This window comes from Ascidiella aspersa, chromosome 7 (assembly GCF_963924565.1).
Source record: "Ascidiella aspersa chromosome 7, kaAscAspe10.2, whole genome shotgun sequence".
Lineage (NCBI taxonomy): Eukaryota > Metazoa > Chordata > Ascidiacea > Phlebobranchia > Ascidiidae > Ascidiella > Ascidiella aspersa.
Window position 1 is genome coordinate 4893175 of NC_139453.1, and position 116222 is coordinate 5009396.

The 116222-nt window shown below is 36.8% G+C and overlaps 6 protein-coding genes across 6 annotated transcripts; 2 read left to right on the forward strand and 4 right to left on the reverse strand.

The window, feature by feature from the left end:
- Positions 1–645: 645 nt before the first annotated feature.
- Positions 646–5557, forward strand: LOC146137367 (uncharacterized). The gene is made up of 4 exons (XM_083394246.1): positions 646–915; positions 2551–2686; positions 3195–3384; positions 4649–5557. Exons 1-4 carry the CDS (start codon positions 726–728, stop codon positions 4826–4828), a joined length of 696 nt encoding a protein of 231 aa, XP_083250372.1. The 5' UTR covers positions 646–725; the 3' UTR covers positions 4829–5557.
- Positions 5558–18722: 13165 nt separating this feature from the next.
- LOC146137368 (uncharacterized) lies at positions 18723–21645 on the forward strand. Its single transcript, XM_083394110.1, has 3 exons — positions 18723–18970; positions 19659–19779; positions 20102–21645. The coding sequence occupies exons 1-3, from the start codon at positions 18763–18765 to the stop codon at positions 20901–20903; spliced, it is 1131 nt and encodes a 376-aa protein (XP_083250236.1). The 5' UTR covers positions 18723–18762; the 3' UTR covers positions 20904–21645.
- Positions 21646–26948: 5303 nt separating this feature from the next.
- Positions 26949–38830, reverse strand: LOC146137369 (uncharacterized). The gene is made up of 11 exons (XM_083393887.1): positions 38807–38830; positions 37267–37468; positions 36434–36572; positions 35631–35764; positions 34940–35266; positions 34251–34339; positions 33225–33432; positions 32212–32359; positions 31357–31484; positions 28293–28455; positions 26949–27440 (listed from the first exon to the last, which is right to left on the reverse strand). Exons 1-11 carry the CDS (start codon positions 38828–38830, stop codon positions 27398–27400), a joined length of 1605 nt encoding a protein of 534 aa, XP_083250013.1. The 3' UTR covers positions 26949–27397.
- A 12434-nt stretch (positions 38831–51264) lies between these two features.
- On the reverse strand, positions 51265–59558 carry LOC146137370 (uncharacterized). Its single transcript, XM_083393889.1, has 8 exons — positions 59550–59558; positions 59056–59230; positions 57307–57556; positions 55422–55547; positions 54253–54375; positions 53106–53224; positions 52596–52715; positions 51265–51974 (listed from the first exon to the last, which is right to left on the reverse strand). The coding sequence occupies exons 1-8, from the start codon at positions 59556–59558 to the stop codon at positions 51751–51753; spliced, it is 1146 nt and encodes a 381-aa protein (XP_083250015.1). The 3' UTR covers positions 51265–51750.
- A 580-nt stretch (positions 59559–60138) lies between these two features.
- On the reverse strand, positions 60139–65464 carry LOC146137371 (uncharacterized). The gene is made up of 6 exons (XM_083394225.1): positions 65271–65464; positions 64184–64363; positions 63590–63741; positions 62818–62920; positions 62045–62206; positions 60139–60606 (listed from the first exon to the last, which is right to left on the reverse strand). The coding sequence occupies exons 1-6, from the start codon at positions 65413–65415 to the stop codon at positions 60380–60382; spliced, it is 969 nt and encodes a 322-aa protein (XP_083250351.1). The 5' UTR covers positions 65416–65464; the 3' UTR covers positions 60139–60379.
- Positions 65465–66232: 768 nt separating this feature from the next.
- Positions 66233–108830, reverse strand: LOC146137372 (uncharacterized). The gene is made up of 36 exons (XM_083393891.1): positions 108662–108830; positions 106179–106307; positions 105491–105637; positions 104666–104862; positions 102924–103195; positions 101770–102290; positions 100994–101107; positions 100405–100511; positions 99180–99417; positions 97778–97957; positions 97119–97235; positions 96205–96315; positions 94019–95742; positions 93300–93348; positions 92521–92637; positions 91003–91122; positions 90056–90175; positions 89242–89367; positions 88453–88569; positions 87100–87222; positions 86118–86240; positions 84895–85055; positions 83067–83283; positions 82294–82448; positions 81580–81724; positions 80109–80232; positions 79074–79282; positions 77922–78070; positions 77137–77338; positions 75679–75800; positions 74654–74798; positions 73462–73638; positions 71438–71557; positions 67288–67409; positions 66589–66817; positions 66233–66294 (listed from the first exon to the last, which is right to left on the reverse strand). Exons 1-36 carry the CDS (start codon positions 108735–108737, stop codon positions 66233–66235), a joined length of 7167 nt encoding a protein of 2388 aa, XP_083250017.1. The 5' UTR covers positions 108738–108830.
- Between the last annotated feature and the right edge of the window lie 7392 nt (positions 108831–116222).

A 116222-nucleotide genomic window follows, 5' to 3' on the forward strand; every position in this document is an offset into this window, starting at 1 on the left:
ATAGATATATTTTTAAAATGTCGATATAGATTTTTTTGCTGTTTCCTAGTGGGTTTATTTCTACGTGTTTTCTCCAGACAACTAAATTTTTTAATTTCATTTTTTCGGATTCGTTGTGATACCGAAGAGGGTTTTTAGTTGATTTATTTTCTAATGAAGGACATTTAGTTGAAGACGGTTAAAGCAATTGGTAAAAATTTGTAACGAAACATTTGAGTTGTTTTTGCATTATTTTCTTGATTTAACGACGGATTCTTATAAAAAATAATTAAATAACGGTGTCACGTAATTTTTAGAATAAACCCATTTCAGTTTTTAAATTTACCCCAGGTTTAGAATAGCTGATTTAGAGTAAAGCCATTTAAGTTTTTAACTACCCTTATATTGACACGAAAAAGCCATTAAACCTTATTTCAACCAAATTTTGGCCTGCGCAATCGTATTGTTTTAATTTTATTTTCTTAGTTGCGTCTTGAAAGGGTAGCATATACGGCACCTAAATGAAGGGGCAGCTGATTTAACTTTAAGGTAAAACAATGGGAAAAGAAATCCAAAATGTGAGAATAGATTTTTTTTAGGTAAAGAATGAGAACCGAAAAGTCTTAACATCTTGTTGATTATTCTCTTATTAAACAGGTGATAAATTCCAATTAAACGTTTAATCCTTATAGTGTAGCACAAATTTTGAATTAGACTGAATACAAGCATCCCTGAAACATAACACAATGTCACCCTTTTACCATTGTGTCGCCCTTATTCTTGTCTGCACGATTCCCTGTGTTCTTGGTCTGAGCTGTTTAACCGGGAACAGAACCCAAGCTGGACAGCTGTTTAACTCTGGGGCTACTGAGGTGACCGAATGCCCTTCTTTCCTTACACGGTGCGCAAGAATTGAAGTAGATGGCTTTATTTCAGGTAAGTTCATGTGTTTGATTTAATCCCAGTGGTTCATAGCTTGTGGGAAAATATAAGGAGCTGATTTGACAATTTTAGCAAGTAATTTTGATAATTAGATACACGCTATGCACAGATCTGTAATGCATGCTTGGAAAAGAATAACAAAGCCATCTTAAAAACGATGTTTTTTTTTTACTTGTATCATATTGCATTAACTTGTACCCCATTACATTAACACTTGTTATGGTGCAAGTGCGTAAAGAAACGTCTCTTTTAGGATGTTGTCAATATACTCGACCTATTTGTCTTTGACATTCATTTCTATGACAATTTTAAAAACGATATGGTATGCTATCAATGAACGAAACTCAATAAAACGCAGTATCTACCCTCATTTTTTTAATTGCAAATTCCTAGGTGATTCCTAGGTTGTTTGTTCATTAAACCAGAGGTCCCGGGTGCGGTTTCATTTTTTTAAGGGCGTGGCACGATATCCGTTTTAACATACACTTAAGCGGTAATAAAAGTCTTGCAGAAACATTACACCCTGATTTGTGCATTCGAAATCTGCAGCAATTAATTATAACTTCCTGATAGAAACAAATATATCATAAGGAAATGGTAAATTGTCGATTGGTGCTTCACAAGTACAACAAAACTCACCACTGCAATAAAACAAATTTAAGAACCACTACATTCAACGATTGCCGGTCATAAATAAAAAATTCAAATTTACTTAAATTTGAAAATTGGATACTAAAAAGTGACATGTGTTTTAAAGCTTTGTTTAGCTTTTAGTTATGCCCTTTGAGTATCGAGATGAAAAAAATATATAAATATACTATTGATAAAATAATTTATGTAAGTTTGCTGCAGCCCAACTTGCGACCCGACCACAAATCTTGATGTATGAATCAATGATACATAACATACAAACACCAAGCCAATTAGAATCACCATCGAATTGGCAAAACTTTCACATTTCAGAGCAGATTGTTTTCAAATTTGGCTAAAATGTCCAGATTGACACAGGTGTGCAGCAGCGTTATAAAGTTACGCATCCTCACGTTGATATTCGATTGAAAACAAGTTACGTCATTGACACGACTTCACTTCAGTAACTTCCACAAATACAATTTTATACTTTTTGCCTTTTACTGCTAAACTTTTAGTACCTTTTCTTATCAACCTTTGCTTTATCAAATACTACACGGTGAACTCTTAGACAACGCCTCGCAAACCCAAGTTAGCGAAACCATGCTATTGGTCAGGTGTATCCAACTTACGTTTAATTGCGATCGACTTTAAAGACTCGCGATCGACTGGTTCAGTAAGATACAACAACACTTATTAAACATTTTGAGCGTCAGTTGCATTCCAAGCCAGCGATGGAGGTTGATTTGTTACGTTAATGAACGCTTTATTAGGCTTGTCTATACATCACATGGTCATTTTAATATTCCGCTTGGGGGCGACAGCTACTGTACTGTAATAATGTAACACATATTCGACGCTATCGAGCAGGTGAAATGTGGCGATCGACCGTCAATCGCGAACGACGTGTTGGCTACTCCTGCTATAGATAGAGCAATGCTGTCCGTAAAGGCAATATTTCTTCCCATTTTGAATCTTGTTTCACTTACTTTTATGCAGGTATTCTTCCCCAGGGCGGGTCAGCTCCCTACCAGTTCATGATGGTTCAGTGTGTTCCCGAGACAATGTGTTCGGCCGCATCCACTGCCTTCTGTGCACAAGCGTCGTCAGCTGTGCCTCCCACACAAAACGTAACGTAAGTAAGGTTAAAAGTCGTATAACTCGTACTTGATACAACTCTTTTATTTTATAATTAATATTCGATATTAGTAGAGACAAAAAAAAAATAATGTTTCCATAATTTTATTCTTATTTTTAGTTTTATTTTAATAAAATTATTTTGGTTGCAAGTATATATACAACAGCTCAAAGTGTTACAAATTAGCTAAACTATACGTAGTAAGAACATTTAAGCCAATACAAAAGTGGGTATCATTTTAAACGTTTCAAATAACTCTTTGTTATTTTCAACGTCGAAAAAATGACTTATGTTGAAAATGAACAAGAGTTATGCGAAACGTTCAAAACAATACCAACTTCTGTATGGGCTTTGATATTCTTACTACGTCTAAAAAAAAAATACTCGATAAAAACTCACGAGTTTTTATCTGTATTGGAGTGCTCACGCGGTTTGGCAGAGTTTGCATAGAGCGTCACTGTACAGCTATGTATAATTTATAACAAGCAAGTCAAATCAATTTCAGCAACTGTGTGGCCAAGTGCTGCAGCCAAGACCTCTGCAACAACGCCAGTCTGACAAGTGCCACTCCCAGCCTGCCACCTGCCACTTCTGGCATGCCACCTGCCACAAACGCGCCTACTATGGCACCTGAGGTTGTCACAACGCCACAGCCACCTGTCATCGAGGAAACAACGAACAAGCAAGCTGCTGACGTACGTTTTTCATCGCTTTTTTTCCTTCTATTTTAACAATTTTTTCTCAACACCCCAAAAAATATCTTTTATTTCGAGGGCAAAGTATGACCTGATAAATGTCAAATCTTAATTGTGGTAACAATTTTAACAATAATGAGCACATACCCTATTTACTGTAACAGGTTGTGCTTTAATCACTTCTATTCTTACCTCCAAGTGTTAAGGGATATAGTTGCTCAGGTTCAGGTATTAGTTAATAAAGTTCGGGTTAAAATATATTTTATAGTTTAAAAAAAAATTTTCTGTCTTTTTTGTTGAAATCTACTTTATAGTTAATTTTTTTAAGGCAATGTTGGGCTGGGACTTGCAATGTGCTTGCAATATGCTAAAATTGCTGGTTATGCTGTTTAATAAACTGATTTTATTAGACCCAAAAATGACTCTGACTTGTAAATTGACCGGAGCTTCCATTAAATTGGTTTCAAAAGGCTTAAATTTGAATTAAGGTGGTGAAATTTGAGCCTTAAATAGCGCGGTACGCCGCCTTTATATTGTGACGTCACTTGATTGACACTTGGTCAGTTAATCTCGTAATTGGGTGAAAGAGCCACTTTTGTTTTTCAAATTATAATGTAACAGTTTTAGAGCATATTGGTTGGTGGTTTAAGTCTATATAAAAGTAGGTAGAATTTAAACGTTTCAAACATACCTTTGTTTATTTTTAACATGTTTTATCCATTTTCGATATATTCAAGACGTTCAAAGTGCTGCCTATACTTCTAAATGTAACCGGTGTTTGGTGGAGTATAGTTTAAATAAAGTGTATTTGTACTATATGTGCAATTTCATCAATATTATTATTTAGTACAAACGTGGGCCAAGCCACTACAAAAAAAAGAAATAAATTTACAGAACTGAAAAAATAAAATAAAAAAACCTTATTTGCAAGACTAATTTTTTGTTTGTAACGCGCTAAACAGTTACACCGCGGAAGAAAATTACGCACGAGAGATAAAAGATAGATAGCATCCAATAAGAAGCGATAGATATACGTTAATAGACTGGCCCATTTAACTCGAAATGCTGCGAGATTCTTATTTTCTAGCCCACTATGGTATTCCTATTTTCTCACTGTTTTATCGTGTTCTTGAACATCACTAAGAAAGAAAGGCAAAGTTTTGGCGTATATAAGAAAGGCAAAGTTTTGGCGTATATACATCGATAAATTACAAAACGAGCACAAACTAGTAAAAAGCCTAAAATAAAGTTGTTGTTTTTTCAGGCCAGCACTGTTGCGACACCTGGCGGGAGCTCTACAATGGTTCCAGGCACATCCAAAGCAATGACTATGACCGAAGCAAGCACGACCAGTAAAGGTGTTAATATCGCTGCAGGACACCAGCTATACAATCTAATCGCCGGCCTGGTTATGTTCGCTTTGGTGTACTTTGATACCAAGTGATTTTAGGGAACTTTAAGTGTATTATGTGGCTGCACAAAGTAAATGTACGTATATAGGTAATAACCGCCTGTTCCATTCTGTGATTGTTATGTTTTTCATATAAGTTTTATTTTTCGCGAGCGTTTACCACATTGTTCCAGTAACTCAATTAATCTCAGTTTTGATAACGTTCTGTATTGGCGGCATTAAAGAAAATCTTGTTGGGGCCATTTTACAACTTTACATAAAGTATAGCGTACATGTAAAAAGTTTCTCAACAGCAATATTTTCAAGTACGATTTAGATAGGGGTCACCGAACGTTTTTTGTTAAAGGGACGGTTAACTGTAACGCCTGAAAATCGATGTCTTTATAAAGTTTTGTGTTAAACGCTATTAACATCATGATTATTATCTAACGAAGAAGGTATTAAAACTCTATTAAATGAATATACTGTTGCTGCCAGGCATGGTATTAATTGTAAAATTGTTCTTCTGGCAATATTTTTTATTAAATGTACCGACGTTTTCATCTTTTCTCCGAGTTACAATATCATTGCACTGATGAATATTCCTGCATAGGTTATCAAAACTTCGGTAAATATAATTAAAAACACAGCCGGAGCTGTATTAAAACTGTACTCAGTCGTATGAAATGTCGTTCAGTTTACAAATCGTAAATTAAGCACAATATGCCGTTGGACGAGTAAATGTACAAGGTTTTGTGACCCCTGATGTCGAGCAATGCTATGACCGCTTTGTGTTTCTTATGAGGCGTGAAGCAATGCCATCTCTTTAACTAAGAACAGACGAATTTCACGATTTTGATGTCATATGAGAAACTTGAAATTGCCGATGTATGTACATAGTTTTTGCTTATTAATGTCAAGCGTAGTTGTAAATAAAACTAGAAATATGTTATCTCAAACAAGAAATTGGTGATTGTTTCAGCTTTTTAATTACAGTCATAATGTTTTATGAAACAAACAGTAGACTTACTAAAATCTATTTTAAAATTAAACGGTCATCAAAAAACAAACGCCATTTTAAAGAAAAATCTTTAACACGGAAGAATATCACTTTCACATGCTGCAAAAGGGTTCAATAGTTTTTGGCATAAAATAGGGGATATTTCGGGAATCATTATGTTAAAAACTTTATAGAAAGAAAATTCTAGATTTTATTCTACAATCGAACAATATTAACAGAAGCGTGTTAGCCAACCTTTTGATGACAAACAGGGTCAGTAATACATTATGGAAAAATCAAATTATAAACGGAAACCTCTCATCCAGCTAACGACCATTTACTTTTGTGTATCGCCATATCGCCCCGAAGTTCGCACAGAAGATAACATCACGAAAAAACGTAACATAGTCGGGGCACTTTCGGAATATTTACATTGATAAATGACGTACCTTATACATTAAAGGACACAATTCACAAATGTTTTGCACGCTTCATTTTTTTTTTATTACTCCGAAGAGTTATTGCTCGGCGGAAAGGAACATCACTATCACGTGTGAAAAAAGAACTAATAACAACGACCACTAGCGGAAGTAACTTTGCTATTGTGTCCATTGATAAATTTACGTCATTACATTGTTGCTTGGGGTCGTCTATTAGTTTTAATAATGTTTATAACTGAGTCAATCGGTGTAAATACATTGCCATATATTATTTGTGACAAACATACTATAAAAATGTGAAATATGTCATCGGGTAAGGCAGGAATGTGTAACCTTTAAAACGTGCCAAATAGTTTATTGTGTATATGTGAGTTATATTACTGGTCAAACGCATTTCTGCTGATTGATACGAGAATTTGGTCTACTTGAATCAACGTTCGTCAAATAAACGCAAATTGTACAGCCAAGAGAGTTGCCAGGCCACATCAAAAACGATTTCAAGTTAGAGTGACAACGCATTAAACCTAATAGTACTGCTGTTAATTAAGTCTAGCAAATTTAGTAATTTAGGTCAGACAATTTTTATGTGAAAAGTTATAAAAGAAGTGTCTGACCTGAATGTTTTTAGTGCGTATTTGGCCTTATTAAGTCGTTGGTCTTAATACTATTTCATATAAAGCTGATCTGTTGCTAAGGGTGACCAACCAAATGCATTCCACAATTGGTTGCCGCCGTAGGTTCAAGCACAAATTTTTTTTGCTGAAATCCTATACGCCCAAATCCTGGGATAAATATGCATAAAAGGCTATGTTTCATTGCAACCCGGCGATAATTGACGCCAAATGACCTCACTGGCGTGTTTTTCGACAGCATTCCATGGCGAGAAAGCACTGGAAATGCAAAGCACTGCCCTTGCAAACCCATATTAATTAAAAAAATGCCAATAAATTCTGCTTTACTATTTTGAAAATTTGAGTGTAAAATTTAAACAAGTTTTAGCGTTGAAATTTCCAACAAGGTCGTTCAAAAAAATATGTACCGGTATATCTACTGCAGGTTATTATTTTGTTTGATTTATTTACGCTTCACACGGCTTCGGAAACAAAATTGTGTTCCACTAAAATTTCTACTCACCATTTATTCGCGGCATCTTAATAGAATGGCTCCACAGCAACGTTGAGCAGTGTCTTCAAAACATGATGTGTTAAGTACAACCAACCAAACTGGCACACTGCTGTACAATCCAGTTCACGTTAGGCAAAAGACAGCAAGAACTACTAGAGAATCATTTTAACTGTGAATATAATCTAAATAAACAATGTTTTTAATCAGTAAGCTAAAAATCCAATTTGAACGCGAAATTTCATTTTAGCTGTTGACGTTTTATTAGTCTACTAGTCTTAAAGTTGTCAATTTTCTTCAAATTTGTTTCTGATGTTAACACTACTGCTAACTTTGCTATGAACAAACAATTTGTTTTTCGCTTCAAATTCCCAAAGAAGCTACACTTGCAAATAAACTGTTTCAGTCTTAAACATGAAGTGCTGATTGTAGCCTACAGGAGGTTTGTTTCGTCACAATCACAATCGGGCCTCTGGGAAAGACGAAAGCGAGGGAAAATAATAATTATTACCTTTTCAGCTTGGACCACTGCATTATTTGTTTAGTAACTGATATTAATAAAACGTAGCGTGCTAGTCAGTTTGTTTCCAAAAACATTTGTAATGTAACGCGGCGGTTAACAAAGTAAATTTTACAACCCCAATGTAATCGAAAAATTTTATTTTTAAATGCCGGAACTTCAATAAAATAAAATCAATTTCAAAGTCATTCTTTGAGAAAAAGACAAAACAAAGGGGCAAAACTACTCAATTAACTGCTTGTTTGTTACCAAAAATTGCCTAAAACACGTAAATTGTAAAGGTTAATTTTTCAAACATATAGAGATTCAAAACATTTTACCACCAAAAGAAAATAAAAAACTCAATTGCTGTGTGTTGTAGCGAATTTTAAATTTATCCTGCAGCTGGTAAAAAGTTACGTGGCATTAAACCCGATAGATTATTTTTAGTTTATCCGCGAAATAAAATTGTCCCTAAAGCACCATGTCAGTTCTTGGAATTATGTAAATTCGGCAAATATGTTGTCAAAACAATATTGGAAGGGGCTATTCACCCGGACAACAAAGTAGTTCAAATCGATATACAATTGCTAACGGGTGCCAGCGTAAAGGAGTGATCTGTTCAAATAGTCTAGCCTATAGGCGCCTCCTGAGCTTATTTACACGGCTAATAAAGTAATTTAAATAGATTTCTGAAAAAATATTAAAATTATGAAAAACTTGGAAAATCAAACAGCACTCAAACCCAAACGCTAACCCTAAACCTAATAAAAATAAAAAAATAAGCACATATTAGTGCAAGCGTAAAATGCGATCCGGTTAAAAAACGACTTCCAACAATATTTGTCTTTGTTGTGTATGTTGCAGAAATATCCATCTGAAGCGGAGTTTGTTGTTGTCAAAAGAGTTCATGCAATTGTCCAACCAACTAACATTCAGAACCCAATTATAAACCAATTACCGTTTTGTACTTGTGGTGTTTAGATTGCGTAGCTGGGAACATTAAGGCATATGGACAATGCAGTTGCCGCGGGGCTAATAGGTTAGTTAGTCGGTTGTTTATGTGGTAAGGTATTTGTATTTACCAATGTGACAACCTAATTTAACAGGCATTTGAAATTAGCACTATAAGTAAAAATGTATATTATTTATTGAGTGGTTTTACTTGGTTATGGGTAATAATGGCAAAGAGAATAAAACTATGAAATTAAATCAAAATGAGTTTGCATTTTAATTTAAATGCGTATTTTTTTAGATGGATGAAACCTAATTTACTAATCAATTGTATAAGATAATTAAAAGGAAATATATTTGCACTATAAAAGTATTATAAATGCAATTAATTTGCATTTTATATAAATTAAATCTATTCTAAGATATAAGAAACCTAATTTAGTTGGCAATTGCACAAGATAATAAAAAAGAAATATTTGCGTAGGAATGGAATCATTAGTACTTATGTTCGAAAGAAATCTGTTATCAGTATACAATTGAAAATCAATCGCCTTGTCTGTGGTGGATAATTTAGATTTTATACAATAAGTTAAAATTGAAAACGTTAAATAAATAATTGTCAATTTATGAGATGTTTTGGAAACAAACTTATTTCGCAATGTAATTCATTAAGGTCGACTTGCTATTGTCTTGTTACATTTGTTTTTAACAGTACATCCTAACTTTATTTCGAAAGCATTTCTTTATGATTTTTTAGATAAATATGAACAAAAATACATCTTTGTGGATGATGTCGAATTCGACACCACAGGTTGTTGAAGTTACTGCTGGCTGTTTTAGTTTTTAAAAGCTGTTTTAAAGGGGATTCCAAATCAATTTTTAGAATTCTTAGATCCAGAATGATATGCTCACCGCCCTAAAGGCCCCCAATTTCAAAAGTCATATTTTTAAGGATTTTATCATTTGTTTAACTGCAGAAATGGCATTTAGTCTTGTCTTCTTCGGGGTTATCTGCTGTATAACACGAGTACCAGCTTTACAATGCGTCCTTGGGAACCGGACCAACTCTGGGGGGCAGAGTGTGGTATCCACTACAACAGGGAACTGTCAACCGAACCAGCATTGCTTTAGAATGGAGACTGTGCAGAATCCGCCAGGTAAGTGGTGAATTTGCTGTTTGTCAGATTGGAACGCACAATAAGACCCACAAAGTTGCCCGAAAAAACAATAACAAACGGCCGAACTATACCGCTTGGAACTGTAGGTAGGTGATATGGACGATCAGGGGCCATCGGTCTGGCATCGGCTCTTTTAGTGTCAATGTTTGGACGCCCTAGTTTGACCGGCGCCGCTGTTTTTGGCCCCTGATTTATACCCTTATTTTGGGTTAGTTGGACGTAATGGTAAGAGTCTAAATTGGTTTAGGGTTAAAATTATTAGGAAAGTTAGTGATGTACATACGGGTGAGGTTTGGTAAAGTGTTGTATAGGACTGATTTTGCGTGGATTTAGGACTTATTCTGATTTAGATTACGACCATTAGGTATTAGTGCACTTTGGTCTTATTTCGAAATGTATTTTATTCCGACGTTGATTTCTTATTTAGGTCTTATGGCCGGAGTCCGATTAAATATGTTGAAGATTTTATTGTTCGTCAGTCGACGCATTAACCAAAAAATATTTTCAGGTTTAATCACCTGAAAAACGTTTCTACGATCTGATCGGTTTGTTAGCGCATATAAAACTCTTATAAACTGTTGCTACCAGTCATAGTAATAATAGTCAAAAAACAGCTCCTCTGGTAGTTGTAATTGTTAACCAACCTTTAGGCAACCTAATTTAAATCGCCTTTGTCAGGGGACTAAAAAAAACTGTTGTTTACATACTAACAAGTTGGCGTTCTCGTTGAGATTTTTTGACAAATGTTAATAAATGTAAAGATTTTTTTGTTGTTGTAAGTTATTACCGTGGTACCTATGCTTTAAATATTTTATACATTTGTTTCTTAATAAGCAAAATTGCATCACAGCTTAAAGCTAATTTTTAGAGAAATCGGCCCCAGTGTTGCCTTTACTAAATTAATTTGACATTGTGAGACAAAAACAAATCTAATTCGATTTATCATAACAAACGCGAAAAAAATCTAAGCAAAAAGTAGCATGTCATAAAAATAAATATTTGGAAAGGTGTGTAATATAAAACGTTAGGAAACAGTCAGATCTGTTTACTTACTAAAAAAATGAACCCCAGTTATTTGATTTTGGTGAAAACCATCCTTAAAACTAAGTTAAAACTAGTCACGTCATTTGATAACAAAACCTTCAGTGCACACTGCAGACTGATGTAGGTTTCACAACATTGTATTTCTATTCAGGTGGAGTTACTTTCCAAGTAGTGAGCCTGATGTGTCAACCCTCAGCAATATGCGGCAATATAAACGCACTGCTCTGCCAGCCTTTGATGAGACAGCGACCAAACAAAGACAGTCAACTTCGTGTGACGTAAGCAACTCTAACAGTGACGTTTACCCGGTCTGTTTGACGTCATCGAAATACGTCAGTGCAGTGTTGCTCTATCTTTTTTCGCGGCGACACAAACGAGTAAAGGAACAGTTCTAAGCGTATATGTAAAATAGCGAAATTTAAAGAGTGAATCGACTCAGTTCACTTCATTGAACATTTCGTAAGTCTATTGTGAATAAAACACAAATCAGACGAAAGCATAAAAAATCCAATTTTAATTAAAATGAGCCATGTTCTAGCATTGTATCCGACTTTTCCTAAATTTCGGAGCAATATTAAAACAATTTTAATAAATATATATAATTGTAAACTTTTAAATAGTATAATCGGCAACACAACAAAATCCAAAAGTCACTAATTTAAACACTATTTTTAGAAACACCATTTTTAAACTAAGTGCTATCTATAAAATTGTTATTTTTTCAGTGTAATATGCTATTTGCAAACTGAATGTAAAACAAAACTCTTAACATGCACATATTCGTTCTAAAGCAAACAACAAGAAATCTTATGTTTTAAACTGATTAAACCTAGTCCTTTAAGGGGTCGCGTAATATCTTAATAGGTACATAAAAAGGGGTCGCAGAGTGAAAAGTTTTGAAAGCCCTGAAAGAGCAAGCTTACATTTCAGTTCAAGTTGTGTACTCTGTGTCCATAGCAAGATTTTAACTTTCGCGTGTTTCGGCAGAGCGTTGTAGTTAATGCAACTTTGTAGCCGCATATTCAGTTTCCAAATTACCAGGAAACTTTCGGCCGTCAACAAAGCGTGTTGTGTTTCATGGCTGGGTAGTTGAAGCGTTGCAAAGTTAAAACGGATGCTTTTCATCTAATCATAAAACGATTACCTAATAAGAATATCAAACCCCATACAGGAGTAGGGCATCCCTTGAAGATGTTGAAAATGAATACAGAGTTATTCGAAAAGTTCAAAATGCCACCTGCTTCTGTATGGGCTTTGATATTCTTGTTACGTCTTACTACAATTTCCAACCATAATGCTTTAAAACTATATTAGGTTTTCATTGTAGCTTTGATTTATCTTTGATTGAACGCTGTGTGTTAAGCTAACCTTGTATTTGTTCGATACAGAGCTTGCGAAGTAAGTTGCTGTAGTAGGGACTTGTGCAACATCATGACGATCGCACAACAAGCCGCGTCACCTGGGAACGAAGTGGTTCTTGCGACACCAGAAACAACCACACAAACCACCAGAAATGAAGGGACCACGGCATCAGAAGCAACCACACAAACGATCAGAAATGACGGGACCACGGCACCAGAAACAACTACACAAACGACCAGAAATGACGGGACCACGACACCAGAAACAATCACCACAGTACAAGCAACCAGTGATGATATTACACCATTACAGACCAATTCTGTACCACTAATTGGAAATCATTCACTAACAACCAATGCTGTTCAACCACCAATCAATTTGCCACCACAAAATGGTAATGTTGGTCTATCAACAACCAATATTGGCCTACCACCAGCAAATCAGTCACCACAAAACAGAAATGGTCCACCACCGACCAATTTATCACCACAAAATGGTAACGGTGAGCAAACATCTAGCAGAGTCCCTGTACCACATTCACATGGAAACGTGTTATTGTCGTTTAACTCTTATCTTTTTAATCCTTACACCAACACCATATCCACGACCAGCAAGGCACTGGTTTCGTCCTACCAGGATGGTATTTCAGTCGCTATCATGGTGCTTATTGGAATGTTTTTCTGTGTTATTATGATGTAGGAAACAGTTGTATGTGGATACTCGTGTCGCATAGTAAACTCGTGCTGAAAAATGAGCAACCTGCATGACGAGCACAGTAACTCAATGAAGTATATGTGCTAAATGCTTATTATATTCATTAATTTAATTTTTATGTTGACATGGTATTTGTATATAACTTTTTACTGACATAAAATCGTATTAAATTGTGTGTATACTTTTGGGTAGTAAGTGTTTTGCTTACATATTGTGCCACGCTCAAAACTTTAGGCTACTGTTGGCATGGTAATATGATGATAAACCATTCATTGTTCAGAAATACTGACAAAAGTTTTATGTCATACCTCGGCAAAATCAAACAAAGCTTCCGGTTCATTATAACGACAATACAATCGTTGACACACCCCAGCAAAACGTGTATGTGAAAGCAATTTGTCACCGGTTATTAACAATTCCACGTAACCCCTGTACATTCATGGTCTTTCGTGTTTTAAACCGCGACAGGCATTCTGTTTTCGATCACTTCTGGTGTGCGCCTTTCGTACCAAGAATTTTCAAGGATCTCGGCTACGAAAGCGCTAAAACTTTCAACAGACGCGATTCTGTAAAACGCGATAACACAAGCATAACGCTCTAAATGCGGTGGTTGAGTGTGATGAATATGTGCAAACAGATGGCCTGCTTTTTATTTAAAGGCTGTCTTACAAATGTAGGAAAGGGAGTTTTCTATTTGAAAGCAGGAAAATTAACTATGTTAATTAATTATTTGGGCTAAGGAAACTAAATCAAGCCAGTGTTAATGATTTGACTTATGTGTAATTAAATCACTTTTTAAGTGACTTGACTTGACTTAAGTATTTTTTGTAAATAACTTGGGTGTAAATGAAGTGTTTTCATTAACCTAATTTTTTACAATTTGATTATTTCGCCAAATTAGGCCTATTTCATTTTTTTTTTCTGTTTACTTTATTTTCAGTTGAGCTCGTAACGACGATTTTATTTATTTTAATAGTTTATTACCGTTTAATTTTGATGACAAGAACTTGACTTGGAACTGACTTTCTCTAATTATGATTTTACTGGGGCTTGACTTATTATATTTAATATAAAACCCCCAATAAACAGCATGGCAATAATAAAAGTTCTGTTCATATATGCCAGCATTATTTATTGACATTTTATCGTTGTTACATTTTGAAGCAGGACTAATGACGTATTTTACGTAAATTTAAGGGACGGATAGCTTAAAATAATAGCAAAGCGTTAGAGTTAAAATTAAAAAGCAGGATAATTTAACTTTTTGTGTTTTTTTATGGCTGAACTTAAGTTTTTACAACTATTTGAAAGTTTTCTATAAAGCATTTGTTAACAGCACTATAAAAAATATTTCACCGTGTTATGCTTTTTCTGTATATCAGTATTTTAACAAACCTAGCTTATAGTATGAAATGCAAATACTGAAACAACATTGTCTTGTTGGTGAGGCACAATTTTAGCAGACTGAAAGCGATCTGTAGCTTAAGCCTTAAGGTAGGCCCTAAAGACTTCAGAATGAAGTTGGAAGTTGTTATGACCGGAAGTTGGACGAACAGATAACCAATAAATATGTATATATCGATATATAGAAAATCTGGAGTGAACGTTACAATCGAACAATACATTTAAATAATAAAACATACTGTAATAAGAGGATTTGATTTAAAAATTAAAATCAAATCTTCAGTTTTCGGTGTCTATAACGGGCATTTTATTTTTATTTATTTCGAGCATGATATAAGAATATTTTAAGCAATTTATTCCACCTAAGTAACACTGCTATTAAATGTTCATTTGTAGCTAGAACGTAATCACAACTTTGCGAAAACATTATAGACCACAAAAATGAAATTCAAAGTTGCTGTTTTGTTTCTGGCTTCTTCCTTTGTGTGACGCAACAATCAGATGTTACGACACTTCGGTGTTCGCCTGGGGAGACCAAGCTCCGGTTGCCCAGGGAACTGACTTTTGTGAATTAGGATCCAACTGCTTAAAAATCGACTATTCTGGATACGGACAGAACATCACTGGAGGTGAACCGATGCGAGTTAGTGTGAAATAATCTTACTTTTAGCCGCTATATAAGGCAATCACCAAATGTCATTTTAATCCTGGCGACTCTAGCACGAAAAAGCGTTCATAAAAAACGCATTTCAAAAACCTACAAACACACAAACACGCGAAATACAAACACACAACGTGCAAAGTCACAAACGCACTAACGCACCAGCGCACAAACGCACAAAAACACAAACTCACAAACGCACAAACTCACAAACGCACAAACATAACAAACGCACAATCTCACAAACGCGTAAACTCACAAACGCACAAACTCACAAATTCACAAACTCAAACGTACTTACGCACAAACTCACAAACTCACAAACGCACAAACGCACAAACGCACAAACATAACAAACGCACAAACGCACAAACGCACAAACGCACAAACGCACAAACGCACAAACGCACAAACGCACAAACGCACAAACGCACAAACGCACAAACGCACAAACTCACAAATTTACAAACTAACAAAAGAAAAAAACGCAGAAACGCAAAACTCATAAACACTTTACTTTCAGAACGTGCCGCTCTATTCACCGGTTACCTTGAAATATGTTTGCCTGAAAACCAAACGTGTGGAGACTTTGCTGAATGCACAGGTTCAACCATGGACTACGACACCCCATACTTAAACAACGTAACGTAAGATAATTGATTTGTATTAAATCTTAAAATACACAAATATCAGACGACATAAAAAAATTATAATAAGTAAAATATGACTGTTACTAATTTTATTTTAGGGGGAAGTTCGTATGCCAAGTTTAGAATATTTTAGGTTGCAAAATTCATGCAGGTTTGGAAAATTAAATCAGAACTAAAATTAGCGCAAGCAATTGACAAATTTGCCAAGTTTAGAATTAGTATCTCACCTTAATATGTCAAAGTTTGGGACAACTAAAATCATTTTGTTGTCTAAATCCATAGGCTAGGTATTCCCCATTTGACCAAAAAATACGGGTTATCCGGTTAAACCTTGTTTTTAGATCTTGCAATATTAACATTTGCTGCAACGGATCGGATTACTGCAACCGACCTGACAATACAACTTCAACAACTCCAAACACTTTCGTAACTACACAGACATCTGATATGCCAGTTGCCACTTCCATGCCAGTTGCCACTTCTATGTCAGTTGCCACTTCTATGTCAGGTGCCAATAACATGACAGGTGCTACTAATATACCAGGTGCCACTTCCATGGCGGTTGTCACTAATCTGTCAGTGGCAACTGCTAATGTGTCAGTGACGCCCAACAGCATGCCAGGCGCCAGTGTGAATTTAACGACAAAACCGGGAGGTTCGGCTGCACACTTGAACCACTTGGGATTGATTGCTACACTTTCTGTAGCAGCTGCTGCAGTTTGTTACTTACGTTAGCACTATAAACGCATTTTAATTTACAAATTAAAACCATGGAAAGTTTACCTTGGCCAACTATAGTTCCGTAATTATCTTTGACACAATTAATGGTTTCTTGAGGCTAACTGCTGGTATCAAATTAATTTCGATGTTTTATGACGATTAATTAAACAACTAATTAAGTTAGTGGAATAAAAAGTCAAAGTAATTTAAACTCAGATTCTTACGTCCACTGTTTAAGTTTTTTGTGTCAAAGGTCATTTATTGTACAGAAAAGTCATTCAATCTTTGAAGTTTATATTATTCATCCATTGCGTCGTATAAACCAGAAGTCTCTTAAAATGTTCACGCTGTATGTACACGTGTTTAACTGTATTGCTTGTGTTAAGGTGACAAATGACGCAAACGACAGCGGCTAATGGATGTATTTAATCGTATTGTGCTTTTCTAACTTGGGAGATATGAATTATTTTGGTCTCCCTTGTCTGGGCATTTATTTCAGCGATGTACTTTAAACGCATTCACTAGCATTTAAAAAAAGAAAAACTTATGCGAACCATCCGCACAGCGATTAATATATACGACTCTAATTAAAGGCTGTAAAATACATAAAAAATGCTAATAGCCACATTTTTAGTTCTTATTATATTGGTCAAAATTAAGCGTAGCCTATAAGTCTTAATACAAGTCCAGAGTTGCATGAGTCAAGTCCCAGTCAAGGTATTTTTAGAGCTAGTCAACTTCAAGTTAAGTCAAGTCATTGATATAAAAGTAAATCGTTAAACTAATAAAATTGGTAAACTTGCCGCATACAGATTAAAGTGGTATTGTACGACAATGAAGAAGGTAATAGAAATTCTTGTTAAACAAAAAGGGCTATTTAAAACATTTCAAACTTTCCTTTGTTGGCTGCGTTTTGTGGTTTATTTACGGTATGTTAAACATTAATATTTCGAATGTATAGAAAACTTCCTAAATTTTATCACTTATCATTTATCCGTTTAATAGGAAAATACTAGAGATAAACTATACTTGGAATTTGTTGATTTAGACCGAAGTATGAAGAAGTAAACATTATAATCGCAATTTAATCATACATTAGGGTTGTCTCGGTCGCAATGAATTGATCAGTTGAAACAAGTAATTAGATTAGAGTTGAGCACCTTAACGATGAAATATAGCGGCCAATTTAGTTGCCTGGACATGTCAGGTGACCTCCTTTCAAGCGCATTCATCGCTACCAAGATAACGTCGAGATATCTATTCAAAGACTGTTGTCGTTTTTCGCACGTTGCTGGATTAGCAGTTCAACATATTTCAACTAATAGGCCGCTTATGCATTTGTAAAGAGAGGAGCGGTTAAATTAAAGGAAAATAATTTTTTAAGTTACGCAGCACCAAAAAGAAAAGTTTTATTTTAACAGGCCATGTCCTTTTTTATTTCTTTTTTCCTACTAAGATTTCAGTTGCATATTTGTGCACGACTTGAACGATATCCGCAGGTTTCCAAAGGTTACTTGTTTAAGACGTCCCATTGTGACGTAACTTTGTGACGTCATGTCTAATTTTTATGGTTCTGGTCAGAAAGCTCTTCTAATTTTAGCTCTAAAAGACACAAGAAAGTAGCCGACGATAGACGAGTTGCTTGAAAAGTAGAAAATATTGCTGTTGTCAGTCCAACTCGTGCGCAAATATGGGTCTAAATATATTCAAGGAGGCAAAAGACTTCATCTAAAAATATTAATACAAAACTTAAAGTTTATGTTTAAGCTGTTGTACACATTACGTTAGTTTTAAGCTCAGCTGCTACAAATAATGGCAAAATAGAACTATATGGTCATCTGATTAGAATTTCTTTAAAAATTCTGAATAGAATTTCTTTGAAATTTAAGAGAACAAAAAACAACCTACACCATATTACAATTAGCTGTCTTAAAGAAGACAATAAGTAGCAAAACAGGCTTAAAGTACCAAAATCGCTGCAATACTCATTGTGCAAATGATAACACAAAATTTGAAGAAAATTGAATGTGAAAGGTAGTCAAAACAAACGTTTATTTCAAACAAGTGGTAAAAATTCAGTTTATTTTTAAGACTACTAAAAGTCGATTATAATTCTCTCTAAACTAAACGAGTGTAGCGCTTTATACTATTTATATTGTAAATGAGATTTTGCTGTCGCAGAGGAGTAGTGAAGAATTGTTTAAAACTCTTTTTTACCGGCTCTGGTGAAATCGCCGAAAATGAGAAATCCCTTTTACTTGACATGGGCGGTCGTTCTAGCTCTTGGCTTGACAGGATCCGAAGCGTTGGAGTGTTTGGGGGGTACCAATGCGACCGGTGCAATTGACACCACCTCCGCTTACGTGCATTTCGAGAACCTTACGACCCTGAATTGTGGATCTGGTGAAAGCTGTGGACGCCTGGAGGCAGACGGGACATTCCTGAACGGTTGGTGGCGAGCGTATGGCAGTGTTGTAATCACTCAAGTCTATGACTTGACTTAACTGCACTTAAGATACTATTTTTAAATGACTCAATCTAAGTACAATGTAATAAGAATATCAAAGCCCATACAGAAGTAGGTTACCTACTTCTGTATGGGCTTTGATATTGTTATTACGTCTTACTACAACCTCCAACCATTATTCTCTAAAGATCTAAGTATACACTTTCAGTAAGTTACTTTTTTCAAATGACTTGAGTTTTTTTGGGCAAAATTACTTGACATGACTTAGGTCCTTTACACAAATGACTTGGGTTGAAATGAAGTGTTTTTCTTAAATTTTATTTAAAATTGTGCTAATTATTATCCACACTTTTGCACAGAAAACAATTTACTTGCTGAATTTTGCATGCTTGGTATTTTTGCAATACGAATCGACTTGGCCAAATTTTTAGAGAAAAATGACTTGATTTTGACTTTAGTAGCCACACATTTTTCATTTTTGTTTATTGTTCGAAATTCAAGTTGACCCCAAGTATAATTTTTGCGTATTAAAGATATGCCCTTATATTCAGTTAATGGTTCTTATCTACAGCTGTATTTGCGTCATAACTAGGGTTATTGATAACCTTTATCTTTTTCAGCCCATTTTGACATATTTGCCAACCACTGCAAACAACGCTATTGTTTCAGGTACAAATGCTATCCAGTTTACCAGTTACATCGGACTGTGCGTGACCACCTCGCAATGCGAAGAAGTCGTTACTCTCTGCTCGCAGCTAAAGGACATTCTGCCTGAGAATGAGAATATAACGTACGTTTCTTGTTCTAATAGTGTCTGCGTTTATGGATGTTGCATTTTAGAGACAAATAACATTTTATGGCAAACAAAACACACTTGTGTAATACAATGATTGGTGTTTAAATATGTTATTAACGTTGAAAATTAATCTTAAAAAACATAAGCGTGAACAAATACAGCCTTTAGGGTTTTGTTAGTAGAAATGTTTACTCATAAAGTCATTTCTCTTTTAATGGTAAACTTGTTTTTAATGTTTTTCTTTCTAAATTTATTAAAGTGGTGAACCATGTCTAATATTTTACTTGGCAACTATTGGATAATATTTTACGTTCAGGTTTTGTCAAGCCCAATGTTGCAACACTAGCAGCTGTAATGTTGAGCCTGTAAATACAGCAACAACAACAATCGCAATAGGCACAACTGAAGTAGCAACAACTACAGCAACAGCAACAGCAACGGCAACAGCAACAGCAACAGCAACGGCAACAGCAACAGCAACAACAGAAACGCTTGGAGGAGCTACAACTACTACGGAAAGCAGTGTAACTGCAGTAGGGTCGATTGAAAACACAACAACAGAAAAAGTCGCATCACTAACAACAATAAATGGCGTGGCTTTAATAACAGAAGAAGCAACAGCAACAACACAAGCTACAACTGGAACAGCAACAGAAGAAGCTACTACAGTAGAATCAGCAACAAACACAGATGGTCTAAGTGTACAAACAGACGCAGCAACTACAGAAGTGACAACAGGCACAGCAACAATAGCAACTGAATCAGCTACAAATACAAATGTAGCAGCTACAGAAACAACAGCATCAACTGAAACCGAATCAACAGCAACAAACGAGTTACAGTCAACCACCGCTGCATCCGACCAATCAACAAGCAACTCATTTCAAGCGCAAGCAAGCACAAGTTCTGTCACAACTGCAGTAACTAACAGCTCTACAGCGACCAGTTCAAGTAACACCAGCACAGCAGCAGTTTCTTCCACTTTAACTAGCACAACTTCAACTGCTGCCACTAAATCTCAAGCTCCTGTCACTACCACAAGCTCCTGCAAGCGTCCGCAGCTGTGTGGTATCTTGTGGCAGTTTGCAGTCGCCATTTTTGTTGCCATCGTTTTCTAAATGTTTATCCCGCAAGTTGGCTTAAAAACGTGGTTTTGTGCAATATTGGTAAACAAATTTAAACCCTTAATTTTCGTAAATGTAATACTTTTGTTTGTTTGGTTCAGCACTTTCCCTCGAATATGTTTTCAAGGTGAAAGTGGTGTTCTCTGCTGTACATGTACATATTAAAAATAGCCTAGTTAGTTTTGTATTTGTTGTACACGTGTTTGCACAATTAGATAAATGTTGCATTTTATTGGTTTGTTGTTTGAGTAAATCATCGAAAAATTACTAAATATATCAATTGTGTAAAGTAATGTTTTCCAATGTTTAATAGCAACTTTACCCAATACAATAACTATGTATTTTTTCTTGCCTAACTATAATAACATTAGTCTACTAATTGAACCAAAATGACTATTCCTAAGGTTGACAAATTGGTGTTTTCTTGGCACAAAGCCTAACCGCTGTGTTGACTTCATGATATGTAAAGCCCTGGTCAACATTTTTAATCAGTCCTCTTTTCTGCTCTTGGTATCGTATAAAATTGCCATCGCCCGTAAAAATTGGTTTTTATTTTCAAACCTTTGAGCATTCTTACCGTGCATAACGCAATTAACAAATTCCTAAAGGACTGAAAGCATCACGCAACGTAAGCTTGGTTTTTAGTCTTCCTGTGTGCTTTGTTCTTTCTCGAGTGGCAATCATTACTTAGAAAAACGAATGTTGTTTTCATCTGATTTGATTTCAATGTTTTATAGTTCGGCAAAAGGAAATTCGACAAGATTGCAAGGAATAAAATTTCAAAATAAGCCGTTCATTTAAGACTATATATATATAACAGTGGTTCTCATAGTAGGACGGTGTTTTTTTTGTAGTGACAGAGCAACGGCATATTCTGATGAAACAGATAGTAGACCTATGGCCTGACATTGTTTTGAACAAAAGTAATGCCTATAGTCAACAAAGTCTAAAAAATCACTGCTCTGAAACGAAAGCTAACCGCACCGGAGAGCCAAGGAACACAGACAAAACTCGTTTAATGAGAACCGGAAGGCAATCGAGATGCACTTTCATAACTTGGTAACTTAAGCTTGTGTTCACCATCTTCTAACGAAGCACGTTTCTGCTCCGATTCTGCCAAATTCCGCTCGCAACCAGTTGGAACCGGTTCTCCCACCAGCTCGTTGTAAACAGGAGGGGAGTCGGAATAACGGTGAGAGCTCAAGTAATCAGCATCCCAGTGTGGATAATTCTGGATGCTTTGCCCCTGATCCAAAGCCCCAGCTTCTAAGGTGTTGTGAAACACTCGCTCCAGCCATTCCTCAGGCTCTGTAAGCGCAAAAGAAAATCGTTCAATTGTTCCTTGGCACTTACTTAACCCAAAAGTGGTGTAAATAAATGATCAAAATGATGGTGAACTGTTAATTATTTCGCCACTGATTGTAAACTAGCACACGTGTGTTTGTTGTTTGATTTTCTTTGGGGAAACATATATCACAAAGAGGAAGTGAAAAACACTGATCTGTTATATAGTGTTAGGTGATGTACAGGCAAAGCTTAAAGGCCTATTGATTCCACTTGAAAAATGACTCAGGCCAGTTACACTTGGATTCGGGTAGGTCAACTTCAATATTTCATTTAAAAATTTTCAGAGGTACATGTATGACAGTTTGAATTCATTCCTTGCTGTTACATGGATTATGATAGCATTTTTAAATATTTATTGACCGACTATATCGGTTAATATATTATTGCCTTATTCAATGTTAGCTTACTAGGAGTATTTTTAATTTTTTTTGTATAATTCGTTTTTTTACCGGGAGGAATGTTAAGACCCTTAATTGTGGTACTGAAGTATTTATGTTTCAAAATGATTTCGCTAACACAAGTTCATGAACACAATTTTATCAACCTTAAGTATGGGTAGGCCTACTATATTTCAAATAGTAACGTATTTCATAGTAATAAATTGAAATAGTCTTGCTTGAAAAAGTTTTCGTTTATTTAGTTATTGCAGCCCTGCAAACTAAAAAATCGAATAGGGGCTCGACGGAGTCGGTTTGTTTTGCTGCAGTCGTTCTTGAGTAAGACTATACGTAAAACTACCGAGTCCCGAGTTCAACGTACGCATCACCAAAATTTCGAAACTGATAAGGCCACAAACTGCAAATTTTAAAAGTGCAATAGAATAGTGTAATATTTTCCAACCATGGATTGCGGGTTGATTAAATACATGACAACCTCTGAGTTGATTGCTGAATATGTCCACCCTATTTTAATTACCTAAATGTGTGACATACAGACTGTAGAGTCGGAACTGGATTCGAGACTCGACGATCGTATTTTATGGCGGGACTCGAACTCGGGAGTTGGACACTGGTTGTTTTCAATCGACTCCGCAACCCTTCCCAGAACTCACCGTTATCGAGACACATCTTGAACCCGACAATAATCGTCACCATACCGGCCACCAAAAGGACAAGACCACCAAACCAGCTGAGAAGGCTGGCAACTACAATGGCTCCAACTATAGTCACACCACCCGAAGACATCATAACGAAAGCTGCTAATCTGCACTTGCGCTGCCTCCTTCGTCCGTTCTGGATCCTATATATAAGTGAGAGAAGTGAGGGAAGATTATTTGATAAGTGAGAGAAATAAGATAAGTGAGAGAAAATAGAGGAATTAGAACAGATCCCATATATAATCGAGAAAAGTGTGTTTGTTTTGGGGATACGATCAAGGTTTGAGTCATAACTAGTTTCGCAGAATTTCAGGGGCATTAAAATAAGATACATTAAAGCCTATGCGGTTCAATAAGTAATCTGAGTTTTGTTAAAAGCAGCAACCAGAGAAAAAATAAAAATGATCACAAATACGTATTCAAATATTTAATATATTAAGCGGTTCTATTTCATTTTAGTGTCCACTAGTTACTGTCCCACTTAAAGTTCTGTCAGTTTTAAAGGTTTAATTTATCTAAGTTTTAAACCCACTATAGTTTCATAAACATTTCAAGATAGACACATTGTATTAAACCGTAAATCATTACTTAAGTTCTTATATCAATTTGATATCGTATCGGCACCGATACTACTTGGATCGGTATTATCGGGCGTCAATGAACGCAACCACAAACTTACCATTCAACCCCCTTAATCTTACCTTTATAGCAATTGTGGCCCGCAAACCTATTCAGTAATCAGCCCAGGGGTAAAAGGCTTTTGAGTAGAAACCCAGCATAACACTCCTAGTATAGCAGTGCATAGTTTTGGAGAACAGATCATGGTTTGAGTCGCAATTAGTAATGCAGAATTTCAAGCTAAGTCTTTCACGAGGTGCAAAGAAAGATTGATTGTTCTAAGCGTTATCTTTGGGGGTAATTTTCCTAACACTAATATACAGCTCTTAATTACACAGAATATCTGGTTCTTAATAGCACAGTGATAATATCTATATATAAGTGAGAGAAGTGTGTTTGTTTTTCAGATAAGATCGAGGTATCGGATCGATTGCGATACTTTTTAGCGAATTATCGGACCTCTGCAGCTGTCTTACGCAAAAGCAAAAGATAAACACCACAAGTTCTTACCTGGATGACGCCTGCGTTCGGTTCCGCATCAGTGAATGCGCCCTGCGTTCCTGACGTTCGGGAGGCACCAGGTTACGCGAGAAGTTGCGCTCGGTAACCGGCGATACGACTGGTAAACTAGAACTCCTCGGCCTGGTTTGACTGAAATCCTGCTCGTCCTGATGGTTGTGCTGGTTGTGCTGGTTGTACTGGTTGTGCTGCTGGTTCCGCTGGTTGTTATGCTGGTTCTGATGGTTGTTGTACTGGTGCTGCTGGTTGTGCTGCTGGTTCCGCTGGTTGTTGTGCTGGTTCTGCTGGTTGTTGTACTGGTGCTGCTGGTTGTTGTACTGGTTCTGCTGGTTGTTGTACTGGTCCTGCTGGTTGTTGTACTGGTTCTGCTGGTTGTTGGATTGGTTCTGCTGGTTGTTGTACTGGTTCTGCTGGTTGTTGCACTGGTTCCGCTGGTTGTTGTATTGGCTGGTGCTGGATTCTGATTGAGTTTCGGCGCTTCTTATTGCTTGGGCGCCCAGAGCGAAAATCATGTTGAAGAACTTGAGTCAAATCTTTCACGTGCAGCCAAAGGGCATAATTTTAGGCGACTGGATTTTTAAGAAACAGTTTGAGCGTTTCGTTCTAATCTTCAGCACAGTCATGAACAGAATTCCGCTTTTTACAGTTAAGATACCTACTGTTTAAAACATAGCTCTGCCATTGTTTTTTACAAATATGTGAAAATCTTGAAAGAAATTGAGACCCACAAAATCTTAGCATTTACATGCAAAAATAAATAAAATGAATTATCGAATGTTGTTTCATTTTTTAAGGCTTTTATTTGCATTTCTAAAAGCAGAAACTTTTTATTAAATCGATATCCCATCAATTATTCTCCTAAATCGATGTCCTTTTTAAAATTGCAATGTACGATAGGATACGATTAGCTTGCCGACAGGAATTGTCCGGATTAAGGATGTTAAACTTTAGAAACTTTCACCAATAACTTGCACTTAGCGAGCATAATCATAAAAAATTGCCAACCTGAAGTTTAAATCTTTAGAACCGACTTAAAGTTTGATTAATTATATTGATCCTTTTTCTAGAGTTTTATAAATTTTACAAGACGTCTTAATTTTTCTAGAACTAAAGCAAAAGCAGAGATAGTGAAGTACTACTACAGTTTAGCGTTTTAACACTAAAGAGCCGTTTAGTGTATTTACTACGTCTTTGCGATAATATTTTAGTGAGCGACTATACGCAATATCCGATTCTACGTTTCCTCTTTATAACGTTTCATCCCTTTATACGTCACAATAAGCACAACAGCATTTTGTTTTGAAAGTAAACAACTGAAATCGAAAAAAAGCTCGCACCAGACAAGCGATCAATTATTTTGTGCCTTGCTATAAACATTTAACAAGGCAGTAGCAGAAAATTGCTCCAATTTAAGAGTTCTATAGGTATTTTTCAGCTGGCGACTTTCATAAGGTCATTTAATGCTAAACGTGGCGGCGTAACTGGCAGGCCAAACGAGCTGGAAATGGTTTATTTCGGGCATACCAGTATTTCACTTTAATTGCTTGCAATCTTTTGTTACATAGTTTTATTTAGGAAACTAGTATTTCTCTTGGATTTATTGCAATTTTTAATACATAGACTTCATAGTTGCACATCTTGAAAGGCGTGTGGCATCAATAAACTAAGAAAAATAACATAACTAATCTATGTTTTATGTTTTTTTTTGCCCACAGCGTTTTTTGTTTAAACCTTCCGTCCATTCAATTTTATGTTGGTCAAGTCCACAATTGGTAGACAAAAATGAAAAAAAAACGAGTAACCAGTTTAGAAGTGCTGATTTAAAGGGCGGCAAATTTTCATTATTTTTTTTCCATTTTGTTGCCGCATACCACATAGTGATTTTTGCAGTCACTGGTTACCACATAATACAATGTAACTCACAAAAACTTGCTTACAGTCAAAGACATTTAAACATACCAAGAAAACACTTTGTTCGCAAGTTAGGCACCACTTACTTTGAGAAACCAGTCACCTTAGAAATTGTGTTTTATTTTTTTTGTATGTTTATTTCGGGTGGTAATGTTGCTAAACTAAACGAGACGTTATGTTGCTGGAATGCTTCGCAGTTCGCGCTAGTGATTTAATAGAATAATTTATAATTTGCTGTTTCGTGCAATACATATAAAATCACAAGGGTAGGCAGGTTTTTCATCACATCGTTTTGATTCTTTAAATCAGCACCGATGTAATGTTACATGCGAGGGTAGACTAGTTTAATGATGGGTTCAAATGAATAAACATTCCTGTTTTATCAAATACGAGGCTTAGCTGCCTTTTTTCAATTTGTTGGATATAATTCTTCGAATAAAGTAGCCACAAAAAACACACATCAAAGAGCCACATGTGGTTTGTAAGCTGCAGTTTTCCTACATCTGTAATATCAGCATAGTTAGTTCCTCTATTCGGTAGACAAAAAGTTTGTGAATGCATTGGATTTTATTAGAAAGAAGATATAAAAGCGAGAGAGCACTACGCCTGCAATTTGAAGAGAATATTGTGATCGAATTTAGAATTATTTCAAGGACGCGAAAATATACAAAACAGCCTTTTAAGGACAGCTGAATTGCTTTTTAGACAACTCAGCACCAAAATATAATAAACCAAACCATATTTGCTGTGTAACAAAAATAGTTCAACTTGTTATCACGTGACATTATTAACTGTCCGCCTCACTTTCTCGATGACGTCACGTTTTTGCTCAGATGAAGATTACGTCATAGATACGTGACGACAGCAAAAGAGAGATACAGGCCGAGATGCCGATATTCGCGTTAATACTACATTATGCAATAGAAGCTAAAGCAAGAGATTAAAGAAGATTACGTCATCTAGTTTGACGTCAAGAGTATAGTGACGTCATAATTTTTTACACGGTACGGAAGTCGATGTCAGATCCGCCTTCGGAAACTCTGAAAGGGAAGATAAACATAAAAAAGTTAATTACATGGTGAAACATATATAATATTATGGTATCTAATACCACATTTTTGTTATTGCGCAAACCGTTATCACAATGGTGAATTTTGAATCAAATAAAATCACTAGAGACTATCTAATCTTAAGTTGCTCTATCGCCAGAATATTTAGTTATATTCGGTTGTAACTGATTAGTAAAATTTAGTTGATTGTACGATAGTGACCAAATACAATTTGGCTCCATATGGCACACTACGATAGTTTAAACCTTTCGAGAGGGCTAGGGGCTTGTTAAGGCCCTTGACCCTGAATAATCACCCCTATTAACCCCTTTTTGATGGTTGGTGGTCCTGGTAGCGTTTGGAGCAATCGGACAAGTCATGACGACAACTATCTCCATATCAAGGTGGCAATCCAACATTACAGACAAAAAACAACGTTGTCTATGAAAATTGTAAATCAGCTGATACATTTTTCCAATCTCGACAAAAAAATTAAGCAACCAAAAAAATGAGAAAAATATTGCTGTTTTTTACAAAGGATAAACCAGCTGATACACTTTTCGAAATAAAAAATAAAAAAATAAAAAGTTATTGCTTGTAGAGTTGTTATATCTAATACGGTATTGTATAGGATTGTTGTGTACGACCTTTTATGACGTATTACTGTGTCTGTATATAAGGGTGACTCTTGCATTACTTGATCGTTATTCATTCCTTGTGATCCAAGACGTCGGTGTGCGTTAAAATTATTGTTTTTTAAACAATGGATCAGAAAGCCAATCGACACAAAAATGCTTTCAACTTTTTAAAACGCTCCCAATTTAAAACTGCAGCCTTCCTGACCTGTATTTGTCGCTTCCCTGGCGCTCAATGATGTGGTCGCTATACTGCAAGTCCACGTGCGCCCTCCGATTTCGTTGCCAGTATACAACAGCCACAGCCAGGGTGATGAGAAGCAAAACCGCCGCAATTACACCAACCACGATCGCTGCTATAACGGCTCGATCTGCAAGTAGGTGAGAGGGGTAAGGTTAGGTTGCTTTACAGCAGGGTGGTCCAACTTCTTTTGGTCCGCGGGCCTGCAGTTGGACCACGCTGTATTACAGCAAGAGTGGGCAATTGCTTTGACTGGGGCCGCATTAGAGAAAGTGTGTTGGAGAACCGGGTTAAATATTGGAAAAACACATTTAATTAAGTGTTGCAATTTCCAAAAACTGTATATAGCATTGGTTACTTTACAGCAAGGTGGGCAACTGTTTTGATTGGGGCCGCATTAGAGAAAGTGTGTTGGAGAACCGGGTTAAATATTGGAAAAACACATTTAATTAAGTGTTGCAATTTCCAAAAACTGTATATAGCATTGGTTACTTTACAGCAAGGTGGGCAACTGTTTTGATTGGGGCCGCATTAGAGAAAGTGTGTTGGAGAACCGGGTTGAAACCGGGATTGGAAAAACACAATTAGGTGTGAATATTTAAAAAATGAGCAAAAATCTATATAACATAAGAAAAAGCGGGTTAAAGGGCCGGGTAAACGAAAATCGAATCTATTTAATGAAGTGTGACTATTAAAAACACTGGTCGGCCTATATGGCCATGTTTGCGTTAGCAAGACAACGGTTTAAACAGAGGCAGTGCGTTAGAATGCTGGGTTAGAACGGGGATTGGACATACACATTAAATGAAGTGCGATTATTTAAAAAAAATATGTAGCCTATAATGTAAGGGCTGTTAATTGTTTTTGAAGGTGGAGAGGTGGAGTGGTGCGTTGAGAAGCCGGGTTAGTGCGGGAATTGGAAATATACGTGATATAAAGTGTAATTTAGCTTAATAAAATGAATACCAAAGCGGAAAATCGGCATCATCTTGATAAAGTACGTTTCGATACGTTTTTGAATTTTTTTAAGTTTAGTCGATTTACTCGACCTTTTTGACTTTGACATATATTTGTAAGCTACTATACAGATCCGTGTAGAGTATACCCAAGTATAAAGTATGATTCTGTTAAAACCAAAGCTGTGTCAGCATTGTTTTTCAAACTGGTAAGTTGAGGAAAATGTTAAAGCTTCCTAGCGACAGTGTTTGGGTTACATTTTGAGCAGAATAAACTTAAATTATACCGTGCGAAAATTAAGTTCCAAAGCGTTTTTGAGTTGGTTGCAAATATGACTTGTGTAGTCCATTGGCTGTAATATAGCTAAATGACAAAGTCAGGGTAATATATTTGACGTGATTAACTTTTATTAGGAGCAGTTTCTATAGGTATTTAAAAATGGGATTTAGATTTCTTTTTTACTAATTTAGTGGGGAATTTAGTTTAAAACTAATGTAATAGTCCATTGACCGTAATATAGCTAGATGGCCTTGAACAAAGTAGAACACATGTGTATAAGGAGTATCAAAGTGGGAAGCATTTTGTCAACATTTCGAAAAATTTCTTATTCGTTCTTTTATAAAATCCGTTTTATAATCTACAACTTGTTTAAAATGAATAAAATTATTCCAAACGTTTAAAATGCTACCAATTTCATTTCACTTATTACAATCTCCAGCCAAAATGCTCAAAATAGAACACATATATTATTTGTTTCTGGTTGACCAAAACATGGTAATATTAGTGGTATAAATGCAACTTATAACGCGGTCGTATTGCAGAACTGAAGACTAATGCATAAAAAAGCGGCAAAACAAGCACTAAAGTGCAGCAGCACAAACAATGTGAACAAAAGGTAAAGGTTAGTTGGTGAATGTGGGTGAAAGGTCACGGTCAATAAACCGTTAGTATGTCGAGAATTGAGCCACTTTTCGACTGGTCTGCCCAGTCGCAGTAACACTGCAAAGAAACGAGTCAAAACCATGCAATGAAAGTCTGTTTTGTCACCGCTCATTGGGTATGGGACAAAAGTGTGCGGATTAGTGCAAATGGAAAGACGTGCTTTTGGTTAGCAGAGTGTGCTTTGGAAACGCTTGCATATATTTACTTGTACATAGCCAGGGCAATTACGGCTATCAGTATGATAGCTCCGAGGATAACTGCAACGATGAGACCAATAAGAGCTCCGCCTGCAAATTAACAGCAACAAAAACACGAGTTCACTTGGAAACCTAATGGGTTTTACTTCCGTTTCCGTTTCAACTAAGACCTATTATCAAAGAGGGTCAAATGCAAGACAAAATAATAAATTGGTTCTAAGAAATAATTTGGGAATGGGAAAACTTATATAGACAGTATCCATTTTAATGCAAAATATTTTGTCGCTGGTTTGGACTATTATTAAGGGGTTCCTCAAATCAGAAAATACAGACGACGAATTTTTTCTGCGCTGTTTTATGCAAATATGAAGAAGATCAAAAGTGACGTTAATTCATTCAGTGACGTAAGTATGTGGATGACGTTGTGTCAAGGCATGCATTTCAGTCAACGGAAGTAAGTTTAATGCACTAACTGATGTTATGAGGGAGAGAATTTTTTTAAATGTTTTAGAAAGTATATTTGTTGTGGTAAGCGCATCTTACATTAATAATAAAAGTAGTTTTTATTGTTTCCATCATTTATATTACAAAGTGACACGAAACATTAACGTTTGTGTTTAATAAGCAAAACAAAATATAGTTTTTTTATTCTTTTGGAAACGCAACAACTACTAAATAATGTAGTAAATATTCTAAAACTTAGTAAAAAATCTGATATACCCTAACATGTGTAATGCCCTAATTCAAACATAAAAATAAGCAGAGATTTTACAGCCGCACATAAAAGCCGCAATAATACTCCTCAGCCGAAATCGCTCAAAAACAAACTGAGAAAACAGAACACAACAGCATTTCGCGGTTAGTCCTTAATCCTCTGCATAAGCAAAGATAAAACAACAGAAGGTAGGTAGGCCATGCGCAATCGTTCTACTTACTTGTGCTTTCGCAACGAGCCCCTTCGTACCACTGAGAGCAGCTGCACCTGGGTCCTTCATTCACTGGGGTGCATGTGGCGCCGTTCAGGCAGTACGCCCCCCCTTCGTAGTCGCAGAAAGCTTCACAGCTGCGATTTAACACGGAGGTTTTGTAAGTTTCGAAATACTCCGTCGGTTTTAGTAGCACAGAGAAAAAGTGGTTGAAACTTTAATTCCGCATGTAACTTTATCATCATTTATTTTTGATCTCGATGTTGGCGTCAAGTTTGGCTTACGACAGCTTATTGTGAAAAAGTGTATGTTTTGGAAAATATTTTAATGCCTTGAGGTTTCACACAATCTTTTTTCGTGTATTCTAAGCCATTTAACAAAAAGTTTTACAGCTGCGATTGAACAAGAAGATTTTGTAAGTTTTTAAATGCCGTCGGTTTTACTAGAACAGAGAAGAGATTGTTTAAGGGTTTCATGTTCAAAGTGCGATTTTTTCCCCTGGTATCAACCACGTTTCAGCAGTGTTTTGCACACTTGTTTATCAGTTAAAAAATATTTTTTTTATTTCTTGTATAACTTTGTTCTGTACTGTAGGTTTACACTGTATGCCGGAAAATTAATAAAATGATTTGTTTTATAGCAAGCACAAAGAGTTGTGTGTTTCAGTTAACTCGGCCTCTTTAAGTAAGTTAGGTAATTCTTTGCGCTCTTGATGAAATAATGTTGAACAAATTTTACAAGAGTGTATATTCAAAATGTGATAGAAACGGAAAAATTCCTTAAAATCGAATGTTGTATGTGATTACAAAAACAGTCGCCGGTTGAAATTAACGTCACAATAAAAAGCGGTTATTCCCCGCTCACCTGCGCCCACTAGTGGCGACACTGGTCTGGTTGAGATCTCTGAATCCTGCCTTACAAGCGCAGCTGAATCCTGGGTGACTCGTCGTACTCACACAAGTCGAGTTGGTCGAACAGTCGTTGTACTCGGACGAGGAACACTCGTCGTAATCTGGAAGCAACGCGTTTCAATATAAATATACGCTGAATAGTTTAAGGCTTTCTGTTGGATCACAGGTTGGAATCCTAAGTTATAAGTTATTTAAACAATCGGAAGCCTTCGACAGATCAACCGAATCTGTCGAAATACAAGTAAGGCAGGCCAAAAAAGCAACTTAAGCCTATCCACGTGACTCAAATGTTAAAAATGTAACGTTTAAAATAACGTTTGACACCAAACAAAGAATTTTCTTTCGTAAATTAATTGAATTTCTTTCCCATGTTTAATGATTTAAGCGAACAGGTGTGTATTGTGTTGTATTTTTCCGGCACGGCCAAAAGTTTACAATACACATTCTCAACACCAGTCGCACAATGCGTGACGCAGTTGAAGTAGAAAAATGGGCTCGCTTTTTAAGATGCTGAAACTCATATACTTTGGAATTCAATTTCCAAAGTATTATTATATTATGCTCAGTTTAAATAAAATTTATTTTGACGTCAAAGATATTGTGCAAACTATATCGAGATTTGCTGACAGAAAAATATACTTTTGAATAATATATCTGTCCAGAAATAATTTTCAAATAATTTTTTTCAGAACCTGTTTTTTTTAACAAATACTAATATAATATAAAAAGGCTGAACAATTCCAATATTTTGCAGCATAATGGTTGGAGGTTGGAGCAAGACGTAATAGGAATATCAAAGCCCATAAAGAGATATCGAATAAGTCTTTAAAATGAAAAGACTTATTCGAAACGTTCAAAATGCAACCTACTTTTGTATGGGCTTTGATATTCTTATTATGTAATACCAATATTAATTAGCTGAAAAACAAACAACATTTAATAGTTGAGCCTCAAAAACGAACAAACCTTCAACAGTTATTCCGATCACTTTGTAGGTGCTGAGTGCCGGGAGAGTTCCAGCGTTTACAGCGCTGTTAACACTTGCCGCAACATCAGCCGTGTCGTTTACGTTCGCAAGTTGAACGTTGCTCGTCGCGACGATGCTACCGCTCGCATAATTCACCGAAATCTCTTGCACCACTGTGATGTCAATACTGGAGAACAACGCATTCAGCTGCGGGAAAACATAAAGCGTGTTTAATTGTGGATGATGCTACTACAGTCAGGCCTGCGAAGTCGGTTAAAAACTACACGAGTCCGACTCCAGCTAAAAAAAAAAAACCGAGTCCCGAGTCCTGAGTCCGACTCCAAAGTCAGACACTTGCCAAACTAATGAACCGACCTGAGTCCGACTCCGGCTAAATGTGCGATTTCGTCGAGTCCGACTGTCACTCTACAGCCTGTATTTCCCTCATTTAGGAAACTTAAATAAGGTGCATAATCAGCAAAATCCACTCCTGGAAGTGTTCTAACTCATCCACTCACAAAACATGGTAGGAAAAATACTCTACAACATGCTATTCTACTTTACAATTTTTACTTTTCGGCCTTAACAGTTTCGAAATTTGGTACTGCGCATGTCGGACTAGTGACCCGGCAGTCAGAATCGTGTAGCAGTTGCTATACCCTTCAATAAAATACTACTTGTGACCACTTTTTGAAACGTAGAGGACTATGACCAAGTGGAGTCTAACCATTTGAAACACGCAAACAAAACAAACGACATAAACTTTAGTCTCAACCCATTTTTTTTGTTACTTGTTCCACATCTTGAATTCTTTGACGCACTTAGAATTTTTCAATAGTTTATTTACCGAAAAAGAATGACCAACTACACAGGAATAAAAAAAATCATTATAGTGTTATGAAAACAGGTGAACACATATGTCAGGCCCTAATAACAAGCAAAATTTTAACCCATTTACGTCGACCATGCTTGTTTTGTAACGACACATACGACTTGTTACGTCACAGACGATTTCTTATACTTACGAATGCTCTGTTTGTTGTGCCGAAGCTCGAAACAGTGCTCTGGGTGTAAGTGTAGTTGTATCTTACTATCACTGTGGCGATTAGGGAGTCTAGAAAAAATGACAAGGCAGTAAGTTTTAAGTTAAGCTGAAAAATATGTGGTTTACACTTTAAGGTCGCCATTTATGTACTGAAATATATGTAGCCTTATCAAGCATTACTCCACTACTTATGACGTCACATGTCTGGGAGAGTAAGGCATGACAAGGCTACAGTTTCATATTCAATGGTTTGTATCGGTTAAAAGTGTGCTTTACAATAAACACTTTTAAACATAGTTCGTTGTACCATACTCGCCTAGTTTCCTATAACCTAGATTTCCTTTTGATACGTTTTACACATTTGCAAATAATTTTATTCTGTGTATGGTGAAAAATCATATGCTTACTTATAGCAAGTAAGCATATGAGCCTTGCATGCAAAATAAACTTTAGACAACTCATAATTTAATGGTATTTAAAAATCAAAATAATGATGTACCACAGTTTTTCTTTTATCCTGATTTCGATTAAACAACCTAATGTTAATACCTGATTCATCTAATATTTCTAAAAATATACCGCGTAAAAAAGCAAATGGTAGTGCCCAAACGAATATGGGATGCTTTCTGTCAGTTTAGAAATTACTGCTGCAATACGAAATATACTCACTCTTGCATGTGCTTCCAACAAGGCCAGTGAACTGGGGACAAGTGATAGACGGATCAGTGGTTGGTCCTGTGGTTGGTCCTGTGGTTGGTCCTGTGGTTGGTCCTGTGGTTGGTCCTGTGGTTGGTCCTGCGGTTGGACCTGTGGTTGGTCCTGTGGTTGGTCCTGCGGTTGGACCTGCGGTTGGACCTGTGGTTGGACCTGTGGTTGGTGCTGTGGTTGGTGCTGTGGTTGGTGCTGTGGTTGGTGCTGTGGTTGGTGCTGTGGTTGGTGCTGTGGTTGGTGATGTGGTTGGTGCTGTGGTTGGTGCTGTGGTTGGTGCTGTTGTCACTGTTAACACAAAGTTGCCGTTAGTCTGTAAGGTTTATTATTGCATGATACCTAAACCATAATGTCCCTGATTTTCAGGAGAATTTTGAGTTAAGTTCAGCAACAAACAGACAATTAAATCATTTCTAATTGGATCATACAAGCAGAGTACTGTTCAATTGGATGAAAATCAAAAAATTCTAAATATAAGCATTTGTTGCTTATATATTTGCGTCTAATGCACAACAAAAAGCTGTTAAAGCCGAATACTATGATTTACAAACAGACTTGTTAAAGAAACAATTGCCTAAATAGATTACATTCAGTAAGTAAAACAGTGGTAAAACAATATTTGGGCAGGGAAGTCGAAGTTGATAGGACTTACCAGCAGTCTCGCAGCGATCACCTTCGAACCCGGTCGCACAGCTGCAAGTGGGGTTGACGGTGCTGACATCAGGGGTGCACGTGCCACCGTTCAAGCAGTAAGCAGAACCGCCGAAAGTACATTGGTCTTCGCAACTAAACGCAACATACTTGGAGGTTAGTTTTGTACTTTGCAAAACTCGTTTACTTATCAATGTTGTAGGAGTGACATAGCAACTGTTTTATTACAGATGAATGTCATAAAACTGAGTACACGTGATCACTGGTAGTCCTTACCTGACATTTTTATTTAGCACAACAGATTGTAACTTACAAAAAATGGGAAAATCTCAAGGCGATTGCTGTACGATTTTGCCTATTTTAAGAGTTTAAACACTAGACCTATTTTAACTATAGGTGCCTGTTATTATAAACGCTAAGTTGGACGCAACTGCGGCATCCATAGGCGCTATTTGATTTACAAAGCTTCATACTACTATAGTTTAAAAAATATTGAATATCGCAAAAAGTTAAACAGAAGATTGCAGTTTTTCTAGTATTAATCAAAAACATTTGATTTAATTGCTGCTAATTACCGCCCATATTAATATACCAAACGACGTAATCACTATGCCAAAATAAGCATATTAGACGAAATTTAAACGCCCAAAGGTAATTGTTGTCCAAGTTAATTGGTAAAAAATTACTTTAGTGTGAAGTTTGAGAATTACCGCCGTAAATAATCAAGGTTGGTTAATAAAAGCAACCGTACGCGTTAACTATGTGCCCTGCATACTGACACACTACATGATAAGATTATTTTACTTCGTTCCCGGATTGGAAGTGTTGGTGTCCCTGTAGATGGGTTTGCACTGGCAAGTGAAGCCCGGGTGTAAAGTGCTGTCGGTGCAAGTCGCGTTCACAGAACAATCGTTCATTGTTACGTTAAGACACTCATCCAAGTCTGAAAATTAAAAGGATTTGTTTTGTTAAATCACGCGGTTGTTTTATGCCAATTACATCTGCTTTGATTGCGGGTTAAGACTGGAATTGAAAAAGTAACTGCGGTCCAAAATAACAATCTGAACGATTGCTTTAAGAACTTAATCTGTCTTGGTCGCTTTAACACAGGGCTTGTTAAACTTTTTAAGACAGACCCTTATATATATAATTTTTTTTTTTGGGGGGGGAGGGGGTGGGGAAGTCGTAAACCTGAGTTAAAGTTGAACATAGATGACTTCAAAAATTGACGTCAAAAACCAAACAGACCTAAGAAATTTGGTCAAAATATGAAACTTTAATGAAGTCTAAATACAATCAAGGAGAAGCGTTTTATTTTAAAGAATATTCATTTAGGAAATTTATTCTTTTTATAATAAACAAAAAATACGGGTTTGTTAACCGACTTCGAAATTTTCCAAAACACGTATGTATAATGAGTGACTAAATTATATGACACCCTTTGAATGAGTGAATGGCTGTTTATTAATCCTATTTATAAGTAAATGGGTAAAATACAGGGCTGTAGAGTCGGAGCCGGAATTGCAATTTATTTTTGCAGGACTTTGCTTGTTTTAACTGACTTCGCAGCGATGCTTCAAACACGATTGTCGTGATTTTTCACGAAACTAACAAAGAATATTACGATTACTACGTACTGTTAATGGCGACTGTAGTGACGTTTTGAAGCTCAGTCAAGTTGCTGGTAGCGATGACATTTTGCACTTCGGTGGCGGTGTCATTCACGTTGCTGACGTTAGCTAGTTGAACGTCTGTCGTTGCTATAACACTTCCACTGGTGAAGGTTATGGTGACGATTTGGACGACTGTAATGCTCAGCTGATCGAAAATCGCCGTCATCTGTTGGGTAAAGTTGGATTTATTGACAAACTGCTTTTAGAACGTTTATATACATGATAGAGAGTTATCGTAAGCTACCTGTGTTAAAAATGTGTTAATTTCTGTTATTAACTTTACAAAAAAATAGAATAATTTTTGTATCACAACCATACATATCTATAACAATTTCTCCATTGCTAATTTTAGGTCTTTCGCTAATGCAATAAAAAACGTTTTTTGCTAATATTATCGCAATTTTATCAAAAAGATGAGTTTTCCAGAACATAAACTATAATCATTTTTTTGCAAAGGGTGAACTTTATTACAGAATAATCAAAAACAATCAATATTGCTATTTTATGGCAATGCTACTTTTAAGTATAAGTACATTTTTACATAATGTTAAAATTGTGAACGCATTCAATATTCTCAGTAATGTAAAGGTAAAAAGTTGTGCGCAAAATTGCTCTGTTTATTCATATAGCAGTGAAAAAAGGTTTTACTGAAATTTCCAGAAATGACGTCACAACAGCACGTTCCAAGCAAGTAAAAATTTTCTTTATTTTCTAGTGTAGCATTTCATAGCATATTTTATTGGCGTAAAGTTTAACTAATGGAAGGGGTGCATTTTATCAGAAAAAAATACTAACTAGGCCGTTGGTTCCTTTCTTACCTTCACATTTATCGATTTAAAAAGACAGCAGTAGCCTACTTTAAAAGCTTCTCAATGAACCGAAATAAAAATCCAGTCAAATTTTAAAATAATTAGTAAACTTGATGTTATTGTTCTGTGTCGTGCACAGATATGCAACTGAATTATTAGTTTAAATACAGTTGAATGGCCTGGTATAATTTGACTGGTAAGGCGTGCTTGCAAAAATTGTTTCACTCGAAAACCGTTCCGGACCGTTTCGGCCTGCTTTCAACATTTAACCTTATTACAATAAGTAATTAACTAAAATTTGACAATTGAAGGTGGGTTGCTTTGACAATGACATTTGATGCAGTTGATAAACGCAAAATGAAATATCAAACGTTTGGTTGATATTATAATCATTCGAATGTAAATTGTCTTTATTGTGTTTTTTATTCGTTAATCAACTAAAATCCGAATTATTTTCAACGCTAAAGATAGTAAAAGGGTTAGGAACCAATCATATATAGGCTGAAACACTTTAGTTTGCAAGTAACATAACATAAAAACATTCTTGTTTAAATCTGTTTACTTTTAGACTGTTTAGAAAATCAAGAATAAAGCATAACTTTATGTCGTTTACCTGCTTTTACTAAATCGAATAGATTTTATAACGAGTCTCTACTTAACATTAAAATGAAATGTAGAAAATTGAAATAACTTACGACAACCAACACTTTGTTCCTCATTGTGACATAAGCCACACTTGTTACGTCACTTAGGGCACTGTCGAACACTTCGTTAAACGTAACAACTACATTTGTTGTTTGATAATCTGGAAAGAAGAGAACAATTAAACACCAAACAAGTTAACTCCAGCTGGAATTTTATCGAGTCCACAACATCATGAGGCTGACTTTGGTGCTCACTGCTTAGTATGTCCGATAATATCGGATCGGAACAGCCACCTGAGACCATGTGGTCGTTCGATATTTTGTTGGTATCGGTGCCGATCCGATACCAAAATAATGTAGGAGTTTTAGCCATCATTCGCTATCCCACGCAGTCAGTTCTACAGTGAAATCTCTTTAAATTTTGACGAATTTAACTACTTGAGGTCACTAAACTTTAACGCTAAGCAAATTTGGGCCTTAAAACCTGGTACAAAACGACTTTTAAACAATTTCATTGCTTGTTTGTCCGCATTAATGACGTCATTTTTAATCGGATGAAAACACGATACTTTTTGTCCAAAATATCGGATTTCATTAACCGATTAAAGCAGTGCTTCTCAACCTATGGGTCGCTGTTTGATTTGGTTGGGTCGCCGACCGCAGTAGTCACATGTTTATATACTAATTAAGATTGGTGCTGAGAAATAAATTTGGAAAATTAAGAAAGCAATACAAATAATGACTTATAATAATTTTTTAAATTAGAAATTCTTTATGCTAATGCCTATTATTCGTTTGCTTACAAGAAAAAACAATTGGGTCGCCAAAGCTTAGTTGTAATACTTACGCTTAATAGTTGGGTCGCCACGATAAAAGGTTGAGAAGCACTGGATTAAAATGTCAAATATCGGACATCTTTACTTGCGAAGATTAAACGGTTCCTGGTTTCGTTAACCACGCGTGTGCTGTTTTGAACTTTAATATCGTCACGCTCATAACCAAATTTCCTAAGTCATTTTTTACTGATTTTCAAAGTTTTTGATTCAGTCACTCCTTGTTACCCTCCCCATCCACAGAAAAAGTTCTCTGGTCATTTTTAGGTCATTTCCCACTCGCTTGTGCAAAAAATTTCCCACTCGCTTGTGCAAAAAATTCACTTAAGCACTTTTTCTGTGGATAGGGAAGGCAACAAGGAGTGACTTAGGCAAAAACTCTAAAAATCTTAAAAAAATGACTTAGTCAATTTGGTTATGAGCGTGACGATATGTAAGCCTGGAGTTAAAGTTCATAGGAAGTGTCTATTTGCGTCAGTCGCTCAAGTATACATAACTATTAATAGAGGAATCAGGTGGCACTGTATAAAGACAAATTGTATTTGATTCTCGACAAGCATTCGCCCAACCATGCTTCATCAGGTCAAAGTATGCCACCTGATTCCTCTATTTAGAATTAGACAAATACGGCCATATACAAAGATAACTATTAATAATTATGTTGATAAAATAACAATATTACTGATATTTTAACTGTTTATACTGGAAATGTTAAGCCTCTTCCAATACTTCTAGTTGTTTTTTTATCCATATTGTAAGACCCAAACGAATCACAAAGGTTATAAAAAGAATCATTTTTATAACCTTTGTGGCTTTGTTTTGAATCTAATAATAAGAATAATACATCGATTGGAATATAGTTGTGGTTAGCGTTTGAGTTCAGATGGCGGTATAATTGAGTTTAACCAATTTGGATTGTTTTTGTAATTTATTTCTTAATCCATTAACACTTTTTGTAGGTCGGGTAATAGCCCCATGAAGTACATATCGGTTATTTGCCTGACAATTGCAAGTACGCATACACAGACTAATAATTAAACATTCAAAGTTATTTGTTGTTTGGGTAACAGTTCCTCCTAATTATTTTCATTAAAATTTGTTGTTATTACATGCTTGTCGAAATAAAAGAATTCTTTGACCTGGCACATAGATCTACCATGGGACTATTAAATACTAGTGCTCTACCGTCATATGTTGTAAAATAACTTACTGGTACACACTCCTCCAACATTCGTTGTAAAAGCTGGACAGGTTGTAGCTGCTGCAGTTGTTGCTAAAAAAGATTGACGTCCAATAATGACGGATTTGTATGCAGTTGAATATTTAAAGTCCAGCACAATAACATACAGTTTCATGCAAAAAATCGACTTAATACCACTAGTTCATAACATTCTTAGCTATTTTTGATTCATTTATCATTCCACTAGGTGATAAAATTCAAAGCTTTAACCAATAATAAGACGTCATATAAACTTTATTATTGAACCACATTATTATTTTTGAATCACCACCTAAACCGCTTCACTACAGTACGTGATCATAGTACATTGAAGACAACAAACTGCTCTTAGTTTCAAAAAGTAACTTCTTATGTAAAGACAATAATATTTTTAAAAAAATAACATGGCAATTCGCAACATTTTTGTGCTAATTTTGTTATAAGAGTGGCAACCAAATGTTTGACGAATCGTTACACAGCCAATTGTCTAATAGTTTAAAAGAGATGATTCAACAGAGCTGGCTGGGGGAACATGCATTTATAGCTTACAATTCCAGCAAACGAATAGTTCAGCCAAAGTTTGCAAAGGACAAAGCTGTGAAGTTAAAATAACTATTCTGCTACTGAAAAAAGGCTATTCCTTCATGTAAACTATTAACGATTTTCCGAATCCAGTAAAATACTCAATAAAAAGGTTATGTATGAGCAAACATTAAGATAAGTTTTACAGGCAATATATTATTTCCGATAATAGTAGTGGTTTAAATTACGATGAAGCAGTGAACATGCATGATACAATAATTACTATGTGGTGGTGTAAGTACATCAATTCAACGTAGAATTATGCAACTGCTATACTAGAATGAGTCAGATGACGTACATGTCAATTACGCTGACTAGTAACACTGAACAGTTAAATCAAACAAAGGCAGACGACAAAATAGGATTAGTAAAGGTTATTTTTCCACACGAGACACAGCCTTTGAAGCAGCCACCTTGAAGAAACGTGCTACTAATTCTGATCTTAGTACCAGTTGTTGGTGCTGCAGTTGTAGGTGCTGCAGTTGTAGGTGCTGCAGTTGTAGGTGCTGCAGTTGTAGGTGCTGCAGTTGTAGGTGCTGCAGTTGTTGGTGCTGCAGTTGTTGGTGCTGCAGTTGTTGGTGCTGCAGTTGTTGGTGCTGCAGTTGTTGGTGCTGCAGTTGTTGGTGCTGCAGTTGTAGGTGCTGCAGTTGTTGGTGCTGCAGTTGTTGGTGCTGCAGTTGTCGGTGCTGCAGTTGTTGGTGCTGCAGTTGTCGGTGCTGCAGTTGTAGGTGCTGCAGTCGTAGGTGCTGCAGTTGTAGCTGCCTGAGTTGTTGGTGCTGCAGTCGTAGGTGCTGCCGTTGTAGGTACTGCGGTTGTTGGTGCTGCGGTTGTTGGTGCTGCGGTTGTTGGTGCTGCGGTTGTTGGTGCTGCGGTTGTTGGTGCTGCTGTTGTAGGTGCTGCAGTTGTAGGTGCTGCAGTTGTAGCTGCCTGAGTTGTTGGTGCTGCAGTCGTAGGTGCTGCCGTTGTAGGTGCTGCGGTTGTAGCTGCTGCAGTTGTTGCAGTTGTAGCTGCTGCTGTTGTAGCTGCTGCAGTTGTAGCTGCTGCAGTTGTAGCTGCTGCAGTTGTAGCTGCTGCAGTTGTAGCTGCTGCAGTTGTAGCTGCTGCAGTTGAAGCTGCTGCAGTTGAAGCTGGTGCAGTTGAAGCTGGTGCAGTTGAAGCTGCTGCAGTTGAAGCTGCTGCAGTTGAAGCTGCTGCAGTTGTAGCTGCTGCAGTTGTATCTGCTGCAGTTGTATCTGCTGCAGTCATCGATGTAGCTGCTGCAGTCATCGATGTAGCTGCTGCAGTCATAGATGTAGCTGCTGCAGTCATAGATGTAGGTGCTGCAGTTGTAGCTGCCTGAGTTGTTGGTGCTGCAGTCGTAGGTGCTGCCGTTGAAGCTGCTGCAGTTGAAGCTGATGCAGTTGAAGCTGCTGCAGTTGAAGCTGCTGCAGTTGAAGCTGGTGCAGTTGAAGCTGGTGCAGTTGAAGCTGGTGCAGTTGAAGCTGGTGCAGTTGAAGCTGCTGCAGTTGAAGCTGCTGCAGTTGTAGCTGCTGCAGTTGTATCTGCTGCAGTTGTATCTGCTGCAGTCATCGATGTAGCTGCTGCAGTCATAGATGTAGCTGCTGCAGTTGTATCTGCTGCAGTCATCGATGTAGCTGCTGCAGTCATAGATGTAGCTGCTGCAGTTGTATCTGCTGCAGTCATAGATGTAGCTGCTGCTGTTGTAGCTGCTGCTGTTGTAGCTGCTGCTGTTGTAGCTGCTGTTGTTGTAGCTGCTGCTGTTGTAGCTGCTGCTGGTGTAGCTGCTGCTGTTGTATCTGCTGCAGTCATAGATGTAGCTGCTTCAGTTGTAGCTGCTGCAGTTGTAGCTGCTGCAGTTGTAGCTGCTGCAGTTGTAGCTGCTGCAGTTGTATCTGCTGCAGTTGTATCTGCTGCAGTTGTAGCTGCTGCAGTTGTATCTGCTGCAGTTGTATCTGCTGCAGTTGTAGCTGCTGCAGTTGTATCTGCTGCAGTCATAGATGTAGTTTCTGTAGTTGTAGCCGCTGCTGTTGTAGCCGCTGCTGTTGTAGTCGCTGCTGTTGTAGCCGCTGCTGTTGTAGCGGCTGCTGTTGTAGCCGCTGCTGTTGTAGCCGCTGCTGTTGTAGCCGCTGCTGTTGTAGCCGCTGCTGTTGTAGCCGCTGCTGTTGTAGCTGCTGCAGTTGTTTCTTGTACAGTTGTATCTGCTACAGTTGTTTCTGTCTCAGTAGTAACTTCTACTGTTGTGGCTTCGGTTGTAGTAGGGGCTACAGTTGTTGTAACAACAGTAGTAATTCGGCCTATGTCGTACTGCCTGCCATGGTGCCAATACTACTAGTCGAGCCAACAATGGCAATTGGTGTGGTGTCTGCGGTTGTCATGGTAACAGTTGTCAACTCTATTGCAGAATGCGGGAGACCAAACAGTTCGTGTCGCACACACGGGGGTGCAGTGATATAAAGCCGCCAAAATCAAATTAAAAAAGTGATTTGCCTAAGTTAGTCTAACGTGATTGTGGGCACAGCAAAACACTTAAATTGAGCACAAAAAATTAAACGTTACACGGCAGGAAACTTATTCCAGCGCTCAATACTACTTCCAATCACATACGAGAAGATTGGCAAACACACACGTGCAAACAACAAATAGTACTGTACCTGGCGTGGTTGTCGGTACGGCAACTGTTGTCACGGGAACAAAAACTGTGGAATAAGAATAAAGTTTAAATCAGGGATGACACAAACGGAGTAAAGTGTAAACATTTGTGGTCGATTTCTTGTTTACTTCCAGAGATAGTAAAAGATGAAATTTCGAGCTGCTTGATTTCCTTTGGTAACAAACTGTACGGACGTAAGTGGTGCTGGATTTTCTTACTGGTGTCTCTCGCGATTGATTCACGGTTTCCACACATTGTTATGGAACAAATTTAAAGACTTTTCAAAGAACCTTTATGTTTTTTTCGTACATTGAAAACAGTTCCTCGTCCCTGGTTATAATGTTTGAAATGACACCTATTTTACAACCAGGATTTTATGTATGTTAAGTTGAAAAAAAGCAGTAAACAATAAATATGTATGAGCAAACATGGCGCCAAATATGACCTTATTTTATTACTCCACACTGAACGATACTAATATCGCTCGAATTGTTTTAAGTATGATTCGAAAACAAAGCAGTACATATGTCATTGTGCACGGAATATTAAATTTGCAAAATATCGTTTTATAACGGCAGTTTCTAAACTTGTACCATAATCTGCAAATAAACTAAATTCTTAAACTGTTCAAGAAAATAAAAAAAAATATAGGTTTCACCAACACTTATGGTTAACCATCCTACTAAACGTTTTTAAGGTCGCGGAATTGAGCGGCATTTTAAGAACCTCTCTCTCGGCTAAAAATATGCAATAATTAGGAATACTAATAATCAATTCGATGTGATGGTATCGGTGCTCACTGCTCATACAATATTAGCCAGGAACCGGTGCTAATGCGATACATTTATAATTAATGTAATTTACAGCAAATGGTTAGCGATCCTACGAAACGTTTTTTACTGTGTATAATTGCTCCTAAAATAAATCAAATAAAGCTGGATCGAATATTATTTCTGCTATTTTTAAAACCATTATGTTTTCTATGCGATTGGTTCAAATTATTTGCTAATCGTGTTGTACATGTTGTTTCAACATATTACACAACCGCTTATTTTAATTATTATCAGATTGCGTTGCGCTAAATTCTTCCTATCCCTTTTAATGCAATGATCGATGTATTTCTTTTTCCATACTCACCAATCGCAGTCACCGCTGAACTGGAAAGACCACCTAGTTGTGACGTCACAGACATGGTGTAACTGACGTCAGGCGAAAGCGAAGTAATTGTGCCGTTGGTCGGGGAATCTATTGGGCACAAAAGCAAGAATTATGTACTGGATAAATATAAATTATTTAAATTTCGTTTAAAAGCTGTTTATGTCTATTTCTGAAACTGTCAATTATGTGAATGTTTACAAATCAATGGTTTTTGAAGCATAATGGTTGGAAAAAAATATGACTATTTTGAAAATAAATAAAGAGCTATTTGAAACGTTCACAAAATGTTACCTACTTCTGTATGGGCGTTGATATTCTTACTGTAATTGTTTTTTTAATATTGATAAACTGTTAACTAATACAACATTCATAACAATTCTTTTTTACTTTGGTTAAGGTTGTTAAGTATTCCCCTGACTTACAGATTATAAAAAGGCCCAAATGTACTGACTTTCTTCGTTTTTTATGCTTACAAAAAGTTTAGTCAGCGAACAAGGTTGAAAAACACTGCTATAGAACAAATATGTTTAAATCAAGTTTATCTGTTCAAGGTGACCTTGGGTGAAGGTCGGTCCGATGGGCGTGAAGGTCACGGAGTAACTCGTTGCGATTCCAAGCACTGGTGGCCGCCAGGTGGCGGTCATGACCCCATAAGTTGCCCCGGATGTGATTGTTACGTTGCTTGGGGGGTCGGGGGCTGAAAATAAGAGGGGGGTGGTTAAATACACTGATTTATTTTTTCAAAAAAGTCATGTTTAATATGTTCACTTTCAATCCATGTGGTAATTTAAAATTCTCATTTTGGCAGACATGTGTAGCCAAAGTTCTCGTAAATTTTGATTAATTTAGGCATAATCAATCGTTCGTGTTATTTAGTTCAACGTTCAATCAAGCTGCGGCCGCATGTAAATGCTGATTTCATTTTATAAAAAGGTCGGAGACCACTGGTTTATATCCCCTAGTTATCGTGATTCACACGTATTCACTCACCGGTGTATTGAGATACTGTTACCGCCGCACTGGAGTTGTCACCAAACAGTGTGAAAACAGACAAGGTGTACTGAGTTCCAGGTGTGAGACCAGATAAGGTCGACTAAAATCAAAGCAAAGTTTAAATTTATAATAAAAGCACATCCTAATGTTTTGCTGCATATACACTATACAGTCAAAACAACACCCTTGACGAAACCCTGAGCAAACTGAACACGCCGAGATTTTTATAGAGTAAGCTACATAGTTGAACTTTTCACACAGTCCTTACTGGCTGAAGCTCTCCAGCAAACACACTTTGAACAAAAATATTTCAAAACATAATATTCTAAAATGAATATTAATATTCAGCGATATTAACCCTTAACTGTCGAGCAAACAAGTTCAAACTTTGCCGATATAAACTAGAAGGCATATTTTTTTGCTATATTGTGTTTGCTGAAAACCTTAGCCAATACAAGGACTGTGTAAAAGTTTTAACTCTGTGGCATCACAACTTTCAGAGATATTGCTCTGCAAAAATCTCGGCGCGCTCTTCGGCAACCAATTTCTCTAAACTGAGGTAATTAGAATTAAATATTAAGAGCCATTTGTTCTTATTTCTTCCGTAGTTTACTTAAATTTAAAGATATCTTGACCCGAGCGCATCACAGTAAATCTAACCATGTTAAACTACTGCAGTCGGCGATGCAACCAAATCAAACGAGCCCCCCAATTTTATGTCGCTGCCTGGGGTTGACAAACACTGCTTTAAAAAAATAGGACAACCTTTGTAAGATGTCACGGGATATTCTAAGACACTTTGGTGTATAAGCAATCCCCATCAGACCATGACATGTAAAAGAACGATTTAGGCTTTTGAGTCAGCACTTAGATCAGGGGTTCTGAAACTTTTTTTGTACCGCGGACCCCTAAATTTTTTTTTGGCTTCGCGTGGACCACGGTAGGCAAAAAAATTAAAAATATGACGTCATAAATTGACGTCACAATACAAATAGACTTTATAAATTTGCTGATGATGAAAATAAGTCTAAATACATTGCTCTAAAACGTTCTATTTTTAATTAAACTTATTTCTTTGAAAAGTTGATTACTTCCCAAATATACACTAGTATTTCAATTTGGCCTTCATGGACCCCCTAAAACTAGTTCACGGACCACCAAGGGGTCCGTGGACCCCAGTTTAAGAACCCCTGATTTAGATTGTTTAGTAAAAAATCTGCATGTTTTATACGGCGAAATATATCTCTCAATACTTAAACTAGAGAAGTATGTGAGAAATTTGGATGAAAATGAAAAATTTAGGTAAACAAACAAGTGTTATTTTTTGGCTGGAAAATGCACTTTCAAGGTTAAATACTAATCTATTTTGCTCTAATGAAGTATAAATACTTTGGTCGAAAGCTTAAAATTTTACAGTTAGACTTGTAGCGGCGAGGTTTATTGTTGTTCCAGATGGTTGAACTGAAATCCTGTAACCAGCGACGGGCACAGATGCATCTGGACGAGTCCAAGTTATCTGAAGCGAAAAACAGTTTTTAACTCCAATTTCGTCGTGAATTAGTGCATATTATAGGGTGAAAACTACTTGGATGGCAAATTATGTTTTCCTGTTGAAGTGCTTTATGTTGCTTTCGGTCAATGTGTTTTTTACCAATGTTTGGGGTGATAGGTTAAAATAAAGCGTCAGAAATGAATAATTAACTACGAACTGCAAAAACTCTGAATGCCTTTAAAGCATACTTTTGTTGTCTTGTGGTATTTTTTCCGAAAGTATCTCAAGAAAGACAATTTTTAAGATAATAGTTGGAGGTTGTAGTAATACGTAGTAAGAATATCAAAGCCCATACAGAAGTAGGTATCATTTTGAACGTTTCAAACAAGTCTTTATTCATTTTCAACATAGTGAAAAGGCATTGAGTAATATATTTAGAATCAGTGCCTTTTCTTCTCACTATATGTTGAAAATGAATAAATATTTATTCAAAATGTTCAAAATGCAACCTACTTCCGTGAGGACATTGACATTCTTACTACGTATTACTACAACCTCCAACGGTTATACTCCAAAATATCTTTAGAAAGTTAACAACTAAGTACTCTTCCATGCTTACCGTTATGCTGTTGGTCGTGACGCTTGTGATTGGCTGCAAAGTGGGTGGGACGAGGGCGGGGTAGGTGGTAAAGGTCATGTTGCTTGTTTCGCTCGTGACCGAACCTTCCATAGCGAAAATGTGGACTAAAGGAAAAAATACAAGCGTTAAAGCAAAGATAAGACGAAAATATAATAGAAGGTTTATAGCAACACAAACAAATACAAACTATAGTCTCCTACTAACCTAAGTGAGTACAATGTTGTAAAAAGTAACATTAATGTCCATTTTACTAGTTATTTAGGGAAGGATATTAGATAAAAAATAAGATTTTGGGCGAAAATTGCATCATTTAGAAAAGCCTCCCATTAATTTTACTTTTAATGGACATTTGATTGTGAATGATGACATCATTTTTGAGTTAATTTCTAATAGTTGATTACAAGCTGCATTTTTTATTTATTTTTTCAAATATAGTGATTAAAATCCATCATGTTCTTTCTAGGGATACCGATGTTTAAATGCTTAAAACCGCTGCGTTAGCACATTTAATTTGATTGACATGCCAGTTGGTATCGAATCAGTGGTACCAATTATGTATATATATTGGTCACCCGTGGTCGTAATGCCCTCTGTTCAACCTACACGTGTATGTTGTGTTCAACTCCAGGCCTGAAAACGTCCACGAGGTGTCGCTGCTGGTGAGATTTGATTTCAGCAATCGGGTAGCGCTACCACCGGTCGTCAAATAAACTCTGTGAGATAAAATAATCGACTTAGATTGAGAAAAACGTATTTGTATGTGATGAATAATCAAATAGGCACAGTTTGGATAATCTCGCATGTTTTATATATTTATTTATTTATTTTAATTTTTAGCAAATGCAAAAGTACGTAATACAGATGTAAAAGTATAGAGAGCTACTGAGGGAACACATTCGACTTAGATTAAAGAAAAAGCGTATGTTTTTAGTTGATCAATAATAATCAAATAGACACAGTTTGCATAATCTAGCAACTTAAAGGTTTGTTTTTAATTTTTCGCAAAGGTACATATTAAATATTTATAGTACAAATAAAACTATATTTAAGCATCTAAAGATATAAAGAGTTCACTGACCCCAACTGACTTCCTGGAGGGGAACCATCCCAGCGCACTGTGACGGAAGAAAGGCCTTTGTCGGCATCTTGCATCATTAGAACGATCGGAGCACTCAGAACTGAAAAGCAAGAAAACATTTTAATTGACAACAAACACCTTTACAAATAAATAGCGCCATTTATATCAGGTTGTTGTCGGCTGAATAGGCAACTTTTCTGTAAGACGAAATATTTCTTAAGGTTACTTGATTTGACGTCACGTTTATGTATAACTTTGTGATGTCATGTTCTGACGTAACTTTTTGTTATTTCACGTCACGACATAACTTTGTGACGTCGGTTGGAAATCATTATCATGCCCCCCTCCTAAACATAAATCCTAAACCGCGTCTGTTTATGGCCTGTTATAGGTACATAATTAAAAGGCTAAAATTTTATTTTCAAGAACGAAATTAAATGCAATCTGCCATTAGAGTTACAAGCCTGTTTCAGTAAAATGCAACAAATTGTTGAATAAAACGGTAACCTTTCTTTAACCGTAATATTGACATCAAACCTGAGTGGTTCATTTGGGAAAATCTCAAACTTCAAGCCCTGTAGCCAGTAGGCACAAAGTGCTTTCCAGAAACAAATAACGTCGTTTTAAGTGAAGCGAAGGGTGCTTTAATTAAAAAAACAAAATTTTGCCAGAATAAATGGTTTACTTGTAATACAAACTAATACTCACGCGTGCAATTTCTTCCCTGGGCATTTCCAACACCAGAAATGTCGACGTAATGAGCAGAACAAGCACAACTGAAGAAAGGAAACAAGAAATAAGCTTACATCCTGCAACTTGTGTCCTTTTCACAACTATGTATTGTAAGCAGTCTGTTAAGTTAAATTACACAATAGAGGTCAGACGAAAGCCCAGGGCTTATGTACATTTGTCTGTTCCTGATTACATGCAAGGTCAGTTGGACTCACCAGTACCTTGACAAAGCTGACTATTTAAAATGATTTATTTTTGGTTTTTTCATTGTTAAAAACTTGAAGGTAAATTAATACTTCTTAGGTTTTTTATTGGACTGGAGTTTTACGCAATTCTAGGGTGTTGATTAGAAATCTGGTAGACATTTTAAGTTGAGAAACGTTTCGTTATTCAACATAGTTTTGTTAATGACTGATTTCCACTTTTATCAAAAACCTTCGTAAACACAGTGGTAAAAAAGTGGCGCTAAAATTTACAATCTCGTATCCAATGTTGTGTGCTGTGAAGGTGGTTGTTTTATCGTAGGGATGTCCGATAATATCGGATCGGAGCCGATACCCGATGCCGAGTGGTAGTATCGGTACTCGTCCGATACTAGGGTTGTATCGGTGCCGATCCGATACTAAATTTGTTCATCTGACACAGCGATTTTACATTAAAATGTAAATTTATCGGAAAAACCTAACCACAATAAGGCAAATTATGGTAAAAAAAAACTTTTAAATTAAATTTTATTTATATTGTTTTTTGATTATAGTGACGTCATATTTACTTTTTTGGTCCAAAATATCGGTATCGGAATAAAATATCGAGTATCGGAAATTACCTACTTTATAAACTGTCTCACCTATATGAGCCTGGGATGTTGGTACAAGCTGCATTACCGTCGCAGTTATCAATACTCAGCCCACACTCATCGATCTCACTACAAGCAGTAGCGTTGTGTGTCGTGTAGCCTACGAGGAAAGAAAATACATACAGATTTAATCCTAATGGTAATTCTGTGGACGAAAAAAATTGTAGGCGCATTACTAACGACAATATTATTGGATATATTATTAGAAGTATACCTGCAGTGGTTCACGATTTGTTTACCTTGCATAGAGTAAGGCAAACAAAGCATATCTCCGCCGCACAGTTCACAAAACAATAATATCATAACATTAAAGTAGCCCCTGAACACAAGGCGAAAGACTAATACCATAATAAACCGGTTATTTCATGAATGTGTTTATCCAGTCTCGGTTGCTTGTGGTGTATGCCGTTTAGTGACACCAAAAAGACATTTTCCAAAATTACAAAAAGTTTTGCGGCTCACAGTTTGAAAGTGACTGACTTAAAAGTTTTCTGCTAAATGTGTTTAGTGTTTAGGGAAGTCCTGATCATTTGTAATAATGAAGAAATTTCAACAGTCTTTTGTAAATCTACCCGTAGAATCGACAGGTTATACAGCACGGTAATTATAAAAGACCATAACGCTTGTTAATTTAATCGCTCAACTATTTCTGCTCAAACTAAAGATATTTATAAGACGGCCTAAATTCGTTATTTTGTCAATAGCGAACGGTATGAAAAAGAAACGGTGCTAAAAAGCAGCGAACGGTTGTAAAAAAATACATTACGAAAAAGCAACGCATTTAATTCGCAAGGCACAACCAGAAATATATTCTAAACCAGTCAGGAAAAAACACGTACCTCTGTTGCAAGTGCATATTGGTGTTCCAGTGCTGTTTACACTGCACATTGAATTGGTGCACACGACGGTCGACAGGCACGTGCTATTGGCCACACAAGTTCCGTTCTCAAGGTGGAAACCATCGAAGCAAGTGCACATGTACGAACCTGGATAAACGACAGTTGATATACAAAACTTACACGTGCCCAGTACTTGAAGGTATACAGCAGTCCGTACCGATATCAAGCCTATATTATGAAGGTTTAATATATAAAATTAGATCATACTGTTGTGGTAAATAAGATTTTTACTTTGTTTTTGGGCGTAAAAGAGTTTGTATGCTAACTTATTTATATTTTGGTTGTGGCTGCGTGAAGTACTGCTAGAGATAGAAGAAGCTAATCATTTTTTTAGTATAGATTGATTGTTGCCTTTTAATCTAAGTGAATTGATTTGAAACTGTTTCAGGTAACTTCTTTTTTTTAAAAAGCCCTAACTTGGACTTTAGTTACTTTGCGACTGGCCTACCTGTGCCACTCAAGCCCCGCTTATTTACTGGTTCGCATAAGTTCGCATATGTTCGCGTTAACTCGAGTAAGTTCGCGCAAGTTCGCGCAAGTTCGCATAAGTTCGCATAAGGGCGCATAACTTCTTTCCGCTGATTCTTGTCAACTGACGGTTAATTATTTGACCTTGAAAAAGTTGTGACAGAATTCACCGTGACCTTGTGTGACCTTGACACTCTATCGCAATTTTAAAAGGTTAAAGTTCACTGAAACAACTCCTACCTTCTGTATTCAAGCAATTCTGCTGGCACGTGTTTGTTCCCTCGCATTCGTTTATGTCAGAACAATTCACTTTGTCCGAGTTTAGCTGGTAACCGGTCGGGCAAGAACATGTGTACGATCCTGTCAGAAAGAAAATGTGTGTTTTTAAAAAGTGGCTGAATGTAAAATGTGTTATTTGAAGACAAACAAACATGGTTTAAAATGTTACCCACGATTCGGTGTATATTATAGTTGATTCTATGTTTTCTAGTAAGTATAATGACTTGACTTACGTGCATTTAAGTAACTGATGACTTTGAAAACTTAAAAATATAACAGAAAAGGATGTCCGAATAAACGGAAGTAAGTCAATTTTCTCAAAATAGTAGAAATCATAGTTTTTTCTTTGTTACCAAAAGGTAATAGGTTTTTCAATTATGACTTGAAAAAATTCGATTTTTTTTTTTTTAAATTCGATTTTTAACTATTTGTTTTGACAATTTATTGAATAAATTTGCGAAGTGCGCTCACTGTCTGTGTTATTACAAAATTCCTGGCAGGGACCCTTTCCGCCGTTGGATGCGCATTCATTGACGTCATCGCAGTTGTTTGTGACGTTGTTGAGTACGTGGCCGGTGTAGCAGGAACAGCTGTCAAAGAAATCACAGGAATTTTAATGTTAAATAACTTTGTTTACTCAAGTAATTAAAATACTAGCACCAACTACATATTCATAAGGAAACGTGCCCGTACGAGTAAATATTTATAATATATTACAAAACATGTTTATCAATATTACACGCCACTCTAACTTACAACTCTGTGCTCAACAATTTTTTTTATTTATTTGTTTGGTTAAAGTTGATGTTTTGATCGCACGCAATTATTTTTTATTGTTTTTAACAGAACTTTATAAACCGGTTTTGGCCTGATCTTACCAGAACCATAACTGACCCTGGACGGTTTTTCTGACGATTTTAAGGAGCAAAAGCTGAACCGAGTGTTTAAAAAAAAAACTGAAGAAGAAAATAACTTGAACCTGTCAAAAGAGTGGTTCACTTCGGCATGACGTCACAACTTGTGTTTCAAGGAGTCAATTTATACCACATTTAAATTTGACGCCGTTCGCGAAAGAATTACAAAAAAAATGTTTGTAATTTAATAAATGATATCACAGGATAATTTTTATTGGTTATTTTAACGCGTAGGTATTCAAATAAATGTAAATCATACAATTACTAATCATAGATGAGCCAAAAGTTGATAGGCTATACTTAGGAGTTGAGTCGTATATATCTGATAACTGCCAAAAAGGTGATATACGCTGCAAGCGCGAAAATGGTGGATAAATAAAAGCATAATCATTATTAAACGTTGTTATTTTATTGTTTATAGGGTTCCATAATAAGCTGCTCGTATTCTATAATACCTCATGAAAGTGAGATTAATTATATACGAGTTACAATTCTATAAATATTCTGTAAATTGAATGACCCACAGTTTGGAGGTTTAAAGCAGCTTATATTGAACCCGAACTGGAACTTTATGAAAAAACAAGAGCTGAACCGGAATTTGCAAATTGCTCCGAGCCAAAACCAAAACCGAACCGGATTTCAAAAAATATCCGTGACCTTGAAGCGAACCTGTACCAGAAAAGTAAAACGAATCGACTGCTTGCCTGTAGCTTCCAGCGAAGTTATCGCATATTCCGTTTGCAGGGCAGAGAGTTCTGTTGGTCTTGCATTCATTGATATCGACGCACGACCCAGCTTCAAGGGTGTAGCCGCTCTCGCAGGGACAACTGTCAAAACGTCAGGTTGGATTTGTTAACATTAACAGTGAGTTTGCCAAAGCGCATTTAGATCATTTATTTATAAGAATTAAGATATGGATCCCTTTGTGTAAGCCTTTGTGTTATTAATAAATTCCTGTATACACTAATAAAGACTTCAGTATCGGATCGGATCCTTTAGTTTGCAGGATTCATTCAGATTAACACCAAACAAACTTGGGAAACCAATTTTTTTTTTTTGTAAGTAGAAGATGAATATATTCCATTCCTTTGGGCAGACTTCGGCAACTAGATAATCCTGGTTTTGTAAATCAGGGAAGTATTGCAAAACGCGAGTAATTCAATTTTAATCTAATTTGTGAACAGCTTGTGGCTTTAATTCAGATTTCACCACAAATGCTTGTCCAACGGCATTTTTAGTCTCTCAGTCAAAACAAGGACTTTTAATTGATACCCCTTGGTCAAACTGAGTTGTAGATCATTTGTACATTCTGAAAGCATGGATATGCCAAACGCATAAAAAAAAATTACCATTCGCATTCTTATTAGAATGACTTGCGGTTTAAATTTAATTGATTGCGAATAATCAAATGTAATTCTAGTTCAAATTCCATTAGAATTCGAATTACCGAATCCTTCAAAACCAAAATTTAAACTAGAATTACAATTTTTATTATGTACAATCAATTTAATTTTATCGCAATTTATTCTTATAAGAATGTAAATGGTAATTTCTTGTGTGCTAACCTTTTTATGTTTTAGCATGGCCTATGCTATCCAGATTGTAAAATCCACCTACCAGTTGTTCTGATCAAAGGTTATTGGTTTAAATTCTTGTGGACCAAATTGGTGTGGGACAAATTAGCATTCTTGGTAAAATCCGAGTTAGATTAGAACAAGCCATTCACAACTTAGACTAGAATTAGAATTAGCCGCGTTTTGCTCTAATTCCTTGAATTGGAAAATTACAATTATAGACTTGTGCAAGTCTGCCCTAAAAGAATGGAATATTTTCATCATTTATATCACACACACCCGGTGTACACCACACTTACCTGTAGCTGCCTAAGGTGTTAAGGCATTGTGTGTTCCCGGTACAAGTCGATGTTCCAGCTGTACATTCGTTCACATCTTGGCATCCACTTCCACTGGAGTTGCTGAACCCGCTCTTACATACGCAGCTGTGGAATGTAAAAGTTAGAAAGCGGTTTAGGTGTGTTGTTGTTAATAGTTTTTGTAATAACAATGTTGTACACAAGTCTTTTTGAAATGATTTAAGACCCAGTAATTTGCAAAAATAACTAAAATCCAAGTCAAGTCTTTTTAAAATGACTTTAGTCAGACCCTTTGGCGGTGAGCACCAAAGCAAGGGGTACGATATGCGATGTGAAGTGATGCGCTATTTAGGCATATTTGTGTGGAATGCGTAATTTACAAAAAGCAACACCAAAAAAGCCATTACTGAATCGACTTTTTGTTTGGGTGTTGTAAATATTGTTAAACTATCAAGACTGATTTTCATGCATTTAACACGTAGGTGATAAATACATTGAGTTTAATTCCTATTATTAAAATTTTTTATTTTAAATTTTTATTTACTTCCGTAGGCCTTTGTAGATTTCATGAAAGCTCAAATGGTATGAACTCTAAAAGGTTAAGAAGCACTGGTTTAATGGACAATATTCTCGCTTAGTTTGCTAATTTGTTCGACAAAGAATCTTTTGTGATGTTTTTTTATTTTCACCGCTACTCACCTGAAAGAACCCGGGTTGTCAACACACTGCTCAGTGGTTGCATTGCAGACGTTCGGGTTCAAGCACTCGTAGATGTTAGAGCAAGTCTTGTTCACTTTGTTGAATCCGCTCGGACAATTGCAGCTACAAATAAAAAACAACGCAAACTAGATAGGAGTGTACAATAAACGTAATCTAGATAGGAGTGTACAGTAAACGTAATCTAGATAGGAGTGTACATAGAGAACTAAAACGATGACGTCACGCTATTTTAGGTTTTTTGTCCCCCCAATTAAAGGCTCTTAGTGGACAGACTCCTAAACCTGTTGTAGCCTATGCACCTACATACCACTCGCCTTGTCTAAAAAAAGTTATTTCTACGATGTCTACTTTTTCTGTTTTTTTTTTTTTTTTTTTTTCCGTGGAAAGTTCTACGGTTTAAACTTTGCAACATGGCGGCCGAATGTACAATTTTTTTATTGATCTATCTTGGCTGTTCATAGTACCCTAGAACTGAATTTTCATACGAATATGCGCCATGTTTGAAAATTTGAAAGTTGTGCGATTTAAACTTTTTAACATGGCGGGCCGGATGAACAATTTTTTTTATCTTATTTGGCTTTTCGTATGGTCTCTACATTTGTGTTTGTTTGGTGGTAAATGCTATTTAGTAGCACACTGATTAGCGCAGACTTCTGTGTTTTGGACCATTTGGGCTATGCGCTTAGAAAGCGGGTTTTAGTGATGCAACAAGTTGATATGGACAATTGCATATTTTAAATTCTGCACTATAGTTGGTGGCGAATCATTATTATTGGCCTTGCACAAACCTTGGTTAGTGAGTTACAAGCGTTTGTAAAATAATGATTAGCTTACACTGATATTGTTTCTGTTTTAATAACATTGTTTTGTATTCATTTAAATTAAGATATTAATTCACTTGATTAAGCCATTGTGTTCCTGCCTAAAGACATAGACTTCAGAATCAGATCGGATCCGACAGTTCTATAAAGCTTGAATGATTTTAAGAAAAAATCAATTTTGTGCTTCCTTAATTAAACCAAGTAAATAAATTTGAACACATCTGGTCAGCGATTGTTAGGACTGACAGTTTTCCGACCATCTATCAAAAAGTTCAATCCTGCTGCTCTAGGACACAGTACCAATGTGTTTATCAGCATTGTGCAACGCTCTTCTCCTTTAATACCTGAATGATCCCGGGGTATTGCTGCAGGTTTGTCCAGCCGGACAGGCGGAGCTCGATGCACATTCGTCCACATCAACACACTGAGTGCTATCGGTCGTATCGACTGTATATCCGTCGAAACAGCTACAATAAACACCAACGGGATTGCCTGTGCAGTTGTGCTGGCAGTTGTTGCTCGTTGTAAGGCAAACTGGAAAAAACACCACAAACAGGTTAACTTGGCACAGTATTTGTTGAATGTAGTTGGGTATAGTTACGGAGTACGGATGTCCAATGTTAAGTTATTAAAATTGTGTAAGTGTTATGTTTTTTTTCGTATCTCTCATGCGATTTATTTCATGTGTTGGGCACATGTGACTATAATCTTAGTTTGTCCCTCACTTTGTGGTTGTACTTTAAGCAGTATGGAGTTTTCTACTATAGCTTGTTAGTCTTTTATCTCAATTGAAGTTGCTTACCGTGCTAATTTGTTTATTATTTGTTTTTGTTATTACTATAAATACTTGTTTTGTATAACATTGTTGTGTTATACTGCAATCGAATTAGGTTGCACATGATACTGTGCTATTTTAATTGATGTAATTATAACAGATAATGACTTCTGTTTATTTAGGAATAAACTGCATAAGCACGATACTTGTCATTTTATCGGGTTGTCGATACCCGATACTAATGACATCATTACTGTGCTCACACAAGCAAACTAGTCAAGCAGGTTAACACAGTGTTCCAAACTGTAATTGGTATACTTATGGACACTTATGAAGACAAAACGAGCCTCTTGGCAGACTTGGACAACTAAAATTATTTTAGCTTTTTGAAATTAGGTGAAAATTAAAAAGAACGAATCTCAGTTTTCCCAAATTGAATTAGAATTAATGTTTACGCGAGTTAGAATCACCGAATTCATGACTATTAATCAAACTATAATTTGAACTAGAAATCCATTACAATTTTAGTTTAAATCGCAATTTATTTAAATGTGAAGGTTAAAAAAATGTAAAAGTGGCAAACAATATTAATTCAAATTCTTTGTTTCTTTTTTGTCTTTAAACTAAATCTCAATTTATTTTACGTATATTTCGGGCCGCCTTTTTAACCAAGTGCAAAACATTTTCTGTTTCCATGTGTCCCTCTGTCAAAATAATTCACTAACCCTGTTTTATTTCATCAGAAGGGCTCTAGTTGAAGCTTTAATTTGAGACTCCAAAATCAGGTTGCGTGACTAACTAGCGGGCCAATCACAATATAAGGAAGTGGTTAGAATAGTGTTGATTGATGAACAAACCACCAGTTTTAAACTATAGATCAGCGGGGCAAAATAGGATAAAGCAGATATCACTCACAAAGTACCTCAGCGCAGTTTACAGAACTCCGGTTGGTGATTAGGAAGGTTCTTTGTGGGCTCAAATGAGCCCGTAAGTAACTGTTGTGTTATCACTTATAAAGCCAATACAAAATGCCCAATAATATGTATCACTATAGGGTGAGTTAACATTGCTTCGACCACTAAATGAAGGTCTGTAACAATTATTGAGTCCTAAAACTAACTGACTCTCCAATCTCGAGCACTTATGAAGCCAATACAAAATGCCAAATGACATGTTTCACTATAGGTTAAAATTAGCATGGCTTCGACGCAGAATGCGTATAACATAAATCTCCAATAACGCAGTACATTGCAAATAACACAGACGTCATAGTGCGTAAGTGCGAAAGAATTGAAAAAACTTTACAATGACAACTTACGGTCAGCAAAGCAGAAGAACAGAGGGTCTCCCAGTTCTGGACAAGGGGCGCAGGAGAAGCCGGTCAGGGGGGCAATTGCGTCTATGCAGGTGGAATGACAAGCTGTTCCACACTCGTTTTTGTCGTCTGTGCAGTAATCCCCATCCCAGGCGGCGGTACAAGTACAGAATGGAATCTGGGAATTGAGAAGTTACTTGAAGTGTTAGCTGTAAATGCGGGTCAGTGCAGTGAGACAGGCTAAATTGCATGTCTTTTTTGACATTCAAACTTGGGAAACTGGAGATAATTATATCCAAGACTGGAACTACTAAATTTTGCCATTTGGCGATCTATACTTGCATATAATGTCATTTTAAGAGTTAACCCTATAGAAATGTTAAACTAAGCGTTTTGGAGTAGGCTACTTATACCTGTTAACCTTGCGCGTTACAGTGTAAGTTTTTTATGAATAGTTTAATTAAGTAGCCATTTTGTTACTCGCTGTCAAAGGTCACCGAGTACATGGCGCCTTAATTGGCAGTGTAGTTGCCCTTTGAGCAGTTGGTGTTACTGCCTTGTCGTGGTAGGAGTTCGCCTTGTTAGTTACTTGTAAGTGTTCAGCAATGAGGTGTGAAACTACTGGACCCGACTCAATATTCAAGTCATTATTCGTTAACAGGAATCAATTAACAAAACAAAGGCTCAAACAAGTGGATATATGTTAATTCAAATGAATATAGAAAACAGTATTATTAAAACAGAAACAGCATAAGTGTAAGTTAAACATCATTGCCAAACACATACAAGTAACTTACAGTATAAGCTCCTACCGCGACAAGGCTAGTAACACTAAGCGTCGTAAGAACAAATACAATGTCAAGGCACCTTAGTGACCTTTAACCGCTTAGTGACATTTGACCTTAGTGACCTTTTAAAAGTAATAGAATGCGTACATAATTAAATTAGTCTTAAAACACTTACACTAGAACAGGCAAGGTTAACAGGTAACTACTCCTTTTTTATGGGGGTGAATTCTTATACCGACAAAAGCTAGCAAAGACCCCTAAGGTAAACATGTAGTATATAGGCACATGAGCGCCCCCACGGGAGGGGCGAGCTGGCCACTTGCCCCTCTGAAATTTTAAAAGCGATTAATAATATTGTTTATAAGTGTATTATGCATAACATATGAAGGTTATAGAATAATATTGATTTGTATAAAAACTTCTACTGATATAAAAAATCGTATGTACATATTAGTATCATAGGTACTGTTAAATTATGTGAAAATGCTAGTATTTCCCCCTCCCCTGAAAAAGCCTCTGTATAGTATAGATCCTAAAGGTCAAAATGGAGTAGGCACAATAAAAGCACTTAAAAAACTCACGTAGAAGGAGTTGATGTTGTCGGAAACTTTGAACTGAGTCATGCTGGTCGAACACGTCCCGTTGTTGGCGCATGCGCAGAGGAACGTGGCAACGTTAAGGCTAGCAACGGCGCCCTCAGTATCAGTTGCAAAGATCTGAATACTGACCGATGTACGGTTGGTAGGAGTCCAAGTGAATAAGCCGTCTGAATGGGGAAAAATCGATTAAATAGAGGCCATTTTCTGAAATAATAGCGGATCACTCGAATGGTTTACCAACATGAAAAGGCCTTTGCTTTCAATTGAACTTTCCAATAACGTTTAAAGTCATTATTTGTAACATAATGGCTGGAGGTTATAGTATATAAGACGTAGTAAGAATATCAAAGCCCATACTGAAGTATAGGTATCATTTTGAACTTTTAGGAATAAGTCTTTATTTATAATCAACATAGTCACATTGTTTTCTATGCTGAAAATGAATAAATATTTATTCGAAAGGTTCAAATGGATACCTATACTTCAGTATTTTGTTAAGTTAGATAGCGGTTTTTCAGCTGAAAACTAACCGTTATCAAAGAGTGAAATATGATTATTACTATAGTACAGTTTGTAACCAGAGTTATTTAAATAATGACTTAAGTCCAAGTCAAGTGATTTGAAAACATTGACTTCACTACAACACATTCGAAAAACTAAAGTTTAAAAAAAATATAAATAATTAGCTTTTATTAGCCACACACAAATATAACCCCTTTTAACTCCGAGTTATGTTAAATGACTTCCAAAAAAATAAAGACCTGTTAACGTACGGGCTCGTTAGCAGCATTTTGTGGACATTGTCGCTAACAATTTTCACCTAAATTGCGGCATGGTAACCTGTTACCAGTATGACATGTTACCAGTATGACATGTTACCAGTATGACATGTTACCAGTATGACCTGTTACCAGTATGACCTGTTACCAGTATGACCTGTTACCAGTATGACATGTTACCAGTATGACATGTTACCAGTATGACATGTTACCAGTATGACCTGTTACCAGTATGACCTGTTACCAGTATGACCTGTTACCAGTATGACATGTTACCAGTATGTACTGTTACCAGTATGACCTGTTACCAGTATGACCTGTTACCAGTATGACATGTTACCAGTATGACATGTTACCAGTATGACATGTTACCAGTATGTACTGTTACCAGTATGACCTGTTACCAGTATGACCTGTTACCAGTATGACCTGTTACCAGTATGACCTGTTACCAGTATGACCTGTTACCAGTATGACATGTTACCAGTATGACATGTTACCAGTATGACCTGTTACCAGTATGACATGTTACCAGTATGTACTGTTACCAGTATGACCTGTTACCAGTATGACATGTTACCAGTATGTACTGTTACCAGTATGACCTGTTACCAGTATGACCTGTTACCAGTATGACCTGTTACCAGTATGACATGTTACCAGTATAGGTTAAAGAGGGAAATTACAACGATAAGAATGACACCGCAAAACCCCCGAGGGTACTAAGCCTTCAAAAAAAAAATAGTTGTTCAACCACTACTAGACACAAATCCCATATAATGACATTGCCAGCTCTATCTTCATACAGGTAAACCTCTCCACTTACCAGGAGTAATGCTTGCTGAAGAGTCGTTCACGATTGAGCCACCGAGCGAAAAAGTGACGTTTTTGCCTTCAGGGTCAGTTGCAAAGAATCGTCGGGTGAAGTTCTGATTGATCCTTGGTCGGATCTCACCACTGCTCTCATTGAAGATTGGCAGCTGGTTCACTGTTGCGGAAAAACGGTTTTTAAACGTCGTTGGAGATTGGTCTTAACGGTGCCGGTTTAAAACGTTGCGTTGTAACTCAATATCTTTTGATATAGAAATATAAGTGTTTTTGAAATTTTTTTCTTGAATTATGCCTGTGGCATAAAATTAACCTGATACAAGTGAATTATGCCAAATTACATGAATGACGCTATTTAAGAAAGATTAAATAAAGGTTTTTAACGATTTTCATTACAAAGTAATTTTTATGTCACTTACTAAGTAAAAATAGCTGGGTCGTTTTGCTACCTTTACTAAAAAGTTGTTATATTCATCTGATAGTTTGGACGCATGTAAATAACCTTAGGAGTCCTGATAAAAGAAATGCTCTTGTTTTTATCTTATACAGTAATGATTGAACTTAAACATAATTTTAAACATGGCAATAAAACAAAAAATAGCACCTATTACCTAACAATTTCCTAGGTATAACCACAGCAATACAGCAGATACAACCTGTAACTAAAGCACATGCTGCTATGATCCCTAACCTTGTCCTCACAATTAACCAACATGCTTAGCCAGACGTTTACAGCTAATGCCTTGTATTCTGTAAGCACGAGATACTTACCGACAGGTGGTGGTTGTAGAATGTCGATGATGGATTGGCCTCTGCTCGGGTCGTTTGATATGAGCACATCTTGCATGCATTGTGGGGAAACTGCCCCGTTGCTCTAAAATAACGAGGGAAACTTTTAGGAATTATTCAGGATGATAACGATAGTAAAGCGCGTGTGGAAATGTCGCCAACGGAAATGTTTATTTTAAATTAATTACAATCTGCCAAATTCAAAACCGGATTTTTGCCAAATAACAACAACAAATGGTAACATTTTGCCAAAAAAAGAAAGTACTATTTTTACGACTAAAAAACAAAAATTGGTTACATTTTGCCAATTAAAAACAAAAATTGGTAACATTTTGCCTAATAAAATTAAAACATTGGTAACAATTTGCCAATTAAAAACAAAATTGGTAACATTTTGTAATATGACAAACTTTTATAACTTTATTTGTACCTCATAATATCGTTGGAACTCTTCAACGAAAAATTATCCTGACCCGATTGAGTATTGCGCATCAAGTTACTGGCCCAAGTTTTAGTTTAAATAAAAACGTAATTTGGAACTTTTATTTGTCAATTTACCTTTTTCGCAGATATAATCACTCACGGCACGCATGGCATAAAATACTGATCTTTTGTGAAACTATTTGAAATACAAAACTTCACTGTTCCGCAAACAAATGGGAAGAGCATGACTTCTCAAAACACAATGGATTTATCAAAAATGCCAATATCCCCAGCCGAGTTTTCCTACTCGTATTTCACCACTGCTACTCACCGTACAAGTCGTTGCTGCTGCTTCGATACTCGCATTGGTTCCCGAGGCGAGTAGCTCCTGAAGGTAGACGGCTTGGAAGTCGAGTATGTTGTAAGTAGACCAAGTCTCGCCACTCGAGTAGGTGAATATCGACTCGGGAGCGCTCACTCGCCCTGGAACGAGTACATTTAAATGTTGGATTGTAAACACCCCCGACTCAGAAACGGTAGAATTTAAAATTAGAACGAGTAGAAAATGTCATGGTAATGGAGACATATATATTACAACGAATGTTCGTTAAATTCCTAATATATCTTTGATCTAAATTCGCACTTCAAGAATAAAAGTTTTTATGTTGGAAGACACAAGATAAAAACATAGTACACAGCGATATAAAATAGAACTCACTTTTACTTACTTAGAACATTTTAAAATGAAATCTCATGAATAAAACTACAACTCTATTCCATTTATACGTTATTACGACTATTAGGTATTAGTTCTATTTTGGTCTTATTCCGAAGTGTGTTTTATTCCAACGTTCATTTTGTTCTCATTTCGGGCTTACGGCTGAAGTCCCTTGACACAAGCCATATCAGCACAAAAAATACTTACATGATTCGGCAAAGGGTTGGGTCAGGGGTCCCAGGAAGGTTCCAGCAGGAATATATTCGTTCCACCTCACTTCAGCCAGATTGCTTGGTGACGTAATGGTCTTGTACGTCAGAGTGTCGATCTGTGCGTAACTTCCGTTGCGGAAACGGAAGTCGTTGCTTTTGTTGCCGTCCTTGTAACCTAAGTAGAAGTGATGTATTGACTTAAGTCTATAACTTGACTTAAGTGCACGTAACTGATGTCAAATGGCTTGGTTTGGATTCAGTCTTTTTAAAACAAATGACTTGATTTTTTTAAGTCACCGGGCAACATGACCTGACCTAAGTCTTTTAGACAAATGACTTTTTTTGTGGGAAAATGAATTGACTTGACTTAAGTCTTTTGGACCAATGACTTGAATTGACTTAAGTCTTTTGGACCAATGAATTGACTTGACTTAAGTCTTTTGGACCAATGACTTGAATTGACTAAATTTTTTTTGGCAAATGACTTGCCTTGACTTAAGATTATTGGACAAATGACTAGACTTAAATTCACTTAAGTTACATTTTTAAATAACTTGATTTTTAAGTTCTTTGGGCAAAATGACTTGACTTAAATTAGGTATTTTAGGCCAATAACATGGATTGCAAAAAGTTTTTTTTTTAGGCACTTTCTTTTTACATTTTTTTTATCTTGATTGTAGCAGTTAAAACAAAATGTTTGCTAAATGTTGCGTTTTTGTTATTTTTTAGTTGAGATATTTCTCACAATCGGACTAATTTGCCTATTTTAAAAGTTTAGAGTTTCATTTTTATGGCAAGGACTTGGCTTTCTCTAATTATAACTTGGCTGGGACTTAAGTTATTTTATAAATACCTTGACTAAAACTTAAGGGATTTCAAATTGACTTGCTTTAAACCACTGTAAAGTAGCTTTCATTTAGGATAGCTTTCTTGTAGTCCAAACGCGCCTCAAAATAAAGCGGTGGTATGTAAGCTTTTTGATATCACGAACCCACCTAGTATCGGACGAGTTCCGGTACCACTCTGTATCGCGTACCGGTTCAGATCCGATATTATCGTAAATACCAAGTGAATCCACTTACCATTCAGTCCAACGACCCTCGTGTTGTATGACGTGCTAAGTAATGACGACACAAGTATTATTCCAGAAGATTCCGAGAGCGTGAACGTCACTTCGTCGTCGTTGTTTAAGTTCTGGTAGAAGAGCTCGAGGGTATTCCCCGACATGGAGAGGCGCGTAGTTCCGTTTATGAGACCTGAGCGGGCAAAACAAACTTGGTCAAAACGAAGAGTGTTGATAGAGTCTAATTATCAGGTTTCCTTTGGATGTAAATTCGTATCCTTTCTGTTTGTTTTACATTTATTAAGTGCTATTGTTTTAGGGGACAAAACTAATTTTTTTTTTCGGTTTTTGATGACCGTTTGATTTTGGTTTTGATTACTGTTTTAGCCCTGCAGAACTAAAAAACGGTGTGCTTAAATAAACGCTTAAAAAGTGGAAATGTAGAAGACTTATTCGAATATTTATATTCGGCTAAGTATGTTAGGGCCATTAGTAAATTGAAAAGGCGGACAATATTTACTTTTAAGATAATAAGACAGAGCAAAATTCCACGGACAAAAAATAACAATTGCTAAATTGTTAACGTTTTAAGAAATTTAGATTTTTTGCCAAACGAATGTAATTTGCATGTATATTTTTAAGTCGTTGTTCTGAATGTATTTAGTCTATCTTCATGGTTTCTTAACAAGGGGTGCTCGTACCCCTTGGGGGTGCGCGAACTGTTTCTAGGGGGTACGGGGATGCTCAATCAGACACAAAAAATGTATAACTGTATTGTATTTCTTTGCTTAGGGAAATATATAGGCTACCTCACATTTTGTTATTGTTTTAAGTTGCCTAACTGCATAAAAATAAAAATAAATGTAGAAAAATAAGTTCTCGTCAAACCCCAAAAAGGGGTGCGAGAATTGGTTGGTGATTTTAAGGTTATGCATCAAGAGAAAAGGTTCAGGGCCACTCTATACCTATAGCTGACTGGCGTCAGTTTATTCCTTCGTGAAGTTTCGCGAATAGATTCTTACCTGGGTTCACTATGCACGGATCTGTAATGTAGCTTGATAATAAATTTCAAAGCCAGAAAGGTCGAGTAGATCGACAGCATCTTGATTAAGACGTTTTGATACGAACTTGTATTATCTTCAGTTAATGTGAAGATAATATAGCGTATTTACGGAATCTTGTACGAAAAGTCAAACTTATTTTGGCCAGTAAAAATATCAAAACCAACTTAACAGGTACACTATGCACGGGTCTGTTATGTAGCTTGATAATAAATTTCAAAGCCAGAAAGGTCGAGTAGATCGACAGCATTTTGATTAAGACATTTCGATACGAACTTCTATCTAGGTTCTTACCTGATCCTGAGGTGACTTGTGCCACTTGGGCTGAGCTCGCTCTCACCCCATCGATGTATATCGTCATATTGCCTACGTCACCACCTCCAGTGCTATTCACGCGGAACTCGAAAACCGTGTTCGAGATTGCCTTGTTGCGAATGGCGACTGCCGTGATCACTGAAGCGTTCACGAAGCTGCCGTTGACGTCACGATTGCGCGTCATACGAACCTGACCAATAGGAAAGCAGCAGGGTGAGTGTTGTTGCTCTAGTCGGGTTTAGTTAAGATTTTCGCTGTAAATTTATGTGCGCGAATTAACTTATTAATTATACTGTTACCTAACTTTTAATGATTTTTAGTTGTAAAATTTGTAATTCGTTGATTGTACAGAAACTTTACTTTTTTTTAAATAAAGTTTGAATTTAAAACGCATTTGTTCTGCTTTTTTTTACATTTATCCCAAATTTCTGTGAAACCCTTTCGTAAACATAATAATCTGCAACAAGTAAGGAATGTACAACTGGCTCTGGTAACGCTAATTTGCTAATCTTGGTGTGTCTAATAAATCTATATTTCACCAAAAAAACACATTAAAAACAGAATAAAACACATTCAAGTAACAAATAAATTTTGTAGCAAATAAGGAAACAAAACATGATTCGGACAGGGTAAATCCCCTGTTACGATACCACTACTGACCTGAACATCCAACTCGTTTGTGGTTGAGTTGTCGGCCCTGATTAGCACGAACTCGCCGAGTCCCGAGAATGAGTAGAGGTTGCTGTCGAAGGTCTGCAGATGGGGATCTCCCGCAACGCGAACTGCCACGGTCAAGGTCAAATAGTAAATGCACAACAATCTCAAGGTCATTTCTTGGCCATTGGTTTTCTATTTAGGAAACTATGGAAATATTGTTCGGATTTTCTACTTGAATAAAAGGGATTTCGTAAAAATATTTTTTTATTCTTCGTTTCAATAAAATCAATTTGGTAAAAATATATCGATTTTTGTTAATACAAAATAAATTTTAAAAGCGTTTAAGCTAATTTTGTTAAATATTATGCTACGTTTTCAGTTTTTTTTTTTTCAGTTTTTTGTAATTTTTGCCAAGGTTTTAGCCATAGTCTAATCCTGCACAGGTGGTCCGAGGCGATACAAGAAATTAAATGGTTACACATTCATATATGTTGTACAGCAGGGGCCGACAACCTACGGCCCGTGGGCCGGATCCGGCCCGCAAATGTAATTTATCCTTTTACAAACCAGACACGAGTCCATTTCTCATACTTTTGGACTATTTTAACTATGTAAGTGCGAAACATTTTCGCGCTTTGCATTAACGATCTTTATACGTCAGGTTTGTTTACATTATGATGATGTCATTTGAGCTAGATTAGCGCTTCTTGCTCTGTGGAAGACTGACTGCCAAAGTGCCAAAGTGCGTGGCGTACAAACGGAAAACGTATTTAAAAATATTGGACATACATTTTTAATATTTTGTTTTGAAATGTAATAAAAACTTTCATTTTGAAAAAAATGCCAGTATCTCCAAAAAAATCGCAAAAAAAAGGTCCAAAAAAGTTTGGGAAACCCTGGTCTAAGCTTTTAATTGAAATTTGTTTAGATCACACGCATGAACAATGAAAAACATGTTCATTAGACGATGAATTTCCTAAATTCGGGGCAGCGCAGCAAGTTTTAGTCTGACTGTAATGCTCCAATAATTGTGTACCTAAACATTACTTGCTTACAGCGTTTTTTTTTATAAAATGCTGCTATACCTTACGGTAAGAGTGTCAATAAAATAGATTGCAGATTAAAGATTCAGGAAGCCCTAGATTATAGAACCCACAATGGATTGCTGCAAATATTTTTTTTAATCATGCAAACAACCTATTCGCTTTATTAGATAAGAAGTGCCCTTAATAATAACTATATGCCTCTTACAAAAAATCAAGTTTTCTGCAACTCTGCTATCTATTCAACGGCCTGTTAGTTTTTACAGTTGTACTAAGAATATCGAAGCCCATACAGAAGTATATCTAACTTTAACCTCCAACAATTATATTAACATGTATTTCAAACGATCAAAATGTTGCCTATAGTTCTGTATGGGTTTTAATATTCATTGTACGTCTAACTACAACCTCCAGCCATTATCTTAATATTGATTGGAAACGTTCACAAAATGCTACCTAACTTTGTATGGGCTTTGATATTCATTCTACGTCTAACTACAACATCCAAGCATTATGCTCCGACGTGTTTGCAATGTGGGTGGCTTTAGATCAAGCTTACATCACAGTGTGGCAAGGCAGTTATTTAGGAAAGTTGCAAAAGAGGAAACTGCACGAGTTATTGCGACAATCGCCCACGCCCCAACCAGCTAATGATGGCACCAGCAGCATTTGCACAAGTGGCATATTACCTCGCGCACGTTAGGTTTCAACTGACGCATTTTTTGTGACACAAGCGCGTCATAAGACCATATCTCCATCTGAGGATATTACGCCATTGTAAAGGTAAGCATACGTCAGGGCTGCACCTGGAACTAATTAGCTGTAGGGTCATGCAAAAGTCGGGATTTTGAAATGACTCAGCAAAAAAGGGGATTTTACTGTTTAGTTCCGCGTGTACCAACTTTAATATTGTATAATTTACAATAAGGTGTTATTACAGCGTAACTGCTATAAATTTAATTGCCTCTCTAAGCAATGGAACGAGTCTCCCAAATTTTATGAAAGTGTGAATTTTAAGAACAGCTAAACATAAATAGAATGTTGGTGAAAAACTTAATCCTTAGAATAATGTCTGAAGGTTGTTGTAAGACGTAAGAATATCAAAGTCCATATAGCTTTTGTTCAACTGAACATGTTGAAAATGGAGAAAGATACGTTCGGTTAGCTTCAAATACAACCTACTTCTGTATGGGTTTTGATATTCTTACTACCAGACTTGGACAACTAAATAATTCTAGTTTTCTAATTCATTGAATTAGAGAAAAATGCGGCTAATTCTAATTCTAATCTAATTTGTGAATTGCTAGTTTGCTATAATTCTAACCTAATTTAGATTTTACCAAAAATGCTACTTTGTCCAACGACATTTTTAGTATCTCAGTTCAAACACAGAATTCCAATTAAATTTTTTTGGTTAGAACGACTTGTATGTAATTTCTACAGTCTAAAAAGCATAAAAAGGCATAAAAATTAACACACACTTATTTACCATTCGCGTTCTTATATGAATAAATTGCGATTAAATTAAATTGGCTTTAAAATAAATGTGATTTTAGTTCATATTTTAGTTAAAATTTGATTTTTTAGAAATTCGGTAATTCTAATTCTACTTTAATTTGAGAAAACTCAAAACGATCTAATTGTAATTCTAATCTAATTTGGAAAAACTAAAATGCTCTAATTTTAATTCTAATCTAATTTTAAAAAGCCAAAATAAATCTAATTGTCCAAGTCTGCTTACTACGTCTTAATAATTAGAGCGAGTTTTACAAAAAACACTTGCTTGTACCGAAAATTTATTTGAAACGCAATGCAGCCGACAATATCTTTGCTGCAACATCCTATACGCGTAACACCTGTAACGTCTACATTTGAAAGATCTTTAGACTGTGGTCGCAACACCCTTCAAAATTCCGCTAAATATTTCGCCGGACGCTCGATTGTGTTGTTGTGATCAGATGCGGTCACAATAACAAAGCTATTTGCGTTTCCGCCGCTAATCAGTAAAACCCAGTGGTTGTTCCAGGTAAAATGAAAGGATGTCTTAACCAAATGCAGTGGGGTCGCAAAATGGTCGGTTTTGTTATACTTAATTCAAGACAAGGACGCGGGGGATTTTTTCGTAGTTCAAGCCCTACTCCTGTAGACTAGTAAAAGTGACTTGAATTTTCTAATTTTTCTATTTTTAAGTTAAACAAGAGGGCAAGCGAATCCATTGTAATTTACCCTAAATTCTACTGGTATAGCGGTTTCTTATGCATACAAAACACGTTTATTAAGAAATGTACACTTTTTCACCATATATAGGAAAAAATTAAGCAATCAAATAAAAAGTTTAAACTATGGTCTTCTTAGAATATCTTTGTTCATAAAAAGTTCACTTTTGCCCTTATTTTAGATCAAGGGTTATCAAATTTACGTCCATGACGCCCTTGGCGGTACCTTGGCTAGTTTTAAGGTGTCAATGAAGGCCTAGTTTAAATTTTAGTATATTTTTGAAAAAAAAGTTAATTAATTAAAAATTAAAAATTAATATTTTAGTAAATTAAAGAAATTTTTCAAAAGAAAATCTTCATTTAAGAAAAAAAACGCTTTGGCGCCTTCTTGAATATATTTAAACTCTTTTAATTTCACAATATTTCGATTGAAAACAGTAGGTTTCTTATGGAGTACTGGTTTATAAAGTTAATTTGTGACGTCATCTTTTTAACTTTATGCCGACCCTGGCCGACGTGAACAAAATATTTTCCTTAGTCCCGCGTTGAAAAGATCAAGAAACTCCTGTTTTATTTGCTGAAATTAAGTTTTTCTGGTATTTAATTGATACCGACTTTTCGGCAACCTATCAAGGATGCCTTCATCAGGGAATGTAACACACCACGACCAACATCATGGAATGTAAAACGACACAAAAAAGCGATAAGAGCGACGACGCACAACTCAGTTGTTATCTTTTAAAACCTTATTATCTCTTTCAATCAATATATATCTGAATAAAACTGGAAATAAAACTGTTTTTTATGTTTTGGGTGGTTTCTTACGGAGTTTCTTTGTTTTGGAGCTAAAAGAGGTGGAAATTGGCACGCAAATAGGGTTGAAAAGCAGCTTACCAGGGATGGGCGGGGAGTATCCTGCCGTGGTGGACACAGGTCGCTTTCTCTTGTACTTATTGCACCAAGAAGGCCCGGAGGAATCTCTGCAGCAATCAAGCAGAGGCTGGACGTCGTTTTCTGCAAAGCAGGTTGTATCACACATGCGTCATATAATCGGACGCCATTTTGTATCACACACAAGGTTAAGTTATAGGCAACTGGCTATTTTTGGTTTGTAACGTATTTGTTACCGACCAAAAGTTGTAAACTTGCAATGTATTTATGTTCATTTACAAGAGCTTTTTATAATATTTATTCGAAATAATGGATGACATTTTATTCTAAGACTTCTCCCCAATATTAAATATCGCGATCCGTCTGATACCAAATGACGTTATTTCTATGCACTAACTAGCAAAATACAAATTGGATCAAATTTTTTCCCTTAAATTTTGCTTTCTCTAGATTTTCATTTTTGATTACCGTATTTTACGGACCATAAGGCGCAGTGCAATTTAAAGCACGCTAAGGCCTCCACAAAAAGCCGAGACTTCAGCCGCGTGGTAAGCCGCTCCACTCTTTCTCCTACTTCCCCCACTCTTTCTCAGAGCTCGTCTTTTTCGTCTATCGGTACTTGTTTAGAGTGTAGGCAACAAAGCACTTCTGTACTTGATCCATACATAAGGCACAACGGCTTATAAGGCGCACGATCAATTTATGAGGAAAAAAATAATTTAAATTGCGCCTTATGGTCTGTAAAATACGGTAATTTACCATTTAAGGTGAAATCGCTGTGTAAGATCGCAAATCAAGGCCTATATTCCTGTATTAATTTGGTATCGGTTCGGGTACATTACCCAATACCTCCGTAGTATCGGCAAAGTACCAATACTTGGCATCGGATATCGGTTCCGATCCGATATTATCGGACGAAAATAACGATGTCCAAAACTTATCATATTTTTTATACCAGATATTTCGGACGAAAAGTGAAGCCTTTCGGTAAGATCATTATGACAAAAGCAGCGTCCGACATTGAAAGTTAAATTAATTAAAATATACTGAATATGTAATAAGAAGATATCTCCTCGCCCTAAAGCACGTTAATAACGACAATGACTTCGAATGTTAGCAATATACTTTAGACTTTCTTGTCTCAGTCAAAATCAGTCACTATAGGTTCTAGTTTTCAATAGAGAAATATATTTCGCCAATCGGTCATCAGTCTCTGAAATAAATTTAGCTGTAGTTTGGTTAGAGTTTCTTTAGGTCCCTAGTAATTTTCCTCTGATGTTGAATTAAGAGAAGATGGAAATCCACCTCTGCGTTGGTTTGGTTTTCAGAGACTGATGATGCCAGATTGGCGAAACATATTTCTCTATTAATAACTAGTCTAGAACTTATAAATGACTGATTTTGACTCAGACAATAAAGTCGAAAGTATATATTCATTAAAATATAGTAGAATTTCGCGCTCAAGCAAATATTAGCCTAAAAACCAGAAGGAACTACCTGCTAACCTTCTAATTTCATCTATTTAACTTGCTTAAGAAAAGTAACGACGTCATTTGGTTTCACACCGAACCGCGACACTTTTGTCCAAAATATCGGTATCGAAATATATCGTATCGGACAGCCCCACCGATATTAATTACCAAAAGTGTTGGCTACTGTCCAACAATTACATCCCTTTGTATCGGGAACACACGATGAGGCCTTAAAAGCAACAACACCTAGAGCTAAAAAATCTATAAAACCATAGCATTAGGACCTACGACATAATAAAGCCAAATACGCAGGAATATCCACGACAAAATAAGATCGAAATCGTCTGAATAAGACCTAAACCTGCCAGAATACGTCGTAAATTCATCGGAATAAGGCCTAAATGGCCAAAATAACGGGTCTTATTGCGACGGGTTTATGACTTTCAGATTTAGACGGTCCTATATTAATTCTATCTTGGTCGAAATGTGTTTTATTCTAACATTGATGTTGTTCTTAGCTCGTTCTTATGGCTGGAGTCCTTTGTACATACATACCTATGTATGCGGCGACATTCGCTGCTTCGTACGCGTAAATGGTGTGGGTGGAATAATGGCCGCCGTTGGGGTAGCCGTTGCTCTCAAAGACATTATCGGCGCTGTAGCAGCACATCACCCCGCTAGCTTTGAAGCTGAATTTCGTCTGGAAACACAGGTAGTTGACATCGGGATCGGCTGTAGACATAAGAAAAAGTGTTGGATCAAAATGGCTGTTTAAGTAAAAAGCTTGCGTATCAAATTGTAAAGCGTTTCCAACTGTCGAAAAAATAGCCGAGAGTCATTAAAGTGGATTGTTAAACTTTGGCCCGTGAATTGGTATTGGGGGTACGTAAAGGCCTAATTGAAATTTTAGCGTGAAATTTAAAATGTATAATGGGTTTTTTTCAATTATGAGAAAAAAAATTAAAAAAAATTGTTGGCCTATCCTTGAGGTAATTTAGACTAAATTTTCAGTTTCATATTTGCACATGAGTTCAACTGGAAGCAACAGGTGTCTTAAGTATATTTATTTTATGACGCCATCTCTAAAAATTTCATGTCTACCCTGCTACAAGCGAACAAAAATTGTTGAGAGTTCCGCATTAATAAGGGTTCAAGAACCTTTGTATTAAACAAATTGCACAACAACAAAAAACGAAATAATACAAAAAAAATTACACAGTGCCCCCTTTTATTATTTTAAGAAATCAATGCCCCCCTATTTTTTTTCAACCTTTTGTAAAAAATAAGAAACGTCATTTTAATTTAAAAACTGGTTTATACAGTAACCTGGAGTTAGAATGATTAGATATAAAATGCATTGTGGCTTGCACACTCCTTTGTCATGTAGATATGGAAAGCCAAGCTTAAGATACCTACGTTGGGAACCCCTGGTTTAGACTTTAGACTATAAGTCGATTTAATGTGGCAACAGAAAACGTAACTTGGATCAGTGTTCATTTTCCTAAACTCCGAGCAGGACTTAAACGCATATCGATTTGCGCTTCTTAGGTCTTGGTAAAATCGTCATTAAAAGCAAAAGTAACTAAATTTGAAACTGCCAATAATACGGCCTGAAAAAATCCCATCGTTTTTCATGCGACTATAGCCACATGCAAAAACACGATTTAAAGCGACATTTAGTGATGTTTACATATAATCCTATAGCTGTTCAACAAGCCACCTGGTTATGTTGGGAAATAGTTCAAACCTGTGGTTTGCCGAAGTAAATCCCTGGTCGCTGTGTCAATGACTCCAGCCAGAGAAGATGGGGCAGAGGTGAAAGGGTTAATCTCCCATGGAACCGTGACGAAATTGGGGTCCCTTGAAGCCACGAAGATCCCGGTGGGACAAGCCTGGAAACAACAACATAAAGGGTAAATGAATATTAAAGCTCATACAGTAGCATATAGGTAGCTTTTTTGAACATTTTGAATAAATCTCAACATAATGGAAGGATGTTGTGGTTGGAGAAAAAGAATATTAAAGCCCATACAGAAGTATCATTATGTGAACATTTCGAATAAATCTTAAGATATAATGGCTGGAGGTTGTAGTTCTACGTACAATTAACATTAAAGCCTCTACAGAAGTAAGTAGCATTTTGATAACTTTATTTTTCAAATAATTCTTTATTTATCTTCGACATCTTGTTGAGAATCATGCGAAACGTTCACAAAATGCCGCTAATATCGGTATTCGTCCGATACTAGGAAGGTGATAGGATCAGTGGTGGGATTTAGCCGGTTCGCACCGGTTCTTTAGAACCGTTCCACGAAATTTTATAAGATCAGCGAACCGGTTAGCATTACTGGTTACTGTCAATGGATTTTTGCATCTTTATCTGATACACCGATTTTTGAGATCCAAGTAGCTTACGTGTTTTTTTCTTAAAAAATGTGCAAGACAACTTCTCACTTAACAGGCATCCATTGTGATAATTTTTATAATTTTAGTAATTTTCTTTTTGTGATTGTTTGTCTGAAAATTTAATTGTTGCGTCATAAGTAGCCATGAGACGACTGCTGCTTTTTAGTGTGGCTGTTAGCAGTGATGGGATTCATCCGGTTTCGCAGTTTTTGCTGGAACCTGGGGTTGCATCCTGTTCTTGCAATTACTTTAATTATTTCCCGGAAAGTATGACTTTTTGTAACACAACCGGCTGAAAAATGTTACTTTTGTGATAGAACCGGCTGACAAAAATTTGAATCCCGCCACTGGATAGGATCAATATACCTCGGGTACGATCCAGGTTGATGGCTTGGGTTGCAAGTCGTACCACTTCTGACATTCCTGCTCTGGGTTTCGGGTTGCAGCCGCTATTTCACCGAGCTGGAAGGCAAAGTAGCCGACCTGACCTGAAATAAAAAATGAATTGAATTTGCAAGATTTTTCAACTCAATTATAAAAAGGTTTGAGCACAACTGCTTGCTGTTGCCAACAAGTTTAAAATTCCACAAACAATCATTTTTTTTTTTAAGTATTTCAATCAACTGGAAATATTGAGGTCGCGGCATGACAGATACCATATATATATATTCCGTTTTCCACTCCATTATAAACATGTTTGTAAACAACTTCTTGTCAATCCAACCCATATGGTGAATTTCAATCAACTCGAAATATTAGGGTCACGGATATTTTTTGCAAAAGATCCTGGCAAAACTCCGAAGCCCTTCTAGGTTTATGGTAAACTGGTGTCAACAAATTTAAAATTCCTTTTCCATGACATATTGTAATCAGTCTCAACAAACAATCATTTTTTTTAAGACATTAAGGATCTATAGAGATCACCAAAATGTATGATAAACATCGGAATATATGATTGTTGGATGTTAAAGTTTAAACTAAGATAAATCGTCAACTGAAAATGACATATAACGTTTGCAATTGCTAGAGTCCCTGATAATTCAACATTATAAATTAGAGCTCAACATCTATACCACCTCGGCACCATCTGTTTAACTCCAAGTGGTAAGCGAACTCACTTATAACATTGCCTTTCTTTTTTAATGACTTTTCGGCTCAAAATGAGTTTTAATCGTTTTTTTTTAGTTGCAGCAAAATCTGTTTGCGTGGAGATGTGAGTTTATTTTAAACATTTTGTTTTGTTTAGCCGAGCTTCAACGTCCAACACTTTTTTTGAAAAACATCACAAATTCATTGTGAAATGAAAGGCTTCGATATTTTGTGTTTTTGCTGTTTGCCGTAGATTTGTATAACAATATAAAAAGAGCTGAATAAATATTTTCAAGTAAAATGCCATTCCTACTGCAATATTTGTCTTCACGTTGGGCGATCAAAAAATGCCAGGCCTGCGAGAACTCTAAGTTAAGCAAATATCCCAGGGGGTTTTAAACTGGGGTCCATGGACCCCAAGGGGTCTGTGAACTAGTTTTAGGGGCTCCATCAACGCCTAATGGAACTATTAGTGTATATTTTAGAAGTTAATCAATTTATCAAAGAGAACAATTTGATTAAAAATAGAACGGTTTTACCTTGACAGTCATAAGACTTCATTTCATTTTCACATTTTTGGACCGAAATCAGCAGATTTAAGTCTATTTGTATTGTGAGGTAAATTTATGACGTCATTTTCAAATTTTTTTGGCCTAGCGTGGTCCGCGCGAGCTCCAAACAAATTTTAGGGGTCTGTGGTAAAAAAAGTTATAAGAACCCCTGAAATAGCCTTACCAGTGACGGTGTCGTTGTAGAGGTCGGCCCGATTGGGGGTGCTTGTGAGAGCCAGTGGGTGGGTGTAGTTGACCTCCTGGCTAGCGTAGCCCACCACACCTTGAAGAGCGAACCAGTTTATCCCCCATTCCATGTCCAAGTAGCTAATCAAGGCAAAACTTCTCCTTCCGTCGCTTGCAATGTAACCTTGGAATGTGGCTCCCTGAGTTGAAAACATACGCGTGTTTGGTAATGGTTACGTCACTCTCACGGTTCCTACTAAGGTTGTTTAATAATACCGGGTCGCGCCCGATGCCAAGTGGTAGTATCGGTACGTGTCCGATACTAGGATGGTATCGGTGCCGATCCGATACCAAATTAATACAGAAATTTCAGCCTTAATTTGGAGTTATTCTACATTATAAGGGAAACTAATAAAAATTAATAATAGGTTTTCTTGATTCTCGACTCGTTCCTCTCTGAGCCTGCAGAGCTCAGTTGGTAGACGGTCCAGGCTTGACCGGAGGTCGTGAGTTCGAACCTCACTGCAGGCTAGTTGTTTTTCTAGTCTGCCCATCTTTTATGATTGACTGACAGATTCGGTGAGTCTGCGATGGCTTTCGGTGTACTAGGTTTTCTTGTTACTAAAGAAAATTTGAAAATAATATCCTAGAATAAAATCATTCATTTTGTTTATTTGAGCATGGTTATGACGTCATTTGGTATAGGGTCAGATCGCGATACTTTTTCTCCAAAATATCGGGTATCGGAATAAAATGCCAAGTGACGTAGGTCGCTATACTTACGTCATCGCCACCGGGAAAGGACAGGAAGGACGGGTTGAGGGGCACGTTCACGTAAGTGACGCGGATCACTTCAAGCGCGCTGAAGTTGCTTGCGTCGCTAAAGTACTTGCGGACGTTTGTGGTTACGAACTGGAGCGTCGCGTCATCGGCTGAGAAAAGCAAACACAATAACAGTATAGAACAGCGGTTGCCAAACTTTTCTAAAATATCGCCCGGTTTACCCGTTGCAATTATTTTGATATTTTGCGGTTCATACGAAAAATCAAAACTCTTCGCGCAATATTTGGTTTTTAATGCACACTTATGTATATATTTGTTTCTGAAATGAAGCAATAATTTCTTTTTTTGAAATGACTACTAAAATAATATTTAATGACTAAACTTGACGTAAGTATTTTGGGTAAAATTACTTGAGTTAAACTGAAATGTTTTCAGTAGCATTTTTTTTATTTTATTTTTTTTATTTTTTATAAAGTTGGGTTACTTATCTCATTTTTTGCACATAAAACAATTTGCTTGCTATATGCTGCCGTTTTAGTTGAGTTATTGTTCATATTCTGACTAGTTTACAAATTTTTAACGAGCGTCTAATTTAGCGGTTCCCAAACTGGGGTCCGCGGACCAATTGGGTTCCGAGCAGCTGTTTCAGAGGGTCCGCAATGAAAATTGAATTAGTCTTTAAGTTTTTCAACATTAGTCTTTAGCGAATGTTTTTAAACATTAGTATTAGTCTATGTTTTAAACATTGTCTTTCACCAATCTTAGTCTTTGTTATGCTTTATTATTCGATAATAAAGCATGTTTTTTTGTCTCTGGTGACATCATAAAGCATCTATTATGCTGTACTATCTGCTATCAGCGACTCGTTCGCATTAGTTAGAAAGTTGTGACTGCACTAGTGTACTACAAGAAACTTGCCTTAACTGACCCTTGATTTTTATAGGGCCGAAATATTAATATAATCAAAGGGTCCACCGGGCAATTTTTTTAGAAAAGTTTGGGAATCGCTGGTCTAATTTATGACAAGCACTTGACTTGGACTTAAGCTATTTCGCAAAAGACTTGACTTGGACTTAAGTCATTTTAAAATAACTTGTTTACAACACTGCACGCGACAATTGCTGTTGTTGTAACACAACGGAACAAGCATACCGGAGTTGTTGTCGCTCTTCTTGTAGTGTTGGTAATAAACCTGGCCGATATTCCTGGTGTCCATGTTTATCCAGAAAAGCGCGACTACTGCCTCGTCGTTGCTAGTTGTGAATCCACTCATCGAGATTGGGGGAGTGCTGTGGGCGTTACTCACGTAAGCACTCGACTCTTTCTGGAAAGCGACCAATCCGTTCTCGGAGATATAGAATCTAAAGCGAAATATGTGTCAAGTTTTTCTAGTGTGTTTAGGAATGTTTTTAAACTTTTTCACCAATTTGACCAAGTGTTTGGCTAAGAAATGTTTTTTTACCAATTGGTTGGCTAAGAAATGTTTTTTTTTACCAATTGGTTGGCTAAGAAATGTTTTTTTACCAACTGATTGGCTAAGAAATGTTTTTTTACCAACTGATTGGCTAAGAAATGTTTTTTTACCAACTGATTAGCTACGAAATATTTTTCAACCAATTAATCACAAGTATTTTACACCAAATTAAAAGGTTGACCTAGGTATTTTGCAAAACAAATGTCTCGGTCTAATTGATCGGCATTGCACGCCAAGACATTGACGTTAGAATAAGTGACTCGAAACAACGATTTCGAAAAGTAAAAAACAATTTATTTAACCGGTCCTCTTAAGTGATTAAATGAATTACTTTTGAGTCAAGCAAACGAATTTAAAAACTTAAGTTCTCTTTTAGTCCGATCATGCACATATAAATTTATTTTGAAAGTTATGTAAACAAAAAAGATTTAAACTTAGTCCTATATCTAAAATTATATTAAAAAAAATAATAGCTGAGAATATAAAAATTATGTAGTCTACCCTTATTAGATTATTCACTATAGAAAGCTAGAAAATCCTGTAACTGCAAAGAGCTGCGTTGAACATCTTGCAGCTTTAAATATTAATTATCCTCGTTTTAAAGCACCATTGGTATATTATTACCAAGTTTCAATTTTCAGTTGTACCGCATCGAACATGAATACCATAATGAAAAAGACGAAAAAGAATCAGATTAAAAACAAGCGACTGACCGTTTGTATATCTGGGTGCCGATCACAAACCCAACATCACTGAACTCTATCATTGAGGTTTCGTCCAATAATGGAAGCAGCAAGTTGTCGCCGTGTTCGAGTCCGTAGTCTTTTATCACCGACTCTGAAAGCAAAAAAGGAAAAATTAAGCCAGTCTCGAAACGGGGTATTTATACCTTGTTTTCTCCTTATTTTCTGAAAATCACCTGGTATTTTTTTAATTTAATAGATTGTGTCAGCTTTTATCTTATAACTTCTTACCGCCAAAGTTTAGCAACTATTTTTTTTTTCTAAAATTAAAAGCGCTTTTATACAAAAATAAAAACAGCATAATGTTATATTTATAACATCAGAGGTAATTGTTTGTTGTCGTAATTGCTGGGATTGTTTTGTATTGTGAATAAACAGTGACAATTGGCTGTATAACAAATTTATCATTTTGGACAATTGGCTGTATTTTGGGGGTGCTTGCGTGTCATGTTTTATTAGGTCGCGCCTCACGTTGGACACCCCTGGATTAAACCGAAAAAACGCACGTTTTCAAACTGAACAATACAAATATCTGTTTAAGCTACGCCATTTAGTTAATTTGTTTTTATCACGTTAACAAGGATATTAAGTATTATGGCGCTGTTTTAAAATCTTCCTAGAGGCTTGGTATCGGATCGGCACCGATACCGCCCTAGTATCGCACGAGTAACTATATTTTAGTGCAGTGAAGCTTCACCGAAAATTTGAAGACCAGATCTTAACCTTGGACTCAATCACAACCGTTTCAAACTTTAGAAAAATGTTGGCTGAAAATGCGTAAGTTGGAATAAACTCTTTTCTTTATATACACTTAAACGTATGTACACACTGTACACACATATGGGTGTAAACAACTGAGATCTAGCCCTTCTCAAGCTGCTTTTTGACCAACGATTACGGTTTACATATCATTAGTACACTGAAAGCCATTGCAGTTTGAATAAATGATATGGTACTGTGGATCCCCTTCAATATGAAGTTGCTTGTACTAACAGATTGAGAAAGCATTGGCGTATTGTTGTTTCTCGACTCGTTCCCTTCTGAGCCTGCATATTGCTCAGTTGGCAGAGCGACGGTCCCGGCTTGACCGAAGGTCTTGAGTTCGAACCTCACTGCAGGCTAGTTGCTTTTCCTGTCTGCCCTGCTTGCATCATTGATCGACAGATTCGGTGAGTCTGCAATGGCTTTCAGTGTACTTTTCTTTATATATGATATATGTTAACATATTTTTTTTCTTTGTGCATTTTTGTATATCACATATCCTCCATCAAATACAAGCGTACGAATTTAAAGAACAAAATATTTGCTTAAATATTATGAACTATGATTTGTTTCATAAACTAGAGTAAGTGTAACCTACGTAAGACCAAAACTCGGCACTGGGCATCGGTTTCTGTTCGATATTATCGGGCAATCATATACAGAGCACGTTTCCACTCACCAATGCAAACAGATCCGTCATCGGGTCCATCCGCAGGCGCCACAAACCCGCCGTTGCAAGTGCACGAGTAGCTACCAGGCGAGTTGATGCAAGCGGCAAACTTGCTGCAGTTATTCGCGCCAGACTCGCACTCGACGATGTCAACCTGCGAGTAAAAGAGTTGCTGGTGAGTTAAACAAAATCAAATACAACTATGGCGGACCTGAAAGATACACACACGTATGTGTTTAACAACTGTGGCCTAGCCTCTCGGAAGCTGCTTGTCGACCAACGCTTACGACTTCTGTATCATTAGTACACCACAAGCCATCGCAGATTCACCGAATCTGTCAATCAATGATGCAAACAGGGCAGACTAGAAAAACAACTAGCCTTTGGTGAGGTTCGAACTCACGACCTCCGGTCATACTGGGACCGTCGCTCTACCAACTGAGCAAAACAAGCTCTGATGAAATGTAAGACTTATTCCGACAGTATAAATAAGCTTTTTAGGTGGGCGTTAAAGCAAAACCTCGGCCTGCGATGATCATGCCTTAGAGTTGTCCGGCTCCTTATGAAAAAAAGTGTTGACCCCGGACGTACTATATTTTTAAACTTTTGTTTGGTGTGCTGCCGAACAATTACAATGCATAAAGCGTTTCGCGGTACAAATAGGGTTGAAAAACGCTGCACTAAAAAACACCAAAACACAATACTTTTAAGAGGTGATCTTACCGAGCAGTCTTGTCCTGTCCATCCAGAGGCGCACACGCACTTGTACGAACCGACTGTGTCCACGCATGTGGCTCCATTGTAGCACAACTGGCTCCACGCGACAGCACCCGAAACAGCTATGAACACCTCATGTCTCGCCGAACATTCGTCCTCGTCTGAGAAATAGGATTTGAGTTGAAATTTCGAATAAAAATTCGGAGCAATATGGTTGGAGGTCGTTGTTAGACGTAGTAAGAATATCAAAGCCCATACAGAAGTAGGAATTTTGTGAACGTTTTGAATAAATCTCACACCAATGGCTGGAGGTTTTTTAGTTAGATATAAAATAAATGATAAGGCCCATGCAGAAGTAGGAAGCATTTTGAAACTTTTCCATATAGTTTTAAGATAATTGCGGGAGGTTGTAGTTAGACGTATTAAGAATACAAAGCTTATACAGATGTCATTGCAGTTTGTGAGGGTTTCGAATAATTTTTTAGATCTTAATTGGAGGTTATATTTGAATTGAATATCAAATCCCGGTAGGTAGCATTTTGTGAATGTTTCGAATATATATTCATTTAATTTCAACATAGTCAAACCTACGTTTAATGCTTTGTTTTACAATGCTAATTCACTGACTTTACCCCGAAACGAGCAAACATACCCCTATTTTTAAAGCCATTTTATCGCAAATTGAGGCAAATGTACATCGATTTCAGTTTCTCATCCCATTGAAACAGGGGGTACGACCAAACCTGCTTTATGGCCCACACAAAAAGTAATCCACTTACTTTGGCTGCAGTTCACTCCGATGTAGCCCTCGCTGCATTCGCAGGTGTAAGCGGATGGGGCAATTCCGGGGGTGCAGGTGCCGTTCTCGCAAGGTGGCGCCACGTCGCAGACGTGGGTGGCTTTGACGCAACAATGGTTGGGAGCGTGAGGCGCCGGGACGTAACCCACGTCACAGGAGCAAGCGTAGGGGAAGATTGTGGGGCCTTCGTTGCAATTCTGGGGGGAGAGATAGGTTCCATTTTAAAAACTCCGTCGTAAATTAGCTTAGCAGTCCCAGTGGCGGCTGTGATCCGTGTTTGACCTTGGCCGGCATGTTAAGGTCATTTACCAAAGCCACTTACTTCATGCCACGAGGTAGTAGCTTCGAACCAAGTAAATCACAAAATCAAAAAACAGAAAAAAACTCTTAAAAGCAGGGGTTCTCAATCGTTTTTATTTTACAAATAAAAAGATCTTAACTATTTCGCGGCACACTTTTAAAATAACTACAATTTAGTGACTTTACTATCGCCCAGACACGACCAAGCAAATGTAAATGTCTCAATATTATTAATTTTGATATTGCATACTTACTGACCAAGCGATGGACTCCGATAAGAAGTTTATAGAAAAACTAAATTGGAAAATTGTTCGGGGGACAAATGGTAAATTTTGGAACCTTGGTCCACGTAATTGGGTAAGGTCTTGGATACTGGCGTAATTAGGTAAATCAAACAGTATGACTATCAGTTAATATTAAATAGTAGCAAAACAAGTAAAGTATCTAATAAAATGTTAAATTAAAAAAATATCTTTGCGATCATGATTGTTTGCTTTTTTGCAAATGGAAAAGATCCTTTTGACCTTTTTCTTAAACGTCATACAATGGGGCTGGCAAGAAAGGAACGAGTTAGAAAATTAATTAAACAAAATTCTTTCACTTTAGATGTGGGCTGGTGACAGTGTGACTAACGGTTAATAACTAAATGCAAGAAACAATTAAAGTATAGGACAAAAATGTAGGAAAATGTGAAATTGAAAATAACAATTTTTGCGATCACGACTATAGGAGTCCTATTCTGCGTTGCATCTATAAAAATTTATAAATTCTCGACGAAAATATATTAAAAATTCAAACAGAATTCTATAACAAGTCAAAATAAAAATCACGGTTATTGATTGTTTTTAAGTTTCAAGATACACATTTAATGTTGTTCAGAATTCAAAAACTAAACCCCCTATTCTAAGTTACATTTTGAAATGATTTATTTTTATATTTGACACGTAAGAATACAACCGCTTTTGTTTTAGGCTCATTAAATCTCATTTTATAAAACACGTGACTTTCCTTATAACAAAAAACGTTTTTTTTTAATTAACAACGTACAATGTACATTATTGAAATAAATCGTTTATGTTACACCGCATATTTGTATATTTACGATCCCAAGACACAGAGTTCAAACCAGTCGTTAGTAGATATAAGATTGATGTCATAATTGTATAAGTAGATTAAATTAGTTGTTGATTGAGTGATCAAATTATTTGTCATCCTGCTTGGGCGGCTCGCATAGCATCGAGGGTTGAATGGAATTTAATTAAATCACCTTTGGTGACGTAACTGATACCTTTGTCGCGTTTTTACTTGTTTGAAAAATAGCAAGTTAAAAAATGGTGGCAAGTTAAAAGACGACAATATAAATTTTAGTCTGTGGTGTAGTTTAAAATATTTCTCAACTAATATGTAGAATAAATACTAGTAGTTTATCAGCGAAAATAGTTGTTTAAAGGCAGATATATTTCCGATGAAACGATCAAACAAAATAACTGAAGCAACAACGCATTTACCTGCTGGCAGTTGTGGCCTGAAGTACACTCGTTTATGTTGGTACAGACAGTTGCGCTGTCGTGACTATAGCCGTTCATGCATCTGCAACTCGGGTTGCCAGTCAAAGAATCGATGAAGCAAACACCATTACGGCAACGTTCGATTTCACAAGGGATTTGTGCTGCAAAGGCAAAGGGTGAGTTAGTCATTAAACGGTTAATGAAAGATACATACTCACATACGTGTACAACCACTGTGGCCTGGAGATCAGGTGGCAGTGTTTAACGACAGATTGTATTGAAATCTTAACAAGCTTTCGCACAACCGTGCTTCATCAGGGCTAAGTATAAAAGAAAGTAACCACTCGGATCTAGCTCTTAAGTCTCGTTTTAAGTTTTTTAATCTTGAGTCATTTTTGATCGATAATTACGACTTACGTATCATAATACCCCGGGTGGAGGGGGGGGGGGTGACTTCTGTATACTAACCAAAGATGCAAGCAAGGCAGGCTAGAAAAACTACGGGAAGGTTAGAACGTGGCCTTTTCGCAGGCTATTATTTCTCCAGCCTGGTCTTTCTTGCATCATTGATAGATTTATATGGTTAGTCTATTGTTGCTCCCGAAGTATTATATTAATCTTATATATAAAACGTTTTATATTATGGTTTCTTATTCATTTGAGATTCATTGGACTTGATAGTATATTTGGTAAAGCGGTAGTCGTGTTATCCCAAGGGCGTGAGTTCGAATCTAACTAAAACACCAGGTTTCATATTCCGGTGCCATCCCCGTGTCAATAGACGTATAAATTGATAATGGTTTAAAGGACACTTTCTTTAAGGGGTAAACTTCTAACATCATTAATATTTAATACATCCTACAAAGCAGAAAATTGTTACAAAAATAGTAAGATTTATTATTAGTCTTCGTTATTCACCAGGAAGTTTCACTTATTTTAAAAACATTATGTAATCTTTGCAATCGGTGTCGCAACATTATGTTGTTTTCTCACGAATTGGTTTGTCTATTTGTCACACCTTATATAACATATGTTGTTTGCATCAAAATAATTATACCATGGCTTTTTATTACAGTTTCTATTACAAAAATTGCTCGCTGAGTGATGTGAAGAGGGCGATATTCGCAGCGTGTCAAAGAACTAGGGTTTATACGCATCAACAAATTGAAGTAGCTTGGTGCAAAAAAATTGTTTCCCAACAGTTGATAAGATAAAAAACTTACGACTGCATGTCTTTCCATCGCCGTTAAGCTCGAACCATTCGTCGCAGTGGCACTCATAAGAGCTGTTGGTGTTCACGCAGTTGTGTGCACATCCATGGTCGGTGTTGGCGCAGTGATCCAGTACTGCACAATGAAACAACTCGGTTAACCAATCAAACTTGTACTTAAAGGAAAAGTTGATATAAGTTGGCAAAATTGGTAGAAGTTGGAATCTTAGCACAGTATTATGGGAAAGCTGATATCCAATAGCAGATACGTGCATAATGTACCCAAAGGTTCACTAATCAAACTTAAATTGACAAGGATGTTGATATAAGTTGGCAAAATTGGAACAAGTTAACTTTGTTGCACATTGATTCAGCACTGCACAATAAGACAACTCGGTTCACTAATCAAACTTGTATTTAAGAAAGTTGATATAAGTTGGCAAAATTGGTATAGGTTGGTATCGTAGCACAGTATTATGGGAAATGATATTCAAGTACAGATCCGTGAATAATGGACCCAAAGTTGATATTAGCTGGAAAAATTGACATAAGCTGGCATGCACAATAAAATATCTCGGTCGGGAAAGTTGATATCTAAACCACATTACAATTAAATGCCCCAAGTTGATATTAATTTGCGAGAATGAAATAAGTTGGCTTCGTGAGACAGTGATAGCACTTAACGATAAAGTAACTTGGGCGCTGGCAATGTTGTATACAACGTATAATAATAAGCATTGGGTGTTATTAAATATTCCGACGTAACCGGAAGTTTGGAAAACAAATATTAACGGCACAGTTCTAAGAACATATTTGTAAACCTAGATAGTATATTTACTAAGTTTGCCTACTTTAAAAACATATTCTCGTAGTTCAAATTACTGTTATATATTTTATCCCAACTCATTACTATTTTATTTTTTTTTAATCATCAAAACAAAAAAAGGACTACGTGTCCAGTATTTATAAAACTGTGTTTTGTACTCGAAACTCACCGCAACTGTCGCCGTTCTGATAATACCCGCAGTCGCACTCGCATGAGTAGGAACCGGGCAAGTTGATGCAAGTCGAGTTGGCCGGACAAACCACAGCATCGGGTCCTCTGCACTCATCAATATCTGGCGAGTAGAATTCCGTTAAGAGTTCCGTTACCGATTTATATTTTATGTTGTATCGTAGGGTGATGTAGACAAAAAAGGTTGAAATTTAACTGATGTAAATAAATTACTTAACATGATGTGTAAGTATGTTTTATTGTTAAGAACATAGGTTTAGGTTATGTATGGCAATGAGATCTGCCGTTTGCATTGTGCTAATGTACATGCTTTTACCATCCGGTGATCATTCGCATTAAATTGGCACATTTCCTTTGGGATGGTTATTAAAGTTTAAAATAGGAGAAAACGTTACAAAAAAAAAAACTTATATAACATTTGAAATAAACCTAGTTTTGATTTTTATCTCTTTGTTTCAGAAAATTATTCGAGTCCGCTGTGCTCATCGATATCTGGACGAGTAGTGTGAGTAATTTCACAGGCGAGTAATATTAGATCAAGTAAGAGCTACAACACAACTGCTGCAGATCGTTTCAAATCCTAACTTAACCAGCTACACAATGTGCTAAGCGGTGTTCGTTTTTTTGCGGATTTGTGAGTGAGTTCACGGGCGAGTAACACGGAAGGGTTTAGTGACGAGTAATATGAGTTAAATAAGAAAGGTAAGACAACCGTTGCTACAAATGCGAACATAGCACCAAAGGATCAACGAAGAACCACAAAATGGTCATCGAGTTAGTTGACCCTGAAGGTTTAAGAAATTCAGGTAAATATCAATAATATTAGACCATGTAACAGCTACAGCTACAACACAACTGTTGAAGTTCGGTTCAAACTTTACTTCAACCAGTTACTTGATGTGGTAAGCGGTGTTCATTTGTTGAGTATTTGTGAAGAATTTTGGGTATGGGTATTTTCGCTTTTTGCAAATTGATAACATCTTTAAAATGTAGCTTTTGTAAATTTCAACCTAGATCGAATGGCCTTGGCTGTTTAATTATTCAAGCATCGTGGCTACCTGTTGTGTGTACTGGGATTACTTAACCGGTTAACGACATACAGGGAGTCTTTTTAGCACTGTTTAATGACGATTTTTTTTTAAGTTTTTTATGCGTATATAATGATAAGCTTAATCAGGTAAAAGAACACTTTCTCAAATTTACCTTTTCTAATCAACCTACAAGAAATAAGACGCAAAACCAACATTTATATAAATCTCCAGTATCGTCAAATAGAACGAATATCGTTTCTCGTACACGATACGATATTATCGTACAAAAGGTGGCCATATACCTTGGCAACTTCCAGTTGTATTGCTGTACCCAGGCCCACATCGGCACCATCCCCTCAAATCGCCTTCTTCGCAAACTTCGTTTTCTCCACAGGTAAGAGACTCACAGTAGCGGATTTCTGCAAATGCAAAAGTCGTTTTAACGAACCACCAGATATATTGCTGTGTGTGCGACTATTATTATAGCGACTAGCCTACAGTCCGAGTTGTGACGCCATTTTAGTTGCAGTTTTTACGTCTTTTTAATTGTCGTTGTCATAATTTAACATAAAAAAAAATAAATTCAATAAAATGTTGTCCGGCGATCTTATTTTTATGCGTTAGTAATGAAATTTGAAAAATTTTCTGTTGGCCTAGAATCTAATCGACCGACCACACACTGATGTATTCAGCCCTTTGTATTTCGCTGGCGTGAATGCCCTCTAATGTTTTGCCAACTATATCCATGCAGAATACTCGTTAAAGAACAAGTTTTTTTTTGTTGAAAATATGCTCACTAACAATATTATGTAAAGGATACATTTAGGCGATATTTTATTCACAGAAGGACTTTATCCAATAAGTTAAGAGAGGCAAAGAATTAGGCTCACGTGAATTGATTTTCACAAAATTTAATTTCAGAAACTCTACTTTATATAAAAAAAACATGCCGATAATGCACAATGTTTTTTGGTATCGAATCATCACCGATACCACCCTAGTATCGGACGAGTACCGATACTAACACTCGGCATCGGGTATCGGCTCCGATCCAATATTATCGGACATCCATAATCGCGAGTCAGACTTACTGGCGCACTGTCGAGCACTGTTGTAGAAGTAGCCCCAGGTGCAGTTGCAGATGTAACCTCCGATCACGTTGAAGCAATCCTCGTTCTCACCTCCACACACAGACGAGTTGCGACACTCGTTAATATCTGCAAGTATGTTTGTTACACAATGCACGGATCTGTAATGTAGCTTGATGATAAATCTTAAAGCCAAAAAGGTCGAGTAAGGAGTTTGCGTTTTTGTTGTTTTTGTCGCATTTAGGCGCAAAATATGTTTGAATTTTGATTATTGTTTGTGATATTAAAATCATCTGAATGGAGCAAAGGAATAACCTTGGAGCAAACCTCTTGAAAAAATTGAAGGTAAATAAAATTCTAGCGGGGACATATAGTCGGAACTGCACTGAAACATTGAAAAAATGAGAAGTTTGATTGTTGAAAAGAAGTTTGTGCTTTTGTTGTTTTTGTCGCATTTAGGCGCAAAATATGTTTGTATTTTGATTATAGTTTGTGAAATTAAAAATATCTGAATGAGACAAAGTAAACCTCTTGGAGAAAATTGAAGTTAAATAAAAATCTAGCAGGGACATTGAGTCGAAACCGCACTCACAAATTAAACCAAAAAAATGAAAAAAAAAAGTTTGATGAAAAAAATTGAACAAAAATTGCATAAAAAGCAATGGTATGCTTTTCTTGCATTTTCACTTCGAACTCACTTTGTGACGTAACCATATACGCTTGGTTAGTCATGACGTCACACTAAAGAGCATAGTCACCGGGCAGATTTATATACAAACGTGCGGCTTAAAACCTGTCGTGGCTTTTCACAACTCACCAATGCACTTGTCACCATCCTTCTCATAGTTGACGTCACAATCGCACTCGAAGCTGCCATCCGTGTCGCGGCAAGTGGAGCGTAACGGGCAGGTCAAAGGTCGCAAGCACTCGTCGATGTCTAAGGGGACAACACGTGCCAATTACAAGAAGTCGGTATTTTATAATTGTATCCCATAACACAGCAAACTTGAATACGCTGTTGCTACCAGACAAACTTGAATAACTGGACTTACTTCAGCTTTTTAAAATTAGATTTACATTTGATTTTATAATTCTATCCCATAACAAAGTAAACTTGAATGTTGCAATTTTAAAATCAAGGGTATGAGAAAAAAAATTTAAAAAGGTGAATCATTTGATTCTCTCTTAAAAAGGTGAGTCCTTTAATTTGACAAGAAAGTTATTTAATTAAACTGGCTTATTGAGAATTACAAAACGATTATCCAAACGACCAAAACGAGAAGGGAAGGGCGAAAAAAAGTTTAAAAAACTAAGTAAGTTAAACTAGAATGTTGCAATTCTAAAATCAGGAGTAAAACGATATGCAAGGAATAAAAATACTTTAGTTCTCTTGATAAGACGTTTATTTGTTCAATTTTCAAACTAGGTATTGTTTAAATATCTCCTCTAAGACGCAAATAACAAAAAAATTTAATTTAAAGTCATTTCTATATTCTGAAGGAATCAACAAAATTTGAAAACGTGAAGAAATTTGAGGTAAAGCCCTAGACATGGTTTTAAATTGCCAATCAAGCTTTACCTTACTATAAGAGTGGCGAAATAAATAAAAATAAAAATTTTACTTTAAGCTGTTCATACACTCGTTTGCATTTATAACTATGTCTAGGGCCTTATATCAAATTTCCACAGTCTTGGAAATTTCGGTGATTTCTTCAGAATATATAAACGGTTTTCAATTACCATTGGATTTTTTCATAAACTTACTGGTGCAATTGTTGGTGCCGATCAGCTGATACCCAACGTTGCACACACAGGATGCTACACCATCAATTTCGTTACAAATTCCATTGACACCGCAATCCACAAGTTCGCACGCAGCACTTCCTGTGACATTTACACACACAGTTGCATTAATCGGTTGGCAGCCTGGTAAAGAAAGGCCGCGAACTTTGGGCATTTTTCTTTCAATATACCACCATCTCTGTTATTTTGTAACGCTGCAAATAAGACGCCCGATAATATCGGATCGGAGCCGATGCCAAGTGTTAGTATCGACACTCGTCCGATAGGGTAATATCGGTGTCGATCCGATATCAAATTATTCTAGCAATTTCAGCCAAGACTTGTGATTTTACTTTGAAAGATAAAGCCCTTAAATAAAAAACATGAGTTTAAAGTTTAAAAACAGTAGTTTAACAACTGGGGGTAACTGACATTCTTAACAATAGAGCAAAGTTTGGTCTTATAACCTGAAATAAATACTCATGAAACATTCAATTTTATTTATTTTTCTTTTCGGGATTAAATCGCGATACTTTCTTTTCAACATATCGGTTATCGGAAAATCGGAATAAAGTGTTAAGTATCAAACATGCCGATCTGACCAAAATCACTTTGGCATACAATGTCTTGTTTATTTTGGCCATTCAAATGGTATTTTACCTTTTGCGATTTTAAAGCTGGTGGCTCGTATTGTGACTAAAATAATGGTTTTGGTCAAAAGTTTACGATCTTTGATTGACCGCAGACATTATTGGGACTGCAATTTCATCCATATGATATTGAAGCAAAGTTATAAATCTCCATTTGATTAGACGCTTAGATCATAACTTGATCAGAAGGCTCCAGTAAGCGAGTAGCTGTATATTTTGCATGTTTTAGTGGCCACCAAAATATGGTTCTATCATTTGGGGATCCGGGCCGGATACAACTGTTAGAACGGCGGCCGTCAGTAAAGCGACCTCACGATAGCGATTCATTTAAAACAGCGGCTGTCAGTAGTTAGCAATAGGAAAAATATGTACCGTGATGCCGCTGTTTTAAATGCATAGCTATCGCGAGGTCGCTCTATTGACGGTCGCTAATAGTCGCTATTAGGAGCCCGAGCCATCATTGTATACTCGCGCCATATTATATTGGCTAAACCAGTGATTCTTAAACTTTTTAGTTTTTTTCACTCCTAGCATCTATCTCCAGATTTCAATCACCCTTGTCTCATGATATGATAAAACTATCTCGACTATATATAACAGCGCAAAATGATTTAGGTTGTTTCGATTTTTGTTAAGATCAACTCAAGCTAGTTTTACCATTGCAAATCTACAATTTCACGAGTCCAGAGATATAAAGCTACAAAAAGCTTTCTGACGGTTCACCCTTATTCACCCATTTTGGTTGGTTCACCCCTGCAAAAATTTTATTCACCCGGGGTTGAACCATTCACCTGTTTAAGAAACACTGGGCTAAACTACTGTAACGGTTATATTAATAGCTGCGGCTTACTTGTGCACAGTTCATCAACGTAGATGAATCCTTCTGGACAGATGCACGTTGCGTTTCCCTCGACCACAAGACATTCCTCGTTTAATCCACATTCCACTCCAATGCATGACACGTTGGCTGGAAGAATACAAGCCATAACTTTCGGCATTTACGGCTAAGGTTTTAAACTGTGCTATAGTTAGGCTTGTACACACTTGAAGCGGGTATTATCTTGTACGGGGTTACACATTGACCCCTTTTCCAACAATCACACCAATAACTTGAAGAAAATCAATACGTAGATGTTGAATCTCTTATACAGTTCATAACTGTATAATTCTATGAAACAGCTTGTTTAGCCTGGAATCTCTTTATATCAGTCAAGTTATCCTCATTTACAAGTTTAGACACTTTTTTCTAATAGTTTTGTTTTTCTGTTAAAGTTTTATGATTTCGAATTTTTTTTGTGTCTTTTCTTAACTTTACTCCAGTTTGAGATATTTTTTGTAATGCTAAAGGTTGCCGATAGGTAATGAAACATGTTTAAGAATCTAAATTTTGTTTAATTGGTAAGCTTCTCGATACAACCAGTTGTATACGATTAGACACTATTATATCAAATGACATTTCCTACATGTTTTAAGTTGATTGTGTTGTTCCAGTTCAATTTATAGTGACATTTCAGTAAAATACTCGATTTGTTATTTAGAAGGGTGCCGTAAGCCATAAAAGGGTGCGAACACTGCCCTAACTTATAGTCTTCCTTACTTATGGCTGTCAAAGAAAATATGCCAACTTACCAACGCATCCACAGGTTTCGTTGTCATACACAAATCCGTCGTCGCAAATCTGAAACAGCAACATAGATCACATAAATTTGATCTTATCGATGATTCGAAATCAGGAAATGGGAACACCACCACAGCTTAAGGCAGTTAGGCCAGCAAGTTAGATCGAAAACAAGTGTCAAATATCTGACAGCTCATTCCACGTTGGCAACCCACGCAATTAGATTATTACAGACAGCTAGTAAGTACATATCTTTGCACATTACGTTTGTTGGAAGTTTTTTGCAATTCTAACAGATTTGAAAACTCACATAAGACCTCTAAAGCAGAACAATATCTAAAAACAAAATGTTTTTATTAACACCATAGTGTTAGGTACAACGAAATAATAAAGCTAAATGAGCTTTAATATTCACCACCCTATAAGATCTAAACCAGTCGAAATAAGAGCTAACTTGTTAGAATATGATAAATTACCCCAGGACAAAGTTAATGGGACGATTGCCTTTTTAACATCGCTTATTTTAGCATAGATGTTTGGGCGCCGCTGTTTTGACACAAGACTAGTTTATGGTTTAGTTATTAGTAGTTGGTGGGATTATAATTTGGGTTAAGATGGGATACAACTGAGATTTGGGGTAAGGTATAGATGGTTTGATCTTATTCCAACGTAGACCTTATTCCAAAAACCAGCAAACAATTTAAAAAATAACATTTACCAAATAACTTACCATAAAGAATGGATATGGTGGCGGTGGTATCATTGCTGGTGGTGGGGTCAACATGGAATCTGGCATTGGGGGTGGGGGCGGTACCATTGGGGGAAGGGGGGTTAAGTCGGGGATTTCTTCTGGGGCGGGAGGTGGTGGAATCATTGGTGGGGGTGGGGGAGAGGGAATTGTGGAACCAATATCCGTAGGGGGTGGGGGTGGGGGCATTATTGGGGGTGGTGGGGGTCTTATATTGTCGTCCATGATGTCAGATGGGGGTGGGGGTGGGGGCATTATTGGGGGTGGTGGGGGTCTTATATTGTCGTCCATGATGTCAGATGGAGGTGGGGGTGGGGGCATTATTGGGGGTGGTTGGGGTCTAAAACTGTCGTCCAATATATCAGATGGGGGTGGGGGTGGGGGCATTATTGGGGGTGGTGGGGGTCTAACATTGTCGTCCATGATATCAGATGGAGGTGGGGGTGGGGGCATTATTGGGGGTGGTGGGGGTCTAACATTGTCATCCATTATATCAGCTGGGGGTGGGGGTGGGGGCATTATTGGGGGTGGTGGGGGTCTAACATTGTCGTCCATTATATCAGCTGGGGGTGGGGGTGGGGGCATTATTGGGGGTGGTGGGGGTCTAACATTGTCGTCCATTATATCAGCTGGGGGTGGGGGTGGGGGCATTATTGGGGGTGGTGGGGGTCTAACATTGTCGTCCATTATATCAGCTGGGGGTGGGGGTGGGGGCATTATTGGGGGTGGTGGGGGTCTAACATTGTCGTCCATTATATCAGCTGGGGGTGGGGGTGGGGGCATTATCGGGGGTGGTGGGGGTCTAGAGTTATCCAAGTCGAAGTCAGCTGGTGGGGGTGGGGGTGGGAAAATAGGGGGTGGTGGTGGGATTGACTTTATATCATCGAAGTCCGATGGTGGAGGGGGTGGGGGTACAATCGGTGGTGGTAGGGGAGTTCCCGACATATCCTCAAAGCTAGGTGGTGGAGGTGGTGGGACCACAAATGGCGGCGGTGGCGTGGATTCCAAATCAAGCAATCCTTGTGGAGGGGGTGGAGGGGGGACCAAAAATGGCGGCGGTGGATTGGATTCAAAATCCAAAATTTCTGGTGGTGGAGGTGGTGGTGGGACCATAAATGGCGGCGGTGTTCTGGCTGATTCAATGAAATCACTTGGTGGTGGAGGTGGAGGTGGGACCATAAATGGCGGCGGTGTTCTGGTGGATTCAAACAAATCACTTGGTGGTGGAGGTGGTGGTGGGACCATAAATGGCGGCGGTGTACTGGTGGATTCAAATAAATCACTTGGTGGTGGAGGTGGAGGTGGGACCATAAATGGCGGCGGTGTTCTGGTGGATTCAAACAAATCACTTGGTGGTGGAGGTGGAGGTGGGACCATAAATGGCGGCGGTGTTCTGGTGGATTCAAACAAATCACTTGGTGGTGGAGGTGGAGGTGGGACCATAAATGGCGGCGGTGTACTGGTGGATTCCAACAAATCACTTGGTGGTGGAGGTGGTGGTGGGATCATAAATGGCGGCGGAGCGCTAGTAACATCCAACATATCAAATGGTGGTGTTGGCGGTGGCGGGGCCATAAATGGCGGAGGGGCTGTTGTGACTAATCCTGGTGGTGGAATTGGTGGGGGTGAGATCATAGGGGGAGGGGGGGTGAAGTCACCAGGTATGGGTGGGGGTGCAATCATGGGTGGGGGTGGTGTGCAGGTTTCTGTAAAAATACGTTGCAATGATTAGAAGGTGGCTGACTTATCGGTTAAGTCACCTTTCTATAATACTAAAAAAAACTAACAAGAAACAAGTAAGCAAATGAATGTGTACCCAATTGAAAACAATTGAAAAACTTCCAACAGTTCTGTAAACAAATATTAAAGGCAAAATTTAATATTTTCTGATGCAAATAGACTTTACTTTACTTGCAGCGGGAAAATACTTTTTCGTATATGAGGGTAGGAAAAAAGATAACTTTTTCTATAATTTACGTAAAAACGCCTTTATTATTGCCCTACCAACCCAAAATCAAGTCAATTTTAACATTAAGTCCATAGTGATTTAAATTAGCTCATTGGCAAGTTATATCTTTATGGAACACAGTTACCCTATTGCCTAAACTTTGCCAAGTTAACCTGCTTTATATGTTCAACACAACTTTCTACTCGGCAGAGCTACTCACTGTTGCAGTAGTTCAACCCGTCTCCCGCGAAGCCCTTGTTGCACACACAACGGTTGGTTCCGTTCACCGATACACAGGTGGCGTTTTGGTGGCAGGTTGGGCAGCCAACAACTGAAAAGCAGTGAACATAGCATATTCACTAAGGGTGTGGTTGTTGTTAGTGCCCTGAGAACGCGCTTATTCAAGTAGCTCCATGTTAGACGCGGATCTAGGAATTTTGTTTTGGAGGGTCATGACAATTTTTTTTATAGATGACGCCAATAAGTTACGTAACTTTACGTCAAAAGATGACGTCACAAAGTTACATCTAAACGTGAGCCATTAAAAGAAAGGTTAAGAACACCACACAGTTCGTTTATTTGTTAAAGATTTATGTCGGAGAGGGTAACTTTAATACAAAGACAATCAAGAAACAAAATTTTATTAGCGGGAAGGGTGAAAAAAAAATTGATTTTACTTAGTTAAAATAGGCACTGATTACAATTTGGGGGGCGAAGCCACGTGTAAATTGGCCGAAGTCGAACTCGGAAGTCGGAATCAAGTTTATTGTTTTTCTGCAGGAGTCGGGTCAAAATATACATTCAATGTTCGGAAATAATATTTACAAAAGCATTTTTAAATAAAAGAAAACAAGTTGTGGTTGATATTAATAGACTTGATTGAAAAATATTAGATAATAATTCGTGTTATATTTATGGGAGTTTTATTTGTACCTTATTCATAATTAAAAACTTATTTTGTTTTTCTAAATAAAGGTTTTCAAAAAGCAAATGTAAGCAAAAGTAAGCAAAAGTAAGCAAAAAAAGGTTGGGCCAATAAATAGGTTTTAGTTGTACTCAAAGGTTTGTAAGTTAAATCAGTGTTTGCAAAATATCGTTGGTGTTTGTGGCGCGAGTTTTCCATGTCCAACTCACCAGTTGTGTTGCAGATGGTTCCTTCAAAGCCTGGAGCACACGAGCAGGTAAATCCAGTTGCTGTGTTTTCGCAAACTCCGCCGTTAAGACAAGGTCCGCTCACACAGCTGTCTGGCACTAGGAAGAAAAACAGGAGTTGGTTAAAAACAGCAAAAAGGTATGAGGCGTATTACAAACTCTTTTATTTTTTATTAGAATTTTAAAGCCACATCGAAAAAATGAATTTTAAAAGTTTGAAATACAGATCCAGTCCCTTAAAGAACATAAAATTTTACCAAGTGTATATCTACAAGGGGTTGACACTGATTTTTCCTGACAGAACTATTATAGGTTTTTAAAAAACTAAAATGAACCACTTGAATGTATTAACAAAATAATTTGAAAACAAAACGCTACAAATGCTATACAACCAAGACAAAATAATATGTATTAGAAAAATGTACTTGGAGTAACATTATTAAACTAAACAGATGGCATTTAAGGTAACATTTACATTATTAAACATATTTATCCTACTTTTTATTGCGACTTGTTTCTGGAACTTTTAAATTTTACTTTCATTTTATGAAAACTATGTACAAAGTTCGCATGGGTTAATATGGACAATAAGCTTTCAAACACGGGTTAAACCCCGTATATCTTGGTAAAAGCAATCTTACATTGACATTCTTCAACCCCGTCGCCTTCCAACCCAACGTCGCACACACACTGCGAGATCTGTGAGCTCACGCGCAAGCAACTTGCGTTCAAGTGGCAAGTCGGGCAGTCGCAGTACGCAGATCCGCTAGATGTCGTCGTGCACACCGCGCAATCTTCGATCTGGTCGCACGCCAGGGGCGCTAAAGAGCAAATAAATCCGCGTTAATTTTATATTTATTGTACGACTTGTTTTCCCATTTTAAACGCGATTTCAGACATTTTTATGAAAAAGTAAATGCCCTTACAAAATTGCAGCTCGAAAAATATATTGCAAGGAAAAAAGACTAATTAGAAAACTAAACGTGAATGAGCACTTGATCATCCAAACAATGTTTACTATTTAGAACAAAAGCAACAGTCGACAATGTATGTTTGTCATCTCCTTTCAAATTCTGGGTTTACCGACAGTAGAGTCCTGTAAATTAGTGTATTACAAAAACAATTACGGGAGTAGGCAGTAGCTATAATAATTCTGAGAAAAAACACACAATCTAGCCTGCGGTGAGATTTTAACTCACTTGTATTATTACCAACTAAACTATATGGGCTCATTGGCTCTAAAAGTACAACAACAGTAGAGAGATTCGAACTAACGACCTCTGACTTTCTGGTCCAGTCGCTCTGTTAACCAGTTATCCAGAGCCTGATCGAAAAAATTCCGCGGTGAGAATTGAACCCACGACCTCGCTAATTCTACGATGTGTCTAATACAGTGATCTTCAACCTTTTTTGGTTTGGTGAACCCTTAAAGTTGTTGAGACGAACTCATGCACCCTGTTCACTTTAAAGGTGAACTGAGGTAAAAAGCGATATTATGCATATCAATGTCATCATCTTAACTAAACCGAGCGGAGCTACCAAAGTTTTACACACTCTCCGTGAGAGTTCGATTATGGCTGCAGGCTGCTTGCGAGTACCGTTGCATGTCTTAAAACAGCATTTTATACATCAGTTAAAACACAGATATTTTTTCTAATATTATGAATGTCAAATATTAATGGTTTATTAAAAGTTTGTAATGCACCCTTGTATACCTTTTCGTACTAATGCACCCCATGCATACTTTCTATATATAACAACACAAAATGACTTGAGATGTTTCGATTTTTGTTAAGACCAACTCAAGCTAAGTTTTACAGTTGCAAATCTACAATTTCTCGAGTCTAGAGATATAAAGCACAAAAAAACACGGAATATCCGCCCTGCTCGCAAGCTATCATTCATTTCTAACGGTCCACCCTTATTCACCCCTTTTGGTTGGTTCACCCCTGCAAACAAATTATTCACCCTGGGGTGAACCATTCACCTGATTAAGAAACACTGCTCTAATATACAAAGGAGAAAACCATGAAAAGCGCTTACCACTTGCGCTATTCACCACCAAAGTGAGCAGGGCATCGACGAACGACCGAAGAAATCCGACCAGCTGATCCGCACTACCAGGGGGCGCCCCGAAGTTGACTGTGACGTCAGCGCCAACCTCCGAGGTGGAAGCGTTTGATTGGACGGCGCGCTTCGAGCGGGTGGGCGTGGCAGGGTAGAATCGGTCAACCGTGACGCTGGCTGCTGGTTGGCCGGAAGCAGCAAAGGCATTCAGTATCTAAGGTAAAGGGGTTAATTATATTAAGCCAACTACTTCTAGGGATGTCCGATAATATCGGATCGGAGCCGATACCCGATGGCAAGTTGTAGTATCGATACTCGTCCGATAATATCGTATCGCGCCGATATTGGATACCAAGTGGTAGTATCGGTACACGTCCGATAATATCGTATCGCGCCGATATTGGATACCAAGTGGTAGTATCGGTACACGTCCGATAATATCGTATCGCGCCGATATTGGATACCAAGTGGTAGTATCGGTACACGTCCGATAATAGGGTGGGATCGGTGCCGATCCGATACTAAAGTATTTGTGCTTAACAACCATGTTTTTCGATCTAACGTCGAGTTTTCTACTTTGAAAGGTAAATTTCGAAGAAAAAAATGAAAAGTAAAAGATACATAGGCTTCTTAGTTGAAAAGCAAATTTCAGCCTTTGAAAATCATTACAGTTTGACCAATTTCGCTTATTTTACAATAGTAATGACGTCATTTGGTATCAGATCGGATCATTTTGACCTAAAATATTTTTTTCACAATATTTTGACCTGTAAAAAAAAAAAAAAAAAAAAAAAAAAATAAGACGCATGTTTTTTTTTAATTTTGTTGGGCAAACAGTTTAGTTGCAAGAATAATTGCAAAGAAATACCGAAATAAACGGTGGACGTATAACGTTAATTGTTAGCATTTAGTTTAAGTAATTTATCTCTTTTGAAAATCATTGTTGCAAAGATAGACCGATATTTTTAATAAAATTAATAGAAGTTTGGCATATTCTTTAATCAAGTACAACCCTAAATAATTAGGTGTTATTAAGCTTGACCAAAAGTTATGAAAGGAGTCCGTGCTTAAAACGGTTAGGGGACACAGATTTACACAAACAGTAAAAAGCTATGGCCCTGATAACCAGATGCCACTCTAGGTTCTTTTTATCAAAAAGTCCTATTGCGTTGAAAACATGTTTTTTTTAATGTAGACTTACGAAGTCCTCAATTCTTGCAGCCAATGCAATGGATTCAGGGCTGGTCATGTCTGCCAACTGGGCCGTGTACACATATCCTGTCACGGTGATTGAAATCACGAACGTAGCTGCACAAAGATGTACCGTTTAATGTACATACATCAAACAAATACTTTGGGCCACTTAAACAACACCAACTATTTAGTTATGTAAGCAAAATTATGGTCTCGTTGAAAACCAAATAAACACATAACTTCAATAAATTTATTTGTGGTTGAGATATTTCTCGGCGATATAATGGATAGAATGAGGTTTTTAACTGTCCATTTAACAATACTTTGTTTGTCATCTTTCATAAAAAGTTTTTCATTTTTCATCTTAAATTACAGCGATTGGCCGACCATATTATTTACAGTTGAATTTTATAATTCACACTTGTTTTCATTTATATTTGTATCCATTAAACTATATTTGCCACATTTGTTGATTCAACTCTTAATAAAAACAAAACAATCCCTTAAGTAACGTAAAACATTAAAACGTAACAGTCGTGCGTACGCCATCTTCCGGTAAGATGCAGTTGTTTACCAGCCACTAGATGCGCACTTACCACCGGAGCAGTTCTTGCCGGAGGTTCCTGACGGACATGAACAGTTGAAGTCGTTCACGAGGTCGCTGCAGGTTCCGTTGTTTTGGCAAGGAGAGCTGTCACACTCGTTCAGTTCTGCGACAGAAGGTTTCGATTTTGAATAAACAAGTATTTCTAAGGTCTTGACGCTAATAAGTGGAATTAAACGTGTTAGATTATTTTGTCCAAAAAGTGGACAAAATATTTTGTCTGTAAAAGTGCCTTCATAACAATGGACTTCTTGATATTATGAGCAAAAATAATTGAAATAATCAACAACTATGTTTTTTTTAATTACGGTTTCGCGTGCTTAGAAATGTCATGCTTCTAGAACCGAAGCATCTGAAAGCGTAAATTTTACAAGTTGGTATATAGGAAACACGTGCTAATGCAGTGGATCATTATTGTTGCCTTGTCAACAGACCACTTAAAAAAGAAAAAACAGCACAATTTCGTTCAGTCTTTAAATTTCTTGTTTAAACTTTGAATTTGGGGATTTCTTTTTAAATTTCGTGTTTTCTTTTTGATTTTGGCCTTTTACTCTCACATTTTACGTTTTTCTTTTTCCATTTGCGTTTCTCTCTGTTAACATTTTGCGTTTTTTTTTTCTTAAATTTTGCTATTTATACTTTCAATTTCGCGATTTAAACTTTTTCTTTTTGTGCAATGTTGCGTTTCATCATTTTGAATTTTGCCTCCTTCTTTCAACCTTATCACCTTAATTAAAAAAATCTAAAATAAAACACAAGCACACGTACCCGAGCAGACCGCTCCATCGCCAGTGAAGCCACGCGAGCAGGAGCAACTGAACGAGCCTGGCGTGTTCACGCACTCAGAGTCGAGAGCACAACCGTTGTCAGTCTTGTTCGCACATTCATCAATGTCACTGCAATCCAGTCCGTCTCCAGTGTAACCAGCATTACACAGGCAGCTGTAAGAGCCTTCCGTATTGGTACAAGCTGCTAAGCTATGGCAGATGGTACCGCCAGGCAACAGGCACTCGTTCAGGTCGGTACAGGTACCGGTGCCCTGGTCAGCAAAGCCGCTTCGACAGGCGCAAGTGTATCCTGCTGGTAAGTCGGTACAGTCGCTGTTCACGCCGCAGATTGTTGCGTTTACGACGCATTCGTTAACTGCAGTGCAGGATTCGCAGGAGCAGTTGTACGAGCCGGGTGTGTTAACGCATGTGGCGCTTTCCACGCATTTGTGTGCGCCCGTCGTGCATTCGTTGATGTCGACGCAGCCGCCAAAGTAGCTGAAGAAGTAGCCTGGCATACACCTGGGAAGACACACAGCAGATTCTGTCAAGGCTTGAATTGTGCTCTTAAAACGCATTCAAACTTGTAACGGAAAAGTACGAAGAAACGATATTTTAAAATAGCCGTGTTTGTCTAGTCTAGTTTAAAACTGAAACACTGATGCATGGTAAAAATAGACAGATTGCGCTATTCTTATTACACAGTGATAGCGTTTGTATGATTCTGTTAAAGCTAGAATCGTGATCTCAATGATTTCATACTACGAATTAAATGAAATTTAAAAAGTAAATATAAAAAAACGTAATAGTTAAATAACACTAACGACATAAGCGAAAAAAAGTTTCAGTTACACAGCCAATAAAAAAATTTACCAGCACGTTTTGGTCAGATTTAGAATAAATTGGGGGGGGGAGGGGGGGTGATTCATCTGTTCGGCAGAATTAGTTTATGAGATATCGCTATTTTTCATTTGAGCGTGTTTAAATATTTCAAACATTGGTTACATTGGTGTAGCGATTATGTTAATGGCTGTGCTTGTGCTTAAAACAAGCCTGGACTTTATTGTGATTTCCATTGTTTAAGCCTGCTTTAAATTGGCAAAAGTCAACAAAACAACTAAAAAAACATTACAACAAAAAGGAAAAAACACTTACACGCAAACGAAGCTTCCTTGGGTGTTAAAGCATTCCTGGCCCGGATTGAGACACAACGATGTGTCGGTCTCGCACTCATTCACATCCACGCAACCAAGACGACCGTCGCTGGTGTAGCCTTCTGCGCATGCGCAGGAGAAGGACCCCCCAGTGTTGACGCAGGTGGCCAGGGGGGCACAGGGGGCCGTGGAGGCCGAGCACTCGTCGATGTCGACGCACGACGTTCCATTGGCCCTGTAGCCCTCCGCACACTCACAAGTGTAGTTCCCCACCTACGGACACAAAGCATGACTATTAGGTCACTTTTTGTCCATAAAGAAGTAAGAAGCATTTTGTGGATGCTTAAATAAATCTTAAGGAAATAGTTTTGAGGTGGTAGATAAACATATAATGAATATCAAAGCCCATACAGAAGTAGGCAGCATTTTGTTAACCTTTCGAAGAAATCTTAAGACAATAGCTGAAGGTTGTTGTCAGACGTAGAATGAATATTAAAGCCCGTACAGAAGTAAATAGCATTTTGAACGTTTGAATAAATTTTATGATAATGGCTAAATGTTGTAGTTAGACGTAAAATGAATACCAAAGCCCATTCAGAAGTTGCTGGTAGCTTTTGAAACGTTTCGAAAAAATCTTAAGATAAAGGTTGAAGTTTATAATTAGACGTAGAATAAATAGCTTATAGTACATACAGAAGTAAGTTGCATTTTAAACGTTTTCGAATAAATCTTAAAATAATGGTTTGAGTTTGTAATTAGACGTAGAACCCAAGCACGTACAAAAGTAGTAGCATTTTAAACGTTTCGGAAACGTCCTTATGCAATGAGACCTAGTAGAAATGAGCAAATATCAAAATTTAATAATAATAGAAGCATAATATCTCAAGAGTATTTAAATGGCAATACACTAGAGCTTCAAACTTTAAGGATGTTAGAGTCAGCTTATATAGCTTCGATTAGTGCCTCGTGACTTATCAACGCACACAAATATACTTATACTTAAGCGACCTAATGTTTGTTCATAGAGTGAAATAGTTGAACTGCATCTTGTATTTACACGGATCACTTGTTCTAACCTTTTGCACAAATGTAAATTTAAATACAAACCTGTTTTTTAAATAAACCCTTCCAGTTTGTGAAAACGCTTAACTACAGTGCAAACGTTTATATTGCAGCTCAATTGAATCTCTGTTGACTTTAAAACCAAGTTTTTAGGAGAAGGCGCTTCGTAACAATTAAATGTTGGACTTTTACTTTTTTTCTTAGCTTACGTGCTTCGTTTAATTCCAACAACGACTTCATTCTTTTCAAAGAAAGGAAACATAATAAAAATATCAAAGCCCATACAGAAGTAGATATCATTTTTGAACGGTATCATTGAAAATGAATAAATGGATATTCGAAACGTTCAACTTGATACCTACTTCTGTATGGGCTTTGATATTCTATTACGTCTTACCACACCCTCCAACCATTATGCTGCAAAAGAAACATGTAAATTATGACACCACATGGTAATAAATAGCGAAATTTAAACCAATCTTAGCAACATAATGTTTGGATGTTGTAGTAAGACGTATAGTAAGAATATCAAACACCTTCCGTATGGGCTTTCATATTCTTGCTACGTTAAACCTTTCTGCTTTTTAACTTTAAACTATAACACAACTTTTTGCAAAACTATAACCCAAACAAACTTCTCAGCCAAGATTCACCACGTCATCACCACATGACGTCACCTACCGTGTTGACGCAGACTTGCGTGTCGCCGCACGGACTCGTCGCCGCCGCGCACTCGTCCACGTCATCGCATGACGTCACGCCGTCGCCCTGGTAACCGGGCAGGCAGCTGCAGTTGAAGGAACCTTGGGTGTTAAAGCACTGGCCGTTGCTGAGGGCGCTCAGACAGCCTGAGGTTCCGAGAGTGCATTCGTCTATGTCTAAAAGAAGAGTGAGAAAAATGAAGTAAATTCAAAAAAAAAATCCCTATATTAATTTAATATCGGATCGGCTCTGATACCGCCTTAATATCGGACGAGATACTAGCACTTGGCATCAGTTATCGGCTCCGATCTGATATTATTAGACATCCCTAATCCACATTGCAGGTAAAAAATTCAACAAACATTCAACACAAGTGGCATCATTAATTCCAGTAAAAGAAAAAACATCGATAACATTAATTTTAATTGGTTTCTCAACTTTCTGCTTTTACCTGTTAACATGCACAGCAAAGAAGCTTTTAACAGGCAAAAGTCCCCTTTCAAAAATGTTTGTTTCTATTAAGATACAACCTAATGTAGTAACAAGAGTTGAAAATGAGGGTTTTTTTCAGCAAACAAGTTTTAAGCTATGCAGGAAAAAAAACCATAAAAGTCTTATCTTAGTGACTTATTTTTCCATTTGCTTAATCATAAGACAAATGTAATTTTATCAAAAATGGTTGTGAATTAATAAAGGTAGTTTAGGTTCAGATTTAAATATAATTTCCAGGTTTTGCCAATTCGATAATTCCCATCTAATTTAAAAAATCGTAAATCTCTAATTTTCAGTTACACAATAGCTTACCTAGACAGATGCGACCAGGGAACACAGAGTCAGTGCTGTTGTCAGTGAAGCCAGAGTAGCATGTACAGTTGTGGCTTCCAACTGTGTTGTTGCATGCAGCGTTCACCGAGCAGTTGCCTCGGTCTACGAACGCACATTCGTCCAAATCTGTGCGTCACAAAACACCTTCATTATTAACTTGCAATCAACGCGGCGCTTTTTATTCCCGAGAAACAAGACAATCACTGATTGGACTAAAGTTGTAGATAATTTTTTTTACTGTTTTGGGCACTTTATGTGAGTGTCTTTTTAATATGCCCTGCTTTATTAATATTACTTAAAAATTAACATAACTATAGATTTTTCTACAAAAAATAGGCGCTTGTCAAGAATCCTACCATTTATTTTACATTAGCAAACCAAGTTGTAAAAGTTGTAATTGCAAGAAAGAAATAAATATGAGAGAATAAATATAATAATAATACTTGACCCTTTCCGAACCCAAACCTAAACTCGCACACTAACCCAAACAGTGTTAGAAAAAAACCCTCGGACGAAAATGTGGTAGCATTCTTAACCAGCGCTGAATCGACTTCAAATACACTTTCTTTCCCAATCAAAATAATGATTTACAGGTCTAGAAATTCTATAAACGCAGGTCACTGTTTCAACCAGTGACTGATTTAGTGCTGGTTGACGTTTAACTTACCATTGACTGTGATGGTTTCGTTCAAAATTACCGATAGGTTCTTGAGTGTTTCTTCCAGTAGAGTGAAGCATTCTTCGGACTCACAGTTCCCGACCACAATTTGCAGGCGGCTGGTGCCCTGGTCCAAAACTGAAAACACACAAAAACACTTTTGTTGACACAAAATGGTGACCGGTTTTATGTGTGTAAGTAACAATTTTGTAGTTTTAAAGATTTTGTGTTGCCTTGGTAATATGTAAACATATGTAAAGTTTTTAAATGAGTATTTAGTTGCATCATAGAATACCAATTACAATTAGTATTCTATAGTTATATCGTTTAGAACCATGGATTGATTGAAATGAGTTGCTTAAATATTTTTCGTATTTGTCTATAACAAAGCGTCTTTAACAGTTTTTTTTATCTTTTCCTTACAACAGCACTGGTCTTAAATAAGGGATGGGCCTAAAATTGCTAATTCTTTCTAGATTTGATTAAAACTATGTGTACAGTTGGTAGTCAAAAAAAACAACCTGTTATGCCATCTTTTATAAAGGCACGAACAGGTTACATTTTAAGCATTATCATTTGGTGATTCTTTCCAGCAACCAACCATTTTTCATCTGGTTATAAGCTTGACAAACGTTTGTACAGAAGGTTTAAAAAGTTATGGTTTTTTTAAGGATTTGTACGGTCCTTGTAAGCACATCAGAAATTAGTTAAAAACACGAAAAAGTCTTACAAATTAAAATATATTTAACATGGGAAAAACGTTTCCGGTTTGGGGTGATAAACTTTGTACAGCAATTGGTACTCAGCCAGTTAGGCTGGCTATTCGTCATACAACTAACATTTTACGTGATATCACATGCTTAGTAGGTCTATGATGTGACGTCACATTATCTACAAGCTTTCAAAACCATTTTATTTAGCAATGTGCCCATTGTTGGGTTCATCTTGATGGTAAATACAACGGTTAGGCAGCCTTATTGCGCAAACTTAGTGCCAAGGTGTGGCATGATTCGATTCATATTGCGCTCTATAGGCAAACAAGAACATTGGCAGTTCACTGACAATAGGCGTCAGCCTTAAGGGACAAATACAAGCCCGACTCAGCTGTATTCACACAGGAGGTAGCTTTTTACGGTCGGCCGACCAACTATGGTCGCTCATCCCCAAAAAGCAAACTAAGAGAACAAGAGAGACCTGGGTTAGGCTTCCTTTTGAGCGTGACTCGGCTGTATGGGAGCGTAACCAACAACGTCACATAACGAGAAAGGTTAGTATGCCGTTAAGCACCAAAACGGAAAATTCGCACCAAGGGTAGCTTCGTTTTGCCTTAAAATACCAGGTCATGTGATTGGCATGACGCAATTTAACGCTTACTTCGCGTATTTCTTCAATTAATGTATATACCCATCACGTATATTTTTCATAAAGCGGTACAATAATGAACATTTTTTTTGTTTAAACTATTTAAATTACAAATTATAACTTACAATTATTTTTTTGAACGTTTCGAATAATTCTTTAGGTGGAAATTATTCCAGACGTTGAAATGATACTTATTTCTGTATGGGCTTTAATATTTTTACTACGTCTAACTACAACCTCCAACCAACCATTATCTTAAGATTTATTCGAAATTCTACTTCCGTATGGGCTTTAACATTTATTCTACATCTAAGCCATTATGCTGAAATAAATATGTTTGGCTTAACCTCATAAAAGAACGCTTTCCGCTTAATTGGCTTGTTTTCAAGGTAAACGAAATAGTGACGAGGTCGGAAAAACGACACACGATAATAAAACTTTTACAGTTTCCCACCAAAATTCTGTTTCTCTTTGCAAAGGGCAAATTTAACGAACACAGACCAAGGAAATATAAAGGTTTAACGATCAAGATACAGGGAAACACAATGATATATTAAGCGGTGGAATCGCTGTAAAATCTTGTATCCTTAAGTAGGACTTATTGTAGCTCATAAACAAAAGTAGTTCTTAATGTAGGACGAAAACATTCCAAAAATCTAGAGATTCTAATATAGTAAAGAGAATCGCTTACTTTTAAAAGCGACCTACAGCGTATTTTCGACCTACAACACTTTTTTTTCTTATATGTCACGACAAATTGACTTTATTATATACTTACCTAGAAACGCGCAATACAATCTTTATTCGGTCCTAAACTAAACTTTGTGCATATACGTTCAACATATTATTGCATAACTGGTGGTTAACAGTCTTGAACGTTTTTAACTAAAATTGAGATACTTTTATAAAAGTCGAGGTCGTTTATTTAACATTCTTATCGTAATACTGGACATCCCAGCAACATAAACATTAAATAAAAGCGCGTTTCAAGAGTCCTTGAATATCGAGTGCTTATGAAACTAAACCACATTGACGGAAAAAAATATTTTAGTTGTATTCATCAAAGCAAACTTTATTAAGTCGAAAATATTTTACATCTGATAGACATTTTGCTTAAATAACATTCTTACCTGCTGATTGTCCATTTAAGTAGCCTATATAGGCCAGCAACAAAAAAGTTGCTAAAATCCTTGAATACGTCCCCATTCAAATATCATGCGCGTTTTGTCTTGCAAGTCTACTTCAATAAAATTAAATAAAACGCGATTTCTGAAAAAATTCGTACAGTTCGTTGCGGGGTCTTGAAATAGACTGGCGATACGTGAGTTTACCTGGCTAGGCTCCGCCTTTATTTTCGTTGTCCCGAGAAAAACGTAAGGGGCTTTGTGGAAAAGCGATCAAGCGAGACACAACGTCGTCCTAAACAATTGCCTAGATCGTCATTCATACCGGCCGTGGTCCCGTGACCAACACAGAAAGCGCGATAAGAGAACTTAAAATGCTCATGCACATTTAATAATTCTCATACACATTCAATAATGCTTGAATTACTTCTCAGTCACATTAGCTAAAGATGATACAAGCTCGTATCGAAATGTCTTAACTCAACCTTTTATATTTGATGCTTAAATTATTTCTCAGTAACAGTAACTGAATTCAAGCTTTGTAGAAATGTTTTTTTAAGATAATATGGATCTAGTCGACCTTTTTGCCTTTGCCATTCCTTATCAAGCTACATTACAGATCCGTGCATAGTGTACCCAAATATATACATTTAGGTAAACTTTTAAGATTCGGGTTTTTCCTATTAAAATCCCGCAATGCAACAACGCCATGCCCACATTTTACTTAGCATATACAAACATTGGGGTACGTTACGCCTATGAGATACATATAAAACAATCTTTTGTTTAAAATATTTGTCGTGATTTCTGAGCAATTTTCGAAATAGTACTATTTATTGAGAAAAAGTAAAATTAAAGCTACAAAAATTTCATTAGTCCCAGTAATATAAAACGAACGGCCAAGGGGACGACATATTTCGAGCACTGTAGGTAAGGAGAAAGCCATTTTTCCTTTTTTTGTGGTTTGGAATGCCTGTACAAGCTCAATCGCTCTAACTTAAACGCGTGAAATTGCGTGAATTTTTGCATTTTGTAGTGTACAGTGTTGTAATTACTTCAATGCACTTAAGTCACTGTTTTGCAATATTGACTTAAGTCGTTTTTTTGTAAAATGACCTGTCTTGACTTAAGTCTTTTAGACAAATGACTTGACTAGGACTTAAGTCATTCAAAAATGACTTGTTTACAACAGTGGTGGTATAAAACACTTAGTAATTGAAACATAGGCAAACGTTTAAAATAAGTTGAACACCCTTTGTATATTTATTTTACTGAAACGACTAACAAATTGGACGGAAATTAATCGTAATGCACAACGCGTGTTGCTATCGAATTCTTAAACGTTCTCGCTGTTTAGAAGTTTGTCTCGTGACTATGCATTTTTGATGCCATTGATTTAAAGTTCAATTATGCAGTAGGTCATGGGTTCTCAGCCCTTCATGGGCCGTGGCTCCCTCCAAGAACATTTAACAACTTGTTCACCCTGATCTCGCACAGAGAGTCACAAGTGAAGTCTACAAAGTTATAATAAAAAATAGGCTTGGGTTAAACTAGCAAATAATTCAAACAGTATATGCTTGTGGTCCCCCGAAGACTACCTCGTGGTCCCCAGGGGTCAAGGATTACCGTTCAACAACCCTGCAGTAGGCACTTTATATTTAAAACGAATATCATATGTAAAAGTGAAACTCGCCGAATATGTGCATGAATGATGCTATTTCGGCGAGTCTGCGATTGCTTTTCGGCGTACTAATGATACGGAAGCCGTAATCGTTGGTCAAAAAGCAGCTTCCGAGAGGCTAGATCACAGTTGTTAAACGCATATGTGTGTGTGTGTGTGTGTGTGTGTGTGTGTGTGTGTGTGTGTCTTTCAATGATAGGTAAAACGTTTATCCTAACAAAAAAAACATTTATCCTACTGACAAACGATAACGGCACCCGTATATAGCACACAACCTACCTTTGGAAAGGCGTTTTAAAAACAATCAGCCTGATTAGGATTATATTTTTAGTACAAGCAAGGTCAAGCTAAAAAACAACTAGCCTGTGATGAGGTTCGAACTTACGACCTTGGCGGTACCAGAAACGACAAAGTACCACCTTATTTTTTTTTTCAAGCCGAAGTGCAATGGCAAGGCCTCGCCTTGGGCCAACCGCCTACGTAATCACGATGGAATGACCCCCCGTCAAAATATTATTTATTTATGGTCGGTATTAAATAATAAAGACGCTAAATTATAACTTTAAATTCGCCTTGTTATAGGTAAACGACCTTTGGAACAACAGTTTTTGGTGTTATCTTGGCATTTACCAGTATAGTAATATCGTTGTCGCTATGCCTTTATAGTGTTTCAGCATCAGAACCAAACATTGTTTGGAACTAAACCTAACGCCAATATTAAATTTATACAGCTATCTACCTCCTCTAGTGGCGCGTCATATATACGAAAAAATAAACCGAAGGGAGAAGCGGATTGATGAAAGCAGGGAGTCGAACCGTTTTACTTTTCCGGTTCAGGTTCAGGGATTTTTTCGGAATCTTGTTCAGTTCCGGTTTCGGTTTAAAGTATTTTAAAAGTTCCGGTTCAGCTCCGGTTTGACTAAATTTATTTTCATAGCCGGTTTTTAAAGTTCCGGTTCGAAAGTTACGTGACGTAAACAAGCAGCTCATTTTTAAATAATCTAAAAAATAAAAAAATCATCGTTTTTTTTTATTAGTAAGCCTTTTTCACTTTTTTCATAAAATTTCGAACGTGGCATCTTGACTCTGTAAAATCAAATTTGTGACGTCATGCTGCTGGAGTCAACCGCTTTTGTTGACAGGTTCGGGTTCGGTTATGGTTCAGTTTTTTCAAAATATTTGGTTCAGTTCCGGTTCGAAAAAATTTAGACCTAAACCGGTTCATAAAATTCCGGTTCAACTCCCTGGATGAAAGTCAAAACTTCATATATTTGACAATAGTGATTTCATATAAAAACCCGACTTTGATATAAACGACATAAAAAAATATTGTTTTAATAAACAACAACCTATAAATCCTTCCTAATACTGTAGTTCAGCAAACCAAAGTTTTTCATGCCATACAAGCGTTTGAGTGTAGACTTATACTTGCAGTCGAACAACATAACTATATAAATCCATAGATCATAATGGTTGGAGGTAAAGTAATAAGACGTAGTCATAAGGATTTGAAGCCCATACATATAGGTAGCATTTTAAACGTTTTCGAATATCTCTTTATAGAAATGCATAAAAACATTTTCGAAACATTCAAAATGAAACCTACTTCTGTATGGGCTTTGCTATTCGTACTATGTAAGTCTAGGTTTAGAAAAAATAAGAAAATAAACCCTTTGTTGATACAATGTGTGTAACTGTTGACCCACGAGTGATTTTTTGTCATTTACCCACTTTTTGTATTATCTTGGTTTAACGCCTATCTCGCTGACCAACTTTTTCCAATGCGACTTTTACATTAACCCACTTATAGTTGTTGACTTGGAACGTTTATTTCACAATCTGGCTATTCTATACAGGCAAACATTTAACGGCAGAAGTGTTATGTACAAGGCTATGGCCTTCTGGCACATTCGGGATATCAGCTACAACCGCACATCGAACTTATGCGACGAGCAATACTGTGGAACTTACACACAGGTAGAGTATAACGTTGGTTAAAGATTACCAAAGTTTTAATACACTTGTAAAATCTTTGTCCCTTTTTGTTCGTTAGGCAATAGTTCTTCTAGATTCGGTTTAATATAATATCAAGTTTAAAACAGACTTCCCAAGTGTCACAACATGAAGCGTCGTAAAATATAAACACCACAGTATTTAGACACAGATTTACATGGCAGCCTCACATAAGATACATGTAATTATTATTCGACTGATTTTGAATGTTTTTTCTAGCCTTTAAGTGTGATGCTAGACGTCATGTTCATCGGTGCCAGACGCAGCGTTAATGGCTCTGATTTCTTCAATGCTTTGAGCGTTGCAGTCGTCAGTCATGCAGCAGGCAGCCTCACATGTGCTGTCAAGAGGAAACAATTACTTTAGCCCAGGGGTGTCCAACACGCGCCACACGTGCCAAACGTTACGCGTAACCTAATAAAAAATGTCACGAAAGCCCTCCAAAAATAGTAAATTATTTGTTCAGCCAACTGTCAAAAAATACCAAATTTGTTATACAGCCAATTGACATTGGTTATTCACAATAACAATCGCGGCAATTACGACACTAACAATTACATCTGATATTATAACGTTATAATCTAGTGGAGGCTAGCATTAGCATAAATATATATACAGCTTGGTGTGAAGAAACAAAAAGTAAAAGTCCGCCCACCGACGGATATGGCCATTTAGATGCAGTAATGCGCACTATACTAGCCTACTACACATCTAAGGGCCAATCTTTCGAGTTTGGCTGAAAACAAACGTTTGCAAAGAAGCAGTTTGGGTCAATTATGAATGGTTTGCTTGAATAAATAAACAAATGTTTTTCACGTTTAAATAAACGTTTTCATTTTGGTATAAAAGCGCTTTTAATATTACAAAGAATTAATTACTAAATTTTGGCACGGGAAGAAGTTATAACATAAAAATTGGCATGTCGACTTGTTTGAGTTGGACACCCCAGCTTTAGCCTACACAGAAAGGCATGACGTCATTTTTACCCTTGTTAGTCGTTTAACAATCATAACTGAGTAAGACAAATAAAATTCCCTCCTTTAGTTTTCTTTGCAGTATACAGAGAATTACGTAAATGCAATCAAAAATCCGACCACGTAATGTAAAAATCCCTTTAGCTGTGACCTACTATAGTCACGTTTTTTCATAATCTGCGTTTTAAAAAAAACAATAAATCTGTTGACCCTATTTATTTGTTGCCTTTCATTGTTACATACCAAACGAACTGCAAATAGTAAAATTCAAAAAACATTTTTCTGACAATCTCACACCCAAACGTTTTTTTAACTAACCCTAAACCTTACTCAAATTGTACTGCGTTGTAGTAAAAAAAGCTGAAATAATAATAAAATCAGGACACGGGTTAGTTGAAACTAGGGACAGTTTTTTTAAGGTGTTTTGGGGATCGAAACGGTCGCCCAATTTCTCCAGCGGTTTTCCAAATTTTGGAGTTGCAACATTTGGTATTTAAATGAAACACTTGGGGTCTCTTAAAACTACTTAGCGGTCACCCAAACCAAACCTTAAAAAAACCCTGACTAGGTATGTCCGATACTTGATATTAGGAGCATACCGAAAAGAAAAATTGGGTCAAAACTTTAAAGATAAGAAAAATTGGGTCAAACTTTAATTTTCACAGTATTAGGCCGAAATTTGCTTTTGCGCTAGGAAGCCTATCTATCTTCTATGCTCAATGTAATATTTTTTTCTATAAATTTGCCTTTAAAATTCAATACACTACTTTAAACCGCAAGACATAGCAGTTAAGCAAAATTAATTTGGTATCGGATCGGCACGGATACTTGTCTACCACTTGGCATAGAGCAGGGATGTCCAACCTTTTAGCAGGATGGGCCGCATTGTCACTTTAAAAATTTCGATGGGCGGCAAAACTTCTCAAATTAAAGGGGTGACATCATAAGTTACGTCATATCGTGACGTCATAAAACAACCTAACTTATAAACACCCGCTCTTCGAGAGTGAACTCATGCGCAAATATGCGAGTAATCTCGACCTTATTTATTTTTGTTATGGCGAAGCGCGAAAATTTGAGTTTTTACATGTTTGGGCTGATACATTTCCTTAAATACGGAAAAACACACATTTAGAAAAAAACACATCTTACTTATAATGCGCGTTTTTATACATTTTGATGATAGTCCAAACAATTGTTTTTAATAAAGGCTACTGAAAGTAAGAATAAGTGGTGGGCCACACGTAAATATCAGGCGGGCCGCAGGTTGGACATCCCTGGCATAAAGTGTCGGCTCCGATCCGAAATTATCGAACATCTCTAGTTGAAACAGTATAAGTCCCTTTACAAAAATATTTAGACCTGATCTGCGATTTGCATATATTTTTTGTGTGCAGCAGTGTTTCTCAATTTTTCGTGGCGACTCAATTACCAACTGTAAATATGACAGCGAAGCTGTGGCGACCCATTTCTTATCACTGAACCTTTGTAAGTTAAAAATGCAAAAACTCAAAGAAAACAAAAGCATAAATATGTTCAAATTTCGTTTACATAAGCCTTATCTTTGTGTTTTTTCACAATTTTTTTCAAAAATTTTAGAGGAATTTTGCTCAGAACTAATCTCAATAAATCTAACCACAGAAAACTATGTATTCGGCGATCTAAACAATAGAAACGGCCAACAAAGTTCAGGGCACGACCCATAGGTTGAGAGAAACACTGATTCACAAGAATAACACTCACTTCACAGTTACTGTTGTAGAGGGAAATCCCCCACTGGTGGAAATGAAGGTGGCAAGTCTGACCACTTCTGATTGGCAAGCTTCTGCGTCTTGCAGAGCGTCACACCGGCTAGCGTTGCTGCACATCAAAGCTACGCCGCTTATGGTTTGGTTGTCTGCAACACATTGACAAGGTCTGATGGCAAATACTTGGAAATTAGAAATAAAAAAAAATTGTCTCTTGTTTTCCTGCAAATGTTTGAGACACTTTTTTTAGGAAATGCTTTTAATTTTCTTAAGGTTTTTTTACAATCGCTAGGGGTTCTCTATTTCAAAAAAATCTAAAATCCTTCAGGTACAATAATAAATGAGAGTTGCTGCACATCAAAGATACGCCGCTTTTAGTTTGGTTGTTTGAAACAAATTCACCAGAATCTATGGAAAATACCTTTTTTAATTTAAAAAAGTAAAATAAAAACAATTGTTTCGTGTTATTTTTCCCCCATAATTTAAAAAAATTAACATTTTTTTGGAAATGCATTTAATTTACTTAAGGCTTTTTTAAGGGGTTTGAGTAATCGCTAGGGGTTCTCCATTTCAAAAAAATCAAGTCCTTTCGGGTATAAATGATATAGCCTATCTATTATTGCTATATTTTGAGATTTTTACTTTTTAGTTGAAATGGCGGGAAACCTCTGTCTAATACAGGGGTTCTTAAACTGGGGTCCATGGACCCCTTGGGGGTCTGTGAACTAGTTTTAGGGGGTCCATGAAGGCTAGTGTATACTTAAAAAGTAATTAATTTTTCAAAGAAAATACTTTAATTAAAAATTAAACGGTTTTGCACTGAATGTATAGTTAGACTCCATTTAACTTTCACATTTTTCGGACCGAAATAAGCAGAGTTATGAAGTCTATTTGTATTGTGACGTCATATTATAACGTCATTTTGGAGCATTTCTTGCCTATCGGGGTCCATGCAAAAACAAAAAAAATTTTAGGGGTCCGCGGTAAAAAAAGTTTAAGAACCCCTGGTCTAACATATGAGCTTTTTATCGATTATTGAGCCTTGTTTCGATCCACTACAAAAAATGGCGCTCCAACTGTTTCCGTTTAAACTTCGTTGTTAGCCCTTTTATAAAAGTTAATCATTATACTTTTGTTGTCAGAATTAAAAT

What these genes read in the sequence shown, in the direction of transcription:
- LOC146137367 (XM_083394246.1), top strand. Translation starts at nt 726, where the DNA reads ATGTCACCCTTTTACCATTGTGTCGCCCTTATTCTTGTCTGCACGATT. An exon ending in AGTAGATGGCTTTATTTCAG is followed by an intron (nt 916 to 2,550) that starts GTAAGTTCATGT and finishes ACTTTTATGCAG; the next exon opens with GTATTCTTCCCCAGGGCGGG. An exon ending in CGAACAAGCAAGCTGCTGAC is followed by an intron (nt 3,385 to 4,648) that starts GTACGTTTTTCA and finishes TTGTTTTTTCAG; the next exon opens with GCCAGCACTGTTGCGACACC.
- LOC146137368 (XM_083394110.1), top strand. Translation starts at nt 18,763, where the DNA reads ATGAGAAATCCCTTTTACTTGACATGGGCGGTCGTTCTAGCTCTTGGC. An exon ending in AGACGGGACATTCCTGAACG is followed by an intron (nt 18,971 to 19,658) that starts GTTGGTGGCGAG and finishes CTATTGTTTCAG; the next exon opens with GTACAAATGCTATCCAGTTT. An exon ending in CCTGAGAATGAGAATATAAC is followed by an intron (nt 19,780 to 20,101) that starts GTACGTTTCTTG and finishes TTTTACGTTCAG; the next exon opens with GTTTTGTCAAGCCCAATGTT.
- LOC146137369 (XM_083393887.1), bottom strand. Translation starts at nt 38,830, where the DNA reads ATGAGGAACAAAGTGTTGGTTGTC. An exon ending in CACTACAGTCGCCATTAACA is followed by an intron (nt 36,573 to 37,266) that starts GTACGTAGTAAT and finishes TTTAATTTTCAG; the next exon opens with ACTTGGATGAGTGTCTTAAC. An exon ending in TGATCGCTGCGAGACTGCTG is followed by an intron (nt 35,267 to 35,630) that starts GTAAGTCCTATC and finishes TTGTGTTAACAG; the next exon opens with TGACAACAGCACCAACCACA.
- LOC146137370 (XM_083393889.1), bottom strand. An exon ending in AACACCTTAGGCAGCTACAG is followed by an intron (nt 54,376 to 55,421) that starts GTAAGTGTGGTG and finishes ACGTTTTGACAG; the next exon opens with TTGTCCCTGCGAGAGCGGCT. An exon ending in ATTTTGTAATAACACAGACA is followed by an intron (nt 52,716 to 53,105) that starts GTGAGCGCACTT and finishes TCTTTCTGACAG; the next exon opens with GATCGTACACATGTTCTTGC.
- LOC146137371 (XM_083394225.1), bottom strand. Translation starts at nt 65,415, where the DNA reads ATGTCGGGGAATACCCTCGAGCTCTTCTACCAGAACTTAAACAACGAC. An exon ending in GAGGGTCGTTGGACTGAATG is followed by an intron (nt 64,364 to 65,270) that starts GTAAGTGGATTC and finishes ACTTCTACTTAG; the next exon opens with GTTACAAGGACGGCAACAAA. An exon ending in TCTACAACCACCACCTGTCG is followed by an intron (nt 62,207 to 62,817) that starts GTAAGTATCTCG and finishes TTTCCGCAACAG; the next exon opens with TGAACCAGCTGCCAATCTTC.
- LOC146137372 (XM_083393891.1), bottom strand. Translation starts at nt 108,737, where the DNA reads ATGGGGACGTATTCAAGGATTTTAGCAACTTTTTTGTTGCTGGCCTAT. An exon ending in CGAAACCATCACAGTCAATG is followed by an intron (nt 105,638 to 106,178) that starts GTAAGTTAAACG and finishes TGTGACGCACAG; the next exon opens with ATTTGGACGAATGTGCGTTC. An exon ending in CTACAACGACACCGTCACTG is followed by an intron (nt 75,801 to 77,136) that starts GTAAGGCTATTT and finishes TTTTTATTTCAG; the next exon opens with GTCAGGTCGGCTACTTTGCC.